Here is a 118,108-nt window from a genome sequence, read left to right as displayed (position 1 = left end):
AACCTAACCCTAACCCTAACCCTAACCTAACCTAACCCTAACCTAACCCTAACCCTAACCCTAACCCTAACCCTAACCCTAACCCTAACCCTAACCCTAACCCTAACCCTAACCCTAACCCTAACCCTAACCCTAACCCTAACCCTAATGCTTTTATACTTTTCTTTTTTTAATATATTATATAAAAAAGAAAACTAAGAAATAATTAAAAAAAAATAAAGTTTTATGTTTTTATTTTTCTTTTTATTAGCCTATAAACATAATTATAGGCCTAATTAGATATAACTAAGTAAGACCCTTCTAAGTATAAAAAAAGACTCTAGTTAAATACTATTATAAGTATTAGTATCTAATTACTAAGTAAACAAATAAGCTTAATATCTTTAAATAAGTATTTAAATAGATATAAATAAATTTATTACTTTAATATAAAAATAAAATATATAATAAGTAACTATTACTTTATTTCTTTAGGCCTAACTAGACCTCTAAGGTCTAGAAGAGTATCCTCTTTCTCTAGAGATTACGATATACATATATATACTACTTAGTAACAAGAGCAAATCTAAACAGACTATAAGACGTAAAGGATACACTTTTCTAGTTTACTTATAGCCTTAATCAGGCCAAAGAGGACCTGAAAAGAGTAGTATCTCACGGTCTAGGCGTTAAGGTAGTCACTTAGGGTAATCGGTCACTCCAGGTACACTTATGACAATACTAAGACCTTGGTGTTTAGTATAGTTTGTATGTTAACTGTCTACTTACTAGCTTCCTTTATCCTACACAGTTTCAGTATCTAAGGTCTTAGTCTATTAGACTATATAGGTTAACCTTAGTGTATCCTAGGGTTTCTTTATTGTTACTAGTAAAGGGCTACTTAGACAAGTAAAGGTCTAGTAATCTTCTACCTTACTTATTAGTTCTTATATAAAGTTAGCGTTAGTTAAAGGTGTTAAATATAGTAAAGACCTTACTTTATTCTCTAATAATCTTAATATACCTTTAGTTATTAAAAATAGTAGTAGGGCTAAGTCTTTTAGCTAAAAGGGGGTTTAGTACTATTCTTGTAGTAAGTTACTTACCTTGTAATTTATAGCTATAATAATAGTTTTAGGCTAGTTATTTAGGTTACCCTAGTCTTTTAAGATTAAAAATATATTATTAACTACGTCTTTGTCTCTAAGGAGCTTGTCTTAGTATATAAGCTAAATAATTTACTTTGTTGTTTATAGGTATCTCTTAATTTCTCCTTTAAGATCTTATTCCCTTAATGACCTTGTAGGAGGTCTACCTTATATAGTGGTAGACCTCCTGTGTTTATCGGTAAGGGTAACAATCTTTATCTTTTCTTTAGTCTTTTACTTATTCTCTTTAATTTTCTGTTATTCTATTAAATAATAGTTTACTATAGAATTAATATTAACCTTATATATAATAACTAAAGAACTTATAAGTATTTATAACATTATTTTTATTATATTAAATATAACTAGTATAAATATACTTACTATAATATAATAACTCTTTAACTATTTTATAGACCTTATTAGACTTAAAATAATAAGTGTAAAGTATTATATTAACTTTATAGTACTTAACTACTTTAATAAAAAAATAACGTTTATAGGTTTTCTAAGAAATTTTAGAATCTATTTTTTATTTATTTATATAACTAGATATAGTATTAGTATTATTAAAAGAAGTATAATTAATACTTTTTAACCTAAGAAAAGTAATATACTTATAATAGTCTTAAGAATAAGATCTTTAAAGGGGAGACCTAGTGTTATAACCTAAATCTAGTTATTGACTAGTATAGCTTAAAGTGAACCCTAGAGCAGCTAATAAGGTAGCTAAACATTTAAGTATATAGACTAATAGTATAAACTAGGCTTAGAATAAAAGAACTAGGGAAGGTTATATAATAGATTAGTTAAATTACTAGTAATCTAATATAATCCTCTAGTAAGGATTATTAACTAGTAAAACTAATCTTTTACTTAGGATTATAAGTAGTAAAAATGATCTAAGAAAGAAGACTAAGATATAAAAATAATTATTCTAAGAAAATAAAAACCTTCTATAGCTCTTTAGTAATTAACTTTATGATTTACTCTTTTATAAATAACTTTTAAATTATTCTTTTATTATAAAGCTATAAAGCTATTTATGCCTAGATATACTTAACTAATCACTAGACACTAATAGACTAGCAAGATTACTAACAAGACTTACCTTACTATTACTAAGTATTAACCTTAGCTGCCTATTAGCAGAAAACACTACTGTTGGATATCTGACTATAATATACTACTACTACTACTACTACTACCACTACTACTACTACTATTACTACTACTACTACTACTATTACTAACTACTACTAACTACTACTAACTACTACTAACTACTACTAACTACTACTACTACTACTATACTACTACTACTAGCTAGCCTTACAGGTAGGTGTGTAACCTGTCTGACCTGACCTTAACGACCTGACCTTAACTTAACGGGGCTAGGGCCGTCTAGGGGCTCTACTATGCCTAGACGTGCCTAACTGATCACTAAACACTATAGACTAGTAAGATTACTAATAAGACTTACCTTACTGTTACTAAGTATTAACCTTAGCTGCTTATTAGCAGAAAACACTACTGTTAGATATCTGACCGTAATACTATATCGCTTTAGGCTTTACAACAAGTACCTGGCTATCTAATTAACCTTACAGAGTGTGTTATAGCGCTGTTTTTGCTTAGATTTCAAAAATTTTGTTCTCGCTTTTAGTAATGTTTTTTTTTTTTTTTTAGCTACAAGGCAGGATATATGCAAGCACACAGGAACACGTCAGATCACCCGGAACGGAAAACCTATAAAAGTAGGTCACGTGTAGATAAGATAAGGTAGAAAGCGCTTCTCTTAGCAACGAGCGCTCATGACATGATCAACAATAAGCGCTGACCACTAGCAAGATCCGATTATAGACATAAGGCAAGACTTATATATAAATAGCCTAGATAAGCTCTAAGACATGAATTCTATAGCTCTTCAGCAATCAATTTTATGATTCACTCTCTTATAACTAAGTGACTCTTAGATTATCCTTTTGTTACAAAGCTACAAGCTACCTACGCCTTGAAGCGCCTGACTAATCACCGGACACCAATAGACCAGTAAGATTACCAACAAGACCTACACTCCTGTTATAAAATATCGACCTCAGCTACCTATTAGCAGACAACACCACTGTCGGATATTTGACCTAGCATTAATGTCTTAGGTTTACTACAGTAGGCTAAACAAGATCGCACCTGCAACAATGTCCCTTGTATTTATACGTAAATGCCTAGCTCGGCTTTTAAGTGCAGCAAGAATACATATTTCCTACCTACGTCGTATATTTCGGTAAGCTCTATCGAAAACATCCCTGATCTCGATATAAGAAAATCTTAACTTACTCGTCAACTACTTGCAGGCACATACTAGATACCTGTACGTGTGACTTGTTAGTACAATATTTTCGGTAGCACATTAAGCAGATATAGAATTTACCCTGTAAAAGGACTGCGAATGCAAATAGGCGTCGGTTGCGTTACGTTACACCCCGAGCAATCTGTATCTGAACCGCAAGGGTCACCAAGTTGGGCGGCTGATACTGTTACGGCAAGCATCGCGATGGCAGTAATGGCGTGTTGACTAAACTGCATGGTGTCCGATTCTTGAAAAAAAAAGCGTTGCAGATACTTGTCATTCACAGTGAAGACTGCAGGAAATAATCCAGCAATACAGCAGGACGTTTTGTTTTATATTCAGCCCTGCTGCTGTAGAGGTGTACTAGCGATTGCATGACTCGTAGTAGGTGATGGGAAATACTTTCTAGCTAAGAAACTCTATTAGATTGCTTTAGTGCTGAGTGGCTCTCCGTAAATTGCTTCGTTTGCTGCCGTGTGTCATTTTTTTCTGTGACTGTGGCCGCGGCATTTATCTCCGGGCTCCTGCTACTATATTTGTGATAGTCCATGTTTTCAACCCCGCGAGGAGGGACAAGCTCCTTACTTTGTCCACTCGCCTGATCGCGATAATCCGTGATCTTGGAATTTCTTTTAACCTTTTTCTCCCTAAGCGCTTTTAATCAAAACAATTCATGTAGGTGTTCTATAAGACAGCAGGACCTCGCCACTTAGCTGTCCGGCCTTCTATTGACACGGAAGAGGAAGAAAGCTCAGGCTGCTTAGGAAGCCTTTGGTTCAATCGAATATAGTAAGATACTGCCTTGATAAGGCTTGCGTATATCCTAGTATGTAGAACAATATGGATAGTGTCTCTACTAAATATAGCCAGGACCCTTGTAAAATAATACATCATACAGTACAAGAAGTAGCCCCACTAAGATTTAGAGTTTAAGCCATGGCTCAAAACCTGTTTCTCAAGCATATTCTCCATATAGCCTCAATAATGATATTCCGTAGTATCCGCGGAGCCCGCTTCATTCTTTTAGATTACTTCAAATCACATATCAACACAACATGCCAGGGGATTCTGCTTCAGAACAAGAATATAAGATCCTTTCATAGATATAGAGTTCACTCACATACTAAGCGCTAATTCTGTAACAGGCCAGGCCCATATAAGGCCTTACTGAATATCGCGGCCAGGACCACATCTGCAATACCCACAGCCTTACCCTGATCAGGCCCACCACGGAATTCACGATGCCAACAAGCCGATAGCCAGTGCAGCATAGCCCTGATTAGGCCAGTAGTAGGGTAAAGACTCTTTGTTTTCCCTTCTGATCCTTATGAGGAAACTTATAGTAGTCGCTATAGCTAGTTACAAATATACTCGCCTTGCACTGTTACACTGTTACGACCCGACAAGACATAACATAACCAGGGTCGCCCTATAGGCACTGTTACCGGTCGGAGAGATGTATGAAGGATGATTGTATTAAGGTCTATCTTGACGTGCACAACGCTACTTATAGTTGGGCACGCACTACTCACGTGATGGCTGGCATCACGTGACGCTGGCAGTGGCCACCCTGCCAAGGGGGTAACAAGCACCTAGAGGTTACAAGACAAGGTTATATGCATGATAACACAGGAACACGTCAGTCCCTTGTCGGAACGGAAGAACTACGGAAGATCACGTGAGGATAAGATGGACCAACGACTGATAAGCGGTCCATGGCCAGGGCCGACATACCAAGGATCTGGTCCTGTTACGGTTAGACATCCGACAGTGTGTTACGACCTAACAGACATAAGATAACCAGGGTCGCCCTACGGGCGCCTAGCGGTTATAAGACAAGATTATATGCAGGGTAACACGGGAACACGTTAATCCCCTCTTAGAAGAGAAGAACTAAGGAAAGTCACGTAGAGATAAGAAGGATGTTATGACCTAAATCCGGTTAGTGACTAGTGCAGCCTAAAGTAAACCCCTAGAACGACTAACAAGGCAGTTAAACATTTAAGTATATAGGCTAATAGTATAAACTAGACTTAGAATAAAAGGACTAAAGAAAGTTATATAATAGACTAGTATAGATTATAAGTAATTTAATATAATCTTATAGTAAAAATTATTAACTAATAATATTAATCTTATACTAAGAATTATAAAAGAATAAAATAATCTTAGTATTATAATAATAAGATATAAAGATATGAATTTTAACTTAAATAAAAACCTTTTATAGTTTTTTAGTTATAAACTTTATAATTTATTTTATTATAAGACTTAGAATATACTAGTAATATTCTTAGATAGTCATAAGAAAGTAAAGAGACTTAGTAAGAGTAAAGGTAGAAAGAAAAGGTTATTACATTAATGAATACAATTCTAGTTATACTATCTTTCTAAAAGGTAAGAATATCTTAGGTTTATATCTTTTCTTTAATATCTTATTAGTAATATAATTATCTAATAAAAATATTGTAACAGCACAACTCCCTTAGCCAGATAGTTATACGTCACAAGGGCATATAAGCAGTGTTAACAGCAGGGCTTGTACGCGTGCAAGCATTGACTGATCTTTTGGGTTAATTGGGTCAATTGGTTAGGCCGTAGAGTCAAAGGGTCCTTGCGACCGACGTCACTATCAGCGTCTGTTACAATTGTGCTTGCACGCGTACGGTTAGACTAACAGCTGCTGGACTTGGCATGTGGCAAAGAAAGGCTTGATTGCCGTCACAAGTTCGATTCCCGTAGTTGTCCCTGGCTGTCAAGGCGAGCGCTGGCGAAAGGCGGGGTAGGACTTGTCTCATCGCTAACTCTAACCTTGGGGGTCTGCATTGCCTATGTGTGCCTTAGGGACAAGGCAGCCTAGGAGGGGGTATAGTTGTAACAGCACAACTCCCCTAGCCCGATGGTTATACGTCACAAGGGCATATAAGCAGTGTTGACAGCAGGGCTTGCACGCGTGTAAGCACTGACGGATCTTTTGGGTCTTTTGGGTCAATTGGTCATGGTCGCGGAGTCTAAAGGTCCTTGCCACAGAGCATTACTGTCAGCGTCTGTTACAAATATCTTATCTGGAATCTAGGAGTTAGGTTTCTGGAACCTAGGGTTAACTAGATCTAAGACTAGAATTCTAGGGTTAACCTAATTCTTAGCTAGTCTTTTTTAGATTACCTTTATTGTTATAAGTATATCTTATTTATAGGTAAGTTATATACGGTTATAAGGCTTTTATTTTACTTAATCTAAATATAGATATAGTAAGTTTATATAGTTATTAGATATAAAGATATAATTAGATAAGATAAGAGTTCTTATAATAAATCTTATTCTTAGTTTTCTTTTTAAGTTTACTTTAGTTTAAAATAAAGTTATAGTATATAATATCTTATAGTAAAAACCTTTATATATAAAAGAAAAACAATAGTTATATTTATATATATTATTATAGTTATATATATTGTTATAGTTAACTATATTTCATTTCTTAATAAGCTTAATAGCTTTACCTACTAATAACTTTAAGTAATAAAACTAGTTAATCTTAAATAATATTAATAAGTAGCTTATTAATAGACTTTATATTAATTACTTTACTTCTTTAGGTCTAAGTAAATAGGCTTTTATATAAAAACTACTATATCTACTTTCTCTTAAATAATTATTACTTATTACCTAATATACGTTTAGCTAGCCTTTTAAGTTACTAATAAGTAAACACTAATCTTAAGGTAAACTAGGTACTTATTTATCTAGTAAATAAGTCTTTTTAAGTTCTAAATAGCTACTATAACCTAGTAAAGGTAATGTCTTTAGACTGCGTGCTATTAAGACGATCTCATAAGGTAGCCTCAGGAACCCTGTAAAAGGACCGTAGTCAGGAATAATACAATTGCAAAACGTAAGTCTTGTATTGAACAGAAGCTGGATCTTAGCCTGCTAATCTCCAGCCTTCCGCCGGTTAAAAGGGCCCCGCACCCTGAGACAGTATCTTGAACTTTACGACCCTGTGGCTGTCCCTCGTGGATGTGCCACACTGCGCCACAGTGCCTGTAGGTGGGATGTCCTATTGCCCTTTGACAAAACCCCTATTCACGGCTAGCCTACCAGATCCCATACCCATCTTCAATAGCTTAAAGGGCGAGTTAGGTCTTAGACTTGGTATACTGCTTTATTGTATAATAGATAGAATATCCTGAAGAGATGATGTTGTTTGGAGTAAAATAGTAAATGTTGTGGTGGTTAGAAATGAATGTTGTTGGTGGTGATGCGGGAATTTCGGGATGCGCGGGACACTGGGTTGTGCGGTAAGTGGGGCGGCCGAGTTACCACAGCATTGTCGTCCTCTTACAAGGCCACTCACAGAGTCAACACAGTGTCTGTTTCTCACCATGGACAGATCTCGCTCGCTTACTGTCTACCTCCGTCTCTCAGAAACATCTCACAAACCAACATTTCGCGGCCTTCGAAGCGCCTTTGTTAGGCCGGGCATCTTAATTCACGGACAGCATGAAGCAAATCACATCCATCTACGCGTGTACTGTCAGTTCCGTGCAGCCGCATAGCCTTACATCATTGGCGGTTTTTCCGTCGGCGGCATATTTGCCTATCTGGTAATACGTCAGCTCATCAAGAAGAAGAAGCAGGTCCAATGAACCCTGTGATCACTGCAAGTTTGTTTTTGAGATATTCCATACTTTGTAAGATCCATATTGGGATGATGAGCATTGTCACGCCAATGGCAATGATCATAGCTGAAGCAAGGGCGGTTATCCTTTTGTCTTAATAACATGAAACTTCCTAAGCATCGTGATCAGGAGCACCTACTTGTTTGTCTCTCCAAATTAGGAGTGTCCGAAGATAAAGGGAGCTGTCAATAAGTTCCCTTAAAGGCGTCGTTCCTTTATATGCCACAGATACGAGGTCTTTCTCATCCAGGTATTTCTGCTCCTCCATGTCAATTGCCGCAAGATCGTGATTGTGATGCCAATTGATGAGATTCTTCTGTCCCTATTTGGTGTCCTTGGGTATTTCTTGAGCGTCGTTTGCTGAATAAGAAACTTACTTGCTGCTTGTCAGTATGCGCTAATTTCAGAGCATAATTCGTGTACTATAATACCTTAACTTTTTCGAAATTTCTTTTACCAGCTGTGAGCGGTCCCTTAAGTCCCTTCTGAAGCTTCCGTATGGAAATTTGGTCCAATGACTTCGCTCGTCATGTCGTCGAAGTTTTCAATTTCCTGCTCAAGCTGAGATATTTCATCCTGGAGCGCTAGTGCCACGCATACGCTTAGAACATTGAATCGGCGTAGCAAGAAAAAGTCGTCTTCTGATAAAATGGACTTAGAGTATCCCCAGTATCTAATGTACTTCCATGGCCTCAAACGTACCTCCTCTTCAGTTGGCTTCTCACTTGTCACGCTGATTGACGTCTGGTCTAATGACCGACCGGAAGCTGCCGACTGCGATGTGCGGGACTCTGTTGACTGTCGAGCAAACATGATCATATTTTTTGCAAAGTCTCGACCGGTATCGGATGGTCCACAGACTTTCCGAAGGTGTATTTGTTGGTCTTAAGTCGCGCACCATAATTTCCAGCAGTCAGAGGTGATAATATATATAATTAATGTTTTTTCCACTGGACTAACGGAACAAATTCTCGTGGAAGTTTCACCGAGCGATATGCAAACTACTGATTGATAGAGCCACAGCTCCTGGGCTTCTGTGAAGGTGATGAGATGAATTACACGTAGGCAGCATGAAGTGCATCTGAAGGCGATTCGGTGTGCGGGTGAGTGATGTAAGCATGGATAGCTGTCTCGGACTGGCTCACGGGTTTGGTTTCCAAACAGTCTCACAAACATTCAATTTCGCTATCGACGTCCTGATGCTCTACGAGCCGGCAAATCTGAGCTCTATCGCTTGCCATGCTATCAATATCACCGTTTTGCCTCCTCATGATCCCTACCTTCAGCTTCTTGTCCTCTCAAATGCTTGGAGAAGCTGAATCCTGGAGCTCCGGGTAAAGATTGTCCTCATCGTCGGCCTGGTCTTCTCTCCACCATCAAACTTTGGGCGATGGTCCGAGCCAAGGGAAGGGCTAGGAGTTTATTACCGAAAGATCTGGTGATTGGGCGGGATCCCGAAGATATCGACACATGTGATGGGTTTCTTGCTCTCTCCTTTTTATCTTTGTACAGCTGTGGTGATTGGGTGGCTCTTAACGGGTCGTCACAAATTAAGCTTCAATTTAAGTCTAATCTTTTCGTTGCGGGGGCTGCTACCCCTACGCATCCACCAATAGCAATAGGTAGCTAGCCTAGGTAAGAGAACATACCTCAGGCGCAACATATCCATCACAAGCTAATAGCGAGACAATGCCGCCTTAAAGCCGACCAACGGCAACAGAGATGGCTGCGACAATGGCGGTGCTGACAATATCTACGTTTGACGTGGGCGGAGTCAGGGCCGACCTGACATTTTGTACAGGTAATTAGTGCATGCCTAAAGTTCGATAGGCCAAGGAAAATTATAACAGCTATCGCCACACTTGGGCTAGCATTATCGCCTGGTCTAGCATTTGGGTTCTGAAGTAGGAGAAGCTAGCGCTGTCTGGCCGGTCGGCGTCTCCTTCATGTCTGATTCCTTGAAGTAAGACACGGCAGTCGGTGAAGTTATTTCCTTTCACTCATCCATGGTAAATATTCGCAAGTCAACGAACCCCAGGATGCGAGGTACTTGATAACGCTATATCTCCCTTTGGCAATAGCGACTTGGACAAGCTATCCGAGCGAATCCCTTTATGGCAGTCCCTCCCGCACATCGTCTAGCAGGCGCTGTATGGAGTCGACAATTAACAGCCTAAAATTCTCTTCAATTATCGTTGAGCCAGTCATGGAGATTGGCGCAGGTTTCAATGTCGGTTTTCCACGCATCGTCTCCCAAGGCACGTTATCGTCTTAATCGCAGCCTTGAATGGACTTTAGGCTGCTGCAGAAGCCCTCAAGATACGCAACATCCAGCCGGCACTGAAAGTTTGCATGGACCGTCGTCACTCACCCAAATTATGTCCTGACATTTCAAGCTTCCAAACAATTTGAAATATGTCATGTTACAACTGACGATGCACTCTTCGACATCTTTCGGGAGGCCCTCGAACCCTAAGGAACTAAACATGGTAATATCCTTAAGAACCTGCTTTATTGCTAGCCCTCAAGATGCAAGCTTTGGGGCACTGATCGCCTGGCCAGAACGGTGGCTCCCATCAAGCAATTTGCCCGCCGGCTGCCAAGAGATAAAAGGGTTACAGTGTTTGATAGGTTGACTGCCCCAGCCAACCTATCCCATTGAGTGCACGTTAATGCCAAGAAAAATGGGCCCGCCTTTGCACCGAAATCCTAGTAAACGAGGTCTTTGACTGGCTTTAGAAGGAATTTAGTGTAGCTTACTATTTACTGATTAGCATTCTCCGCGCCTTGGCAAAGATGGCGTCACGATCGGATAAGAGGTGGAGAAATCAAATACCGAGAGCGCCCTTTGTCAATACTCCCACCGTTTCTCGACCTTCTACATGGGGCTTGCACTTCGATATTTCCACTGCCTGACTCTGCCTTCCTAATACGATTGACCTATCGACGAAGTTGCCTTCCTAATACGCTCAGCCTGTCAACAATCATGCTACCTTCCAGAAAAGAGAGCCGAGCGAGCATATTGAATCACATCCGCTTGGCCGTTCGGCGTTGTGTATCTTTGCATCAGTTTAGTCTAGTTCCTCTCCGTTTCCCAGCGCCTGGCCTAGTAAAACAGCCATGCATGCCACTGCCGGCTGTTCACAAAGTACGCATTATTGCAAAGGATCATTGCCGACAATCAGACGCTTGCCAGGTTTACTTTCTCTGTAAAGCTAGAAACTTACATAACTGTTAGCTAAAGTCTACACAATATTTACTACAAGTGTCGGCTGCTAATACTTTGAACTCTGTGGGTGGGCCGAAAGCGTTGATTGCCCGGTATATGGTGGGGAAACGACAGTGGCAAGCATGTTACCGTTAGCTTGCCACAATTCAAGATACAGCCGGCCCGTTCCGATGCTGTGGGCCTGACTTAGCATACATGGTATCGCCAACCACAAAGGAGTGCGAAAAGCGTGAGTTATCGATTAGGCCATGTCGGCCGGGAGTCTAAGCACCTTATCTAGGAAAGGCTCCTATCTGATCTATATCTCTTTATTTTACTCCTTCCTACTTAGCTATGTGCCATCGCATCGCGGGGTAGGCAGTCTTCGAAGGTGCCTATTAAGGATTGCCCGAATAATACTACTGCAACCTCACACGGCGAGTGTCTTTTGAAGTGCCTTTTGAGGAAGGCCCTGCTGATACCATGGAAACCTGCAGTAACATCACCAGGCGAGTTAGAACATATTGGGAAGGAGGCATTTGGCGACAACTGGTGCATTGTCGATTTCTACTTTGGATAGCGACAACAGGAGCGTGATGATAATCACGATGTTAGAGGCCGGGTTAAGTATAAAGGAGTGTACATATTCTCATCCAGTCTTGCATTTTATAGCAGCATCCTAGACTCATCTGACCTACTCTCTACCTCTCACAACATTACGAGCGCTTTCTCTCACGTATTGTATTCAGAAAGTTCAATATGGAGCTCACTAGGTTCCTCGCCCTCCTGGCAGTTGTCCTGCCCGTTGCCTACGGTGCCCCCACACAGGCCGCAACCAGCCTCCATCCCAAAATCCTGGCCGCCATGAAGCGTGATTTGGGACTGGAGGCCGAAGAGGCCACTGCTCGTGTCGCCTTCGAGCACCAGGCCACCGATGTCATTGAGCAGCTGCGCACATCGGCGGGTGACTCGTTCGCCGGCGCTTGGATCTCCGAGGACGGCACCACGCTCAATGTCGGCGTCACTGACGAAGCCTTGGCCGCCGATGTGACCGCTGCTGGCGCCACGCCGGCGATTGTGGCCAACAGCTTCTCAAAGCTTGAGCAGGCCAAGCAGGCACTCGACAACCTGGATATCGAGCAACCCGAGGCCCGCGACACGAGCTCGGCCGACTCGGGCATCGCATCGTACTACGTCGACATTGCAGCTAACAAGCTTGTTCTAGAGGCACTCGCCGGCAGCACCGCTCATGCCGAGGAGCTTGCCGCGAAGGTCGGCCTCACCGCGTCTGAGTTCGAGGTGCGAACCGTTGAGTCAATGCCATCAACCTTCGCCACAGTCTACGGAGGCGACGCCTACCTCATTAACCGAGCTGCTCGATGCTCTATCGGGTTCGCGGTCACAACAGGCTTCGTTTCTGCTGGCCACTGTGGTACCGTTGGTAACACTGCCACCACTAGCAGCGGTGCGTCGCTGGGAACCTTCTCCGGTTCGGTCTTCCCAGGCAGCGCCGACATGAGCTACGTCCGCACTGTCAGTGGAACCACCCTCACTGGCTACATCGACGGCTACGGCCGGGGTAACCTGCCTGTGTCTGGCAGCACCGCGGCCGCCGTCGGAGCCAGCATCTGCCGCTCTGGTTCTACTACCGGTGTCTACTGCGGCACAGTTGGCGCCCTCAGCGCAACGGTCAACTACGCCGAAGGACGTGTCACGGGCCTCACCCGAACCAGTGTTTGCGCCGAGCCCGGTGACTCCGGCGGCTCCTTCTACTCCGGCGCCCAGGCCCAGGGTGTCACCTCGGGAGGCTCTGGCAACTGCCGTTCCGGCGGCACAACCTACTTCCAGCCCGTCAATGAGATTCTTTCGACCTACGGCCTCACGCTGGTCAGGGCTTAATCAGCCAGCTATCACGGCCGCTGGTACCACCTGAGCGGAGGTACACCTTTCCAGTATTTAAGACGTTTGCACTTCAGCTTTAAACTTCATTGAGCATCGGCCTCCACCAGCAAAGAAACTTCGACTTCATGCAGTTTCCCCCCCCTCATTAAAAAACGTGAGTGGTTTTTGGACAACCGGCACCTTTTGAACGCAGCCCGAATTGCATCAGGTACAACTGCGGAGGTTTTGGACTGCTTGTGTTACTCTTCTTGCCGACGCGGGCTGCTAAGCGCACGGTTGTCGATTAGCGAAAGGGGATTGGCAAGGACTTGTCAGCACATTCAATACAGTATTCTGCTTTGTTCTCCCAACGAATCTAGTGTCTTTCTGTGTCTTGAAATTTGATAATTAATAGCCGCATTGAATAAAGCAGAATCGTTCACTCACGCTTCATAACACTTGTTGAGAGAATGCGATCAACCTGCTGAAGTGAGGTCAAATCCGCTTAGATGGCCAAGCATTGGGCCGAAAAGCGGTGCAGTACAGTGCCATGTCAAAAGTCCGAAACCCCTTTTTTGTGCACCACCTTGACCCTCAACGCCGCTGCATTGTCCACTATAGCCCACTATAATCTCAGCTTAGGAGCATCTACTACTTACTAGAACTGGCCATTAGCGAAACAAAGCAGCAAAACTAAACAAATAAAGCGTATACTATATTGTTTTACCTAAGGTACTTATAAAATTTCTTAGAATAATTTTACTAAATACTTATGCTAAGATACTGATTGTTGAAACATTGCTGTTTTGGTGCTGTTTTGGTGGTACTTTGTTTAGCGTTTTCAGATAATTGACATGGCACTGTAGTTGAGCTTCGGGTGATACTAGAGGCATGCGGAGAGTGACTCGGTTTGTTAGCCAGTGATGTCAAATGGCGTCGTGACTCAAGAGCACCAACATGAGGCACGTGCTAGCTGATACGCAGTGGCCGATGATCTTTCAGAAATATTGCACAGGGATCCGTTGACGTCTGTTGAATCTTGACTCCTTTTAAATTTTGACGAGAACCGCGGAACAATTCTTGCAGCCGAACGCGCCCGCGCGCTGCGGAATGTTACCCCGCTATGGAGGCTTCGCTGGCGGGAAACCACAAATTAGCGGAAAAAGCGTAGTACAAGAAGCGAGACGACCGACTTCCCTTGGTGCGAATGATATTCTGGCGCCTTAGCCAAAAACAGTTTGAAGCGCCGTGGGCGGGCAAGACGTCAAACATCAAACCTGGGTTCACCGAATGGGCAAATTGGCGCATTTGGCTCCAGATGAACCAAGTCTAGGTTAACCAGGCGACCTGTTTGTGGGATGCCGTGGCTGGACTCGTTGGAAGCAGGAGACGAACTTGGCTCTTGCCAGCAATTGGCTGCCAAACAGCGAACGTAGCATGCGGGGCGATTGATCCCTGCTGTCTTGTGTGCAATGCAGCTTCGGTGACTTGTTGCGGCGAAGCCTGGCTACAGCATCTTTGTTGGCCCTGGCTTTTATCCCGCTGCTTGAAGTGTGCCATTTACGTTCGCGCTTTTTTGCTAACACGTATAGTACAGCCTCGACTGGAGGTACTGCAGCAGTGAGGCTGTCTTACTTTTTTTTGCTCATGAGATGGCAGTACCAACACTTATTCGAGGAAAGCCGAACTACCATGTATATATTTCAGATGCTTACAACCGCCAGACGACAAAGGGCAATAGAATCTCAGAGCATGGAAAGGCACGGATTAATAAGGAACGTGAATGACTGAACCTTACCCTGTATTCGCAAAGATATCAACTCATCCCACATTCACTCTAATTATTGCTAGCAAATGGCCACACTATGAATGTGTTTTCATGTGTTTTCGCGTCGAACCTTAAGTACTGCATGCCTTTCCCAGGGATTTGAGTTCCTAATGCTTTTCGACTATAGTACGTATCATTGAATAAAGAGGTTGAACCTATCCGAGTTAAGAGGGACATCTAAGAGTGGACGGTTAAGCAAAGTTAGAATTCATAAGCACGCACCCGAGAAGAACTTGACTGCCCCGCCGCACTTCAGCCCCCACGACGCCCTGCGGCTGCAATAAAGCTCGTGGCTCAGCTCTAGATAGATTCCCTTAATGTGCATGTTTAATCTGACAATGTTCGGTCTTAATACTGTGCTGCGACGTGATTGGTTCTACTCTTGTGATGCATTGGAATCAGACGGCAAGTCGGCAAATAGACTTCTTGTTGCTCCATTTTAATCGTAAATTGCTATGTCAATACGAACTTCGCGGCAAACCTTGATACATGAGCCAGTCAGAGAACCCTAGCTGACGCTAGTAAACGACATATAAAAGTCAGCCCGTGTACAGCTATGTATAGCAATCAATCACCTCTAGCTATCTACATACTAGTCACTGTCTACGTTACTTCCAATGAAACCTTCTTCAACACTTCTTCTCCTTGGAGCAGGAGTCTCTACTATCGCCATATCAGATGTTTCCATGGCTAAGGAGGTCCATCGGCGGGCCATGACGCGGCGAGACGCTTCACACGATAAACCCCAGATACTTCAAAGCCGAAAGAACAATCGCTCGCGCAGCAGAAACTGGTCTGGTGGCGTCTTGACAAACGATCGTTATCAGTCGGTTACTGCGGAGGTGATTATTCCAAATATCACTTTCCCATATGGGTATGATTCCAAGTCGACATATACCTCGTCCGTTTGGGTGGGTATCTCTGGATATGACGACTTCTGCGACGTATCAGGCCCAACTGGCCTGTTACAGGGAGGTTACTACTATCTTTATGACCCGCAAGGAGACTTTGGTGTCTTCGCTTTCTACGAATGGTTTCCCGATGGGCCAGTGTTCCTAGATGACACACAGAATATCTTAACAAACATTGGCGACCATGTGCGAATGACAATTACGCAGAAGAACAATATCACAGGCACGTATACTTGGGAGAATTTAACGCAAGGCAAAAAGTAAGTACTACGAGGTCCCTCCCGTTAAGAAACAAGCAGTAGCACTCTATTAGCACTTCGTTGTGATTCTATAAGGTCAAGTCCGAGGCCAGTTCTAACAGCAGGCTTCTAGATTTGTAAAGAGCCTAAGTGCACCTACAAATGGCACACTATGCACCAATACTGCCGAGTGGGTTATTGAGACTGCTATGTCGAAAGATACTCCTCAGAATCTATATCCTGATTTCCAGGACTTGACCTTTACGAATATCAAAGCTGTTACCGAAAGCGGCAAGGCTGTGTCTTTGTCAAACGCCTACTATTACGACGCGGAGCCACTTTTAAACGGCAAACGTCTAACCAGTTGTGTTATTTATCCGGAGACAGACTCTACAACTTGTAGCTGGTCAGGCTACCAGAGTGTATTCTCTGGCTAATGTAAATTCGGAACGTTTAAGGTGCACAAGCAGAACCAATAGTCTACGTCAAAACCGACATAGAAGTGGCCTTGCACGAATCTTCCTACTGTAACATACTCCTTTCTTTGCAATGCAAAGAGAACAAAATAGAAACACGGTAGTCGTCATATGGCGCATTTCAGTAGATGATGTAGAGTAGCTCTGCGTCGTGGAAGCTTAATTAAGTAGCGGAGGGAGACCTAGGATTCATAAAAATGGCTATTTCGCTATTATTGCGGGTGTGATTCTACAAAGGAACAGCTAGACTGATGTCTTTTAGACATATGCGGAACGCAAGCGCGAGAGTTTGCAGCCTCAGTGTCATATCTAAGATTTGGCCAAGCATGGGCGGCCTATTCCTCCTCTGTTAGCAATACATACTCGCGTTCTAGGAAGGACTCTCAGCAAACTTGACACACAGCCGTAAGTAGATCTACTTGTCTTCTAGAATATGGAACAAAATGCAACAGATTTATGCAATATCAACTTGTCCCAGAGTCTAAATTCAATCTGGTTGTAATTTGACAGTTGTCATCTCAGTACTAGGCCGGATAATGCTGGTGACAGAAATTTGCATATCCCTAATGACCCTAACCCTAAGAAAAGCCAATCAATGCACCATGGGATTTCATCATGCCTGTCCTAAGCGTGGTATGGTCGTGAGGAATATTTAAAAGGGTGATGTAGTAGATGTTACCCTCATCCTAGCTATGCTATAACTACTACTCAATTGATTGAAATTTTCCTGCTGGCAGATTCAAATCAGCGCTTGTTACATATTGTCCTGATTCCTAGACTCGTTTCAGAGACTGTCTTTGCTCAATAGATTATCTTCCCGATGCATCCGAATCTCAGACTTAGAAATAGTGCATCTTAATTTACAGCAGTCGGTGCAAGAGTCAGTTATATGACACTCACATAATATACTTAATGGAAACCACACTAAGAGTAGGGTTCATATTGTATCCTAGCGGTATATAAACAATGTTGCGCGAGTTGTTTAGACTTTCTATACCGAAGTCTTCGTATACTTGATTAGGCCTAATGTCTACATTGTTGATGGCTATTGATGGGCCAGATGGTAGGTATTGTCAAGCAGAACTTATCGCCGTATCAAGCCTCTTTTGATTTCAAGATCAAGGTTATGGAGGACGGACAGTTCACATATCGGGGTGAAGAATATCATGTTTACTATAGGTCATGAACTAAGAGCCACATGGCGTGGTAAATAGCCTGATCAACAATACTCAATAATTGTGTTTTATACAAGCTTAGCTGATACTGTTGTAGGAAGGGTGAACTTAAAGAACAAAAAAACCCTTGTATGTCTACCTTATGATTGCTCCGGTTGACTGTGGACGTTAAACTGAACACGAGGAACGTTGAGACGATATTTTTCTGTCTTAAGATAACAACACCCTACAAGGTCTTAGTTATCATTACCGTGTAACTGTTTAAAGATTGGCAGGTTTTTCAATGTGGGTACGCTCCTGCATGCAATCAGCACAAGTTATACTGAATGCAAACAGCCGGGGTTCGACAAGCCAGGCGTCATGTCTGGCTCAGTCAACCATAGAAAGCCTGGGTAAAAGATAGTTATCTGTGTGATAAAAGGTATTGGTGGCATTGCCTATGTTCTTTGGTATGCCTGAAAACTTATTTAAATATCAAACATGTTGTTCCATGTACCGTGGGCATGATATCACGTAATCAGGCGTGCCTTGAAATGACAACATGTTGTGATCAGAGTGGCCTTTGAAGATTCCCTTACCGAATGGATTGTATTTGAAAGGGAACCTAAAGTATGGAAGTACAGCAGCAACCCATTGGATAGCGTGTAATGTCGCCGTGCCTTCAAGTAAGCATTTGATTTGCGTAAGTTAGTTACCGGAAACATACAATAGCTCTTATTGTTTGATGATGTGTTCGTGTACCCTTGATATCCCTCTGAATCTTTCCTCGCTTGATCCACACCTGTAGTCAGCTTGACAATACCTCCAGTCTTGAGTAAATGAGTCATGAAATACTTCTTGAAACCAAATGAAAGTAACTGTTATGATGTAACAATACATTCGTAACCGATTCAGAATCTCTATTAAGGTTTCACTTGATTAATAAGTGCAATACATGTAAGAAAATATCGATGAGAGCAAGAAGATGAATATATGTGTCCTGGCTGTTCAACATCCTTGTAAGATGTCATTGTGATCCTCTTGTTTATAAACTAAAGTACTGCCATTAGTCTTTCTCTCACCGGCCCTTCACAGATCATGGCCATGAGACTCCCTATCATCTTTGCCACTATTCTCGCTGCAGTTCATGTTTTTCCTTAAGTATCTACTCCGTGCAGCGATGACAGAAACTGTGATGGCAAAGACTGCACCATAAAACCCGAGGGCTCCTCCATTAGTGGTGTTTGCATCTCGGTGTCAACTGGCTGCGGCTATACCTATTAATAGTTCATCTTCTTTAAGTGCGATCGTCGTCTAATTACTCTCAAGGAATTCAAAATAATGCAGGTGCTGATCCAGTATCTTTAACTAGCTCCAGAAACTTATATGGTACTAGTCTTGTAGCTTAATTTCAATGTTATCGTTGGATCCGGATATCTCTTCTCAAATTGAGAACCGTTTTAGAGGCGTTCAGTCTACAAGAATCGAGATCAGAGCGGTCCTGTAGAACACACACGTTTAGATAAATGTCCAAATGTATGATTTGCTAAATTTTGTCACAGAAAATTCGAAGCTACTCCGCAATACCAAAAGCTGTAATCTGAAAAAGGTTGCTGGCTTGCTCGTTACAAGAACAGGCAATACTTCGAGGTAATCGGCCAGGGACCCAAGGGCATATACCGGTGGACTCCTGATTGGTTGAGGCAGATGAGGATGTAAGCTCTTGTCTCGGGCTATGTGTGGGCAAGCCAGAATTAAATGGTATTAAGCACATACCCCAATCCATCCATCAAGTGGCCCTATTTTTGACTTCCTCTCTATGATCCCAGCATCCTCTGACACTTTCAGTTGGATCCAAGACGCTTATATATAATTTCACTTACGAAGATGTCATAAGTCGCATCTAGTGGCAGCTAGGAGGCTATGTCGATCATGTTATGAAGCTTTTGGCTTGGCTATTTTTATTAGTCTGTCACCACCTTGGCTTCATCTAGCTGCCTTTAAATACCTGGTGAGTTTGTTGAGTTAAAGACGGCGGTGAGGTAAACGCATCACCATGACTGAACACAAATACTTTACACTGCGATTATGAGTCACATCACAACCATTATATCCCTTCTTGAAAAGCCAGGAATCGATACCAACATGAGAGATCATCTTGAAAGATGGGCACTATTGTAGGCTGCATCAGTGCCAAAACTCGATTGCTGTCAAGCTACTATATCTCACAAAGGATTTTGATGCGAATGCTCGCAGTGTTAAAAGTAGCCTCGCACCGGCACAGCTGGCCATCGACAGAGACATAAACCGTCTTTCAGAGTTCTTTTCGAATCAGAAAAGTCGAACATGAACGTCACGCTCGATAACAGAGAGACCATCTTGAGACGGGCCATTAGGAATGGGTACCAGACAATCATGGGACTTTTGGCAGATCATAGCTGTGACATCTCTATATCTGTCCGCAGGTCGATTAAACCCGACGCCACTGGATGCGCTACGATTAACCAATACGACCTAGTTGAAAGGTCTTATCATTATTCCAGCATGAGTGCCGATCAAACATGTAAAGACGTGGTTTTCTGGCTTTTCGATGCCATCAGCCTGAGACAAAGGTTGGAATTAATTTGCTTCTTGAAATTGGCGAAGAGATGAAGGTGAATCTTGACGTAGAAGCGGTCACTTCAACAAGACATTATCACTACGAGCTGTCCCTGCTTGGGAGTAATCTACAGCTGTGCTTTTACTAGTTCACAGTGTATATTTTGATGCTAAAGGAACCCTTACAAACAAGATGCAGCTATCAAGCGCAATATTGTCTCGAAATGGGGCCATTTTCAAGCTCCTACTTCTGCTGGGGGCAGATGTGACCAGATCGTTCGGTAGCTCTTTAGATATACCACTTCAGCACGCATTTGCCTCGTCGACGAACCGTATTGTTGATCTTTATCAGAAGAGGACGCAAATGCAAGCTCACGGAATCATTTCTCTGGACCGACACTATCACAAGCTATTACATCACCACTACTCTCGCTGGCAGAAGTCTTGTCATCAAGCTTTCAGATAGCGGAGAGGATGTAAATAAGTCCACCGAGAGAGCTCGCGGTGCTTCGCTCCGTTCGGTTTGGCAACGATAGTGTAAACATGCTTCTGCTAATATACGGTGCAGACGTCGATGGACCTGGTGCAAGTCTCGAGACTCCGCTGCATAGCGCTGTTGCTTCTTGCCAAAAGTCTATCAACAAGATTTTGCTCGTTTATGGAGCTGACACCGGTAAGAGATCAGGGTTCTAGTCTCCTTCAAAAGAGCGGTTTTGCTTGAAGGACTGAAAATTGTCAAAATGTTGCTGAAGAGAGGCGGCGGACCCTGATAACTACTACAGCCGGCTGAGCTGGGAACAATGTGTCGATGATCTTTAGCAGTACGGAAAGGTCATTTGTGGGCAACGATCGCCTCACCGACCAACCCCTAGTAATACGCGCCAAGATTTTAGGAAAAATGAGGAACATGACATTGATGGCAGGTTCGCCCCAGGACAAAGGGCCATCTTCAAGCACCTTTACCGATATTTATGGAGTTAAAGGTGGAGAACCTTTTTGAGAAGAGGAACTCGCCCCTTTTAGAACCTTATGATGATGGTGGAGAAGCAGTTGTCAAACTATTGGCACATCACGGCGCCGATGTTAAGAGACCCGTTGCCGATGGCCAATGCCACCTGATTTTGCTTTTGGACACGAAAGACAGGAGAGTTATTGAGTATCCTCTCGAGAATGGAGCAATGATACGCGTAATTTACCCTGTTCGAGGGTGCGTGGGACACTCAATGGATCGACTGGTCTGGAATTCATTTGAAAGCAGCAAGGCGTCTCAGCGAGAAGGCAGAGAACTCGGTCATGAGTGTAGGAGGTTCTGGAAAAGGTTTAATCGATTTAACTCCCTATCAGTTAATGATTGATTTACATGAGGAAGCAGCAAAGAAATCTAAGTTTAGATTGCATTTTTGGATATTGTTTTGGTTCGTTCATTTCGTTCGTCTTATTTGGATTTTAGTAAGTTATATCGAGTGTTGAGCTGAAACAGTAGATCTAGTTTGAAATACTACCCATGAATCCTTTATTAATCGTAAATGCTCACATGGAGAAACACCCGATATCAAAGTGATACTGTGGCATTATCTTCAAATTGGGATTTAACTCCGTACATAATTCCCATCATGGACGAATCAAAGTTCCATCAGACTGCAAGTACGGCTTATCAACCTCTTCAACTGCTTTTCGTAACCTCTGGACAACTTCTCGGATATCCATCTCCGTCACAATAAATGGTGGGGTTATCGCAACGGAGTCAATCTTCCATGTCCCTGGGAAGCCCATGTTTTTCAGTACAAGAACACACTGTGATTCAACAGCCTCGTCAACGACCCGGTAAGAGAAGTTATCGTCCTCGGAGACGGGTGTGCGCGTGGCCGGATTTCGCATGAACTCTATGGCCCAAAGCTGTCCGCGACCTCGAATGTTACCCGTAAGTGGGTGTTGACCGAGCTCTTCGTGCAGGAGCTGGCCTAAGAGCTGGCCCTGCAGCCGGACATTGGATAGAAGGTCTCGGTCCTGAATGATTCTCCGCACGGCTAGAGCCGCGGAGCAGGCAGTTGGATGAGCTTGGAAGGTGTGCCCTCCTGCCAGAGCTCCCTGCGGCGTTGCGATGGTGTCAAAGATGTGCTGGTGAACGAGAACCCCGGAGACGGGGATGAAACCACCTCCGAGAGATTTCCCGATCATTTGTATGTCAGGACCTTGAATCCCCTCCTGCTGCCATGGGTGAAGGGTTCCGGTTCTGCCCATGCCGCAGAGGACTTCGTCGAGAACCAACAGAGCGCCGTACTTATCGCAGATCTCTCGCACAGCTTGAAAATAGCCCTCGACTGCGGGAACCGAAGCCAGCGTCGAACCTGCCACCGTCTCAGCGACGAATGCGGCGACCGTGTCCGGACCAAGACGCTGAAACTCGGCTTCGATCTGGTTAACTAACCGCTTCAGGTAGGTTTTATCCGACTCTCCATCGAACTTCCCACGATACACGCAGCAAGCATCAACAAATGACACATTCTTGGACATCTAGTGTTGGTAAGTTTTAAGGCGTCCCTCATAGCCAGTGATGCTAAGCGCGCCGAGCGTGTTGCCGTGGTAGCTCTGCTCGCGGGCAATGAAGTTGATGCGGCGCGGCTCCCTTTTGGCGGCCCAGTTCTGCGTCACCAGCTTGATCATGGATTCAGTTGCCTCGCTGCCGGAGCCAAGGAAGATGGCCTTGCTCAGGCCGCCCGGATGGCCATCGAGAATGTGCACGGCCAGCTCTTCCGTGGTATTCTCGCAAAAACCGTCGCCCGAGAAGAGGTGGCCGACATTGCTAAGCTGCTGGGTGGCGGCTTTGTTCACCTCGGGCACGCCATGGCCGAGACATGCAACATCGGGGCCTTTTGCGGCGTCGATAATAGTTCTGCCGTCAAAGTGTCAAGATTGTGCCAACTGCAGACACAACGCGTAAAGGCCCTTTCGAAAATGAGTGGTGGAAGATGCTGGAATTTTTTAGAACAAATCATCGAGGGCCATGATGATGTCGGTAAGGGTGTTATCGATGTATTTCTTGAAGCTTGGGCGTGTTCAGACGACATGTATTAATGAAAACGATGGTGTTCATATGCGGCACAATGCTTCAGTCTGGAACTATTCGAGTGTAAGTAATGAACTGAAATACAAATAAAACCAGCAATTATCAGATAGACTTGAGCGATCAATAGGCAGAACATCCGTCATCAAATGTTTCGTCTCCTTTGTGTACTGATCCTAGATATCGATTTTAGCCCTTGGGGTTTGTGGAATCTAGCACCATTCTCACCAGTTGGTTATTGTCCATGTGCCACTATGGGGACCCAGTTATCAGAATTGTCTTATCGCCAAAGGTCGAATTTAACGAAGTAGTTAACCAATCAGAAAATGCCCGTCAGAGCCGCCCGTCTAAGCTCCTGGTCTTGATGGGACTTTGGGCTTCGGGCGGACAGGCTATCCCGATTGAACAGCTATCTCGGCCATGTCAAAGATTGCGGAGCTGATGATTAGGACGTCCATTCGGTAGATTGTATTATGATAGAGAAAAGTTAATCACTGAATTATTGACGAAGGTGTTTTATCGTAGTGAATTGAAACCCACTTATCGTAGCACGAGCAAGGGACCTCAGACTGTCTAGGATACCTTGGATAGATAAGAAACTATCCTACGAATAGCATCGACGCGATATAACAGTGTATCTGAGCAAAATGATTGGAATGTTTGACTTCGTAGGAAGGCTTGCAAAAGAACAAATATAGATGGTCAAACCTCTGCTCAAACCTCTATCATCGCAGCTCTTTCCTTTCGCTCTCGCTGGTTTGCCCAATTGGCTTACTACATAGCCTTTTCATTGCCAACTGCATGTTAAGCACGTCAATTTACCGGTGTATCGTCAATCCTGTCTTCAAGTCAAGGCAATTATGGACAAGGTGCCAGCCAAACAAGGCTCAGCAGTCGACTTGGGGAATGGCGAGGTTCAGAGCGGCCATGTCGACTCCTCTGACCACACCCGCCGAAGATTGAAGCCTCGGCACATTCAATTAATAGGTGTTGCAGGTACTATCGGTAGAGCGGACGGAAACTTCCACCTCCTCTTTTGATTAGAAAGGGGTTTGTCACTGACAAAATTCATGGAATTAGTTTATTCGTCAACAACGGTAAGGGATTATTAAGTGGCGGGCCAGGCAGTCTTTTCATTGCATACATGATATGGTAAGTGTTCCTTCTATTTTCTCCAGTTTGAATACGATAACATTGACATTGGTTCGTGAAGGTGTCCTGTGGTGCTTTCCATTTCCCTATGCATGTCTGAAATGGCGACTTTTTGCCTGTTTCTTCGCCTTTCATCCGATTTGCAGGCCGATTTGTCGACGAGTCTTTTGGAGTTGCAGCTGGATATAATTTCTTTCTGTTCCAAACGTCATTGTGTAAGCACTCTCTCCCCCATCATGTATTCGCGGTATTCGTCGTTTCGACATCGGATGTTTCTTCGTTGTAACTAACATATCAACGAAATACCATCCGAAATCACTGTTTGCAACGTTGTCATACGCTACTGGACAGAGGCTATCCCTATTTGGGCTGTTTGCCTCGCCTTTCTGTCACTCTACACCATCCTCAATTTCGTCGCTGTCAAGTTCTTTGGCAAAGCTGAGTTTTGACTTTCCATTGGAAAAGTTATCCTAATTGTGGGCTTAATATCCTACGCATTCATTGTCATGGTTGGCGGAAACCCGCGATAAGATGCCTTCGGTTTTCGTTACTGGTACGACCCCGGCGCATCCAAAGAACTCTATTGAGAGGGCAGCCTCGGTCGTTTTCTTGGCTTTTGTATTGTCTTATACAAGCTGCTTTCGTCATTGCTGGCCCAGAATACGTCTCAATGACTGCAGGAGAAGCTGAGAACCCCAGAGCAGTTTTGCCTCGGACATATAAGTCTATCCTCTGGCGGCTAACCGCCTTTTTCGTTCTTGGGTCTCTCGCTGTCGGCATTGTCGTGCCCTCAAACGACTCTAATTTACAAGAAGCATACTCCAACAGCAAGGGGGGTGCGGCTGGGTCTCCGTATGTTCAATCAATGGACATCCTCGGCATTCCTATCCTGCCGCACATTGTGAACGCCTTAAATTTGACTTCTGCCTTCAGTGCAAGAAACAGCACGACCTACTGCGCGACGCGTACGCTGTACGGTATGGCGCTTGAAGGCAAGGCGCCCCGCTTTTTGGCGAGGTGCAACAAGGCCGGCGTCCCTTGCTATTCCGTTGCGGTGGTTTTGTGCTTCGGCGGTCTTTCCTTCCTGCAGGTCTCTGACTCAGTCGCTGTGGTCCTCAACTGGTTCAGTTCGCTGGTTACTGCTTCTCAGCTGATCAATTTCTGTGTTATTGCATTTACCTTCACGCGCTTCATGAAAGCATGCAAAGCACAAGGGATCTCCCGGGATTCACCACTATACAAGGCACCATTTCAACCTTGTAGACTTGCGTTTAGTCTCCAGTCTTGGTCCTCAATCATTGTACCGTACTGAGGTCCAATGTTGACACCATTAAGCCCGTCCAGTGCGTAACTAAATTAAGCAATTCGTTAAATATAGTACTTCTTTCAGCTAAGTCGATCCAAAGGCTTATCTATTAAACAATAGAAAGCATCCATCCCCGTGGATGCAATACCTCTCGCCAATCAACCATTTGTCAGCCAGTCTAAGTTACCAGAGTTCCTCAAGAACGGTTAAAGCTCGCCTATACCTGTAAAGATGTCTAGCATCCGCAATAGACTTCATCTCGAGTTACGTTCATTGAGCTCGAGTCTCACCGGTCACTGTGCGTAGCACATGCGCTAGGCTCGGGGTATGCACAACCAATGGATCTAATTCGTTTTCGATGGCACTGCGGGTGCTAAAACTGGCTATGCTGTATGCAGCGTCGCGTTGAAGTGGCTTCATGGATCATTATGAATCATACCTCATCAGCGACTTTAGGGGCATCCAATTGGTAGATGCTCTGCATCATAGTGGGGCTTGCTCCGAAAGCGCTGCCTCTTAGCCTTAAAAGGTTTGGCGTGGTTTCTTTGATACACCAAGACGCTCTATGGCCCCTTAAACCATCGCCAATCGACCAAACGAACCTAAGTTATCAAGTAACGTGGCTGTATGCCAGCTCAACAGCCGTGCTGGTCACAGAAAACTTATAAAAGATAGAAGTGCAATCCGTCCCATGCCACTCAGACAATTGTAAAACCATCAACGCCTAAGGAGAACCACAGACTCAAGCACAACCCATTTCCAAACAACGCTCCTTTCAATCGATTGGTATGCTGGTGATGACAACAACTACGACCCTAACCACAACTACGCCGCCTTCAACGCTACCAATGAGCTTATCACCGAGCCCGGAAATCAACTCTACAACCATCTCTCTGAAGGAGCCAATCGACCCTCTTCACGCGACCATGCATTCGTTTACACCTGGGCAATGCCTCTTCTGTCCTAAACCATCACCAAACTTCGGCGAGAGTGTAATACACATGCAAAAGTCACACGGCTTATTTATTCCATATCAACAACATCTAGTCGTCGATCTTGAGACACTCTTCAAATATTTGCACCTCGTTATCTTTGAATATCGAGAATGCATACAATGCGGAACAGAGAGGGCTACTGTACAAGCTGTACAGCAACATATGACTGGAAAAGGTCACTGCAAATTTGATATATCACAACAAGATTCGGAATTTTCCGAGTTTTACGATTTCTCTGAGCCAGAGGACGATGCAAAGAGTCTGGTTGAGGGCGATGGGGTTGAGAAGAATCAAGAGGAGACAGTGAACAGCTCGAACCGAAAGCCGCTGCTTGTTGATGAAGATTCGATTCGTTTACCTTCAGGTAAAATTATATCGAGGCAGTCATCAGTAAACGTGGGGCCATCATCCACTCAGATGCGCCGCCGACCTCGGACCATGGTTTCACAACTAGAAGATTCTCTGGTAGAACCTGTCGATGGGGAAGGTTTGCAGACAGAGAGCCTTGACTTGGATAAACGCGACGAACGACTTTTGTCAAAGAGGGAGAAACGAGAAAGGGCATTGGCAACACATCAGCTAGCCAACATGAGTGTGAAAGACCGAAGCGCCTTGGCAACCCTGCCAACATCTCAGCAGCGCTCAATATTAGCAGCACAACACAGACAGGAGGAAAAGGACCAAAAAGAAGAGAGACGAAGGCAGGGCAGAATTGATCGGAAAGGTAATAAGAACTTGTATGCATATTGGGCCACTGAAACGCCCGTGTACTTATGTGGGTAGATGGGTAGATGGAAGAATAGGCCAGTTCAACCAACCTAAGATTTGCATCATGAACAATGATCTCCATGTCTTTCCCTTAGTGAGCCGGTGGATGGTGCAAATATATTTCTGTCAGACTAAGCTTCGAGCGCCGCCCTCCATACTTACCGATGATTGGGAGGCCTCGTACCCCTTATATCATACTTGTTTTCATCAACTCTTTCCAAGTAAACAATCACCTTAGCCAGTTTCTGAATAGTAACGACACTCCATTCTTCTTTCTGAACTTTCACGGCTTACAGGAATAGGGATTATGCTCGCCCGTCCCCTTCACCAGAGAGGAAGAGTGGCACAAGTTGATAAAAGGATATGATTTCTATATCCCCTACATGCTCGAAGAGAGAAAGAATCATTATGCTGATATATAACTGAAACATTCACCTTCCAGCGCGACATATCAGAACAACTAGACGGTGCTGAAGGAGTAATAGCAGTGGGTTGGTGACATGGCGTTGGAACTCTAAGCCGGTCTTCAGTGGCATCTACCTACGTGGATATTCCATGGCGATTCCTTCATTCATGTATACCGCGTTAGAGAGATATTTTCTGTAAAGTCTGCCCCCTACCCATATATGCATGTTGTGCTGCCTGGATGATAAATGAATCCTCTATAACAGACAGATCTTCATTCACTAGACTTCAACGCCTGGTTTCATGGCAACGGACATATCAGTCTGTTGAGCACTTTCTGCAAATATCATAGTAGACGTTGCTGTAATTTATGTGTGTGTTTTTTGGAATCAGTTCCTACGCACAAGTCAATTGTTACCCTTTCCTTCAACACTTCTAAACGTTGAAGTCTTAGCGAGGCCCCAGAAGTTCTTCAGCACACGCTTTTGGGACAACATTTGCCATTCCAATGAATCTTTCTCAAGATTTTAACTGAGAGTTCAGATAAACATAGTATCCTTTGATAATGAAATGTTGAGGTTAGGTTGAATGTGATATGTTGACATGAAATATCCATTTCCTATATCAGGCTTGACAAAAACACTGGCAAGTAAAAATCTCAAAACTAATCTACTTGTTACATAGAAGACTACTGACCATCGGCACGGGCATTTGAAGCTTAACCTTATTAATGGAGCAAGCTTGTTACTAAATGTTAGCTTAACAATGACCTAATGCTCTCCAATCTCTCGAAATGGGCTGATAGCTATTATAGAAGAGAAGTAACAGCTAGAAGTAAATTCAACCCAACATAGTATAATATATCAAACTTTGATTTAGACTCCATAAAGACGCAATCTATAATTTTTTAAATACCATTACTGTAGCTAGATTAATATAGCGGCAAGTTCTCTGGATCAAATAAATACGAGGGACTGATCTGCCGATTATTTGGGCAGTGTGGTACTGACGAAATGAAATGACATCCCATTCGTTTTCCAAAGTCTTTTCCAAGTCGAGCGACTACAATTGTACGTAAGGTAGCCTCTTGTCGCTAAGAATCAAGGCAAAAGTGATCTACGTTACGAGACGATCGTATGCACAGATGTAGTAGCAGTGCCAAATGCAGTGGAGTACAACAGTGAACTCAACGCAAGTGATCCTAAGCAAGATACTAATTTGTTCAAAACCAGAAATAATAAACATAATGTCAACAATTCTTGGTCTCACTTACCTATTTTAATCCATTCCTTGGCGCCTGCGCGTGTCAAACTTTACTGGTTGGGTTGTCGCTGTTTTGATTGCCTACTAGCTCATGGCTCTCCATTGTAGACCAAGTCGGGCCCAGTAAGAGAGCCTCGAGGAACAGTAACGCATGGGTTGTGAAAGTTTACCAAGACTTCACATAAGGCTATACATATAGACTCATCCACCAACGACAGCCGGTTTGCATGCGGTAGCCAACATCACACGTTAATAAGAGTCTGGCTGAGCCTCATTTTCTATTGACAAACAGACTACATCGCAGGAACGCAAGTATTTAAAGGAGGCCATTTCCGAATGTTAATGCATAACCTCTATCTAAGATAACCACTAGTTACCTCAAACTTTATTACCGCGCAGGATTATCTGGCACCACATATCCCAATGGCTGCAGTCAACAATCTCACAAGTTCAGTTCCAAATATGTACATCCAAACCTTCGCTATCAGCATTCTTTCGACCTTGAGTCTTGCTGCTATAGCATCTGCTAAGGTAAGTTATCAATACTTTACCTTTTCCTATCTTCCAAGCCATCCACAGATTCTTGCATCTATTAGAGATAAAACTGGCACCTGGCTAGCAAAGATTTTCCCTCCTCTGGTGCCTTAAGCAATAAATCCGTTCCTTCCCCTTGCACTTACCCGGCTCTTACAGATCAGTCTTATCGAGTTTGGTTGCTGACTCTTTTCTAGTGCAAGAGCAGCAGCGGCTCCACGACGGACTGCTGCTGGAGAGACCAGGACGCGTGTGCTAAGCAAAAAGGTGGTACAGGTGGCGCCAACTCTGTAGATCAATTATTATTGTACAGGCAGCCACTTCTTTAGGATAACTTGCTGTTCGTTTTGAGAAGGTTCACTGATCAAATATCGCAGTGTAATGGAGTTGGACGAGCTGGAACATTTATCCCTGGCACAGAGGCGGCAAATTTTTGCCAGAATAACGGTGTTACGCTGGAAGAGTGCGATGCCGACTGTTGCTCTATTTCTAAAAATGTCGGAATCAATTGTCTCTAAGGACAGTATTCATAGGTCCCAAGAATACAAACTTTTGCTGTTGGTTGCTCAAATTAGCTCGGCCGTTTCGAGTGACTAACAGACATTCTCACAACATAGTTAAATTTAAAGAGCTTCCGTACAGGTTAGAACCCCAGCATGTATATTTCTCCTCATGATTGGGATTAAGTAGTTAAAAGAAAGTCTTAGTTGTTTCCTACAGATATCTTTTCGTGAACATATGTTCTCGGAAGAGATAGTGGCCCAGGTAGCTGAGCCAGCTACTTATCACACGACTCGTGTTACTCAGTAACATATAAGAGACGACTCTTTGTCTTGTACATAGTTTCTAGGAAACCCACCTTCTACCTCTAATAGTGCAGATCAAGGTTTTCAACACACGTCTTTCTCAATCTTTCCATTCTAAGTATATGTTTATTGAATGGAACATACATTATGTCTCGGACGTATCCTACATGTAGATTAGATAGATACAGTTTTGCTCTTTGTAATCAATGGAGTTTCTTCAAGGACTCAGCTAAGTGTAGCCCTATGCGTCTGTGGTCAACGAATGGAACCGAGACATGGCCGCAGAGCATTGAGCGGAATTTCTTACATGGATAAAGCTCTGGTAGAATAGCTCTCAGGCATGTTGATTAACAAACGAAACCTCTCTAAGTGCTCCGAATATTAGACAAGGTTTGTGAATGCAAGTGGAAGCATTCTCTATAACAATGCCAATACTGCGATTATTTTGACAAACTGCACAGGCGTTTCTCTTCTATCCCAACTTACATGCACGTGATTCAATCCCCTTGGATCATTCAACGTTGTTCTGTCCAATCAAATATAGGTGAAAGTTTCTACTAGTGTACTGTTTTGTTCCTGCGCCCAAGCCATTAGAGAACGCCTCTTGATCGGAACTTTATCATTCAAGCGTAGATTCTCAGGCACGCATCAAATATTGTCTGAAGTAGTCCACACAGTGTTTGAAGTGACGAAGAATCATTAAAATGATCTTTCTCTTCTCTATAGCTACTTTATGGAAGTTTTTGAGAACAAGTTCGTGAGGCCTCAGTTGAGCAAATATTATTTTTGGGAATCAAGGGGGTTTGACTAGGTATTAGTGGTATTTGTTTAGCTAGCAAATGTTTGTCTCATCTTTAATCGGGCCATAGCGCCTACTTCACACGTGTCTATGGACGTTAGTGATGACTTATGTTATGGCTCAACGTAGTACACCAATTTGCCGGGCTTGAACCCATGGCACTAAAGCTCTTGGCTAGACTGTTGCATGTTCCTAAACTGTGGTAAATATCACAATATTCTGACAACATTAGTCCACCAGAATTCGTCTGTAAACAATAACAGTCCTTAGCGACTTAAAGGTTTCTCACTTTTCATTAACAGGCATATAGTCGTTCTTTCTATCGACAAAAGAGATCTACTAAAGTAGTAAGCAAGACCCTGCTCCGTTATATATGCATCTTTCTAATATTCTCGGCGTGTGTGACATGCTGCTCATGTCAGAGAATGGGAGGTCGTAACAAGTACCGCACGAACCAACCGCTTGGCTTTCTTGGCATTGTCCCGCTAACAATGAGTTCGCGATACGAGCTGCTCGGATAGTAACGCGATTCAGAGTGGATGAGGAATGCCCCTCACCCAATGAATAGCCTAGCGGTTTCAAAAGGGACTTTTGCCTAAAGTGACAAATATTTGAAAGCAGTAGAGATGAATCAAGAAAGCAGAAAGAAAACTTATTCAATATAATCTGAACAATTCTGCCGTTGACATGTCGCTCGAAGGAAGCATGTGTTAAGGCTCAGACTGGTGGAATTACTCCCCGGCGTCGATCCATGGCTGTATGCCGAGGCGACCTTGCGTTGAAGCTTCAGACTGGTGGATTAAATTCACTAGAGCGGAGAGTAACAATATAACTCAACAGAAACAAATCAGAACTGAAGCCTCCGTATCACTGCATAGTAGAGTCAAATTTGCCGACAAGACACAATAGCCGGATGGCAAGAAAGAGGTGTTTATGGGCTACTTGTACTATTTTTATTGAATTCTATAAAGAATATCAGATTCTCCTACCATCTTCTGCTATGGACTATTGTTGTTCTTGTTCTACTCATTCTAAACAGCACTCTTCCAAAAGCCCAAGGCGCCAACTGGATCCGAGATGCAGCTTTCCAAGATTCTGCTTTACTTCGGCTTGGCGGTTTCCGTCGTTGCCCAAACCAAGATCAAAATCAGTAAGTCCTAGTTCCAATGGCTTTCGAAAACTCCTAGCTGACATTGGTTACTTGTGTACTTTTAGTGCCGCTAGGTGATTCTATCACGGAGATTACATGCTGGAGAGCGTTGGTCTGGGATATGTTGGTCAAAGAGAACCTTGCCAGCAAGGTGGACTTCGTTGGCACCATGAGCAACAACCCAGCCAGCTGCCGGGCTCACTTAGGCTCGTTCGACCTCAATCACGAAGGCCACTCTGGCTGGCTGTCCATCAACATAGCGAACCAGTATATTCAGGGCTGGCTCAGCACATTCAAGCCGGATATTGTTCAGTTCATGCTCGGCACAAATGACGTCTCGAACGGCCGGGCGACGAACGATATTGTTGCCTCTTACACTAAGATTATTGGACTGATGAGGCAGTCCAACCCTCGGATGAAGATTATTGTCGATCAACTGATTCCCCTCTCGTACAACATGAACGGAGTCAATGCTGTCAACGCGCAGATCCCGAACTGGGCCCGTTCTCAGAACTCTACCAATTCCCCCATTCTGCTCGCCGACTGCTCCACGGCTGCTGGCTATACGCTTGCCATGAACAAACAGGATGGCGTGCACCCCAACGAGCAAGGCGATCAGTTCATTGCGAATAAAGTTGGACCATTACTGATCAAACATATCAAGGATCTTGTCAAGGAGCGAGGGCTGTAGTAAAGTCTTGATTCCAGCTGGGTCGAACTGGGCGGACTGGGAGTTTAAATAGCTCAAGGCTTCTGTACTTCAATCTCATTTTGCAATTGGACTTGAATTAGGAAAGTCTTCTCCAAACTTTGACAGTCCTATGCAGGTACAGGCTGAAGTGATAGAGGCAACAGAGATTATGGGGGGAGTGTTTGAGAAGAAAAACCCCTTTCTCGGACGACTAGCTCAGTGCTTAATGACAGGACTGTCACGGTCGGGAATATGATGTCGTCGAGTGCCCTTTGAAAGCAATTAATAGGCATACAGTGGGATTTTTGATATGACACTATGTTTGCCAATCTTGTTCATGTAGTTAAACTATCGTAAGTGACAGAAATACCCCAGACCTAACATACCTGTTTGGGGAAGTGGTAAGCATCGCCATTTCTTCAGGACCATTCCGCAAACCAGAGCAGGGAGGTTCTCGTTTCGGCAGTAGCGCAAAAGAAGGTTTAGCCGCGGTTACTGAACCCGATGCGCGATGTACCCCGCTACACACACCGCGCTCCTGCCGACACATGAACTATACATCACCAGGTTCGCTGCTATTCCAAGCAGTGTGAGGTGTGATTGCTGGAAGCAAGAGCAAGGGGACTAGCATGATTCACAAGAAACCAGATCGATCAACGCCTTTGCAAATAAGATCAGAATCACACGTGCTGCGTTCAATGAAATCCTCAAAAATACAGCAATGATGAACAAAATACCAACAACAAAACTCATGAAAAACATAGGCTTTCATGAATGATACAGATAGCAATAACAATATCCCCATAGAAAACTCACTGAACACACTTGAGCTGGATCAACTCTCTCATCTTCGGTTCGGCACCATGGTCGGCATCGGCGCTGGCGCCCAAGGGGGCCACAGAGCACGGACCGTTTTCATCCGGCAGCTTCTTACCCCTCACCTGTGTGCACTAGGCGACGACCCACTAGATTAGTTAGTCGCCGACATCCCACCCCGGGCCTAATCGTCTCAACTTGTTGACAAAAGACGTTGGCCAGCCGTTCGACGAATTGCTTGTAGCCTGATAGGACTTCTGCCGCCGGTAACTCGCCTTCAGAACCACACTCGCAGTCAGCACTTCGGAGCTTGTGCTACATCATGGACCCGGTCACAATAACAACCAGTGCTTTGGCTGTGGGTGGCTTTGCCCTCAAGTCCTGCATGGCGCTCCATGGGATGATACGCAGCTTTCAAAGCCAGAACAAGGACGCCCGAGCTCTCAAAGCAGAAGTCAGCGATTTGACTGGGGTCTTGAGCTCCTTGCTAGAGACTATGGCTAATCATCCAAACCTGGACTTCCACTCCCTCGAGCGACCGCTCCAACGCTGCGGCAATGCGTGCGATGAGTATAGCAGAATCATCGCTCGATGTATGAAACATTCGAATGAAACATCACGTTCAAGTGTGCGGGACTGGGTTACGCAGAAATATCTCCAGGGAGACATCAACGACTTTAGAGCTATGCTAGCCGCACACAAGTCCACTATTAACATTGCTCTCGCAAATGCAAACCTGTAAGTGAATTTAGATTAACACCCTCGCGGGGGCTACTTGTCTCTCTTCGGGCCTTCTACTTACACTGCAACTGTTGTAGACGTATTGCCGCTATATCACCCGAGGTCCTCATAGACTACAAGGACATGATCTCCGACACTACAACCGACCTGAACAATCACCTAAAAGACGTACAAGAGAAAATTGATCGTCTCAAAGCCGGAGATATCACAGCTATCGATGATGTCGCTATGGAGTGGCAAGCAATTCTTGAGGAAAAGGAGACCACCCAGCAAGGTCTCAAGATGTGTGCTCAGCTGTCTGCTCAGATCATGCAACTTGAATCGTCATCAAAGGAGCATGCTCAGTTCTCAAGACGTCCATCGGCACACAAACACATCAAAACTGGTCTAAGCGAAGTCAAGGGGCCTCTCCTGTCTCTCGTGGCTCGCTTGCAGACCCACGAGGCTCAGATTAGCAGCCAGATGGAGGCCATGTCTTTGGAGGAGGTGCTATCCGAACCGGTCAGCACACAATTAGCACGGCTCCAGCAAACAAAGGATAGCATTAGCCAGTGCATTAAAGTTGTGTCCGAAGCCGGAGAGCTTGCCAATGAGCGAAGTAACGTCTTTGAAGATATCACACTGGCAGACAATAGTTACGCATTTTCAGTCTCCACAGTCAATGATCTGGTAACAGCCAGGCAACTCAACCTCAAAGGACGCTCGCGACACTTTGGCGGACAGGTAACAGACGAAACTGTGCAAAAGTCTATTGAAGCTTTGACGCAGCTAGATGCAGAGTATATAAGGTCTTCAAATGGCACGCAAAGTCAACAGCACGACCCATCAGTCTGTGACCTGGAAGACCCGAGTAGTGCCAAGGAATTCTTTGATCGTTTTGGACCTGGAATTACACTGACAGCTAACAAGCTGGATTGATGAGCGAAGAGTTCTTGACCATAGATCACTGCATTCGAAGACAGGGTGATAACAGATGCGTTCATCAGATCTTCAACTTAAAAAATGATAAACTTGAAAACCCATTATATCCAGATTGGGTTAAATCTTTCTGTCTAGGGTTTCCAGGCCAGTTTTTCTATGGGATCAGTTTCATCAGATGACGTTATAGAATCTTCAAAGGTTACCAGGTGCAGGCATGTTAGTTGTTACTAGATGTGAGGAAATCGCTGATATCTAGATCCTATATACGCATTTCCTGACAAAATTCTTGCGGTCAGATATCTTTCTCAGGTCTCATTGACATGAAACTTTGGAATACTGCATCACTAACTGCCTTATAACATCTTTTTTGCAGATTGTATTCGTTAACATTATCTAGTAGCGCAGCATGCTTCTTGCCTTGGTTCTCTCCGTTACCAAGACCATCAACACGATCACAGATATCATCGTCACTCTGGATAGCATTGCTGTTTAGTCACTTCTCAGAGTCTATGCGACTATGTGCTGAGATTCCTATGTCGTTGCTGTTGTAGATCTCGCGGTTCGAAATTATTCTCTTCTAAAACGTGTGCATGCTGTATTTTAAATAGAATCATAATCATAATCAGTCTTAATAGTGTCCACAAAATTTGTTGTTCCTTGGGAAAGCAAGTGTGACCAAGGGTACAAATTCCCCCCTCCCTTTCTCATCAACCTTGCATTTTATAAGCATCTTTTGTCAAGCGACACTCTCCTCTTCATCTCCTCAATGAGACAATCACGATAAGTCGGCCCGCCCCTAACACTCAATCTATATCAGCCTATTGACTGCTTTTCGGCATAGATGTAATCGGAATCGTAAGGCAATTGTTCCACACAGGACTCGGGGTATCTAGGATGCCGCCGGCATGGTTTTGCGCATTGACGTCTGAAGATGTGCTCGGGGACAGCCCGTAAAGAGGATCACCCCGATGTTACCGAGGTACACACTACACTATTGATGACTTTCAAAATTGTTATCATTGGTTGTTGTGGGTCAAGTAAGGGTCGGGAAAGTCCCGCTGAAGCCAAGCCTCCGACAGATCTCCCGATCGGGAGCATCTTCCGTCCTGTGTCCCTAGCCGCAAATCCATCCAGGGGCAGAGGACAATTTCACATCACGCAATTATACACTAGATTGGGCACTTTGGACGGCTTTGGACACAAATGAGGAATCGTGCAAGCTGATCGGCAATGCCGTTAGCTGGTAAGCCTCAGTGGATCATGAATCGCGTTGGATGTCTTGATACAACTGTAGGACTTAAACATGTCCCTCTCCTTATATTGCAAGATTATTTGCTGGCTCCTTTCGTCCTTCGCACAACTTTTCGTCGTTCGTTCTACCCATGAGGCGGTCCATTCCTTTGACTCTGTGAATCAATTGTCTATTCACTATGCTTTTCAAGTCAACGCTCGCACTGTCTCTCGCCTTTACGGCAGATGCATTTGCGGTCCGACGTGGCGCAAACGGCTGGTCTGCACCGACCGTTGATGACCGTAAGTCACACTCAAAATGCATTGATGCTGTGCTCATTGCTGACAGGCATCAGGCCGCAGCCCGTGTCCCATGGTTAACGCTCTCGCCAACCATGGGTATCTGGCTCGCAGCGGGCTAAATGTTTCCCTTGCAGACCTCATCACTGGTTTCACCGCCGCTGTCAACTTAGATCCTGCTGCAACCACTCTGGTTGGACAAAAAGCTCTTCTCACATCCACCACTGGAAATAACTCCACGTTCAACCTAGACGATCTCAATGCCCACGGGAGTAAGCCGTAATGTTTTTCCTTACTTGACAGCTTTGAGCTGACAGCACCGCATCAGTCATCGAGCACGACGGCAGTCTAAGCCGCAATGACATCTATTTCGGCGATAATCACTCTTTCAATAGAAGTATTTGGGACTCTGTCGCGTCTCATTTCTCCAACTCGACCATCTCAATTTCTACAGCAGCAAGAGCTAGAGTGGCACGTCTTCAGGCTGCTGCCGCTGCCAACCCAGAATTCAACTTGACAGCCGATGGTGCTCAATTCAGCTTCATCGAGACTGCTCTCTATCTTTCTATATTTGGAAATCTGGATGATGGTAATGCTAGGACTGAATGGGTTAGAGTCCTCTTTGGTAAGCGTCTAATTTTCTTGTATAGGCAATCTAGCTCACAACTTGCAGAGGAAGAGCGTCTTCCTTTCGAAGAGGGTTTTTCTAGGTCGGCTTCAGCAATTACTGCCACAGGAATCCTTGGCTTGGTTAGCAAGGTTGCAGCAGCAAGCGTGTAACTGTCATCGCTTGATACACAATATTACGATGAGGACCTGGGGCTGGGTTAACGGTTCCATGACCTTGGCTTAACCCTAATACTTCACAAGTCAGAATCATCACAGGCGGGGTATCTATAAGTTAGGATGCCAACCAGTCCTACGCACACATAGTGCGAACCAATTGCTATCTTACGGAAATGCTTCGCCTGTTTGTTTAAGTCTGGAACTGCATCAAATTGCTGTTTGCCATTGGGAAAGAGAGTTTCTGAGTGAGTTGCCTTAAATTGTGACTGCCTTTCCGTTTGAGCCTGGATGGCGTTCCGTTCTGCTCCCGGCCTTGCCACGCGTTGATCAGACTGTTGCCATTTTATGTATTCTTTATTGTAGAAAAAGCCAACCCAGACTAGAAAGGAACTTGCGGGTCATATCCGTACAACTTACTTTGCCAACACTTTTTCCTTGCCGGAACTTTAGTCGACCACCCAGAAACACTGATATTGTGGCTTTTTGCTAAATATTGTAAGATTGTTTGAACAAGAAAGCCAAATTCATGGGTGTTTTACCACGAAGAGATCACGGACGAATCTTCTACTACCCTTAATTAGTGATCTTTCTGCATATCTTCGATCTGTTCTTACTCGTCCCTTCTGATGGAAGCAAGGTTACGTTCTCTGCTATGACTAGTTTTCTGTAGCGTACCAGGAGATTAAGAATAACTCTAAGTCCATCTTTTCTTACGTAGTTGGACCGAGTCTATCGCGTAAGAGAAACCTTTCCCCACGGTCGAACTGGGATGATGCCCTGGAGAGCCAGGAGATTGCCCAGTGTGGCACGATCTAGAACATTCTTCTTTTGGCCTATCATCTTTAGTTTTTAGATTTGAATCTGTACTGTAATTTCAATCAAAGCACGTGAAGAGGCTATATACAGACATAAGAAAGTAACCTATACGACAATAGGGAACACATAACAAACAAACAAAAGATCATCAGCCGCGTTCTACGTCTGTGGTTTCAGTATCACCTACCAAAACTTTAGTCTGAGGTTCTGGCATAAGTCCGGGCACCCCCATTTCGTACACCCCCTCATTTCGTACAGTAATCTGCAACCAGGAGGGTATCAATTGCTAATTACTATAACATTATATTTACTATTACTTTACTAATAAAAATTTATGCTAAAAAAAGAGAAACTTAATCTTTTGTAGTTTTATTGTTTTTATAGCCTTAAAAGTGATTTTTTTTGCTTATTTTTTGGACTTATAGATGGAGTTTATTTTAACAAAGTGCTTATTAAGGCCTACTGTTACTTTGCCTCTAGTGATTGGCTGAAGGATATCTATAATCTCTTATAGTTGACTAATATGTCTCTTATAATCTATAATAGTGATATTCTTTATATCTAGGCTTTTTCTTAGCTTATTAAAAAGTAGGTAACCCTGTAGGCTATTGACCTTGGGACCTAGTAGCTTAACTAAAGTAGACCTCTTTAAGTCTCTTAACTACTTAGGAGTTATTAGTGTATTTATTACTAATTAATCTTTAGGCTTTAAGGTAACTAAGGTGTTTTTTTTAGTTGCTTGCTGTTTTCTTTATAAGTTATAGAGTAGTTATTAGCTTTTAAGCATATTATTTAGTTTTAGTAAATAAATACTATATACTTTTTATTTAGCTTATATTATTATACTTTTTATAGCTTTAATATATGTTTTATTATAGTATTAAAAGAAATTCTGTTTTTTAAGGTTTATAAGGTCTATTAAGGTATAAAGAATATTAACCTTGTTATAATAGGCTGCTTTAAGAGGACTAAAGATAGTTATATTTAAAGGTTAGGTTATATAGAAAGAATAGGCTAGTAAAAAGATTATATATATCTTATATTAAAAATATTTTTATATAAACTTATTAAAGTAGTAACTCCTATAGCTATTTATAATTAAAAGTCTTTTTATATCTTTATATAACTTTTTTAGCTTTATCTAAGAGTTAAAGACGTTAATTAACTAGTAAATTACTATAGTATTATTAATTTAATTATTTTTAGTTATCTTAAAGGACTAAGTCCTATAGGCTAAGAGCTTTTTAGGAAACTATTACTGTTATATATACTTGCCTTTAAAGATAATAAGTGGCTAAAGTATTGCTCTTGTAGTAGATATATATTTGATAATTGTTGTTTAAAATCTAAAACCTAGATATTATATATATATTGATTTCTTTATTTTGTTAGACCTAAGAACTAAGCTATTAACTCCTTGGCCTTCTATTATTTTAGTCTTATTTATATTTTATATATTTTATAGAAATATTATTTTAATAATTAGATTAGTATATAAGTTAAAGTATATTCTAAGTATCTCTTTAGTAATAGCCTTAATATATAGACTTTTAATTGTTTTACCTTTTAATGTCTTTAGCTGTAGGTTATACTTTAAAAACCTCTCTATTTATTGCTTACTAAGGGGTCTGGCGTTGTTGCTAGTAGCTAATATCTGGGCTGTAAAAGCGCGTAGTTAGGCGTGTATTGGAGCAAGGCCAAGAGTACCCTGGGTTAAGGCCCAGCCAACTAAGTGGCTTTCTTATATAAGCGATAATTGCTATAGATGTTTACTAGATACCCTTTTAAGTATATAGCCCTTTATTTGCAAAAAAATAGTCGTTACAAATATTCCCTAGGTATGAGATGCTTACTATAAGCTTATCTTGCCCTTAATATCCTATAGAGCTTACTAAATGTTATATTTAGTATATTTTGGTATAGCGATAACACTAGTATTTTTTAAATAATTAATATTTGATGTTATGGTTGGATGTGTTGGTGATATTGTTTGTATAGGTAGGATGTGTAGTGGCGAAATTTCTGTACAAAATGAGGGGGTGTACGAAATGGGGGTGCCCGGACTTATTCCACAACCGTCAAGCCTCAATCATTTGTGTGCAGCACTTCTGCCACGGCATCTAAATGCCGGGACGAAACTGCGCAGCGGCTTTTGGCATTCTTCCTATCTATCGTAATGTACGATCGAGGCAGTTTACTGTCGCTATGAAAGGTCATACGATGAGCAGACTCGGCGCGTCTTCCGAAAATTGACACCGATTTGCAAAGCCTGGCAAACGTTTGCTGCAAAACAACAACCTCGGCTGTTTGGAGGCTTTTCGCTTTCGCTTAGTTACAAGCATTTTATGCTGCAGCAGTGTCACAATAAACCTCGGAAGTTGTGAAACATTACGGCCACAGCCAATGTTCTACGTATGTATCCTGGCCAAAGCGTAATACGGTCGGCTATGTCAACATCAAAAGGTGGCAAAGATTGTCAATGCTCCTTCAGGGTCTGAGGTGTTGTCCAAGCTTACCTCACAGCTTCGTTGAAACACGTGAAGACAACACTGCCGAGGGTCGTAATCAGATGAAAGTATATATTGTACGTAAAAGCCCAACTCATCAGGAATTGAATTGCTTAGCAACTTGACAAGGCAGTGTAAAGCAATTATTCGTATTTGCCCAAGATGTCGTCGACTACCACAACTACCACTCATCCGACTATAAGGATCGAAAGCAAAAATCCCATGAAATCGACATGGAGACGAGGCGACAGACGTGACTGGAAAATCGGAAATTGGATCATCGAGCGACTTGGTCTATACCATGATGAGTTGAATCAACCGCCACCCGTTCACGCTAAAGGGGATGCCGTCCCTTACATGCCACACTGGCAGTTCCATCGATGGATTCTTCTGCACGCCACGGTCCCTCTACTCATTCATCAGGCGTTCGTCTCCTTCACTGGATACAACATCCATCCGGTCGCTGCCTTTATCTTCTACAGCGTCGCCATCAAGGTGATCGCCATTCATCAAATCAACATCATGAGAGCAGTTGGCCAGCGTCATGGTTACCTCGATGGCGACAAACACGAGCGTGACGGTGTGCCAGACAATAGTGTCAAAACCGTCCTGGAGTCCCTCATCTCTACCGCGACTTTTAGGGCGATGATGGCGGTCATATTAGCATACCGAGGTCACGAGGCCCCAAGCACGATTAACTGGAAGCTTCTCCCAGTGGAAATCGGTCTGTATGGCGTTGTGCTGGACTTTTGGTTTTATTGGTATCACCGGGTAATGCATGAGGTTGATTTCCTGTGGAAATACCACCGGACCCACCACTTGACGAAACACCCAAACCCATTGTTAACCCTTTTTGCGGACAGCGAACAGGAGTTTTGGGATATTGCTGGGATTCCCTTCTTGACCTGGGCTACACTCAAGCTGCTCGGTTTCCCGATGGGCTTTTATGAGTGGTGGTACTGTCAGGAATATGTAATCTTCACCGAGTTGATTGGACATAGCGGCCTCCGTGTGTATGCCACTAGTCCTAGTCCATTCGCATGGCCTCTAAAGTTGGTCGGAGGTGAACTCATTCTAGAAGACCATGATCTGCATCATCGAAAGGGCTGGAAGAGTAGCGGGAATTACGGCAAACACACGAGGTTGTGGGATCGTATATTCGGAACCTGTATGGACAGGATAGAATGCGCAGATGGTGCGGTGGACTACAGGAATCCGGCAGTGATGCCACTATTCTGAAAATATCCATGTATTTTGATACAAATCTGAGGGAAGGCTGAGAATTGGGTGGAATCGACTTTGGGTTTCGAGGCCAGCAAAAAGGTTGATTCTGATGACGAATCTTCCACGACCTACAAGTAGAGTCTATATTTACTGATGATATAATGGTTGAATAATTGTTCCATGAATGTATTGTGTATGCAAATTTAAATTTTTTTAGCCCTTTCAAACAAAACGTCACTAATGCTTTTGTTATGTTATCAGGAGCATCGTTTGATTATGCCTTGTTAGTCCCGTGGTCACACTCGGGTTCGCCAGCTGGAACTTGTAGGTACTTCTTAGGTGGAGAAAACTATACTTCAGGATAGCCTATCCGCTTCGGGCTCGCCGCCGGGATTGAACAGTGACCTTCATCCCTACGTTGGTCCAGAGGGATTGGTTTTTAGGTAGTTTGAACTTTACTGCGCACACGTCCAATGTTTCTCCTTTCATTCTTGAGATCCTGAGAGCTCGACCTCTCCCCCTATCTAGCTCTTTTATTTGCAGCTTTCACAACGTCATTCTTTTTCCTCTAAGTACTACCACCAGTCGTGGTGCGAAATCAATGATCGTGCAACTATTTTATCCAGTGTGCCTATAAGTAACTAGTTTATCCTGTTCAAGCATCGCGACGTGCACCACTTGGCCGAATTTTCGAGAGTGCATAACCTAGTGCAGACAAGACTAAGCAAACAACGCCGGACACTTCACTGTGGATGGGTTTCATGATTGAAGACGTACCAGTCAGGAAGGTCATGGACAATGAGAACCGAGATGGCAGTGAATTCTCTGCAGCAATGTTGCGAGACACTGGCTGCTTCGGGGCTTGGCCCAGGGTGATTCACTACGGTGCCCACAGATTAAGGACTCGGATTGAGGACTCAAGGGCGGATGTTCGGCAACTTCGAGCTGTTGTCATCAGCACCAATCGAGGACTCTGCTGAACAAATCCTTGTATGCCCCAAAATTTCTAAACGGTTGTGAGCATCCCGGTATCGTCTAGCGTCCCTTCAGCGGCCTCAAACACGTGATACTCACCATATTAGCGTGCAAGCTTTTTCTTTTTGCTCTTTAGCCGACGTAAGCTCCGTTGGCTCCGACCCCTACCATAAATCCGAGCATGCAATCCGAGCAGACTATAGACCTATGCGCTTTTGACTTATAAATCTGGCTATCCATTTTCCAAGATCGACTGCATCGAAATAATTTCCTCGTTGTAAAAAGCAATCATCCAACCACTATGCCGTCCCAAACGGCCCATTGGTTGTCGCGACTTGCGGTAGAGAGTGGCTTCACCTCCATTGTCGGGTCTTGTCGTGACACCAAGGTGCTCTGTTTACAGCGTTTCGTCCGACTCTTCGCCTACGGAACCTCTTTTCTTATCCTTGTTCACTTTCTATCCAGTCTTGGGTTCTCCGATGAGCGAATAGGCCTGTTCATGACACTTACTCTCCTTGGAGATGTCGTTATCAGCTTCATTCTGACAGCAATTACCGACCAGGTCGGCAGGAGAAAGGTCCTTGCAGCAGGTGCTGTCTTGATGGTCATGAGCGGTCTGGTCTTCTCCTGGGCTGGCAACTACTGGATTCTTGTCATCGCCAGTATCGTTGGTGTTATCAGTCCAAGCGGCAACGAGATTGGCCCTTTCCGCGCAGTGGAAGAGTCGATCCTTGCTCAGCTCACAGAGCGAGACAAGCGAAGCGACATCTTCGCCTGGTACACGCTATTCGGCACCGCAGGCGCCGCTCTGGGCACACTTACTTGCGGTTGGGTTGTGCAAGTCCTCGAGAACAGCGAGGCTTGGACTCAGAATGAGTCATACAGAGTCATTTTCCTCATATACGCGGGGCTCGGTGTCCTCAAGTTGATGCTGATTTTCAGCCTCACTTCTGGTGTTGAGGCAGCGCCATTGAAACCTGGTGATACGACTATCCGATCAAATGAGGAAAGGCAAGTACTGCTTGCTAACGATCCGGCGAATGAAGGAAACCGTCCTCAACGGTCGACAGAAGACAGGCCTTCCGTTCCAACACTTTTGGAACGCATGCGAGCTTTGATACCCTACATATCTCCGCTATCTCGGTCTATTTTATTTCGATTACTCCTTCTATTCTGTATCGACTCCTTTGCCTCAGGAATGGCCTCGCCGTCTTGGCTGACCTATTTCTTCACCACGGTTCATTCGCTCCAACCAGGATCACTGGGCACACTATTTCTGGTGACAAACCTCCTCGCTACTCTCTCAAACCTCGCCGCGCTTCCACTTGCACGCCGTCTTGGACCGCTCAAAACCATGGTCTTTACACATTTGCCCTCGGCTGTCTTCCTGTCGATGATTCCGTTACCCTCAGCGGGTCCTGTGGGAACTTGGGCCGCCATGGCTCTTCTATCTCTCCGGGCATGTACACAGAGTATGGACCAAGCACCGAGACAAGCATTCCTCGCCGCAGCGGTCCTTCCGGGTGAGAGAACGGCCGTCTTGGGTGTGGTCAACATTGTCAAGACGCTGGCGCAGGCAGGGGGCATTGGGTCTGCAGGCTTTCTCTCCGGGAAGAATCTCTGGGTTGTCGTCCTCTCAGGAGCTGGAATCATGAAAGCTGTCTATGACCTTTTGATGCTGGGAATGTTCTTGGGTCTTGAAGACCGAGAGACTGGCAGCACAAAGTCTCGCTCTAGAGACGAGGAGGAAAATTAAGGGACCAAAGGAAAGTCAATCAGTGCCCAATTGCAGAATAAGATATTTTCCTCAGCACAAGATTCTCACTCTCATATTAAAGACGCTTCGTGACTAGTCCAATCGTTTCACACCCTCTTTGCGAACTATGGCCTCGAATTTGGGCAGCTCAAACTTGCTGTAGGCAAGTTCATCCAACAACCACTCACCAAAGAGCAGTTTTGCTAGCCAGACCGATCCAGCCATACCACCAGCCCAGAACCAATTTCTCGCCCCACCAAGCCAGCCGCCCAGCCAGCCTTCGCCTTTCAATGCCTCTGCAACGAGTTGCTTCGCGAAGTCCTCCGCTGAGACAGTAGCGTTGTTCTGAGAAAAGGTCAGACGCTTGGTATAAATGTCTTTGGCCCGAGCATAGAGGGAATTTGGCGGCAACTCCCGGTTGAGCTTCGCAATCTTGCTCTTGACGGTCCCAGTCATAGAAACCATGACACGGACACCAAAAGGACGCAGTTCTTGGCGTAGAGTGCGGCTATAAGAGTTCAGAGCCCCTTTGGTCGCAGTATACACTGAACCGAAGACGTAAGGCGAGATCGCAGAAAGGCTGCTAATCATAATAATAAGACCGCGAGCTGGGATCAACATGGGCACAAAAGCCTGTACCATGGCCATGACACCAAACACGTTCGTCTCAAATGTCTGTCGAACCTCGTCCATATCGATGTCAGTAGCCGGTATAGTATGAGTAAGACCACTGTTCGAATTGTTAGAGATTGTTGCGAATGGGCAAGCTTCACGCAAGAGCCCTCTGAGATAGATATCCGGTTTATGATGATCATCTCAACGCATGGGCACTTCTGGTTCGGGACAGGCTTACGCGTTGTTGACAAGGAAGTCAAGCCGACCTCCGGTCAGCTCCGCAACATCCTTCTTGCAGGTAGCGATGCTCTCAGCGTTGGTCACATCAAGCGGCAGAGTCGTCAAGCCCAAGTCGCTCAAGTCCTTGAGAACTTCGGGTCGGCGGGCCGTTGCGATTACATGAAGCCCTAGTGACGAGTTCTCGTGAGTAAATTGCACCAGCTTCAACGGTTTGAGAGACAAAGCAGGGACAGTGGTTAGGAGATTTAAAAACCGATGCCACCTACCTTTGGCGTGAAACTCCCTGGCCAAGGCGTGACCAATTCCTCCTGGGGTGCAGCTACGGGAATCGTGTCAGCACTAGAGCCTCAGGGCGATCCATGTTGCTAGTCAGGAACGATGTTGGGTTCTGACAAGCTTTCGCTTACCCGGTGATCAAAACCGTCTTTTTGTTTGCCGGAATCCCCATCTTGCTTGCTTCTTATGAGATTTTCAAATGTTGAAGATGACAAAAGAAGCTTGCGGCAATGAAGCGACCGCGTTCAGGGTAAAACAGCGCAGAGACTCTCGGACTGTTTGGCAAATATTCCGAGGTACGTCAGTTTTGATGTCTTCGAAAGACATGTGGATCACCTAAACCCCGCAAGCCGCGGACTTCCGCACAGCATTCCGCGAACCTTAGCCAGCTTTCTTAGTAATCAACAGGCTACTCTGCAAACAAGAAGTAATCGTACAACTGCACATCAAGTCTACTTTCTGACATGGCCGTCATTGAAAGGCCAAACTTTTCAAGAGATAAGAAATTATACGCAATCGGAGGAAGAGCTTAGCGGACAGGGGCAGCACAGAGTGCAGGGATCATTCTTGGCGGAAAATTCCAATCGCAGAGGCGTACCGGTATGCGGCAAATATGCCACATAGCGTGATAACGTGATTCTCTCAGGTATGCTCGGAAGACTGCAGAGTGTAGTTGTGTTTCATTGGGGTCCGGAGACCACCGAGAATGAAACACGCAGGGCATTGGGCTCTTCAGTCTTGCCGACGCAACAGCAGTGATGTCGCGGAGTATCGGCCTTTGGGCAAAGCCCTCCATAGAGACCTTATTGTGATAATCTTACTTGGCAATGCATACCCAGCACTATTACATGTTCCGCGTATTGCCAGGGTTCTTACATTAGTCCGGATTACCGTATGAGTAGTTACAGGTACACTAATAAGGGCAATACAGGTATCATCACGTCATAGGTCAGCCATCTGCACTCCCCCGCACAGTTTATTGCGGGGAAGCTTGGGGTTGACCTAACTGCCGGCGACAGGTCGCGGAGTTGTCAAGACCGCTGGAGTACTCCTTACGTCTTGGTTCATCTCACGAGTCGCAAGTTTCTGTATGCTCTTCCGCCTCGGTTGGACTAGGGCCTAACAAAGTAAGGTTATCTTGCCTTTTGTTAGAGTCTATTTGTAACCGTTTACGCATAACATTACTCAGACTGCTAAATTTTCATGCCATGCTCGCTTCAATGATGTGGAGGCGAATTTCAAGATATCACGCTATCCCATAGGTACGTGTGTTCTCTGGATTGGGGTTTCCAGCCGTGGCCCAGCGATGCGGTTGCGATCAATACCCGATCACGATGCCGTCCCATGAGGGTGTTAAGCCACCCTGTCAGTCTGGGGACCCCGCAAGCTAAACGGGCCGATCCCCAGAATTCGGGTATTGAAGGACAAGCTGGAGGGTCGTAGCGAGCTAATCAACAAGCATGGCTCTCGTCTGCGGTGTAGTTACGACCGAGCTCGTTTACCTAATGACTCGGATGTTGGCAACATGATGAAGCGTGCCACAGCAGGAGCGTGAGATTACGGGTCAAAAACAGCCGAAGGACATCACCGCTTTGAGTACAAGCATACTCCATTCTTTGGGTATATATCTACTCAAGCGAATTGAGTCTAACAAGATTCCGTCACACATCCATCCAACCGACCAACAGCTCCTGCCTGCGCGCGCATTACAGTTTTCTCATTATCATGGCTGTCTCAATCTCTCAGGTGACGTTCGAGCACCATCGACTTGCCCTCGGCATTGCTGAGTCGGAACCACGTATCTCATGGCGTTTCAGCGGTAACGCTGTTGATTGGGAGCAAAGCGCCTACGACGTTGAGATTGCTAGGGGCTCAAGTAGCTCTCCCACCATTCACAATGTCAACTCTTCCGCATCCCTTCTTGTCCCATGGCCCGAAGCAGCTCTCCAAACAGCAGAACAGGCAAGTGTGAGAGCCCGAGCACACGGCAAGCCCGGTCAGCCTTCCACCCCTTGGTCTGACTGGGTCACAGTCGAAACAGGGCTTCTGGAATCCACCGACTGGGCTGGAACCATTCCTATTGCAGCTGAGAGAGAGACTGAAGTCAACGCTCCTAAGCGCCCGATATATTTCAGAAAGACTTTCGCTGTGGATGCTAGTATTACTTATGCTCGGCTGTATATCACAGCATTGGGGATCTACGAGGCGGAAATCAACGGCAAGAGAGTGGGAGACTACGTACTGGCCCCTGGCTGGCAGTCATATAACTATCGCCATGTTTACGACACATACGACGTCACAGAGCTTGTGAATAACGGAGACAACGCTATCGGTGTTGCCGTCGGCGAAGGCTGGTTCTCCGGAAGACTGAGCTACGGCGGCGGTGTGAGAAACAATTACGGCGATACCGTCGGTCTTTTCTCCCTTCTTGTTATTAACCTGGAGGATGGGACCACCCTCAAGATACCTACCGATGCGACATGGCAGTCAAGTACCGGCCCTACGGTGTCATCTGAAATATACAACGGTGAACATCACGACTCAAGACTCGAAGCAAATTTGGAAGGGTGGTCATCTGCAGGTTTCGAAGCCAATGACTGGCTAGCTGTCAAAAAATTACCCGCACTTAAGGGCGAGTTGGTTCCACCCGATGGACCACCTGTCAGACGAGTTGAGGAGAGGAAGCCCGAGTCCATATTCAAATCTCCTGCTGGGAAGACCATCATCGATTTTGGGCAGAACCTTGTTGGTTGGCTTAGAATTACAGTCTCGGGACGCACTGGGACGAATATCACCCTTCACCACGCCGAAGTTTTGGAGGACGGAGAGCTTGCACTTAGACCGCTTAGAGTTGCCACCGCTGCAGATTCACTCATATTGCATGGCAACGGGACCCAAATTTGGGAACCTCGGTTCACTTTCCACGGCTTCCGCTACGCTCAGATTGATGGATGGCCCGAAGAGGCTCCGTTGACACCAGACTCTATTACCGCAGTTGTTGTTCATAGCGACATGGAAGAAACAGGCTGGTTCGAATGTTCCAATCAGCTTCTCAACAAGTTCCATCAGAACGTTCGATGGTCTATGAAGGGCAATTTCTTGTCGATCCCAACCGACTGTCCGCAACGTGACGAACGACTCGGGTGGACTGGAGATGCACACGCCTTTGCGCCAACCGCGAACTATCTATACGATGCAGCCGGCTTCTGGAAAGGTTGGCACAAAGATATCTGGTCCGAGATGCAACGCAATGGTTCCATGGTCGTACCTTTCACCATTCCTACGATTCCTCCGGAAGCCCCAGCTACGCCAGCTGCTGTCTGGGGTGATGTTGCAGTCGCCAATCCATTCAACATCTACCAAGCTTTTGGTGACCTTGACCTTCTGGAAGAGCAGTACGCTCAATCTCAAGCGTGGATTGACACCGGAATCAGTCGCAACGAGGTTGGTCTATGGAACCGGAGCTCGTTCCAATTCGCGGACTGGCTTGATCCCAAGGCTCCCTCAGACGCGCCAGGCAACGCTACAACGGCGAAACATTTGGTTGCTGATGCGTATCTCATTCGTATGACAGAGTTTCTCGCCAATATGTCTGCAAGCCTCGGCCGTAATGATACAGCGGGGAAATACCGAGCTCAGCGAGAGAAACTGACCCAAGCATTTCATGATGCTTGGATCCAAGACGGTGCACTTGCCAATGAGACGCAGACTGCATACGCAATGGCTCTTAACTTTGGTCTCTACACAGATGAAGAGCAACGCTCGGCTGCTGCTAGGAAGCTGCGCCAGATCGTTGCGAACAATGACTATCTTGTAGGTACTGGTTTTGCCGGTACTCCTCCATTGGGCTTCGCACTCCGAGACATTGATGCTACCGAAGACTTTTATCGGATGCTCCTTCAGACAAGCGTTCCATCTTGGTTGTACCAGGTTGTTCAGAACGGTACTACCACATGGGAGCGATGGGACAGTCTTCTCACCAACGGTAGTGTCAACCCTGGCGAGATGACCAGTTTCAACCACTACGCTTTCGGCTCTGTCGCCAATTGGATGCACCAAGTCATTGGCGGCATTGCCCCCGCTGACCCTGGTTGGAAGCGTATTGCTGTCGCCCCGGTTCCCGGTGGCAATATCACCAGTGCCAATTCGAAATACGTTAGTCCTTACGGAGAAGTCAATGTCCAGTGGTGGTTTGAAAACAATGCGGAACAAAATGCTGCGCATCGCAACGGATTCCACTTGAAGGTGAAGGTTCCACCGAACACGAAAGCTGACATTACATTGCCCAATGGAGGGGAGACACAAGAAGTCGGTTCTGGATATTACGAGTTCCACGTCCCAAGCTACAAGCTGCCTTGACATATTCATGGTCAAGTTTCTGATACCTGATATTTTAACAACCAATCTATTGGATTTATGGTATTTCATCACCATCAATTCCTCGTGTGCACCAGACAATGGTGAGGTATGGGAGTTACAAAGACACTTATGTGTGTCATTGGCTTGAACAGTTTAATGCGAGCAAGACAGGCAACAACATAAGCTTAATCTGTAGTCACAAAGTCTGCTGAGACTTTTATGACTGTCTAACACTTCGACATCTGTCCTCACTGCTTCACCATTTCTCATGCATTTACGATTTCCATGGCATGCTGTCCCAGCAAATAAACTGAATGTGCAGCAGGCTATACTGTTCGACCGCCCAAATTTACAATCAAAGGCAGACCATCATTTAGAATGTGTGTCATCAATCATATTATGCTGACTGGGCCGTGGCTCTATGAATGCCTACACACGACAACTCATGCAATACGTTGACGTCTGTTTCCCTTATTCACCTGGTTCACATCCCATCGAAACTCAACTATCGCTCTCGTTGCATAGACTTCCCACCTCACTTCGTTGCTTTGTTCAATAACACAAGCTTACATGGGCAAGTAGGATTCGTCGGCGCTGGTGTCGGCACGAACCTTCATTGGCAAGTAGGACTCGTCGGCACTAGTCTCTGCTCTCTTCATAGGCTCGTATGATTCGTCAGCGCTCGTTTCTGCGCGTTTCATAGGGAGATAGGATTCATCGGCGCTCGTCTCGGCCCGAGCCTTCATGGGAAGGTAGGACTCGTCGGCGTTGACCTGAGCTATTCAGAGTTAGTAGAGAGACTTCGTTCAAGCTGAGGCACAAAGCTCACCATGACCGGAGCGAGGAAGAGTAGGCAGAGCCATAATACAGGCCGTGAAGGCGGCGATAACGATGGCGAACTTCATTTTGTAGAGAGTTGATCCAATTTTGGGCTATTGTTCTATAGGCTTGATCTTGGTTTGGTTTTTTAAGAGTTCGAATTTGAAGGCGAAGGGCAATGGAGACACCCTCTGAATCTCTCATGATATGTATCTGCCAAGTCATCGCTTCACATATCTGTTGAAACCGAAGGATTTCGATTTTGAAAAGTACCCGAAGGAGCAGAAACCCTGCTTCCTGACGCAGTCGACTAATAAGGCAGGTGACATCGAGATATGTGTTGCGGTCTGGAATATTGTAACTGGTACACGATGCACAATACCCGTGTGGGCTCAACCCGACTTTGAAGGCCTCTGAACGGCGTCAAATAAGAAACATTTGGCCTGAAGGATTCTTTTCATCATCCACTAGCTATTTTAAGTTAGGCATTAATAAGGCGTTTCACTGCGCTTTCAATCCCAACCTTCCAGTTCGACTTTAGCTCGAGGCCCCGCAGCTGGGAGGATTCAAGATGCATACAGAGGGGAAGCAATATCAAGTGTGTAATTGTTCAGTAACAAGATCGAGATATATCTAATATCAGCGGTCGTTCACTTTACATTTAGATAGTGTTGTTCTTGGGAACGAAGTTGATTTGGGTCCAAGTTTTTGGCAGAAATTGACGTTACCCTAAAGAAGTGTGGTGACATCGAGATACCCAGCAAGCTGGGTGTTGGGTGAGCTGTGCCGCAACGTTGCAAGTTAATAAACCTTGATTTGGTTTGAACTGACTGTTTCTTTCTCGTTTCCGGCTCTTCTTTTGGTGGGGTATCTAATGCTTAATCTGATCGAAGGCCTTACGTGCAGGGCTTTGGTGGGTGGCAACGGGGTATGAGAGTGTGTGATGGGATAGGATTGGGCCACCCGGACTCAGAGAACGAGGATGCGGTTGTGTTTGGACTTCATCGGCAGGCAAACTGCTGGCTTGTTATGGGTCAGTTCCTTCAAGGATCCGGATGCACCGTTAGGCGCGATTTCTCTTGCAATCAGGGCAAGTCTAGACCCAGTCAGCTTAAACGAGCGCAGAACGCAATTCAAGATAAGACGAACGTAAGAATACAGACCTTCCACTTCCGGTGAGAAGGATGAGAGCCTCTGGGAACTAATCATGCCATAGGATATCCCTGCCGCTATGATTGTGGCGGGGTCCGAAAGGTGAGGGGGGCCCTCAAATCCTTCGAGTCTAGATTTCCCAGGCGCCAAGGTAGCATTTCATGGTAATCCTCGAGTGAATCTTTTCCTTTTGTGCTCGAGGGAATGTTTTCCCGATCTCTTTCAATACTCAGCTCTTTTTACCTATAGCGAGAGATTGCTGGCTCTTTCGGTCAGCTGAACTTTGCATCGTCTCAAACTTGACACCCCTTGCCGGCTTCGTTAGTTTTTTGTCTTTTTCATCACAAACAAACAAGCTTTTAGAAGAGTATGGGCAGGCAAACCAAGGAATATTCGCCAGTCTATTCTGACGAAAGTTCTGCGTCCAGTCTAGACAGTGTGGAGGTTGAAATTGCAGCAGTCCAGACACGGCAACCATCAAAACTGCGCAAGTTTGGTGTTTGGACTCTCCACGCTGCGTTGATAATCGTCTACACGGCGATCTTCCTCGTTTCCATGTACCAGAACAAAACAGTGTCTGGGGTTTTCAGTTTGGTGGATTGTGAGTTTCATGATGTTGATTCCGTTGTTTCTGAGACTGATTAGGATGAGTAGCGCCGCCAAACGCCATTGGCGAGGAAACACACCTAGAAGTCTTCCCAATTCAAGGGCCGCCACACGGCAAATACACCGGAGAACCGAGGCCCGAAGTAGACCAGGCATGGAAAGACTTGCTGCAATGTGGGTCATCATGATACTTCATGAGAGCGGCGCTGATTGGGAGCGTTCAGACAACAACATTAGAGTCTCGAATGACTGGGTTCGTCGTTGGGGCCGGGAGCATGAAGCTGTTAAGCTGCCCGACGGCGGTTACCTCGGTATGCTGAGCGTATTCCACGAGCTTCACTGTATTGTGAGTAGTGTGTGTTTTTTTTTTGGGGGGGGGGGGGTTGTTTTGAAGGCGGGGCGAGCACAGCTAAACGGTTATCACAGAAACGTCTCTACCAAACACTGTCCCCAGAGTACTACTTTCCCAACGCTACCGAGCAAGAAATCGCGACGAACCGAGAGCACAACCGTAAGTCTAGCGCCAGCCTAGAAGGAAAACACATGCTAAATCACTATCTTTTCTCCGCAGAGCACTGCCTCGAGGTTCTTCGAATGGGGGCGGCTTGCCGCGGTGACATTTCCATCGTTACCCACATGTGGACTGACATCGATGCACGACCCATTGTCAATCAGACAGCGCCACACCAGTGCGTTGACTTTAACAAGGTCATGGAGTACTCTCGTGACAACACAGTAGACGTGTATCAAGATAACTACATCGTCCACCCCAAGTTTGGTAAGCATGATGCATGGTTTAACATTAGAATGCGCTCTATTTAACAAGATATAGGCCCATCGTTCCCCAAAGGAAATAGCATCAAGCCTTTCAAGAACCAGGGAATGCGAAACCACCACTAGGTTTATATACCGCTAGTTTTCGGAGCGAAAGAAAGAAATCGATGTGTGGAATATCTAGTGTTATGAATTCCTCTTAGCTCGCTGTAAATTTGCACGGAATCAGTCCATTGTTCAGTATGAAAATGCTCTGAAAATGCCAGCCATGGAAATAAGAGCACCGCATCGTCATGGATAATAACAATAAAAGAACTAGTGTTATGATTTGCTTGGGTCTACTCAGTAAGAACCAGTTCTAGTATGGACCGCATCAAAAGACCTCAAAGTTATAATGAAGGTCTCACCTGACATCCTGGGGCAGCTTCTAGGCAAAATTTTGCTGTTATCTACAGCTGCAAAGAGTGGGACATCTTTTTTTTGGTTGAAAAAGAGTAAGAAGCAAGACACTTGTGTCCCAAAATCGACTGTTGGTGATTTTGCATACAGAGATGCCATTGACAAGTCTGAAGTGTTCCAAGGTTGAGGCCACAGAATCCCTGTGGCAGGTGTGGGCACCAAAGAGCACGGTCCCACTTCATACCGAGAACAGCTCAATTCAACCAAATCATTGGCTCCCGACCGAGAGTCACGTGGATCCGAAATGTCTGCATCGCAAAGAGAAAAAAAAAGTTCTCCGATCGAGCTTCGCACCCGTTGCTTAAAAGAAAAAGATCACGACGGCTACCTTCTTCCGCCGACAACCTACGCCCCCCACGCAACCTCAACCATCCCCCGGTCTTTCAAGATGCATTTGATGTATACTCTCGACGAGGCGGGCAACCGCGTGTACACCCTCAAGAAGGTGGTTGATGGCAAGGTCACCAAGTCCGCCCACCCTGCTCGCTTCTCCCCCGACGACAAGTGGTCGCGCCAGCGTGTGACGCTGAAGCGCCGCTTCAACCTGCTCCTTACCCAGCAAAGTGAGTTTCTACGACTTGCTTACGGGGCAGAACGCAACTAACCAAGCCCAAAGAGTCCGAGTAAACTTGTACACCACGTAATCGGCAACCCAAAAACCCAGATACCCCGGCCGAGACACCTTCGCTCGGACATGATCATGCGTCGGCAACATCACGACTAGTGCGGGACGAGCAAGGGCACACTGCCCGGCGCGGCACGGAGGGGAGAGGAAGAGCACGGTAGTCTTTGTGCCACGCTCAAGACTCGTAGATACAAAAAAGGCTCTGTCTGGTTCACAAAAACGGCGTTGGGGGAAGGCTTGCATTCATGGGGGAAATCGGAGTCTCATTACTCGGTTCGTGTTGCGGTGATGCTCTGCAAATCTAAGGAAAAACCAGAGTGACGCATCGAAAATTCAACCTTGTTTTTTTTCTTCCCACTATCCGTCCATCCGTCCATCCATCCAGCCCGTCGAGGGGTTTCCCTTTTTTTCGTCTCCGCCCTTTGGGGGATCTATCATGGTATCATGCAGAACATATGAACATCAGCTTCAACCTCATCCATTTGCCTCTTCATCTCCTCTTGCGTCCGTTGATGTTTCTACCGGGACCCAACTTGACCTTTCCGTTGGCGCTTTGTCGGTCGCCAGTCAGGATGCTCGGAAGGTAATCCTCGTCCATGAGATCTCTCCGCCGGGCACGTTGGTTCTCGCCCACAGCCTTCTCGTACTCTTTCTGGTCTTCTGCAAAAATGAGATTCGTGCCCCAGTTGTTCTTGCCTCCAGCGTGCTTGTTGAGCTTGCCGCTGGCCGTGCCAGCCACGGGCTTGGGAATACTGAAGACGTTGCCTCTCTTGTTCCACTGGAAGTTGCGCTTCAAATGGATCTTGAAGGTGCCGTCTTCCTCAGTCGTGCACGACGTGCGAATCAGGGTAGCCTGTCCACAGCTGGGGCAAAACTGTCTGTCCATCTTCTTGCAGACCTGGAAGCACCCGTGGCATCGCAGCACCCAAGTCTTGAGCTGGGTGATGCGAGACATGGATGGCGACAAAAGGTTCAGTCCGATTCTCAGGGCGACGTTCTGCATGGCATAATCGGAAGTAAGGATGCCGACCTTGATGTCGATCGCAGGCGCTGTTGGCTGGAGAAGCTTGCTATCCTTCTCCTTGTGCTTCTTGACGTTGGACGGCGTGATCCAGCCGTCCTCGGAGTCTGATCCTTCGCCCTGCGCCTCTGTGGCGTCGACAACACTTGAAATAGCAGGCTCGGAAGTTGTCTTGTCGTCCACCTCGAGCTTGGCCATGTCTTGTGTGATTTCTGCCGCCGCCGCTGCATCCGAGGATGACGCTTCCGCTGTCGCATCGTGCACGTTTTCAGTTTGAGTTGCCTCCGCGCGCTGTTCCAGAGAGATGCCTTCATCAGAATGGCCCGTCTCTGCAGTCGCACCGTCTTCGGTAGCAGGCTGTTTTTGGGATTCGACCTCGGCGCCGACCTCAGGCTTGGTTTCCGAGACCTCGTTGCTGGGTGCCTTGGCGTTGGCAACCCGCTGGCCGGGTTCTTTCCTCAATCTCTGATCGCCTCCATTCTTCTCGAGTTCGAGCTCGTAGGTCAGGGCAAGGAGGTGCAAGTCTGGTCTGCTGAGAACCTCGAGGTCACCGGAGCGTCGTGCAAAGTTGGAGACAAACTTGACGCTGTCGGGGCGAGGGTTGCGGATCTTGACGAAGGGCATGAGGGTCGTCTCGACTCGGGTGCGGGTATTGACGTCACGGATTTCCTCGATGATGGATGGAAGCATGTACAGCTCGTCGGCCTGGGCGAGAAGGGTACTGACGGAGGGTCGTTCTTGATCAATGGGCCAGTATCGAGGACGAGAGCGTGGATGGGCTTGCGCTCCTCAGGTGCCGTTGGGCTCGCGACCGCCGGGGTGGCGGCCACCGAATCGTTCGACATGATGGCGAGATTGGTCTGCAGCGTCGCGTCTAAGAAGAATTCCGGCGCAAACACACAAAACTTCCGAGGAATCGCAGTCGAGAGTCGAGTGTCTGGCCGTATGCTTGGACAAATGAGGAGGCGATGCGACGAATGATTTTGAACGCAATCGGAAATTTCTCTATCGCGGGGTTGTGGTGGGGTACATTTTTTCTCTCGATAAGAGCGCCCCCAGTTCGCTCGGTCAGCACCGCTACCAAGCGCCTTGACCGCTTTCACTTACCGAAATCCATTCACCGCCTTCTCGGTGTGCGGAGCCGAGTCCGAATTGCCTTTCCATAGTCACCATGGATTCGAACACTACATCTTTGACAACACTCTTGCCGCCGATGGGTTCTCACACCATGGAGTAGTCGTCTCGTGGTTTTTCCTACTTGGTGTTGAGAAAAAGAAGGAATTAAAGAAATTTACAACTAACCTGCCCGCTTTGCGTTCGCTCTGTATGCTGGCTATGTCGCCTGCAACATAGGTCCTGACAAGCCTCGTACGAAATAAACACAACTTGGCAAAACAAGGGAATCATCTTTGTACGCTTAGCTTGGGAGTGTGAGGAGAAGACCCAACACAACCATTCCCATTGAAAACCCGACGGTCTACGATTGACTGTTGTCGCACCAATCTGTCTATTGAGCTTCAAGCCAAATTGACTGTGTCACTCTAATAGCTGCTCACTAGGAGGCTCTAGTAAGACATGACTGCTAACTCAACAGTTGTAGCTGAATGCCGTGTCTTTTGTCGGGACTGCGGACAGTATTGGTGACAGTTCCATCACATAGCCTTGCCAAAGTAACATTTTTTGGGGGATCCCACATGGTCACAATCTAGAGAGTACAATCTTTGATAGACACCATGCAGATGGTGGCTCAAGTTAAGTGGTTTAGCAAGTCCTTTGGGTCTCTAAAGCTATCCTAGCTTGATGCTAAGGACAATCGTCGGCTGGCGGTATTTACTCTCCGATGGACTTGTCCTTGCGCTGAAGCTCGATGATCCGCAGGTTCTCAAAAAGCACAACGTTTGAACATCAATATGCCAATTTTGCAATAAACTAGATCATTGGTGGAACAAGATTGCGTGCGAACTGCTACAAAGACGTCTTCCTGAATGATGCAGAGCGGGTTGCTGTCGGCTGAAAAGCCACCAAATCGGCATGTGCACGTCAGAATGACGGTTATCGGTCGCGCCTATCGGGGGAGTCGCCGATAGCCGTCGCTGAGCAGAGGTTGGACACGGGGGTAAATCCTGAGCGGCTTCGTTCTTTCAATAATGTTGTGGAACCTCGGTAATTGAATGAGATTCGTGTCTCTTTTTCAGACTTGATACTGAGATGCTAAGGTCCAAAGAGTTATTGTTGTATACCTTGACCTGTGTCTTAGCATGTAAGTCGACTTAAGCGACGCAGACCGCCGACAGCCGTTGAGTATCCCGGAGAGGTGCGCGGCGCATGGTGCTCCATCCGTCGCGGGTCTTTTCACCGTCTATGTTGACGTGGCTCACGACGTGGATCTTGTTTTTCATAATCTGGCCCGTGGCTGCGATGGTCGTACTGAATTCCAATTAATTGCAAATATTTGGCCTTTGTCAAACCGGATTCAACTACAAAAGAAATGACAAAATGCTTTGGATGTCTCGCGTGGTTCCTCAAACTTAGTTGCATTTACCCAAAGATCAGGTAAACTCACCCCGTCATTCCCCGGGAGACTTTGGGGGGCTGCATTGGGGCTGACAGGGGCTTTCACCCCACTAATGCTCAGCAGATTTCAAGCTGAACTCGCCTGAAAGCTCCAATGCCATGGAGAACCAAGACCACCCTCCTCCACTCAAGGTAACCCAGAGGTGCCCCGAGTACCCCGGCTAACTCTACGGAGTGTGTGTGTGTGTGTGACTTTGACTGATTCAATGTGGCCTTGGCCTTGCTGAAATGCACCGTGCCTGGGAGTAAACACTGCTGGGGCTCAAGTGGAAGGACTCCCGAGAAATACGAGCGCGCATTGCACAGTTCAGTCACGGAGCAACATCCACAGCCAATCTCTTACATCACCCCTCTCCCTCTCGCACATTCCACCGCCGTATCCCACGTCTCTGCCGCTCTGTCTTTGCATCAAGGAACCTGCACAGTGTAATTGTTCCCCGGATTTCTCCTGCATAGTCTCCCAGTGCAGCAGGTGGTCGCCTCCCAACACGCACAAAGACCCACGCCGATTCCTCTCCGGAATGGGCAATCCATGAGCCCTAGACTCTGAGCCTCGTCCCTCTCTCTCCATGTCTGTTGTACACGCCGCCGAGTTCCGGTGAGCAAAACGACGGCGCCCGCCTATTGAGGTATTCGGGAGAATGGCAGACTTGTACGGTAGCAGCAACATCGGCAACAACAACAGCAGCAGCAGCAACGGCAACAATAACAGCGACAACCTTGGACGTCATCTCCGACCCGACAGACCACCGACAGCCGCCGCCGTCACCAGCAGCAGCACCTCAAACACAAGCACAAGCACAAGCACAAACGCAGACCTTGCCGCCGCCGCCGCCGCAGCTACCACCGTGACAACCTCAGCCGCAGCCGTAACCGCAGGAGCCTCGTCGTCCGTGTCTCCCAAACCGACCAAGCGGTCCTCGGCGACAACATGTGTCACCTGTCGGGCCCGTAAGGTCCGCTGCGATGGCCGACGGGACATTTGCAGCAACTGCGAACGCCTCGGCTTCTCATGCACATATGAGGACCCTAGTTCCGAGGCAAATGGCCTCACCGCCGCTCCGACGTTTCCCCTGCCTAGACGCCGTGTCCGCCAGGCGTGCCAGAGCTGCCACTCCCGGAAAGCTCGGTGTAGCGGTCACACCCCGGCCTGCGATCGATGCCGCGCCCAGGGGATCGAGTGCGTCTACCGGGCATCTAAGCGGACTCGGCTGAGCATCAACCCTCCCGGCCACGGCGATCAGATCGTGAGATCACCAACCTCATCGACGTCGGCTGCTGCCACCAACCGCGACCAACAGAACCGTCGGTCACTGTCGAGGGAAGATGCGGTGCATGATTCTGACGCTGTCGGTCCCGATGCCGTCACATCCAATACACCAAGCACGTTCAATCATGACCTGTACGCTCACTTTCATTCTCGCTCATCACTGTCGCACTCGCTGATTTTCACTAGGTCCGCCCCTGATCCCCAGTTTGAGTCTCTTATAAGTCGAGCTCTGGACAACTTCTTCCGCCATGTTCATCACATCCCCATGCTGTCGTTCCTCCATCGAGCCTCTCTCATGCAGCGGCATCATGTTGGCGGCCTGGACCGTCCACTGCTGCTTGCTCTCATTGGCATCACTAGCATGCTCACTGACCTGGGCCCAGGGACGAGGGATTATGGCGAAAAGTGTATCGACGAGTCCGAGTCTCTTATCCTCAAGAGTCTAGAGAACGCCTCAACCATCAAAGTCCAGACTCTCGCCCTTATTATCAAGTACCGCATCTTGACCCGTCGCTTCTCAAGCGCCTTCATGCTTGCAGCCACAGCGGCAAGATTCGCTACGGCCCTCCGACTCAACTACGAGAATCCGGACCTGTGCTTTCTAGCTCAGGAATCAAGGCGACGCCTGATGTGGGCGCTGTTCATGATCGACCAAGGCATGGCCGGTGGGTATCGGGACCTCACCTTATGGACGCCCGAGACCATTCATATATCCCTCCCCTGTAACGAGAGAGACTTCGAGTTCGACCTTGCCCCGCCGTCATTGCGACCACTGGTCCCCAGCCCGGACGAGTCTGAGAACGATGACATTGGCAGTTTGGCACTGCACGTCCGCATCCTCTGGCTGCGCGGCAGGATCCTCAAGTTCGCCAAGAGGGCCTCAAACTGTTCCCACGACGACCTCGGGCGACTCCAGGAACAGCTACAGTCGTTCGCCAAGGAGCTCTCAGACTTTGCTGAGCGATTACCAGTGTCTTTCCGCTGGTCCGACAATAGTCTACGCCTGAGGGCATACTCACCCCGTCTTTGCGTCTTCATTATGATTCATGTCTGGTGGCGGCAGTGCAACTGCGATCTTTTCAGGATAGGGCTGGTTGGGCTCCGCGATTCGCTGTCTCGGTCGGCCGCAGAACGGATGGGGCCTAACTTCATCGCCGGATGCCAACGTCAATGCTTTGAGCACGCGATGGAAATGTCCAATATGTTCACCTCGGTCAAGCAACTGGACCACTACCCCGTCGCAGACCTGGATATGCCCGTCTGTGCTTACCAGTGCATACGGATGCTATATTACATCTACCATCTCAACGCGGAAGAGTACGGCCTGACGCCAGACATCCTCCGCAAGAAAGCTTCTGTCTGCCTCGACGTGACCAAGGGCTGCTGTTCTGGGACGGCAGCAGTCTCGATTGTAAGTGATACTAGGCGGAACCGACGGTGTTTTGTTTCTGACTCTTCATTAGCAAGCCGATTTACAAAGACTCATGGACCACGGGCTTTCCATACAGGCCACTCCGAGTCGATTACTTAGCGAAGAGCCTCAAGACGACCGGAACGGCAACGGGGCCAAACGCATCCGCCTCAGTCGTGCGAAGCAAGTGCAGCTGGTCGAAGACCCCGACAGTGGCGCACCCGCCGCCGACGAGCTCACGAACCGACCGTTCGGCATTGGCGCGTGGGAAGACATCCAGGTGCCCGAGGCTGAAAAGCCGGCCGAACAGGCTCCTGCACCCCCGCAACCTACGGCAATGGGCTCGCTCGAAGTCAACAACGCGTTTGAGGGCGCACTCGACAGCCTCGATTTCAACATGGAGCCCATGGGCCTGGACTCCCTAGCGTGGTTCTCCAATGAGTGGGCACAGGGAGACTTCCAGGGCGAGTTTTAATCCCCGTGTGACGCCTTTGGCAAACATGCATCCGGTCGATGTTTTGAACCTTACGACTCCCGCAGGCGCTTGCTTTTAGCCGTTTGGCAAGCACCCGCGAAGTCTATGACGATCTGAACACAATAGCTAAAACTTTGTGCTTGGCGTAGCCTACTGACGGCACGAAGAGGGCCGTTTGGTGGTAACCAAACGGGCCACGAATTATTTGTAGGCTTGGCAGCTGCAGCACAGCGATGTCAGTGCCTCTGTGTTCCAGGCAGAGTAACTATGTTAACGCGCATCCAGGAGCTGTAAACCCAGCACTTGGAACCCGGGGCCTGTTCATCACTCATCGCTGAAAGGGATCAAGAAGATTTCCAGCTTCGGAAGTTCGTTCCGTGTCTGGCTGTGCCGATGAGACGGACAGCCCAAGGGAAAGATCTGGTCCACACCATCATTTACACCCCGAGTTCCTGAACATCTACATCAAAGGCCACGGAAATTGGGGGTGTGTTGGAACCATCTAGACGCGCTATAAACCTTTGCCGTAATCAATACAAACAAAAAAAGGCCACGAGGCATCATCCTGTAACTACCTATTATTCTACAGCTGACGCAATCTACCGTCTTTTAATGTTAATGTCCAACCCCAGAGGCTTCCTCAAAAACCCTTCCCTCGTGTCCATGTGATCCTGCCTCAGCTCAACGCGGTACCTCCTCGCCCACGTAGATACAATCAGCTTCATCTCCATCTCCGCCACGTTCCTGCCTACGCAAGCCCTGGGCCCCGTACTAAACGGGATAAACGCGTTCTTCTGCCTCGTCGTCACCGACTCCCACCGCTCGGGGCGGAAATCGTCCGCGTCGGGGCCCCAGATCTCCTTAGAGTGGTGCATCGTGTACGACGGAACGCTAAGGACCGTGCCGGGCGGGTAGTAGTGTCCACGGATGGTCACGCCGGGCGAGTCGGCCGGGATCTCGCGCGGGAGGCCGATGCCGGAGGTGGAGTGGTAGCGGAGGGCCTCGTTGATGACCATGGCGAGGTAGGGTAGGTCCTTGATCATGTCGTAGGTCGGGACCTCGCAGGTGGCGGGGATGGCGTCGTCGAGCTCCTTTTGCAGCTTCTCGAGCACGCCGGGGGTCCTTGCGGCGTGGTACAGCAGCGCGCATGATGAGTTGGACGTTGTGTCACTGCCGGCGATCAACTGAGTCAGCGCCTCGGCCGTGAGCTCCTCCCTGCCGAGGGGCTCCCCTTGTCATCGCGTCCCTCCATCAGGCGCGCGAGCAGGTCCAGACGATCAATATCGGGCGGGTCGTCTATCCTAGACTTGACCCGGGCGATGGCCATGCCCGCGAGATTCTGCACCGCCTCCAACCCCTGGCTGAAGAAGGGATCCGGAAGGTACTTTGCATAGGGCTTCAGCTCGGGCAGGATTCCCAACGTCGCCGAGACCTCGCCTCTCCGGTTCAGAATCTCGATGGCGGACCCGTAGATGGGCGGGCTTGTTGGCGACTCGCGGACCTCGGCGATGTCGGCGCCGGCCTGGAGCATGCCAAACGGTGCGCCAAAGGCGAGGTCACCAATGATGTCGAACGCCAGATAGTTGAACCACTTGAGACAGTCAATGGTGGCGCCGGCGGGGTCGTTCTTGATGAGTTCGTCCCACTTTTTAACAAAGAGGACCAGGTTCTCGTGCATGTACGGCTCGAACTGGCTGATGGACTTGACGGAGAAGGTGTGCGAGACCAACTTGCGCTTGCGTGTGTGCTCGTGGCGGTCTCTGGTGTTGAAGAGGCCCCTGCGGATGGAGACAAAGGCATCGTAAAAGTTGCTGGTGCGGGGTCAGTCTAGGTGCTCTTCTTGCGCTCGGCTCATCAGCTTTGGATTCACTCCAAAGCAGTTCATATTGGTTGCCGGTAGCGTGGATGCACTTACGCTTTCAGAAAGCCATTCCCGTGGCCGTATATAGTCTGAATGGCATCATCATCGGCGATGCTCACATGATTCGGTTGGATCCGGACGACGGGGCCCAGCTTCTTGTGGACTTCATCGACTGTGAGGTACCTGGTGCCGCGCCGGACCACAGACAGCAGCCACAGGTTCGTGAACTGTGCCGGGAATGGGGCCGGTATGTCGCGAAGGTGACCGAACGTGACGAAGTAGGGATAAACATAGTAGGCGACGATGCCCACCACCAAGAGGGCTGGTGCCCAGGGTGAGACAAGGAGCTCAAGGACTGCCATTGTCAAAGATTTTCTCCTAGGCAGCGCTGAAGAAGAAAAGCCCACAAGAAGAAGCGAGCTGGTGGAGTAAGGTTAGGTTGGGCTCGTACAAGACGGACCACAGACGTCTGTCAAACTTGGATTTTGACGGGAATAATCATAGCCTGTCAAGACAGGGACGCCGGGGCTTTCTTGTACTTTCAGACTCGCTCCTCTCTCATCTGAGCTGTTTTTATTCAAATTAATAGAAAAGCTTAAGACGCGATAGCAAACCGAGACACCCGTAACGCAATGCGTTAAGGTTTCTTTTGGAACCCTGGCAGTGGATCTCGCGGAGCGTGGAGAACCGGTCGCCCCTCCACCCGACGCCATTCAAGCCCAGCACAGGTCACAGAACGCGCTTCTTGACACCAAGCCAGCAACACTTTGCCCTGCGACCCCGCGTGTCCCCGCACCCGGCACTGAATCCGGCAATGACGGTCTATACGGCAATCGACGTCGGGATCACGACTCGGGCTCTTGACGCGGTGAACGCCCATTCACTCCGGTCATGGAGCCCGTCAGCGCAACCCAAAAAGTGGACTCGCTCGGACATGCGACACGGCTTGGCCGCATATCATACACCTCCGTGGCATGCATATCTTCGGGTCTAAACACGGAGCTCAGTCATCGCGAGACATAATGACATACAATGTGCCTGGGGGTTAATTGTACAGAAATCAACTATGTACCTAGTGCCAGATCGCCTGCCGTGGCACCTTGGGGTTTCCAATGCCCCATCCAAACGCCAGAGTCAATGCGCTATGTATAGCATTGCTAAATGATGGAGATTTACAGATGAAAGCGCTGCTCAGATGCCCAATATCCTACGTGAACGTAACAAATTGCTTGAGGTAAACATCACCGCAACATGTATGAGAGGTCTGGCAGACTGCGCACAAACCGATGCACAAGATCAATATCCTCGGTAGAATTCGGGGGCTGGGCGGTAGACGGTGTATAGAGGCTGGTTGTAAGAGGGGGCGGCTCGACTAATCCACCCGCAGATACGCCGGTTTTAGCAGAAGTTAATGGGGCCAGCGGGTCGCTGAGTGTCGCTGCGATGGAGATATTCGCTGGTCGCTTGACTGAAGACGCCGGTCTGAACGTGTATGTCGATGCTGACGGGCTGAAAGAGCCGTCTTGGCTATGGGGTAAGCCAGCTGCCGCAGGAGGTGTGGAGGTGGGGGCGGGGCTGATGACACTGCCAATATCCCCCAGTGCTGATTTGTTACGGAAATCGCCGCCGTCTTTATTCCCGGTGCGGAGTACATCGGGATCAGGGTTGCTAGTATTGAAGCCATCGGATGGTGGGATGCTTGTGACATCGGGTAGCGGGTTGGTCGAGAACGAATCCCAGCTAGTCTTTGGAAGAGACGTGGAATCCGTCTCTTCAGCCGTGGTTGGCGAAACCATGTCCCCCCATTCGTCCTCATCGTCCTCGACATTTTCCTTCTGAAGACTTGTCGCGTTTGTAGTCGGAGGTGTCGGCGCGATCGGCTTGATAAACGCCGGCAACGAGGCGTGCGACTTGGGCTTGTTGTCGAACCCAGTGAATGCGAGGGGAAGCGGTATGCCGGGAGCAGAAGGCTTAGATGCCTTTGCCTCTGCTGCTGCGGCTTTCGTATCGTCCGTCCCTGAGCTCCAACCAAACGCCGCGAGACCTTCCCAGTTGCCATTGGCTTGTGCTGAAACTGGGGTGTTTCCCGTTGAGCCAGGAATCATGGAAACTGTCGATAAAGAAGGGAGACCGCCCATCGAGTGTCTCGGCCGATGAAACGATGCCTGTCGCTTCTGCTTGCGACCGAAAACTCTGTCGAGGTCAACTGGAGACGCCGCCGTGGTCGCGTCCCAGCCAAAGCTCTTGCCGCCTGCCTTTCTCACCGATCCGCCACGGAAAGCTCGCCCACCAAACGAGTCTTCTTCTATCCACCGACGGACAGTCTTCAAGGTCTCTAGGCGCAGTGTAGAGTTCGTCCAGTTGATTCGGACGTAGTTTTCGTCGTCGCCCGCATTGTATTTACGAAGGGATTCAGTGCGGGAAAGTCGGTACCACATCTTACGCTCGGAGATGCTCGTGAAGCTGTCATGAATGATCCGATCCGATACATCTTCAGGTGGTTCCGGTACTTCTTTCAGAGTGTCAGGCAAGAGTAAGTCGAGTTTGCCCAAGTCAACCTCGAAAGGATCATGATCTGGCCGTACCGACCTCGGTGTCTCGTCGGCATGTCTTGTCGCCGCATTGCTATCGTTGAGTAGGTCTACTGAATCTGAGTCTGTGGAGTCATGGGGTGGTCCCTCTTTCTCGGTCTCCAGTCGTCCATCGGTCTCGTTACCTTGATCCCGAACCTCACCGACAGTGTGTCCGGGCTCTCGGCTTGCACTACGGCGAGGTACGACCCGCTCGGGGGTGACTGTTCTTCGCTTTGCTATCCCATCATACATTTCAACGAGTTCCAGAACCTTGCCAGAGGGCTTTCTCTGTGTTGCCCTTGGTGTTGTATTGTCTTCGATGGAAGTTATGGGTGAGTCGGCGTGCCTGGCATCTAGAGCTTCATCGTTGTCGTCGCCATCCTCAGATGACGCCGAGGCAGAGGATGGAGCAGCTTCGTTGTCCTGCTTGACGGCGACGGGGAAGCGGTCGAGGATGGGGGTGTCACTGAACTGTAGTTGCTCGCGTGTAGGATCGGGCATCGGGTCGGCGAACTGGGTGGTGGCTGGTTCATGCGCGACGAAGTCTTGTTCAAAGGCATCAGGAGGATTCGTCAACCCCAAACCCACCTGCGGTGGTTCGAGCACGAGCGGCGGTACATCGGGTATCTGGGGTAGTCGCGCTAGAGGCTCAGGTTCGTCTCTCGTGTACGCCGAAACATGGTTTGCCCACGGATCTGGTGAAGGTTGACAGGGAGAGGCGGTGTTGGGCGTAATCGGGTGTCTAAGTCCGGGCGAAGCTGACCGGCTTTGGGGCCATTTGGGTGTGCTACTCTTTCGTCTCGGCTCGTAGCTCGGTGCCAACCCTTCGATTGGTGCAGCCTCGTTCCCCCAGGTCCATGGTGATGCGTTGGTAGCCTGGCCTGGATCGGGGGAGGACCAATCGCCAAAGGCATCGTCATCGAGCCAGGCTGACTGACTAGATGGTATGTTTAGGTTGTTCGGAGTGGATAGGAAGGCGGGAGGCGGAGGTTCGAGTATGTTTTTGGAGGGACTGGTAGACGGCGCAGTTGTGGCGTCGGTGGTTGCCCACGGGGAGCCCCATGGATCGTCCATTGCGTGAAGCTAGAAATCATATTGTTGATGTAGTACAATCAAGTGAGCTTGCGGATCTCCGCAAGTCGAGAGAGGGTCGTTTGTGATCGGGGGCCTAGTTGGTCATGTTGTCGTCGTCTCGCGTTGGCAATGCGCGATTCAATTGGTCGCAGATGCACTCTCGAGGTTTGAGGCAAGCAGGCAGAACAGAACAGAGTAGAACAGAAGCCAAGAGGCAATTCTACGAGAGAGAAGCAGTCGGGATTGGCGTTGTCTCGATAGACGGACGCGCTAGTTTCGGCAAGGAACTCGAGAGTCAAACAAGCTTCGCAGATAAAAGATACGATGGGAAAGCAGGGGAATGCAAATGGGAGATCAGACTGTCCCTGGTCGAGTATGAGTCGCAGGACCAGCCAGAAGTGGCATCAGATTCCGGACGTGTCGGAGAGCGTCCGTGCACGCCAGGAGTTGTTCGCTTGCGTTCAACTTCAACTCACTGCGTGTCTGGCATTGGAGCTTGGCAGCGTCGAGTGGGTCCCGGCGGTCCCAGCCGCGACCCTTTGCGCCCCAGCAGGCTCTTCGTGCTGAGGAGCACCTGAACTTCCCCAGGCAGTGAGTGAGTGTACAGAGCCGAGGTTTTGCCGAGATTCTTCTGATGAGACTTTGGATAAGGAATCTATGAGACGAGATAAGAAGGGTACTGAGTCAGCAGAAGGCAGCACTCTACGCCGATGACGGCATGCGAGCGATGGAGGGGCAAGTCGGGGGAAAAAAAGGACTGTGAAAAAGAAGTAAGAAAAAAGTAAGAAAAAAAGGCAAACGAGGGGGGGATGGAATATTTCTAGAATGTGTCAAAGTCCGCCAACTACCTACATCCTGCGACTAATGAAAAGCACCAGGCCGTGAGACCAACCTTGACCGCGTCCGGCACTAGCAGGTCTCTATTCGTTTTCACTCCGCCGTTCTCGTGCCTTTCTGTGCTTACCAACCTACCGGGAGGTGCTGGCCGCGAGTGGAGAACATCGCCGCGCTGATTTCAAATGAGTCGGGCTCGACTTGCTCTTCGACCTCAACTTTAAGATCCTGCAGTTTGGGGAAATTTGCCAGTCCTAATTTCCTCGTCATCACCTTGAAGTTTGCATCGCGAGTTCGAAACCAGTTTCTTGCATCTCCAAGAAAAAAAGAGCATTTGCCATGTCGCTTTCCAAAGTCAAGCACATTGTGCTGGTACGACCCCGCCTTCTTTCACTTGCATGGACTCCTAAAGCAACTGACTGAACTCAATGTATAGGTCTTGTCAGGCAAAGGCGGCGTCGGAAAGTCTTCCGTGACGACTCAGCTTGCCCTGTCCCTTTCACTAGCCGGGCATTCGGTTGGCGTTCTTGATGTCGATCTGACGGGCCCTTCAATCCCCCGCATGCTGTCCATTGAGGCCGAGAAAGTGAAACAAGCCCCTGGAGGCTGGCTTCCTGTGCCGGTCCACGATGCCGTCGAAGAAAAGGGCATCGGCTCGTTTCACGCCATGAGTCTCGGTTTCCTCCTACCCAGGCGAGGCGACGCCGTTGTCTGGCGTGGACCCAAGAAGACGGCCATGGTCCGGCAATTCCTCTCCGACGTGTTGTGGGACGAAACCGACTACCTCCTCATCGACACGCCCCCGGGCACCAGCGATGAGCACATTTCCCTGGCCGAGACGCTTCTCCGCGATGCCCGCCCAGGGCAGGTGGCCGGCGCGGTTGTTGTCACGACGCCCCAAGCGGTGGCGACAGCGGATGTCAAGAAGGAGCTCAACTTTTGTGTCAAGACTGGACTCAAGGTACTTGGCGTCGTCGAGAACATGAGCGGCTTCGTCTGCCCGCATTGCTCCGAGTGCACCAACATCTTCAGCTCCGGCGGCGGCGCCGTCATGGCTCAGGAGTTTGGCGTGCCTTTCCTTGGCACCGTCCCCATCGACCCTCAGTTTGGCGAGCTGGTCGAGTCCGGCAGGAGACCCGTGTACCCCCAGGGAACCCAAGTTCATGGTCACGACATTGGCAAGACCGAAACCGAGGGGGAAACCAAGGGCGACACACTCGTTGAGAAATACCAGGACTGCTCGCTGTCTCGCATCTTCAGCGACATTACAGCAAATCTGACGACCACTATCGAAACCCAAGCTCAAAACCAGTCATGAGCACCGAAGAAACCATGCAGTAGGCTCCAAAACGGCGGTCGACAGTGTGCCGACGTCCGCTTATCGATGGCGAAGCAGGCGCATGCGATGCTCTACAACTGCATCATCTGAGCTGGACACCGACGAACATGACTGTCAGTTCCATCAGCGACACGAAGACATGAAACCACGACAAGACGGCCATGAGTTGTTGGATAGGAGTGTGGCTAGTGACCAGTCTACCAGGGGCGCACCAGTGGTGCAAGAAGAGACTGAGACGCGGTCAAGAAGCATCACGATGTCGCTACAAGACACTGGGCCCCCGACTCCGCTGTTCTCAACGGCGTCCGATGTGCGGCCCAGTGCTCGATGCAGAGGAGGCTTGGGGGCACGTGAGGGCGACTCGAGATTGGCGGAATCCCTGGCTTCGTCGACATGAGGCGCCCCGCAATGTCGCGGCGGTACCTGATTGACATGTAGCGGCAGCGCAGCACTTCTCACCGCATGTATGGGCGACTTTTACACGTGTACACGCTGGAGATGGGATGCAACGCAAGGAATGCAAAAAATGCAACACGAATAATTCACAATGGCAAGAGATGCATCGCTCATGCGTGCTGTGCATGTTGCCAACTTTCAATGGCTCCTCGCCTTGTGGTCGGCGTGCCCCCCCTGTATCGCACCCTCGCAGACCGAATGTCTATATTTGGACGGCTTACAGCCTACACTCTACCCCTCCATTGTGGTATTTCCCTTGGGTTCCGGGCATGGCACGGTGGAAAAATGACGTCTCGTTTTCATTCTTCAGCGACACATGTCTCCTGTGGCGCGCCCAATCAGCCGTGCGGAACCTTGCCTATGCTAGGTACCTTCGAACGTCCCCCCTCCAGGATGTCTTTGCTCCGTCCGTCCTCTCCCGAGCAAAACTACCCACCAACTAGGCCGGGGAGGACGCGCGCACAAGCAACTTTCAGGCTGCAAGACTAGGGAAGAGACGGGACTGTTGGCCGAAGACACATTGGAGCTTTCCCAGAGCTATCAGTCGTACAGCAAAGAGTCGGTCGGCGAAGGAGTGCCGGGGACGATGGCCTTCCCATTCGTCGTCTTGTATAGGTTAGTATAGTGGAAGGGAGAGGGTACATGCGACGATGTACCTCTCTACAGCTCCAGGTGGTTTGGGCTGAAATTTTGTGTGGAGAGCCGGGGAGGGGACGCCCCAGGCCACCGCAGCTGGCAATCGCCCGATTTGCAGAAACAACTTTTTTTTTTTACCCACCAGACATCGTTCCCCCCTCCACCGGTCCAAACCACAGCAACCACAACCACAAACCACGACGACAGAATCTCGTCTCGAGCTTCAAAATTGTGTTCCCCAGACCTTTTTTCACACCGATTTCGTCTTCGGTTGCGCGACGTCCAATCCCTTTTTCTTCCAAACTTCACGTCTGTTCATGACTAAAACACCAACCTACACCAGCACCTTGCAACGGTGATCTCTCAATCACTTGGTGGCCCAGTTTGCTGCCCCTCGCGCTCCGCGAACACCGCCGATTCCTGGCCGTCTATGAACCAAATCGACCTCCTCCGCTTCCTCTCCAAGCCCGCAAAGTAGGTTCCCGTCCCTCTTGTTCACTGCGTCTTTGAAGAGAACCTTGACTTGCGCGCCTTCCATCTCTTCATTGACCGGCCGCAACAGCCAAATTCGCCTCATGAAGTCGGTGTCATCCAGCTAACCGCCCTCTTCTCCAGGCCCAGATAACACCTGCTTAAGACACTAGGCAATAACCACCTCGATATTCGGACCACAAGGCTTCCGCGCTTTACGCCGTCCATCAACCCAATCCTCGATCGCGCAGATAACCTCGTCTGCTAGGTCCGATACTCCACCACAGGTATCGGTGTCTGCCAGAGCGAGGCCCAACAGTCGAGACACAATTCCGGTCCTTAGGGTCATCTTCATTCCCCTCCAAGCCCGACCTCCCTAACGTCCTTTCGAGAGACGTTAAGACCCCTCATAATCCTGTTTGCTGCTGGCTCCGCCAGCCTCCACGAACGTCCACCTTCCTGTGGGCCTACTCTCTCAAACGGACGCCGCAAAGTTCGTTTGAGCGGTAGCTAGTGTCCCGCGGACTTCTAGCCCGAATACCGACCCAAGGCTTCTTCGTCCAACTCTACTCTCTCGAGTACCCGGGTCGCGCCCAGAAAGCCTGTCCCGCAGAAGATGGTCAACCCCTCGGTCCCCAACGACTACGCCCTCTCCCCGGCTGAGGCGACTCCTCATCTGACCATCAATCACGATGTGGCTGCCGACCTAGACTCGAGCAACGCCTTTGAAGGTTTGTCAAACCAGCCTCGCAAGCTACGCCCTCTTCCTCCAGCCGCTAACAAGCATGCACTTTAGGCCCTGAGAAGCTCCTCGAAGTCTGGTTCGCCCCCGGCCCTGAGTCGCTCCCCGCGAGCGCCCAGCCCAACGGGTTGAAGGCCGTCTCCGCCGACACCTGGGTCACCATGCTCGACATGGTTAACTGCAAGATCCTCTCCGTCCTCGAGTCCGAGTCGGTCGACGCCTACCTGCTATCCGAGTCCAGCTTGTTCGTCTTCCCTCACAAGCTCATTCTCAAGACTTGCGGCACCACCACTCTGCTCCTGGGTCTGCAGCGACTGCTTCACATCGCTGCCGAGCATGCCGGATTCCCCTTCCACAATGCCGAGAATGCGACAGACATCAAGGCTGCCGCGACCCCCTACCGCGTCTTCTACAGCCGCAAGAATTTCTTGTTCCCCGATCGCCAGCAGGGTCCCCACCGCAGCTGGAGGTCCGAAGTCAAATACTTGGACGACCTCTTTGAAGGTGGCAGCGCCTACATGGTCGGCAAGATGAACGGTGACCACTGGTACCTCTACATCACTTCGCCAAACAAGACCTTGACCCCCCCTCGAACTCCGGACGAGAAGGAGGCGACCCCGGGGTCCGCGTCCAAGATTCCCACTGGCAGCGTGGCCAGCTTTGGCAGCGGCATTGAGGAGCGCAGCGACGAGACTCTCGAGATTCTCATGACCGATCTCGACCCTGAGAATGCGAAGCAATTCTACTTGTCGCACGCGAGTGCGGTCGCCACCGACAAGTCGCATTTGCTGCAGACCCAGGCCGCTCGAGATGACGCGCACCAGAGCTTGGGCGACATGTCTCAGGTCCCCGAGAAGTCGGGTGATGAGCACGTCGACGTCTTCGAGAACACTTGCGAGTCAGACCTCAACGACGGCGAGCGTGCCGCGACCGAGGCTTTGACCACCGAGGGTCACGCTATTGGCACTGTCGTCTCCGAGGGATGCGGCCTGTCGAGCGTCTACCCTACTAGCAAGTACCCTGGTGCTCGTGTTGACGCCTACCTCTTCAGTCCCTGCGGCTTCTCCGCTAACGGCGTGGTTCCTGCCATCACGGATGGCGAGGACGCCTCTCAGAGCGAGAAGGGTGGAAACGCCGCTCACTACTTCACAGTCCACGTGACCCCTGAGCCCAACTGCTCGTTCGCCTCTTTCGAGACCAACGTTCCCGGCGGTCAGAGTGGCCGCACCACTGCTGAGATCATTGAGCACGTTGTCGACATCTTCAAGCCCGGCCGCTTCAGTGTCACTCTCTTTGAGGCCAAGGGCAAGAGCGCCAACCCATACGGCATGGGCGACCATGCTTCCCGCACGACTGCCGCTCAGCGCCTGGTTGATCCTGTTCGTGGATACCGTCGCATTGACCGTATTGTTCACGACTTTGAGGACTACGATCTCGTGTTCCGCTTCTACGAGAAGGACGACTGGGCGGGTGACCGTGAGGCTCGCCTGGGAGAGTTGATGTAATTCGACCTCGAGTTCGGGGGCGCATGATCTCATTCCCTTGGACTAAATGCACGATTTCCTTTTGGTACGCGTGGGTGTTTCTTTTTGGCGTGATTAACAGTCTGCTGTCGTTGTGCACCCTCGTTCTGTCCACAAGCCGTGTCCGTCAGCGAGCAAGGCAACATCCCGTTCATTGCCAGAAGCTGGCTCCATAAGCAGGATTTCCCTTGGATAAGACTGGCCCATCAATATACAATGATTTTGAGTTTTGGATCTATTGTGCGATGTTTCCAATGCTGCCTTTTGCTGTTCGTGATCATACGTGTGAACCCTTTTGGATCTAGGACAGTGTACCTGAAAATCACCAACCGCTTTCAAGTGCTGCGTAGGGGCTTGTCGTGCCCTGCCTTAGCGGGTCCTAGTCCATGGCTATCCCATCGTCTGAGGAGCTGTCCGCCAGCCGCGGACCGTCACTGGCATGTGTTTTCGGGTAGAGCAGCACGTTCCGTGAAATTTTCACAGAGATCATTGGTTGACTGGCTTCAGGTCAAACACCAACCGCCCTCCTCGCGAGCCCATGCCCTGTCTCGGTAGCCATGGTCAGGAATGCAGCAGATCGATCGACTGTCTGAGTTCCGACATTGCTTTAGTCCACCCGTCAACCCCCCAAAATGTCCCCTGGCCCCAATTTTCCATATCCAGGCGTGTTTCGTACTGGAATGTTGGGAGCCCACCCGCCACAAGAGCAAGCGCTGGCAGCTGTCGCGGGTATGACCAGCCATCTCAGATCAAGTGATATATGAAGCTGCCATGTAGGACGTTTATTGATGATGTGGAAAGGCAAGCGACCACGGTGTATCTCCTCAATAGACACATTCACATCCCATCGTCATGGCTCCTCCCTGCAAAGGTAAGTGCGACGACACCGTCAGTGTCGTCGAGTCGCTCGAGACCAAGTCATCCATGTCGGGAAGCGACGTCTCTACCAAGTCTCCCCCGAAACCTCTCCCGATCCTCCTGGTTATTGTCATGTTTCTCATGATAGTCGCGTCCGGCGGAGGCCTGTGTCTGTCGGCTCTTCAGTTTCGACCTTCGAAGAAGGGCGAGCGGGATTGTCTGAGCCAAAGCTTCATCCTGTTTGCCGTGAGTGACCACGCAGGGCAACTGTGGCTCCCTGGAATGTAAGCTAACGTTTCTCCGCAGTCTATGATCTCGCCCATGTACGTGGCACTGCACATCTTCGTCTCTTTCCGCAACTATCAGGTCGTGAGGAGGCAGTCGCTGCAGTCGCCTTTGGTATCATGGGCCTTCATCGTCGCACGACTCGGGCTACTTCTTTGGGTTCCGGCTACGATCCTCTCCTCAGTGGCCATGTCACACTACCCTGGGTTTGTGACACAGAGCCCGATCACCGAGCTGAACCTGGCGGTTTCTACAGTTGGGATGTAAGTTTGGACCCCGCCCAGCTGGTAATGCCAACTCCAGACTGATTCCTCCTAGCACGGCCAACATTGTCATTATCCTTGTCCTCGAGATCGCATCCCACCCCTTTGAGCTGCCCTGCTTCCATCGCCGAGACACCATAACATGTCTCGTCAGTGCCTTTGAGAAGGACCTCAAGGCAGAGGAGGCCAAACCCCCAGCCGTGCGAGCAGCCGCCCGCCAACCCCTCCGGCCTACTACTACTTCCCCGCCAACCACCGACACACCATCCCGGCGCCGGCACGCGCCAAACTCGTCCGCAAGGCAAGCTACCCCCGCCGCCAAGAGAACGTCCCGCCCGTCCCTCCCATCCCGTACCCGCACCCGGACTCCCTCGGCATCATGCTCCCCATCCCAGAGCCGTTGCCCCCGCTGCCGGAACTCGCGACGACGCCGACGCCGCTACCAGTCATCAAGGTCACCCCCGCCACGGCGCCCGCCTGCCTGTGCCCGGGAAACGGGAGGCTCGTGCCACCGGCGCCGAACACGGATAAGCCGTGCCCGCCACCACCCGGGACGGCGTGGGCCAAGGACTGGGAGCAGCTCGCCGTGGACGCCGGCGTGAGTCGGAACGCGTCGTTGTCGACGGTCGGGACGGCCACGCTTGATGGGAGGGTGGATGCGTACCGGGCCGCACTGAGGGCGCCTCTGCCGCAAATCGTTGTCACCCATAGCCCGGAGCCGGTTTGATGGGTTCATGGGAGTCGGGATCGTGGGCTGCGAATTTAGGGCGTTCTGGACGGATTGTTGGATACGACGAGGTTACGAGCTACGAACAGAAGCGCTGCGTTCTTTTTTGCCTCTTTTTTTATATGTCTTTTTAAACAGGACTTCTCCATGACACCTTACTGGACCATTTCTTTTGTCATGAATTTCAATCACCATCTCTTCATTTGCGTCCCTTCCAATTCCGTGTTACCAGTGTGATCGACATTGCTCCGCGCAGTCGGGACCGATTTCTCTATGCCATCCGTCCCTCTTACTTAGGTATATGAGCCGCCTGTAGATCTCATCTAGAGTCTTGGCCTCGTATCTCGTGTAGGTCGGGATCTCGCGCCTAGGGTCCCTTTGGAACCAATCAGCCCCTCCCCCGCACGCCCTTTTTCTGGTTTCGTTTTTCGTATTCGCGCTACGTTTGGAGTCTTTGTCCAAGTGTGCCTGTAGCTCAGTCCTTCGCCTTGGAAAGCATGTATGACATTGGTGGATAACAGCCCTCTGGCCAATGAAATGTCTTTGGGTATGTCACTGAAGAACTGCGGGCTTCTTGAGTACTTGACTTGCGGACCAACGTCGACATTCCGGAGATGATGAATGCGCCCGGCAGGGCAGACTTTGCTTCATTCTAAGGATGCTGCCAGTGAGCCTTGGGAGTTGTATTGATGTCATATGCATGAGATAGGGAGTTGACGGGATTGTGCCCCAGATATAAAGTAAGGCGTGGAAAACAAATTCATCGATCTATCCAGATAGGTAACCGATTTCCTGCATGGGCAGGTTTATTGTAATCCTCACATTAAATTCAAGCAACTACCTACTAGACGAAGACAGTACGTCCAAGTACAAGAGCCATGAAAGCCCAGAACATACTCCTATTCTCTATCGGCACATCCGCTACGGACTCGCCAATAGCCACGATATCCTCGGGCTTGATCCAGGGAGTCTCTACAACCCTCCCCAACGCAGCGTCAGCAGTCAACAAGTTCCTAGGAGTCCCCTACGCCGCACGGCCTCACCGATTCTCTCTCCCCGAACCACCGGCGCCATGGGCGAACACGTTCAACGCAACGGGCTTTGGTCCCGCGTGTCTTCAAAACTTCGGCATCAGTGGTATGCGCCAACACCTCGCCCTCTGATCTGACTGTCCTTGATGTCGCAGTGCTGACCATGTTTATCCTATGAAGAGCTCGGCCCCAGACCCGAACTACTTCAAGGCCTCTTCAACAACCCTCCAGCCCCTGAAAGCGAAGATTGCCTAAGCATCAACATCTTTGCCCCAGCAGCTCACTCCCCTGACGCCGATCTCGCGGTCTTGGTCTTCATCCCAGGCGGCGGCTGGCAGCTGGGCCACGGCAGATCCGACCTCTCCGCCTTTGCAGCATATGACAACATCATCGCCGTAACCCTCAACTACCGCACGAATGGTACCTCTCCGTTCCATGCCGCCCGCCTAGGAATAGAACTGACCAATATAGTCTTCGGCTTCCCATCGTCCCCCGACCTTCCACTGGCGGAACGTAACTTAGGTCTGCACGACCAACGCCTCGCCCTCTCCTGGGTCCAAGCAAACATTGCCGCTTTTGGCGGCAATCCGTCAAAAGTCACCATCTGGGGCGAGTCCGCGGGCGCCCTCTCGGTGGATCATCACCTCAAAGCCTACGCTGACGACGCCTCGCTGCCGTTCCGCGCGGCGGTGATGTCGAGCGGGCAGACGAGCTTCGGGCTCACAGCGGTCCCTTCCACCGGCGATGAGGCATGGACAGGTTTATCCGCGGCGGTGGAGTGCAGCAACGCGACGAACGGGTTAGAGTGTATGAGGGATGTGCCCGCGGAGACGTTGATTGGCGCTATGCTTGATCATCGAATATTGTTCGTGCCACAGGTTGATAACCTAACTGTTCTCAGTTGGCCGGGGGAACTCTGGAGGGACGGAAAGGTCGCCAGGGTCCCGATCTTGACGGGGACTGTGGCGGAGGAGGGACGGGGGCTGGTCAACGATCAAGTCAACATGACGGCGTTTCTCGATGCGTACCTCCCGCCTCTTCTCGTTCCGAAAGAAGCCCGGGATGCGATTGTGTCCGTCTACCGGTCTGACCCGAAGCTCGTCACGGACTTTGACGTTGCCGCAGCCATCTACACAGACTTTCTGTGGTCTTGCGTATGGTCCCTCATTCTCTGATTGATGGAGTCTTATGATAACCAAAACCTCGCAGCCCCAATCCATTCTGGCTTCAACGGCTGCCTCGAATAACATTTCAACGTGGCGCTATCACTTCAACACGTCTCTCCTCACCTTCTTGCCCGACGAGTACGGCTGGCTGGGTAAGTTCCACGGCTCGGACCTCATCCTGCTCTTCTCCGATCCCAAGACCACGCCGTTCACGTCCCAGTCGTACGCGGTCTACGAGTATTTCAGAGGGGCCATCGCACAGTTCGCTAAGAACCCTTTCGCCGGACCGGGGTGGCCGGCCGTGGGATCATCGTACGCACCGCTTGATGTTGCGATCTTGGGAGACATGGGGGATGTGCCTGGTGTAATGGCGCTGGCCAATGCCGCCATTCTGGATGACCAGTGTAAGCTATACGAGAAATTTTGGCCGCTACTCGAGACTGTTCCCGGGTGAGCAGCTGAGCAATGGTATCGAGGTATAGGGAAATCTAGTCTTTATTCAATTTATTCTGGTCGTTCTACGCTCCTGATATGAGCAAGTGATGGAACTGAGGACAACAGAGGTCGTCATTCTTGACAATTCAAAAGCCACGAAATTCCTTTTGCTGGCCTTCCAGTCGTTAATCGTGAGCTCTAAGTCGGATGTACTTGCACGACTGCTCTATCGCGTCGCTTGCTTTCCACCCTTACAGTCTTCCCATCCACGGTTGCAATAAAAGATTCACAGACGCCAAGGTCCACCACCCGCCGCCGAATCCTCAACCATCACCGTTCAACCAACTCTCAACGCTTTTCACCAGGCCTCACCATCCCATCACGATACAACCCTCACGGTTGTCCCAGCCTCACCCTTTTCAACCCCCTCGACCCTGGGCCCGACCTTTCTCCAAATCTCCTCCGCAACCTCCTCCACGCTCGCACCCGCATCAACAACGACCAAGTCCTCCTCCTCCTGCCGAAACTCCCGATCGACCCGCCCCTCCTCGCCGAGCCCGCCATCCGGTCCGACCCGTCCCAGGCTCAGGCCCCAGAACAGCTCGCGCACGCGGCGCTGGAACTCGGCCTTCTCGTACACCTCGCCGCCCCACCCACCGCGCTCCCTCGCGACTGCCTCCTCGAGGTCGAGGAACAGCACGAGGTCGGGCCGCGGCAGGCCGAGCTCGGGCTGGCGCGCCCAGTGCAGGCTCAGGTGCGGGTTCTGCTTGGCGGCCGAGTAGACGATGCCCGAATGGTAGTACCTGTCGCAGATGACTGTCGTGCCGGACGCAAGGAGCGCCTGTATGTTTTTTCTGGGCCGGGTGTAAGAGGGGTTCTTCCGCGGCTGTAATGTGGCGTGGGTCAGACGAAGGGGGAACTTACACTGCTTCCCATCTGTTGGCGCTGAAGAGCAGGTGGATGACGTGGTCTTCCATCTCGACTGAGCTCTTGAGGTAGGCGTCAATCATTTGGCCGATGGGAGTGGTTCTGTCTAGGCCGACTGTTAGTCGTGATGAAACTTCAAGGAATGCTTGCCCGTGCAAAAGGGTCTTGATGTGACGCCGCTGACTCTTCGCACATGCGCACAATGTCTGTATTTGCCATTGACCCCGACACTTCTTATGCCGACTCGTAAATAGCCCCGAAGACCCTAGGCAAGCCCTGCAAAAGCTGGCAATGGCGACTAAAACTCACCAGGGAAACGCATGACCTTGACCTTCTTGCCCAGCTCCACGAACCGCTGCTCAAGCAGCTTGACCTGCGTGGTCTTTCCGCTCCGGTCCAGGCCCTCAAACACAACGAAAGCGCCACGGACGACACCGGCGGGCGGCGTCGTGACGGATGGCACGTCATCTCCGGCCGGTCCGCCGCTAGTCGCGGCCGAGGTGGCTATGGCCGCCGTGGCGAGGTCGTTGATGGATGCCATTGGCCTGGGATGAAGACTGAATTCCCTAACGACGAACGTAAGGGGTCGGCGTGTGGCTTGACCAGCGAATTGGTCGAATGCAGGTGTGATGCTGGTGAGGTGCACCTGTCGTCGAGTGGTGCGGTCCTGAAGTGGTGAAGGTCACTGGCATCAACGGGCCGTGTGGGGCCCGGAATTCCATCGGGCAGGGCCGCGTGGGCGGCAGTCACGTGGGAGTCACCGGTCTGAGTTATACTAACGCTAAACGGCGCCGTTGGGCCACCCGTGCAACTCGCATTTAACAGGTCAAGGGATATAGACAAGAGCCATTTCATTCATGTATATGTCCAGTCAGCTACAAGGACTTGTCGTCTCGGTCCACATCGTTAGGTCAGACAAGAAGTGCACATCCCATAGCATATCGCGCAGAATTGATCGAAGCGTTAACAACACTCTATTGATGAGGATATCAACAGTTGAAACAATGCCAAAAGCAACAGCAATACTCCAACTCCAGCTTTATACAAAATCCAACACCTGTATCCGTTGTTCCTATACGAAATGTGTCCCAGGGTTCCCGTCGCTTCGTCCTTGCCCGTCCATCCATCCGAAGAAGCAGAATAACCGTGCCAACGCCGCATGAATCATTAGACCCGTAATTAAAAGATGGTGAATAGTTGGAAGCGAAGAAGCAAGTTCACGCCAAGCGGGCCAAGAAAAGCAAAAAGTCCACTCATCAGCACTCAGCAACGACGGGTTCGGTTTCGTCTTTTGCGCTTCCACTCTCCCACAACTCAAAGGTTTCGCCTGTCCCTTCTATTGGCTCCAGCAGCGCCGCTTTGGGTGCTGGATCGGCCGACTTGCCCATAAGCTCCTCAACGTCCCTTTCTTTGAGCGGCACTTCGAGCGGGTCTACCTTGAGCTCCGGGGCTATATCGCTGGTTACGGGCAACGCGGCCTCAATGGGGGCCTCTTCACCCTCGTCATCATCGGCTGGGATAATGATGACGGACGACTCATCACAGCCAAAGGCGTAGAATTCGCTAGCATCCATCTCGCCTAGCGCTATCCTCTCCTTCTCGACGATCATGTCGTCCTCGTCGGTACGACTAACAGAGCGGCGTGCCGAAGTCTGGCTCACATCATCGACAGGCGGCACATTCTCCTTGTCGCGGCCTTCCGCGCGGTCTCTGCTGGCCTTGCGTCCACTCTCCTCGTCAGAGCTGATGTCGAGGACGCAGGTGCCATGCTGCAACATGTTGGTCATCTCCTGCTCGGGCGTGTCTTCATGGATATCAAAGAACCAAGACGCCTTCAGGTCAGGCTCAAGCAGGTCCTTGGCAGCAGTCCGGGAAGACGAGGCGACAGAAGCACGGGCGGCATAGCTCGGGATTGTGCCCTTGAGAGCAGCATCGAGACTGAAAGGGGCAGAAGCTGAGGACGACAGGTTGAACAAAGGCGGGTCAACACGGGTGTAAGGACCAGCGGTTCGGCGACGATTTGAGAGAATGCCGGAGCGCTTGCCACGGGTAGGTGAACGGCCAGCGGGAGCTGAGAGCGGGGATGACTTGGCGATGACCGTGTTGATCTTGGCCGCAGGCGACTTGGGTTGGAGCAGGTTACGAGGCCGAGGCAGAGCAGGCCGGGTGGAAGCCAAGGCAGGGCTTTCGGCGAGGGGTGCGGCTTTGGTCAGGACGAACGAGGAGGGCTTAAGAGCCTCCTTGGAAGAGTAAAAGCTATCGGAGCCTTTCGATCGCTTGGAGAAGACGCTTGGGTCGACATTTTCGAAGTCGTCTGTGTCTACAATGTCGGAGGCTTTGCGCTTGCCACCGGAAGCAGGCGAAACGGCTGTTAAGGATGTCAGCGGAGATTCTGGTGTTATTGATGGCTGGTCTTTGAAAGTAGTGCTTGTGCTGAGGATTCGGGCGCATTCAACTCGCACAGCGACGGTTCGCGCGGGGAGGTCCAAATGCAGCACCAACACTTGCGGTTGCAGGACGAGAGAAACATTCGAGATCTGGGTAGAGGGAATGGACGTGTTTGGTCGTAGAGTGATCAAACATACCGTTCTGTCTATTCTTAATGCTCGTCAGGTTCTGCAATCTCGCTCCGTCGAGGGGCGCAAATGGTTGACGTGAAATGGTGGCCATCGTGTGGATCGTTGCGGTTGTGCGCGCGAGCGCGAGCGATGAACCAAGTGGATGTGGGTACCGGTGTGGATTTGCGTGGTGTCGCGCGGTGCAGTGCGTCGTCGGGAATAGGTGCAGCACAGCCAGGCGGAGAGTTCGAGTTCAAGGTCCAGACTCCTCTTTGATCGACGGTCGAGTCGATTCGTGGAGAATGGGAAAGTCGGAGACAAGGGATTCGAGTCGTTACAGTGTCCCGTCGACACACCCCAGTGAAAGCAAGTCGGTGCCAGACAGACTCGGTGTTGAACGTCTGAGAGCAGCGGTGGTGGGCAAAGTTGGAGTAGAGAGCGTACTTGTTTTTTGTTTGTTGTTCTCGCCCACGCAGAGGAATCAAGCGGAGCTGAGTTGGTTGCAAGAGGAAGAGAACGACAGAAACGGAGTCGGGGAAGAGCTTGCGTGGGGTGTTGGAGTGGGAAGGGGGGGATAGAGGGAGAAAAAGAGGGTGAGAGAGGTGAGAGTTGGTAGGGAGCAGGGGTCAGTCGCGAGGTCAAGTCAGCCAAGGTAGGTAAAGACGCTGAGATGCGATCGACTGTCGACGGGGAGGCAGAGAGAGACACGGGGGCAGATGGCGCGCGTGTGCACGGAGCCGGGAGGGGCCTGGGAGGGGACGAGACGGACGTGATGGCGATGGGCGTGTAAGGTCGGGTCGGGTCTGGGGTGGCCAGTGGTGGTGGATGGTCTCGGTTTAGGTTGGCGGTTTATTGTCGGACGGGATAGGATGGGACGAGTGCCTAGGTAGCAGGCGGTGTTGGCCGTTTGATGCAAGGCCTTGCAGCCAAGGTTGGTGGTACACTACCGTACCTATCAGCTAGGCACGCTAGGCAAGGTACTGCGTAGAGAAGCAAGTACAGTAGTTGGTATTCCGAGGATGACGGATGTCTGAGTGCGAGTAGGCGCCTGGTCAATGGGAGGAGAAGAGGTACGTACAAACGCGAAGGGAATGGTGCGAGGGGAAGGATGGTGCAGCAAAGGGAGAACGGGGGTACCTTTGCTCTAAAAGAGACGAAAAGAGACGCGGAACACACGCAAACACGGTGCGGTCTGAGTGGAGATGGTGATACTATGGAGATGCACCACCCAGACGTGTCTGCCAGGGGCCAGGGACAGGGCCAAGGGGGGGAGAGGGGTGAGGGTGAGAAGAGGTATGCCGGGCCAGGTAGGACGGGATGACAGGGGGCGATGCACAATGATCTGCTAGCAGTTGGAACTTTGATGGTGCTTGTGCGCCGACCCTCGAGACTGACCGAGGTGATGAAGGCGTCGAGTGGTTTTACCAGGCGAGAGGAGGATATCGAATCGAATAGGAGCTACACGCTCAGACCTCGGACGAGGAACATGCAAAGAGAGAGACGGGCTCGACGACTGCGTATGCAGGTGTCTTGTCTGCAGGTGCGAAATTGGGAACAACGGCCAGAAGAGACGGCGGAAGAGACTGCGACTGCAAGAAAGACGTGGTCAAACGCGCGAGTTCCGTGGAAGCGCCAATGAACGACGTCGTGTCGAGAACAAAATGGGCCAATGCAGGTGAGAGAGACACGCCCTCTCTCTCTCTCACACTCCAATTCAGCTTCCTTTCAGCGTTCCTTCCCTCTTCCAGGCCGGACATACATCGTACACACCGTAGGTTTGGCAATGCACTGACATGGGGCACAGACGCAAGAAAAAAAAGCTGGCAAGAGCAGTCGGAAAGCGGAGACCAAAGGAAAGCGACATTCATGCAGCTGACTGTCTGGCGCTCCTGATTCGTCGGCGCGAAGGCGGTGCTACTGCAGCTTCCTTCTTTTTGCCGCGACATAGACCACCAATGAGACGCGTCGGGAATAAGTGGGCTCGCCAGGGTATTCATCAAATAATAATCCAAGAAATCACGTCGTGTTCCCGTTTCGGGCAAGGGAAGCTGCCCTCGTCTCCCAATGGAAGCGCGACATCAATTAAAGCCCTGAAAGAAAGAGACATGCAAATCTGCCTCGTCCCCAGTCTGCCCTACCTTACGCGTTGATAAAGTCCGTTCACCTTCCCCCTTCAACTAGGTAGGCAGTCGATTTCTCAGCTTGCCGGTCAAGGATGGATGCCCCCCTGGCATCCGTCGGCAGTGTAAATGGACAATCGCGACGCAGAGTGACACCTGCCTAGTGCTCACCGATCACACACTATAGGTATACCAGATAGCAAATGTCCACTTGCAGCACATCATCCCGGCGCGGCGTTTATCCCATCATGCCCTCAAGGCATTCAACCTTGTATTGACCGTCGCCCGCGGATTATTCTTGTTCCCAACGGTTTCCAAGGCAGAGGGTTTGCGTTGTCTGCCGTCTCTTGCTTCTACAATGCTGCCAGGCACCAAGCAGCCCCCTCCCCTCATTTCAATAGTATCAGTCGGTCGCTCATCTAGACTCCCGCCGTCGCTGATTAGCCGCCCTCACTCAGACACCTGCGGCCCATCCAACGCAGGGGTAGGCAAGCTACCCAACGAGGGCTCGTATCGGTACCTCGCCCCTCTCATGCCAGCTCCTGACGAGTGACCTCACAGCACTTGGCTCGTCTTACACACTCGTCGACGTCTTCTTACCGTCATTGACAGCTGCCCGCAGTCCCGCGACAACGGCACGCCAGGTTTCTCAACACGGCCGACCAACATCGCGGGTGGTCGGAAGGTCTATGGCCTCTCGCCCCCGCGGCCCGGGTCTCCCATCTTGCGGGCCTCCGCGTTGTCTGTCATGTCAGTCCTGACACTAACAACTTCCAGCGTCCCACCAATGCACTTCAACACTCTTCATGCCAACAGTGCTCATTGGTTCTGGGCCGCCGATGTGACGCCCGCCTTCAGCTACCTTTCTCGCTCACCCCGAAGATCATCCCTCTTGTAACAGTCCGTTGGCCCCGCCGGGTCACGACCATTGATGTGGCGCTGCCATTCGTTGGTCCGAGGTCCCTCTTCTGGTGTTGGCCGTTTATCAAGGCCTTGATCGCCACTCACTCACTACAGGTGGTGTGGATTCTGTTGATAAAGTATCAATGACCTGGAACCACGTCAACTCTGTTGTGTAGTCGCCGTTGGAATGCTTGGAGGCGAAGCAGTCTTGCTTGACGGGGGTACAGTTCGGAGGGGGGTATTCGCAGTACCAAGGGGGGCTTCCGAAAAGTGGATCAAAACTCGGAGGGGGGTCTAAAAGTTTATACAGCAGTTATGAAGAGGATAAATAAGCGTAGGACAGTGTAAGACTATGATTGGTTGAGAGACAAGCTAGAATCCTGCATTGTCGATACATGTGTTCCGCATATGCTCTACATATACGAGGAAGACGCAGAGCATAACCTGCAGAAAGTAGCGGTGAAGGTCAGTTAGCATCATCTTTTGCATTCACAGGCGGTGAGAGCGAGGAAACGAGGATAAGCAAGCAATAAAATATAGGTGCTGAGGGAGTATAAGTTGAGTACAGTCTCTGCATATGCTGAGGCCTGGCTTAGACCATACTCACCACATACTTCGCTAAGATCCAACAGCAATGGACAATGTGCCAGACGACACTAGTAGCGACTCTGATTTTACTTCACCACCTTTATCTATATTATCTTTTAGTGGATCTGAGGATGAAAATGAAGACTAGAGAGAAGATGCAGGATATCAGAGTATTAATGAAGATAATACTCAAGATAATGATAAAGATGCAATTGCTGGATCTCATTATCTGTTAGGAAGATGGGTTAATGATGTAAGTTTTTATTTTATCAATATTATTTATTTTACTAAACATTTTTTAGGATCAGTTTTGGCTTAATAGCTATAACCAAGCAAGCAATCACTATGACCCAAAGACGTTACTATGCCAGATGGGTCAGTCTGAAGTAAGTTTTATATGTATCCTTAACATATACCGGATGTGGGATGGGCATATACTGAGCATATGCTGAGAATTTATCAGGAATCTATCCAGCAATTTGGAGTCCTTCTCAACAACAGAGGAAGATACGCAACATCTGCAAGAGATGTCCAAGATCACCTTACTCCTCCTCTTTTTCCTAAGACTTCAAAAACAGGGGTTTTACATTTTATCTCATGCTACGAAAACAATAGCAATATTTCAAAATCAGATGCCCAGCAACTTATAAGCATACTTACAGACACTATCCAATACTCAACTCAACATAAGGAGAAAATAAGCCAGCAGGGATGTCCAGTTCTTGGGTAACATACTCTCAGTATTGTCTCTGCATATACTTGGCATATGCTAACCATATATTGAGAGTAGTCCAGGCAAAAATCAAGTTTGGCACCAATCCCTGAAATGCAGTGGGATCAAACACTGTAGCTTTACTCGCAAATCTGTTTTAAAGCCACATAGGCTTTTTGATTCTGGTAATGCTATTAAGGCACATCAAATCCTTCGAGAAAAAGCAAAAAGAATGGCAATTGTACCTACACTTACAGAGGATATTAAGAGTCAGACGGAAGCGTAAGTGAAGCCTATGCGAGGCATGTGTTGCGCATATGCTATGCATATGTCTCAATTATGAGGTGCTAATAATATATTCTAGTTACTTTGAGTCTATTCAAAAGCTCTGGAAGCTTGATGGACCTTGTCAACAGCCAGCTAGAGATGGGAAACAGCCAGTATCTACTTGTAGAAACCAAAGATTTACCACCTTTACTAGGAATGATGTAAGTTTATGCCTAACATATGCCCTTCTAGAACTTAGTTTATATTAACACTATGTAGGTTACATTTATTGGCTGCCCACGGTCTAGTAACTCAGAGCCTTGGCATACAGCATGGGGAATTCCACAGTATCAAAGTCAATTCAATGTTAACTATTTACGCCAGCTTTGTGATACTGGGCGACTTAGAGGGTGGAGTAATAAGTGTGTTTGGGTTGGGAAGACAACGAGCACAAGGCGAACATGTGGTGCGTATATGCCCGGCATATGCTAAGCATTTACTGATCATAGGTTCACAGGATACCAGCATCCAGCTGGAAGAGGCAGTGGGCGAATTCAAACGCACAAGTGTTCTGTTAAGATGGATATCTATGTTCCTATTAACCAGATTCGGTTTCCATTTATTCTTCTTCTTTGCCGAGGCTCACATACTCATATCCCACCACTACCAACAACACTACCATCTTGGTTATCACATCGCCTTGTACTAGGGCTTTCAAAAGAGCCAGATATCTCAACTTTAACTACACGTATGTTAAGTATATGTTTATATGATACTATGCATATGCTAAGCATATATAGGGAAACTACTAATGAATCCTGGGATTCGTGAGGTTTATCGTGCCTTTGGAGCAACTTGCTTTTCTGCTATTCATACAGCCTTATCTAATGAGGATATCATTGGAGTCCTGATTCGAAGAGCGCGATTGCTTGAGTTTCCAGCTGGTTGTAGCTTTGCAGGTATGAAGCATATCTTCCGCATATGCGCTACAGGTCCTCAGAATATACTAAGCATTTATCAGGCATACTTCGGGAATGGTCATATGACAAGACCAGGCTATCAGAAGAACGCTGGATCAGAAACGTTCATATATTACCTAATGGCCGTTTTATTATTATTTGCATTGAATACTTTAAAGCAAAAGCCTTCTTAAAGGCTAGCTTTTTAGAAATTGATGTAGCTTTTAAGATGGTTAAAGGAGAAACGAATACCTTTAAAATATGTGGATGGAACTCAGATGCCCAGAGTATGTTAAGCATATGCTGAATATGATCTGGACACATGCACTAACTATACTAGAAATTGATTCATACGTCTATGCATGGACAAACCTTCACTCACGAGACGGTTATAAGCTTCTCTTTAAGTATTGCTTTGAGGAGCTTTATCAGGTAACTGGTATAAAGCGAGAATGGTTTCATATTGATCCTTCTTCTCCTTCTCCTATTTATGCTATTACAATGGATATGGATGGTAAACAAGCTGGTGGTAAGTTACTTTTGAGTATATTTTATACTTATTCGTGATCTATGCGTAGCATATGCTGAGTATATAGCAGGCTTAGGCGATTACCTCACTGATCTTGACCCTTCAAGAACATGGGAGGAACATCTATGTCACGTGTTAATCTTTTGCAAGGTTCATGTGCGACGAAATTGGCGTAAGAAGTTTCCTGATCACCCAGCTGAGCAAGAGCTATGGAGAGTATGGCAATCAGACTCTTCCTCAGCATATGCAGCGCATATTGCAGGCATCACCAAACAATATCCAGAGACAATATCCTGGTTTAAGGGAAAAAAGTCTCGTTGGATTATGTCTGGTCTTGCTATTTCTATTAGCAATATTCAACCTGAAGCTATGGTATTAGCCCGGAAGTATGATAATATTGTTGAATCAAGCCATAGCCAAGATAATTGGGCTGTTGGAAAACGACTTCAGCTTCTTGCTGCTGTACTTCGGTAAGTGATAGACTCGACATACTCCCGGCATATGCGTTGCATATGTCCAGCACATACAGATACTATACCTAACATCTTCTAGGCTTAAGCTTCATGCCTTCCAAGAAGCAAAGAAAACGAACATCCTCACTCAGACTGGAATTGAATCTTCATGGAGGAATCAGAGCCAAACAGCAAGATATACCCGCTCACTTGCAAAAGGAAACAAAAGACAAAAGCAACAAGCACAACGTCGACAAAATAACCCAGATCTTCCATTTAACCCCCATAATGCATATGATACACCAATACTTAGCATTGAGGAGGGTGATGTTGCAAGTGGCCAAGAATTATCTGATGACGAGAGCACAGCTCTCCGCATATCCTCAGCATATACTGAGCATATTCCAAGCACACCTTGTGCATCCACACCGCTCATGCAGACCCCATCCTTAGGGTCATCTCCACCTTTACCTGCTTCATCATTGGCATCATCACCACTCACAGTTCGTTCCCACCCACGAAAAAGAGCAACACACTCACGGTCAATGGGTCAACGTGAAGTAGATGCATTTACACAGCGAAAAGAGGCACAAAGTCGTTCGCAACAGCAACGCTTTCAGGCTGAAAGAGAGCAAGATGAAATCAGGATTCAACAGCTTGAATATGAAGTAGAAAAGCTAAGGCGACAAAAGCATATCCGGGACTTAGAGGCAGAGGCAGCTCAGCTAAGACAGGATCTAGATAAGGAATAAGCAAAGCATATCACCAGTATCATTTCAGCATATGCACAGAACATGTATAGCATAGGAGGAGCATCGTCCTCGTTGTCATTAACTACCGCGGCGATTCTCAGCATATGCTGAGTGTCTGTCGACGCTCTCTACTCTATAGACGTAATTCATTCCCAGTTTGTTCCCAGCATATGCTTAGAGACTTGCACTCTATTGGTGCAGTTGATGCTTGGCATATGCTCAAATCTCGTTCGGGTTCTCGAACTTAATCTCCTCCTGCGCGGGGCGGGCGGAGCCTGTTCTCGGGATTAGCTGTGCATATGCTGAGTATGTGCGGGATGTACTCACGGAGAACGCGAGAGGAGGAGGCGGGGGCCTTGCCCTTCTTGCGGGGAGCTGATGCGTGGTTAGTGTTGAGCATATGCAGAGAGCATGCTGTGTACTTACTGGCCTTCTTGCGGGGAGGGGCCGGGGAGGGGAGGGAGGGCTCTCCTCACGGGGAGGGCCACCGCGCTGGACTGATTGTGAGCATATGCTGAGCATGTGTGGAGATGATGTTCTACTCACGTTCTTGCGCTTGCGCGAAGAAGGGGGGGCGGAGCCGCTGCGCTGCATCAAAGTTAGCTCAGTCCTGCATATGCCTAACGCATCCCCAGCACATATTCCCCATGTTGTTTGCTCGTGTTCGGTCGGTATCGGTTCGGTCGCGGCTCGGCGTGGCTGTGATGTTGGTGTTGGAGGGCAGAGACTCGACACATCCTCAGCATGTGCTAGGGATGTGTTCTGCTTGTTGAGAGCAGATGCCTTTTTGCTCCCCAACACCTTCCTCACAGCCACACGTCTCTGTGACTTGGCACCATGTCGCGGTGCCTTGTTGCGTTAGTTATGGGGGGATAGATGGCAAAGATATATGGTAAAGTAAATGGCATCCTCCGGATCCGAGCATATGCTCAGTAGATGCACTCACAGGGCGGTGGAAGTGCGTGCCATAGGTGGCCGCGAAGTTGGCGTCGTTGCGACTGGGATAGGACGTTAGCTGAGCATATGCTGAGAGTGTACCGGGGATGTACTCACGCAAGCTCCTCCATGCCGTCGGCATAGGTGTGGATGAGGCCGCCCTCAGGTCCAACACTGTCAGAGTGTCAGTTGTGCATATGCTGAGAAGAGACAAAGAACATACCCAGGCTCGCGAATGTAGTTCGCGTGGCGCCAGCCACCGGAACGAACCCAGTTCTGGATAGCACTGCATGAAGTCAGCATATGCCCAGTTGTGGAAGAGAAGAAGAAGCGCATATGCTCAGCACATACGTCTTGCCGGCAGCCTCCTCGGCAACGGTGGTGTTGACGCGGGGGCGGTTGGTGACTGGGATATTGTGAGCATATGCTGAGGATGTGCCAGAACTGTTCACGTACCAGCGCCAGCATGAGCCGTGCGGATGTGGCGGCGTTGCTGAGTGTAGTGTCAGTAATGTCCCAGCATATGCGGAGCATCAACTTACGGCAGGCTGGGAGGCGGTGACGGTGCCGCACATGGCGCCAGTGGCCGCATCGACGACGATGTCACAGCTGAGCGTATTGTCAGCATATGCTGAGATGAGGCAGAGACCATGCTGTACTTACACGCCGGTGTTGATGGAGGAGAGGTTGCTGGCGGGATTGGGAGCGTCTGAATTGATGGTCAGCATATGCTGGGTTTGTTCTCTGCCGCGGACCAGCACATACTGGCGTTCATCTCGGTGGTGACGGTGTCTGGTCAGAATGGTGTCAGCATATGCACAGCCTGCATTTGGGTGAAGCTGGATACTTACAGGCGCGACCGGCGTCATGGGCCTCGCGGACCTCTGCATCAATTGAGTTAGTGTTCAGCATATGCGATGCACAAGCAGGGTTCATACCATCGGGGACCCATCCGTCGTTGGGGTTGGGGATGGGGCCTGCATGTGATCAGCATATGGTCAAACGGAGCTCAACCCACACCCTGCATATGCTCACCATGGTGGTAGCCGAAGCGGCTAGGGTTGGCGGCATTGGAAATGCCGGGGTTGGCGTAGGGGGAAGTCATCTAGAATAGTGTCAGCATATGCAGAGGATGTGGTGAGAATTGATCGAGACAATACCGTGGTGGTGCTCGTTGGCGATTGTGGGATGGCTTGAAGAAAAAAGAAGAGGAGGAAAAACTTTTGCTGAGCAGCAGCTGAGGATATGCTGAGCGTACGCTGGCGCTAAGCCAATTGTGGATCTCAACAACAAAGTCACGTGCCTTTTTCGAGGAAAAAAACTTCACTGTGCCTGCGCTCGAGTATTCGCACATGACTAATCTTGCACAACTCTGATTTCCCACTTTCAGACCCCCCTCCGAGCTTTGATCCACTTTTCGGAAGCCCCCCTTGGCACTGCGAATACCCCCCCCCGAACTGACAACCCTCTTGCTTGACTCTTCCTCTTCATTGTCCAGCATCGCGGCTGGCATGCAAGGCCCGTTGACTTGGGTCCGGCCAACCCCCCCCCCCCCCCCCCCCCTATCTGCCTTGCATGTCCTGATGCGAAACATCCACCAGCGTTGGCCGGAATCACACGCATGAGACCACGATGCTTATAGAGCGTGATTATCTACAGGTTCTGTCGCAGACTAAGGTTATACCATTGGATAGTTTGGCGGCTATACTCTCGCTAATGTCGTTCATGCATGCACCAGAGGGAGAGATGCTCAGTACGCCACGTCGTCAATCCCAACTCACAATCACCAACCCCCTTTGTAGACTGCAGGCACAATGGACAGGCCTTAGAGCGCTTCCCCGGACTGCAGATTTGGTGTCTGCTGGAAGCAAGCCTCTGACTTCTCCACGTCCTAGGTGTGCCTTCGATGACAAGAGGAGGTTGGCCGTCAAATTGCCACCGCCTATCACCGTCGAGATTTCTTTTTTTGACCAACTCTCAAGATGCGTTTCGGCTGCTGCATGCCGGCGTTCCATCTGCAAGGACAGGCAAACGGTCCAATAAAGCAACATGTGGCCTTGAGACTTGCACGCTACGTCTGAAGATGGCGCAGTTACCGTCCTGAACCTCCGCAAGATTCCTTGAACATCCGTTGAGAGCTTCCATCGTTCGTTTGGCTCATCGAAGATCATCTGAATCAACAGTGGAAGCACATTTTGCTCCGTGGTGTCTTTTTCCGACGGCATGCGTTCAACAGCATATCATCCAGTGGCTTAAGGAAGACTCATGGTGGGTTGGCAGTCACCGGCAACCTGAATTCGGGTTTTTACACCTGGCGCAAACCAGAAACATCCCCACCGCCGGACAAGTACGGTGGTTGGTGCCAGGTAACACGAACCCAATACTAGTCCATACTTTGCTTTTTTGCCATTTCTTTTGTCTTTCTCTTTGCATCATGATTGCTGCCCGCCGTGGTTGATGCTTCCCTACCACCGCATTCTGCGAAAGACGGTGGGGCACCTCGCGTCCGAATGCTAGTGAGCTGCATGGACGTCCGCGCGTTTCAGACGGACGTCTCGGCCGATACATTATCAGTACTATAGCACGTCAAAGAGAGAGAGAAAAAAAGAGGAGGCTGGGGAAGATCAGCGATGGGATCTCCCAGCCTCTTTATTTTCTCGAACATCCAGAGACGAGCCTACATTCCCGTATTACCCCTCTCGGGAAACTAGCAAGCTAGATTTTTTTTTATTCTCTGGTGCGGGCCTTCTGTCACCCCCTTGCATGACACCACGGGCACGGTAGCAAGCCGGTTGGTTTCTAAACGGCACCTGCTTTGGCAACATGAAGGCATTGTTCGGGGCTTCCGTGGGTTGCTGTGTCCGTTCTCGAGGGTGTGACTTTGCTCGGCTGCTTGCCGGTCGCTGGACACGTGGCTAGCTTGATGGCGAGACTCGGCGTCGAACTTTGGGCTCCTGCATCTATGCATTGTCGAAAGAAACAATGCAGACATCTCTGTCTCAACTAGGTGCATCTTGTAGTTGACCTTGAAATGCGTGCCTGCACTTGCAAAATATGAGCTGGTCCGAGTTGCTTGGTGTCTTTTTCAACCCGGAGGCTGGTGATATGTGAATAGGATGTTACCGCGATATGAGCAAATTCGCCCACCCATCTGAACAAGCAAAGATTCGGCTCTGCTCGCGGTCAAGTTCCTCTAAACGATGAGGCTTCTAGATTATTCATTCTTCCTGGGTCAGTGCTCTGACAAGTATGTGTGAAGCAAGGTAGTCATCCACGAAATAAGGGATAGTTTTAGGTTGTAAGAGAAGACTCAAATGTGCCTATAGCGTGGCGATCAAGTCGATGTGGCCCTGCTTGAACTTGTAAATCAGCACTTTAGTGATAACTCAATTAGCTCAAGCACTCACCGATGTTTAAGGATGCCTCTTTCTAGGCGCATGACTGCGTTCTTGATTGATATCTGCTAAACTACTTTCTACCTCAAGGACACAGAGAGATACCACCCACTATCTTATGGTGTTCTAAACAGACTTCCGGATTCTCTTCTTCTAACTTTGAAATCAACTGAACTCCTAGGTACTATCATATCTCGTTGGATGATTCTATCCATCTCTCACGAGAACATCTGTGCTGGAGCCTTGCCACTGTAAGTCTTGCTTACACGAATTCTGTTCACGCCATCGTTCTATTTGAAGGTGTTTTCAATTTCAAACTTTTGTTACACAGAAACACTTCGAACGACGGCATTGATCCAAGATACCGACTTCCTTACCAATTTACTTCCTTCTCGTAAATTTTGATCACACTCCTCTCTGGTGAAGTTTAACAAGCTGAGACAAAATTATAGGAGTTCCAAGAATACCTAGAGAAGCAGCTATCTATGAAGTGTCTATTATATTCTTCAGGGCTTCGCTTCCCTACGGCTGTTGAGCTGCTTGGTCAGCGTGTCACCTCAGTGTGCATGACAAGGCTATCGAACCTTCTTTTCAAGCCAAATCCCAACCGAACTCAGGACGATGAAGCTTGGTTCCATGTGCAGGAAATTAGAAAGTGCTTGAAAAACAACCCCCCCCCCCGAGATGGTTCTTGATTATATTTTGATGTTGGGATCAAACCTGCTTTTGTCAACTTTGTCCGAGAACATTGACAGTCACATATTGAAGAGCAGTTGTCGTTGGAAAACAGTGTCTTCAGGGGTTTGATAACATCTTGATTGGGCTATCAAGATATGCTGGAGTTCGCCACATACGCAATAGTAGTCTACGAATATCGTTCCCGCTCACCTTACTATTGGCAATCACAAATATAACTATATATATCTTGTGAAACGCAAAACTAGCCCTGGCACCTCTCACACTACTTCTTCTATCTAGTATATTTCTCCCGGTTCTCTTGTCTTTGGCATTTTCCCCCATAATCTTTTCAAATAAATTTTAAGACGTTGAGATTTCACGTGATAATAATATCATCCTTGTCAAATGTATTAATCTAGATCGGCCGACAGAACTACACTTTGGTGAAAGCAAGTCATTCGTATCCGCAAGAGGTTGCAGACGTTGTCACAGCTGGCAGGCACGTTGCAACACGGAAAAAGTTGAAGGTAGTGTAGTGAAAATAACAATTATTTGAGAGCATCTGCTAAAGACACAATCTCTATTACGATTAGACATCCCAATCCAACTCTCCAACACTGAAACCATTGCATAGGATGTACCCAGGATTGGCATCAACATCCACATTTTGATTAAGCCAGGCTCATGTCTGGAAAGACGGCGGGAGAGAAATCAAGGGCCGTTAAACATTCGCTTCATGATCGCGTTCGCTGAACATCTTTTCGTTCGCTGTCAAGCGAGAGGCTCTACTGGAAGAGGCTCTTGAACCAATCGACGGTGCGCCTATACGTGCCGTAGGAGGCGTAGGGGCTGTATGAGCCGGGAGCGGGTGTAGGGGCCGGAGGGGCGGGAGTGTTGTCGTAGGTGCCGTAGCTTCCGTACTCCTTGTAGTTGTAGTCTCCGTAGGTGGCGTACCCGTCAGGGGCAGCCTCTGCAACAGGGGCGGCCTCTGCGACGGGAGCAGCGAGGACGGCCGAGGCGGCGGTGAACATGAGAACGGCGGAGACCTTCATTTTTGCGGTTGGTGGAGATGAGTGGTAGGAGAATGTATGGTTTGGATGAGTTTGGATGAGTGTGGATAGCTACTGGATGACTGGATATCCAAGTTGTGCTTGTTGTAGATTGTGGTAGAATGATGATGATGATGATGATGATGATGATGATGATGATGATGATGATGATGATGATGATGATGATGATGAGAATTGATATCGAGAAGGAGGGCGGATCTGAGGCCTACTTATGGAAATTCTGGGAGAAGGAAGAGGAAGAAGAAGAGCCGACAGATTCTTGACATGAAGTGCGGCCCCATTCCATCGCCCGGTGACCCTTGGAGCCGGATGATGAGATGGGATGCCGCATGTGGAATCGTGCTGGTGGCCTAGCGATCGTTGAGATGGCGTTCTCTGAGATGAAAGACCTTAGAGCTAAAGCTGAACGGTTGCAAGGGATTCCTTGAGACGTAGACGGGAGCTTGCTCATGAGGCATGAAGCCTCGCTCTCTGCAAGCGGGCACGCTTTGCAACCGGAGGCTTACAGGATGACGGGATGGGAAGTCTGAAGGGCTAGCGGATGGCATCACAAGCCTATCCGGATGCGTCTTCGGGCGAGCGCGGATCGAGGGGAATATCTCCACGGTGTCTTGGAGTTATTAAGCAAGAGTACATGGCGCAGGAAGGAGACCTCGGGTAGCTTTAAGATACTGATTCGTCCGGCTGGTAGACCAACCTCGTATTCTTGCATGCTTGATGGTGTAGATAACGCAGACATGTGGGTGTCATCGCGGGCAAGGGAGGTCCGAAAGGTTGCAGCGGGCTGTTTGCTTGACCAACATCTTCAGTCGCTTCCACTGCCATCTTCGAATATGGGGCATCAGATGCAAACAAGAGACCTTTCTTCCAAGCTTGAGGTGCAACAAGTGTCTTGCTATCCGGTCACATAACAAGCTTTGAGCTCGGGATATACCCAGGAAACTCCGATCCGGACCGGGCTCCAAGATGCCAACAACTGACACACCCGCTGTACAAGGTAGGACAAATGTTACCGGCCTCTTGGCCGCTGGGCCGAATCCGAAGTGTCTGAGAAGAGTGTCTGACAGTGAGAAATGTCGTGATATGGAAGCATTGACTACGAACCCAACTTGGGATAGCCCGAAATCGAGTTTAGAATGCCCCAAGATGAGGTCTCGCTGGAGCTACCGCTGGGCCAATCCACGTTGACGGAGATCAGCCCTACTAACGCAGAAATGGCCACGGAATGTAGTGCTTGCATTAGTGGTACCCTAAAGTCCCCAAGATCCCTGCTGATCTAGCGGATGATGTTGGATCTTGGTGCTAGCAGTAGCAGTGGTAGTGAGGAGAAACCGGTGCTTCCTAGGTTGTTCAGCTTCCCCATTCAATTAGCTCATGCGGACCGACAGGCTGTCTCGAGCCTGCAATAAGCCCGTGCTTCTTCCCACGCGAGAGGTTCTCGGGTACGACCGCCTGGCTCCCGTCAAAGTCTCCCGCGCATCCCGACTGCGAGGCTTCCGAGCACCGTGGGTTGGCGCTGCAGCGGCGGCGGTGCTGACCTGGCTAGTTATTTTCGACGCCAGAGTGGCAATGAAATTACTTCCTTCCGACAGGAACGATGGCTGAGTTGGCGACTGACGCCGTGGGTATGGATACGGCACACAGAGACCGAGGCTGTTCTGAATAGTGTAGCTTGGCTGAGGCCAGAAGAGGTCGGAAACCTCAGGGCATGCCACGTCTGATGTGGTGGCTTGGAGGCTGAAAGCCTCGCGCACCCAATGAAATTTATTTTTTGGGAAGGAAGCGAAACTTGATGAGGTGAGTTCAGATGGGATTTGCCGTTGTACATTGTTCAATATGATTAAGACGAATCTGCGATTGAATGCCAATGACTTGGAGCTTCACCCACGTCATAACAAAGGGATGACACAATTTCACGATGTGAGAACTGTTGCTTAGCACCGAACTGAACCTCCCTTTTTCTTTCCAATACGAGACAGAATAAGGTCAGCGGCTAACATGTCGAGAACGGAAACTGTCAGCTTCCTACAGATACGAGATCTCGCTACCCCAGACCATCCATCTACCACCCATCTTGCATCACGTCAGGATCCTCCCTCAGTTCACAGGACGCTTAGGAGCGTTTGCGATTGGTGCCCGCAGACTAGACAAGGTAGACAAACCATCACGCTAGCAACGTCGATCTCTCTATTTTCTTCGTGTCTTCTTTAGGCGAAGACGGGTATGCCGTGTTTTCCAGTCTTAGCTTCATGTGGGATGCCGTGCTTAAGCTCCTCTCGTCAAGCCCCGAAGCTCTGCTTCTTTGCACATCAGCCGCATGCGCCGGTGGGATCGGCCGCAGACAAGCCATCGTCGGGCGACATTCCTGCCGCGCATGGCGTGTTCTGATGCAAATCACGGTATGCAACTTGGCAACCCGGACGCGTTTGGTTCCGCGAGGGTGCACGATTGGGGTTTTGTGCATTCCAGCTGCTTGCGGAACTGCGCAAGGCGCCCTGACGGTACACCCACGATGCGTGCGCCTCATCGTACGGCGTTGTTGCTACACAATGGCCGTTCTTAAGTTGTATATGGCTTGGGTAATGGGCATTCCTCACGTCAGACATTAGTCGTTGGGCGGATATTCCGTTACTCCCTCGGCCGAGGTTCCCTTGGATCATCGATCATTCTGCTAGGCCTCCCCCGCCATCGGTTTCCAAACAAAAGAAAAGTTGCTGTTGGCAATGCTTAGAGTCGCCCGTATTATTTTGATCTCCGCTGGCTGACTCGACGTTCATCCACCAACATCATGATGCACGCAAAAGACGAGGAGTCGTACTCAAAGCCACTCGCCGAGCGAGTCGACGAGTCCGAGGAGGACCTCGAGTCGCTCCCGTCAGCTCCTGATGCGAGGGAGCATAGCAAACTTCGCAGACGAGTCTGGACATATGCCGCCGCTGCGGCAGTCCTGATCGTCTCCAACATCATCTCAGCCCGCGTCGGCGCGCACTTTGCCTCAGGCGTGACGAATCTCGACAGCGCTTGTGCCGCCCACACTACGCAGTGGTCGCCTGTGCTCAAGGAAGTGGATGTTAAATATGAATGGAAGCATTTCAACGGCTCCTTTTTGCAAGAGGACATCTTCCGCAAAGAGGGCTCACCCGAGGTAGATGCCGCATGGGAGTCGATGGGAGTAGATTGTGAGTGGGAGCCAAGGCAAAAGACAAGTTTCCTAGACTGACAAAAATGCAGATCGTGCCGGTGTCATCTCTATCGAAGACGGCCTGAAAAGCGGGCTCGACATGTCCTTTGTGAGGAGATCAGAGAAGTATGGTGCTGGCTTCTTCGTTAACGTCGAGGGCATGCACCATCTACACTGCCTTGTAAGTCTATGCCTAGAACTCTGAGCAATTGCAAAATTCTAATGATGCGTATAGAATCTGGTACGGAAGTCGCTCTATTACAACTACGACTACTACAAGAAGCTGGGCACACACGCATTCAAAAACGAAGAGCGCATCGTCCGGCTGCACGTCTGTGAGTGAAGACGTCTACAGTGACAACAGTGGATTCCGAGACTGATACTGGATAGCACATTGTCTGGATACGATCCGCCAAGTCCTGGTCTGCAACGCCGACACGGGCGTTCTGGGCCAGGTCTGGGCCAACGACCCTCCTGCGCCCTTCCCAGACTTCAACACAAAACACATGTGCAAGAACTACGAGGCGATCCAGGCGTTCGCTGAGAAGATCCAGGTAATGATCTTTGGTATACGTTTTTTCCCCCAAATTGAGTTGTACTGACATAGGCTCCTAGGCTCCTCTCCCTGATGGCCTCCCTGACGACTACATCGCTCCTCCAGGACCAGGAGATGTTATTCCCCAGACGCCGTGATGACAACTCAAAAGAAATGGAGTCTAGCTAGAACTGGTTTAAAAGCAGATTCACAAAGTGATACCAAGACCTAAGAGAATACTACACCTTGTAGCTGAGTTCTATGCCGGCGTAATCGATCCGATGATTTCGTCAATACTTTGAGAGAGCTAAGAGGAGCGAAAAGAACAACCATTATACGTTTAAGTCACTCGGAAGTGAACTCTTGACCGTGCAAAGCCCAAACGTCAATAGCTGAATCCCTCCCCAACAAGCTTCTCGCTCAGCTTCCACAATCTGTCGGCGTCAGTCTTGTTGTTCGCCCACGGGTAAATCTCCTCCTCGTACTGGTCTGCAGGACGGCAGTCGTTGAAGAATTGGCCATTGTAATCTGCATGTCCGTTAGCCTCTGAGCGAACCCGCAGCTCCTTTCGCTCGACGGCCTACCCTTGAGATCCGGATTGAAAGCTGTGAAGACGTGTGTCGCAACCCCTTGGTCCTCTGTCTTGGTGTTGAAGTTGCTCCACATGTGTTTCGTTCCCATATTGATGTCCTGTGCGCCTTCAACGGCTGTCAGATACACGCGCAGCCTCTGAGTCGCAGCAGGGGATTCACTCACGCAGCGAGTCAAAGTTGTCTAGGTGATTTGCCAGATTCGTCCAGATGACGCCCGGGTGGAGGCTGAAGCTCAGCAAACCCTTGCCGCCCAGCTTCTCCGCAAGCGAGATGGCCATGAGACAGTTGGCCGTCTTGGACTGTCCGTAGGCTTGCCACTCGTTGTAGTGCTTGCCATCCTGCGCGGGTCCCTGCATGTCAGCAATGACAAAAAGGACCGAAGCCGGCTCTGGACTCACGTTGAAATTGTAATCCGTCCACCTGATATGTCCCAACCGATGCCCGTCACTACTAACCGTCACGATCCTCGGCGCCTCCGCAGCCATGACCTTCCCCATCACGAGATTTGTAAGCAAGAACGGACCCAGATGGTTCGTCCCAAACTGGCTCTCAAACCCATCTTCCGTCTTCCCCCACGGCGTCCCCATGATCCCGGCGTTGTTCACCAAGACGTCAATCCGGGGAACGTCCCCCAATCCGTTGACCGTCTCCGCGGCTTTGCGCACGCTCTTGAACGACCCTAGGTCGAGCTCGAGCGCCTTAACCTCGACCTTGGGGTGCGCAGCCGTGATGGCTTCGGCCGTCTGCTGAACTTTGGTCATGTTGCGGCCGGCGAGGATGAGGAGGGCGGGCGCACCGGCAGCGGTCTTTTCCGCAAATACCGCGCCGAGGCCGCCCGGGGAAACGCCGGTGACGAGGATGGTCTTGCCTTTGATGTGGTCGGCGTATTTGGCGACGAGCTCGGTGCCTGTTGTTTCGGAGCCTAGTTGGGGTGCCATGATTGATTGCAGCGAGTTGTTGCCGGCGGGGTTGTGGCTCGTGGAGTCTTGCAGAGGGGGTTTGCCTACTCTGCACATCCATCTGTCTTACTTTGGGAGAGATGCTCGACTGTCTTATACTCATCTAATTAAACCAGAAGGGGTTCGTCTGCAGATTTTCCAACAGCTCGCAAGCAAGCCATTGCACCAATCTTACACCACACACACTATCGGTCCTGTGGAGAACTGATGCCATCGTTAAACGGCGGACACACGACCCCAGACGTCATCACTGCAGCCGCAGTTAAGCACGTTCCTGATTCCAGGACCCCAACCGCATACTGGAAAATCGCGGGAGGGTGTATAACACCGTAAACGCGCAAAACGCCAAGCAACCCAACAACCCAGTTGCTCAAGTCCCTTCCTCGCCTGAAATCGCACCAATGGAAGGGAAGTCATCTCACTGTAGCGATGCACCAGACGCCAGTAGGTCGGCCCATGATTCGAGAGGGACGGCTGTTAGCCGGACGCCGAGGGTGGTTTCCCTGCTGGTGCTTCGCGTTCGCAGGCGAGCGTCCTTTCGGTGTTAGGCGATTTCTTCATGTGCCGGACTCGAACCCGACCAACTATCGCCTTGTTGTCTTCCAGAAGCAGTTTTAACACCGATACTATTCTCCAAGTTTCGGACATGAGAGTGAGTGATTTATAACGAGCACGCATATCATCAAACCTGTACCATGTGCTGTGCCATAGTCCGGAGATTGGAGATAGTAAGCCTGCAAAATCCGGGGAAAGATGTGCCTTGATCCACAGACGGGAGGGAAGAGCACTTCGAGCCAATGGTTCTGGTGGGCGCGCAGATCGACGCCATCTAACACCTGTACCTACATACAACAGCCTTCCTCACACGGCGAAGGTTTCTTGGGTCTTCCGGCGCAGCTGCCGGGAGAGCTCCTCGACGGGGATGCAACGGAAGGCCCCGCGGACCCCCACTCCGGGCCCTAACTACCGGTCCCGACTGTCTATGCTCCTGCTTCCATTAGCCTTCCCGGCCAAGGCATTTCCCGCGCGTAGCGTTCGGTCGCGTTCCCCCTTCACCTGTGCGGAAGGCCCCCAGCCGTTCCCCGGGGGCCAAGTGTGTTTTAGGTCGGCTTGCTGGCAGTCGACAAATGACGTCTCGCGTCTGCGTCCGCGTCACCTTAGCCCGAAAGCCAGAGGGGTGACACGGCATCCCATCCCATCCCACTCCCCCTTTTCTAGCGTCCGTCGGGCCCGTGTGCCCTTCCTTCGTTGGTGTCCCACTAATCAAGCCTCTCTCCCCAACCGCCAAACATAGGTAGTGTAAGCACCGCCCGTCGGCTCATTGTCGAATCGCAGCCGACTCTTCCGTACGAAGCAGGTCTGGGTGCTCTTATCGGTTCTCTGGGTGCGCATTTTCTGGGTCTTGGCAAGGGTGCAAGGGGTAGGTGGGATGGGCCTAGTGGGCGGCGGCCTATCGAAGCCGCCGTCTCGGGACGGGCGGATCGTCGTCACCCACAAGCCCGCTTGTTGAGATGGACATAATGCTGCCTCGGGTCTGTTGTTTATAGAGCCGGCTTCCCCCTTCTTGCCTGTGTCCCCAGAGTTGCAGCCTTTTGGTGTTTCACCCACTTTCTCTCGCGGTTGCATTGGACTTGTACGACCTGCCATCCGAATACGCTACTTCAGACAATTTAAACTTAGCGTTTGCGCACATCCCTCTTGTCACCAACCAACTTGATGACGACAGAGCGCTTCGAGGTAATGTGATTTCTTTGTGCGAGGTGCCAATCACAGCTCTACATGCATGCCTATAGAATGAGATAACGTCTATCACGCTATCTAATGCCCCAAACGCCAATACACCACGCAAAACGCCACAAACGAAACCACCCGTCGAACAGCCGTCGTCTACTCATCTCGTGCGCAGCGACCCTCGATCCAACGTGCCAACTCCACACTCTTGACATCAATTGTCCGCCAAAACACGTCGCTGCCCCAGACGACCGGGACTCCCAGCGCCACGACTCCAATGGCCCATGCGACTAGTCGTCCCAACATGCCGGCCTCGTCTCTGCCGCCAACCAAAGCCCAGATGTAGGGCATACAACGGTGTGAAAAGACGTCTAGGACGGGTCCGTGTACGAGGTAGAGGGCGTAGCTGATGTCGGCGAGGTATTGCGCCAGGGGCGTTACGAATATGTTCTGCAACATCTTGATTTGCTGCAACGTGGCAACAATCTGCATAGCGCCAAGGGCGTACCAGGGGAACGAGACAAGGTCGCCACCCATGGTGAAGAACGGTTCCATGGTGTTGTGCCAGAGTGGTGACATTCCTGGGGTGATGTCGGCCTTTTGGTTCGGCCACCCGGCGACAAAGAGGGCGAAGATCAGGTTGCCGACGAGGAACGCCTTGAAGATGCGTGTCGCCATGGTGCTCGACGACGAGTCTGAAGCGACTGAAGCCTCCATGTCCGATGCTTCCTTGTTGTGGGTGGCAGCCATGGCGCGCTCGCGGCGAGCTTCTTGGATGAGGCCGATCTCGGCGAGACCCATGCCGCCCAAGAACTCGAAGCCGGCCCAGTGGCCGCACTTCAGGCAGTAAATCATGATGGCGAAAACAGATGCGAGGCGCAAGTACGTCTTCATGCGGCTTACGCCGGTCAGAACAACGAACAGCAGCAGCGAGTGAGAAAATTCGATGGGGATGGTCCAGAGGTGCATGTCGTAGGGAAGGATCTGGGTAATGTCCCACTGCCAGCTGAAGGTGATCCTCCACACTGCATTCTTCCAATCCACCAGCTGCTCCCACAGTGTCGGCAGCGGCGATCCGGTCCATCCAAGGCGGATCATAAGCATAATCATGAAGGTCGAGGCGGTAGTGGGGAGGAACAAGCGAAAGCCACGGCGGAAAATGCTGCTTGAGAGGGTACGATGCAGTCCATCGTAGTCTTGCTTCCTTGCCTGCTTCAGCGACTTGAGGGAAAGAACGAATCCCGAGATGACGAAGAAGATGTGAACCATGGGACGGCCGCTGTAGATAACGCGCAGGAAAGGGAGTTGCAGGGGTGATGGAGCAACATGGTCGTTTTCATCGTCGATGCCATATGCTCGAGCGGTATACCAACCAACATGCTTTTCTGTGAAGTGGCAGAAGAAGACGATCAAGGAGGCAACACCACGCAGGCCGTCCAGCCAGGATGTTGGGTATAGGCGTCGGTGCTTGAAGTCGTTGGGCCGAAGTCGGCGCTGGACGAAAGAAGGTAGCAGGAAGAAGAGGATGGCCGTCAGTCTCGCGAGGAAGGACTGTGGATGCGGAACGGGGTTCGATCCCCCAGGCGACGCGGGCTCGGAATGAGAGTTTGCATCCGACAGCGGGGAGTAGGGGTATGAGGTTGAGGAGAGACGGGCGACGGCTCCACGAATGGAGCGAACAGCGAGTGAGATCATGGCGACGACGACGGCCTACTCTTCGGAGGAGCTCCCGAGAGCGTACCGGATATCGACCGAAATCGTGAGAGCTCGCGCGTTTGTTGATTATTCCTGGTTGACTGTCGAAGAGGGCGAGGCCGATGGTCGATCGTGTGAGGGCCGGTCGAGTCTCTGTCACAGCTAGCGTGGCTTGCGACAAAGTTCGGGGGCTACCCGGAGAGACACAATTCGGAGGCGACGACGCGCAACCGTAAAACGTGCCGAGAACAACCAACGAAGCAGTGACGACGTACCGATAGCAGCGAAGAATGTAGTAAACCGAGGTTAGGAAAGGGAAAAGAGTCAAACAAGAGGAATCGGACGGAATGGCAAGTCGAGAGAGAACCGGCTCAGTTGAGAGTTGTCGAATTGGCGGTTGGGAGCGTGTTGGTTGCTGGTTTGGCAGATGGCGTTAGGCTGGGGCGGTTTGCTCTTGTTCCAGAACAACGGAAAAGGGGGCCCGCCGAGCCTGGAATCGATGGCAGCGAGGCACAGGATCTTGCTCGGAAGGTGCTTGGAGGAATTGGCGGTTTCTAAGCTAGGGATTGGGCAATAGCGGTTTATTGGTCGCCCCCCCCCGAATTGGTGCCAAGTCCGAGCAGAGGATGGGCGGGATGAAGGGTGAGTGGATGGGGACAACGAGATCCCCCCCAAACGGTCAAGCGAGAATGAGCTTATCCTCGCCTAAGCTGCAGGAAAAGAGACGAGGGGGCGAGAAACGAGATAGCGATACGACACGGCACAGTTCGTATTTGCGTATGTGTTTGGGATTGCGAATCGAAGAGACGGAAACGCTGCGCTTGCCTGGTGTTCCACCAAACACAATTGCCAACTGCATCGGATGAGACGACGAGTGACGGAAGTTTGCGATTCAATGCAAATAAGAAAGGGGACAGCGACAAAGCCAAGAAAGGGCACACCCTGCGCGGAAGACGACGCAGAAGCAGCATGGAAGGGCACAGGATGGAATGTGCACGGACAAGTAAGCGAGCATCGTGGCTTCCCGTCTCCTGCCTTGCCTTGCCTTGCCTGCCACTGCCCAGGAAGGTAGGTTTTCGCCCTCGTTAATTCCCTCTATTACTTCCTTCTGTCCGTGGATCTGGCCGATCATGTGGCGCATTCCTATGCTCAGGTATGTAAGGTACTCTTGCTCGGTACTTGTCTCCTTCCATGGAATCTTTCATTCCTTTCATATTGCTTGCAAATTTCCTAGGTAGGACGACGGAAGGAAAGCGTCAATCGGTGCTTTCCCCAGATGACCCCTTGCCCCCGCCGGTCTCGATTGCGCATTCCCTGCTCATTTCCCACCTTAAGATTTAAACTCCAGTTCCGCTCCGTATCGCTGCAAGACTTCGTCCCTCTCGCGCCCCCATTGGGCGGGCTCCTTCTCCGTCTGCAAAGGTGCTCCCCGTCCGTGGGACCCTGGGTCTATTCCCAAAAGGTGCTTAGCGGGGGTGTCATCCCAGAAAGTCAAATGTCTCGCCTGGGAGACACCTGCCTCTGTCCGTGGCTTCTCAAATAATCTTAATTACGATATTCTAAGAAATACCAATGTAGCTCCGTGAACGGCTTTTTGTTGATTTCAATCTTTAACCCCTGTTGTTGTGGGAAGCGACACGTTCACCTGGCCATGACAAGAATGGGCATTATGGCAGTGGTGGCACCCAGTGACCCAGTGTTTGCTCTGCTCCAACAATAATAACGCGTCTCATCTCATTCCTGCCGCCTGGGCGTCAATCCCTTCCAATGCCTCACACCCGGCAAGCGCCTTGGCAACGCTGACACAAAACGGCACTTGCACCCATACTCAGGTTCTCGGTTTCAATCAGATGCCTCCTGTTTGCTCCTGTTAAGCTATTTGACGCTACCCTGAGACGGATGAATGCTGCATCACCGTGAGAGCTGTCCGTTATCGTCCCACATAGGTATTCAACATGGAGCGAGTCTCTGGTTCAGTTCGGTTCGGCGTTGCTTTACCTGCCGTCAGTCTAGACACCTGTCGTTCGAGAGCGCCCACCTGGGCAAGCGCAAACCTCAAGGCGTCATCGTCTCTTATTCAGAAGGGGAGCACCGCCGCCTTGGGATGAAGCACCGTCTTTGATGGTACAGGGCCCGGAGTAGAACGTTTTCAACCCTTGTGGAATCATCCGCTGCCATACACTTCACCAGTTGGCGCTATGCCACAGAAAGCCACCCGCATTCCTCAGCACTTGTGACGTTCGAGCCAGCTGTCGGATTCCAGCTTCGGGAGAGACAGGCTCTGGTTTGCCGCCGACTTGTCTCACCCGGCTGACTCTCCATCTGGCCCAAACCAGGAACACGGCCAATTCCCTCTCGCAGGGACCGAAGGCTCGTGGCACGTGTCACGAGCCTTCTTCCTGTCCGCGGTCCATCCATTGGTCAATGTTTTCCGACGATCGAGCACAAGCCGTGGCGGGATTCCTGTTAGGGTGTCCCTGGTGTGTATGAAGTAAGTTGTATTGCTCTATCTAACCCTGGGGGTCTGTCTAAATAGTAAGCCCATGTCCAGCTTATATAACAGTCTGCCCCCGTCAAAAATTGTAGTGCCCTTACTACTTATCTGGCCAGTTTTTCTAATTCTTGTTATCATAAGTTATATTTCTAGATATATTTATTGTAAGTCATAGTAAATTAAAGATAAGCTAAGAGCAAATCTAAAGATTTATGTTGTAAAGGTCTATTGCTTATCGTCTATCGTTTATCCTTAATCGTTAATCGTTAATCATTAATCGTCCATTATTAACATTAATGATTATTAGTTATAAGCTCTTATTTCTTTACTGTATTTATAAGTAATCATATAATGTTTAGGGATAAAGGAATTACTATTACTTATTAGTTATAATATTATCTTATAAAGTATATTATTTTAGATAATATTATGTTTATTGTAATTAATTATAGAGTTATAGATCTTATTAGTATACCTTACTAGATTAAGCTATCCCTTGTTCTTTAGCTTTTATATTACTTCTTAAAGTTAATATTTATTATCTATAGTTATATTAATTATAATCTTACTAATAAAATTAATAAAGTTATAGTATTTCTCTTTAACCTATAGCTTCTTATTAACTTCTATGTTTTAAATAGTTTTGTTTTTAGTTAGTTATTTTATAACGTTATATTTAGTATTAATAAGACCTATAGCTATTAATTAAGTATTATTATTCTTTATATTCTTATTATTAATAATTATTCTAGAAATAATATTTATTTTTTAAAGTTATTATAAAAGTTAGTTTAACTTTAGGCTATTCTTAGTTAATTTATAGCTTATTAAATATAAAAGTAATATTATATATAGAATAATTTTCTTTATTTAACTAGTTAATAGTTATAAATTATAAAGTAAAGTTACTATGATTTTATAGTATAAAAGTATCTTATTATCCTTAGATTTTTTAACTATATAGTATATAGTATAAGAAGATATATTACCCTTTTTTTAGGATAAAGTTGCTTTTTTATAAAGTATTTTTAAGATAAACTATTTATTATAGTTAAGAATAGCTTTATTTATCTTATTATTGTTAAAGATTTTAACTATAAGGTTAAGGGCTTTCTTCTAAGTAGGTATTAAGTTATACATTATTAGCTGTAGATATTTCTATAGTGATTTAGCTATCTTATAGAAGAAATCCTTATTAGCAAAGGTTATAGTAGACGTCTTCTTAGTTATTATCTGTTTCTTTAAAGTCACCTAATCTTAAGAGGCTATTGAATTTTTATGTTTAGTTATCTTTTTTTATGATTTTGTTTATCTCTTTAAGGTCTTAGTATTATTAGTAATTATTATATCTAGTTTATTATTATTACTATTATTTTTATTATTATTATTAAAAAATATAACTAATTAATTACTTTTTTACTATTTTTTTAAAAGTTTTATTACTTTTATTATATTAATTTTTTTTTTAGCTTAGTAGTTTTAAAGAGAATAGTAGTTAGTAGTTATATAGGTAGTAGGATTATTGTAGTGCCTACACGGGTGTTATATTAGGATTTATTTGTTTATATTATCCTAGTTATTTTTTATTAGTATGCTTTAGTCCAGGGTAACTTCTTCTAGAAGCAAAAGAGTTTATTTGTTCCTATAAAAAAAAGCGTCTTTATTATATTATTAGTAATAGTTAAAGACAAAAGTTCATCTTTTATATACTTAGATTATCTTATAGTTAAGTATACTTAAGACTAGTATATAGGTTTATAGCTCTATTAGTAGGTATAGCTTAGGTTTAAAAATATTGTAGTTACTATTATTAGGTTATATTGCCTTATTACTTAAGGTTATAATAACTTAATAAGGGATTAAGTTGTTACCTATGTTGTTTAACGTGGTAGTAGTTTGTTATAGTATTAAGTCGTTTATAAAGTTATTGTTTATTATAGTGTTTATTTGTTAAGGAGCTAGACTAGTAGAAAGACTTTTATATAAGTTGTTATAGTAACTTATAGTATTAGCTAACTATATAAAATTATTAGCTATAGTAATTTAAGGTTATAGGGTTATTATAGTTATTTAGTTATTTTATTATAAAGTGTTTATAGTTTAATATAAGTTTTAGTTTTATATATATATAATAGTAAAATATTACTATAATTAAATATGAATTAAATAAAAAGAGTTCTTATAATATAAAAGAAAGGAAATTTATTAGGGTTAAGCTGGAATAAAGGAGGTTTATATACTATTAAATAATGAAAATAGTGTAGTTAGCTTGAAGTAGGAATAGTAAGCGTGTTAGTAAGTATAATAATTTAGAAAGTAGGCGCTACTGTGTTCTAGTAATCATTTAGATTAATAGTTTTAGTAGAATTAGTTAATATTATTGAGTTATAATAATTATTTGTTGTTATTCTGTATAGTGTTGTGTTTTATTAGTAAGCTCTAGTGATATAGCTGTGATTGGGGTTGTAGTTGTTAGTCTTTTTCTTTGTACCTAGTTGTTTTTCTTTTATTAGCTTTTTAGATATATAGCGTTAAGTAGTTTGTTGAGTTTTATTGTAGAGATTTATTTATTATAATCTAGGCTTTATGTCTTATAGGTAATTAAGAATTATTTGCTGGATTTGATATGTTTTTCTGTGACGATTTTGGACATAATGAGTGGTTAAGTGGTGATTAGCTAATTAGTTATTATTAGTAGTCCTTTGTGATAAGGGTCAACTTATTCCACTAGTTCTAGGTAGTTAATAAAGATAACGTTGTGAATCTTCCATATTAATAGAAATTATAGTTAATAAGTAGACTGACTTATGCGTTTAGTAATCTTAAAGGGTCTAGTATATTATTACTTATATTTAGGTCTTAGGATAGCTACTTGAGGGATATTATATCTTTTATGTAGTTATAAAAAGACTTTTTGTCTTTTATTAAAGAATTTAGTTATATAGCGTTAATTATAATGCTATTTTATAGTAACTACTATGATTATAAAAGCGTTATGTATTGTTATCTTAGTGAGTAGGGGTTTAATAAAATTAGTAGGTGTATATACGTTTAATAGTAGTAGTGGGATATTATTAGGCGTAAAGCCTTTGTTTGTTTTGTTTAGTAATAGCCTAGTTAAAGAGCTTTTAGTATAATTGTACTTGAACTAGAGTTATAGGATGACTTTAGGTTAAAGTTTTAGGCTATTAAGGCTATATAGATAATATTGTAATACAGATTTAATTATCTAAATTATACGCTTTGTTTGTTTATTTGTCTATAGGTAATAGGCTATGGAGTAGAGTAATGTTGTTCTTACTGCTTTTTAAATTACTATCTAGACCTATAATAAGAATTTTAGGTTATAGTTAAAGATAATTGTCTTTAGGAATCCCTAGTTAGATATTATTAGTATATTACTTAAGAGACTTCTCTAGGTAGTAATAGTATTTATTATTTTACTTATAATAATAAATATTTCTTTAAAGAGTTTGTTAACTATAACTATTATATAGTTATAGTTCTTAGGATACAATAGAGGGATAGCTATTATAAAATTAATAGAAATTATATAATATAAATATAGTAGTAGTAGGATTAGTTATAAGTTCCTATATACCTTATAACATTGTATTTAGTAGACTTTATATAATAGGTAGTATAGTAAATATTATTAGAATTCCTTAAGTCTATTGTGTATATAAAAGCCTTAAAGGAATTCTATAAGTTTTTTATAATTAATATAATTACTATTATAAACTATAGTAAAGATATCTATAAAATAAGATTATAGGATATAAAGTTTGTTAAAGTGGCTATTTACTTATGTCTTTTATAAAAGTCTATCTTTAATATAGAAAAGGATTTCTGCTTTGTTATGTTTTTTAAGCCCTTTATTTTATTATATAACGTTATTAATTTTTTATTAGATAAGGTTCTCTTTATAGCCTTGTTAAAGTTTGTTTTTGAATTTAGGAGTTAGTTAGATTATACTATTAATTAGTTAAAGTTTTTTGGTTAGCGTGTTAGCAATTATTAAGGCTAAGGGTAAGCTGTTATTAATTACTACAAAAGCAAGATCTATTAAATAATTATCTAGAAGTTAATCCAAGGTTCTAGGCGTCCTTAGGTTAGTCTTATTTGTTACTAGTAGTTAACTTAAAGCATCTAAGACTAGGTAATCCTTTCTTAGCTTATAGAAGATCTAGATGTTAAATTAGTTAATATATTTTATTATATAAATAAGTTTTTTATTAGCTATTATATAAGTAATTAAGTTTATAATATTATTAACTTATTAAGATTAAATATCTATAATTGCTTTATAGTTTATAAAGATAACTATTAGCTAGACTTAACTTAATTAAATCTAGTATTAATATTTAGAAATCGTCTAGACATAGCTTATAACTTTAAGTTCTGTAGACTAATAATATTATTTTACGTTACTAAGTGTTTATAATACAAAAGCTATAGGTTTAATAGCGTTATATATAGGGTATTATTATTACTTTTAGTTGTAATATATAGCTTCTTTAATATAAAAAACTTAAACTCTAATACTATTTACTAATATATTAAATTTAATAAATAGTTAATATTTTAGGGAAAAGAATATTAATACTATATATGTTATTAGTATTATCTTAAGTTAATTAAAGGTATTAATCTCTTTTGTTATAAGTAAGAGAACGTTAACTAAGGTAACCTATGTTTTATATACTAGTTTTACTATTTTTCTTGTCTTTAGTTTTCTATTATTATCTTGTTATTAATAGGTGTATAGTAGTAGTATTTTATGTTCCTTTAAGGGTTAAGTAATTATAGTATATTATAGGACAAAATAATATAAAAAGCTTCTAAGTTTAAGGAAATATTTAAGTAATTTAAGGGTTTTTAAGAAATTAATAGCTTTAATAGCTTATAGTTTAGTTATTATTGTTATAAGTCTAAATAAGTTAACTAGTTTCTTTAAGACTACTATAGTTAGAAAACTTATGTATAATTTATTAAGTCTTAGTAAAATATTAGCTTTACTTAATCTTTGTAGTACTTATTTAATATCCCTAATATATTAATTAAGTCCCTTTAAGGCTATAATAATATTATTATAGTAAAAGTTATTTACTATATCCTTTAAAATAGTATTTATTTATCTCTAGACATATACGTTTAAATTCTTATAGCTTATAATAAGATACTTAAATATAAATTATCTTTTATAAGTAATAATTATAAATACCTATTAAGAGCTTAGGTATACTTACTATTAATAGTAGAACGCTATTATATTAAAAGTAGATATATAAGTAGTATTAATATATTTAGTAATAATATTATTTTATGTTTTTATAAGATAAGCGTCTATTAATATAGTATTATTTAGTAGTTAAATATTAATAACTATTTTGCCTTTTTTCTTTAGGTTATTGTTAGTAGTTAAGGGTATAGGCTTTACCTGTTGTTCCTTGTTCTATTGTCTCTATATAATAAAGACAAGGTACGCTATAAAAACTTAAGTTATTATGTAATAGACCTTAGTATTAAGCTTTACTAGTGTTACCCCTCTGGTAAGGCAAGTCCTTTAGAGGAGCGGTTAGATCTATTGTGTAGTCTAACAGACCTTGCGGTTAATATAGTGAACCTGCTTTACTAAAGATAGGATCTAAAAGATAGAGGTGAAAGAAGTTGATTCCCTTAATGACCCTGTGGGAGGTCTACCTTATATAGTGGTAGACCTCCTGTGTCTATTGGTAGGGGTAACATATGCCCTCCTTGCCTTGAGATATTACTGTGCTAGTAATATCTTATAGAGTTATTATCTATATGGTCTAGCTAAAATGTTGCTATACCTGCCTTCTTTCTTACTAATCCTATCAGTAAATCTGTTTCCATCCTCTATCTATTACTATGGCCCTAATGCTATGAATTCCAATAAAGATCATAAGTCCTAGACCCCGCTTAGTATTAGCCTTCTTATGTAATCTATTATGTTTCCTATTTCCTCTGCTATTCTTTACAGATCTATATCCCCTGGTAGCCTATTTGTTCCCTTGCCTTTATTAGTGTGCGCCTTCTTAGTAGGGGTGCCAGTTATAGCGCTAAGAGCATTACGTTTCTTGGTGGCCTTAGCGTAGGGGTTGGTGGCCTTCTGGGCTTTAGTAATGCCCTTAGCGCTAAAGGTGTGAGGTTTAACGTTAGGCAAGCAAGGGTTGCTGTTGCTGTAACTACTAGTTACATTTCTGCTTAACTTGCTGCCCCTAGTGGTAGCCTTGTTGTGGGAGTTAATAGGGTTAGCAGTGTGGTTGTTTTAATTCTCCTAAATTAAAAGCTAGTCTACTACTATGTTAGTTTTGTAGTTAATGGCATTAAGCTTGTTAGATATTATATTAAACTCCTTAAATTTTGTGGTAAGCTTAGCAGGAATTAAGACCTTATAATAAACTTTAGTGGCAAGTTTACTATGTAACTAGTTAATTATGTTGTTCTAAGTGATATTACTGTCTCTTTTGGCCTTAATCTTAATGTGAAGCTAGTTGATAGCCTTATTATGGGTTACAGCAAGGTCCTTGAATTTGGCTTTAACCTTACCTTGCCAGGTAGTAACCCTCTCTTTCTATTAGAGAAGTGTCTTAATAGTAGGCGTGCTACTAGTAGCCTTGCTAATGAATCTGGTGTTCTTGACTTACGCTAGGCTTAACTTTTGTAGTTTAGTAAAGTATTTGCTGATAAACTTAACGAGATATCTGTTCTTATGTAACATACATATTACTAGAACCTGTGCATAAGATTGTAGCTTTGCTGACCAACCTAATATACTAGTTATCTTAGTATCCTAGGCTCTTTAATAAGCTTCTTTAACACTGTGGATAACGCTATTTGTAATAAATGAGGCGTTACTATTCTTTTGCTTAGATTTTTTTTTAAAGAACTTATTAAAAATAACAAGTACCTCCTTATAAAGCTTATTGTTAAGGGCAACAGTTATCTCTCTATTAAAGGCAGAAATAGTATTCTTGAGAGAACAATGGTAATTACTAGTCTTACTATAGCAGTTACTTCTGCTAGCTTCGTTATAGACAAGGGTAAGAGTGTTAACTATCTGGATAGACTTATTGTTACTATCCTTCTTATCAGAGTTACCATCTCTGTTATTATTAGAGCTATTATTCTTATTGCTTAAAGAGGCTACGTTATTAGCTCTATTATTGTTTTTATTGCTAAGGCTAATAGGGCTTTCCTTTAGGCTAGAGGGAGTATTAGTGCCTTTGAAAAGTTTGTCTACGTCATGACTTTCACTGGTGTCTGTGATGTTGCCTCTTCTGCTAGCAACAGGGTTACTAAAAATTAAGATGCTAATTAGGTTGTTGTTTTTGTTAGGTGCTAGCTAGGCAGCCTTATTGCTAGGGGCGTTAGTGATAGGCATAGAAGGGAAAGGCTTAACAATAGCGTTGCTGCTGTCCTTGGCTTAGGTAGTTATTATTGGGTTTGGTAATAGATGTATTAGGAAGAAAAGTAAGTCTATTATTATTAAGGTAAAAATATTGAAATGAAAAGGTAAAGAAAAGGTTACTGTTAAAGCTATTATGTAAAGTAATAGTACTATTAATAGATTTAATAAGAATAATAACTATCTAAAAAATAAAAAAAATAAAAAGAAAATTTATAAGGCTAAAGAGAGAAGAAAAGGTAAGGTTAAAGTAGGTAATATTCTGTTAGCTAATATAGGTATTAGCGGCTTATGCTTACGCCTATTACGCTTTCCTTTCTTACTTTGCCCCTTTAACAAGGTAAGTATATCTAAAGATTTCTTTTTTTACTGTGTAAGAGGTCTATTAGTATCTGTTAGTCCTGTGAAGCTTATTACTATCTCTAGATATTCTAGGGTAACTTGTGAGTTATTTACTTAGAGATAATTACTTTAATCTAAGATTTTGTAGGTATATTAGTAATAATTTCTTTATTAAGCCTTAAGATATTCCTTTTATTATACTTAGCTATCTAGTTAATTAAATAAGCTAATTTAAACTTATTTATAAGTTCTTAAGCTATTTTAATTAGTTCTAAGCATAAGACCTAGCTATTGTCTTTAGTGGTAAAGCCTTTCTATTTAACAAGGAATTTAACGTAAAGTTAGTTGTGTAGTTAACGGATATGTTGTATAATAATCCTGTCTAGTTCCTAGATGTCCTTTCTGCTTATACTGTTAACTACTACTAGCTATAACTAAGTATTTCCCTATTAGAAAGGATCTTTTTCCTAGGCTGGTTTCTAGAGTTACGCCACTAAGACTACTAGGTAAACCTGCTATATAGCCAGGAAATCAAGTTTAGTAGCTAAGACGCCTTTTATCTTAACTATCTTGAAGGGACTAGCTTGCTCCACTAACTATTTCTGCTTAGGATACCTAGGCAAATAGTATCTCTTTCCTAAGCAAAGGTAAACTATATCCTTTTATTAAAAATCAACTAGATTATGCTTTTTGTTATATTTATTTTTTGCTATTGCTCCTGTGATGTTAATTGACCTAATAGCTTTTTCCTGGTATAAACAACAAAGAACTTTAATACTAGCCTAGGTGCCCTTATCTTTTATGCTAGTAACTAGTGTAATTACTGATCTTGGCCTAAATCCTATTACTACTTTATTAAGTAAGCATCTTATAGAGGATACTAAAGTGTTATTAAGGTTGAATTATAGAGCTAGAAGTATTCTTGTCTAAGGTATGTTTAGTATTATAGTAATATAGAATTAGATTATGATTTCTATTGTTTGGTTTTTTTTTTGTTTATGTTATTAGTTTATGTATAGTATAACATAAAAAGGAGAAGTTTAACGTTTAGAGTAGTAAATATATTTTGCTAGATAGTAGAAGTAAATTTTAGATCTTAGTTAGATATAATTTATTATAGTAATTCCTAGTTTATAAGAAGAAGTATTTAAGCTAAAACTACTACCTAATCTATTACTATATATATTATATACCTTATAATTAGTAGCGTTTGTTTACTAAATAGACAAGAGACTATATATAACGTGTCTAGCCTAGGTTAATTTAGTATTAACTAGAGAGTACCTACTAACAGCATATCAGGTATATTAGTAATAAAGTTAATAGTAATAGTATAAAAAGGGGTTATGTAGACTAAGATAGGCTGTAATTCCCTTAGCGTTTTTCTTCTTGATTTCTGGTATTTTTAATAAGTAAGATAGTATTTAATATAACTAGAAACTTTTACCTGTTTTTATCTAATAAGAAGGCCTTTAAGCTTATAAGTCATCCTATCTTCCCTAAAGTAATGTTTATTATTATAAGTAAGTTGTAGTATTTTCTACTTATAGCTAATTAGAATACAGAGTTACTGTTGTCTTGTTGTTTTTATATAGTAAAGAAGACTGTGGTTAATAGCTTATAGTAAGACCTTGTCTCTACATTAAGCTATGTTAGGAGTAATGTATTTCTTGTTTTTCTTAGCTATTACTTACTATTATAATAGAATCTTTTAGTATTTTTTATCTTATTAGTATCCTTATTTAAGCTTACTTCTGAAATCATTTATGATTCCTAGTATAGTAACCCTAGTCCTTTAGTTAATAACTATCCTATCCCTTATATAATATACTACTACTATAATATCTACTAATTCGTCTTTTATACTGGTTTTAGCCTTAAAGTGATTACCTTTAAATATAAGTAACTATAATAATACGTCTAGTATAACATTAAGTTTACCTAAGATATAAGTAATATAAAATTTGAATTATAATAAGTAAATTACTATTACTATAAGTTTTAGGTTAGCTTTGTTAAAGTCTATTATTTTAAGCGAAATATATGTTATTATGTTTGTTGTTGTTATGTAGTTTGTAAAAATATTGACTAGTGAGCTGTTAGATTAGACTATTTTATAGAGCTTGTGAATAGCCTAGATGACTACTGCGACTTTTACTTTTATAGCCTTGTAGGCCTTCTTAGCCTTTAAGGTGGCTCTAGATAGGAAGAGAACAGGATAAACGTGCCTAATAGGGATATTATAGCTAGGGATCTTAGTTTTGTCCTAGTTAATGTTTAGCTAAAAGATAAAAAGGCTAAAAGTACTTTGATAAGTATTAATCTTAAAAAAGAGGGCTTAGTGTAGGTTATAGTAGAATTTAAAAGCTTGGTAATAGAGGTTATCCTAAAGTATATTAAATATAGTATGTTTAGCGTTAATGCCTTTAAATATAGCTTTTTATACTTATTTTTGTTAAATAGTTTAGTTAAGAGTGGCTTGAAGTTTTCTTTCTAACCTTATTTTAGTAAAAAGAAGTTTTTTTTTGTTTTATAGTAGAGTAGATATAACGTTAAACTAAGAAATATTTTTTCTAAGCTAGCTTATTATACCTAAGTAGGTTTCTAAGGCTACTACTAATAATAAGAACTTAATTTTCTTAAATACTATAATATAGTTATTTATATAAGTAATTCTATTATTATTAATAATATAACTAAAGAGTTTAATACTAAGGTATTTTATAAATAACTTTATTATTAATAGGTAAAAGTAGTTTTTTTTAATAATCTTAAGGATAATCTTAAGATACTTAGTATAGTCTTTATTATTATTGCTAAAAATAATAATATTATTAATATACTTTTATAAACTTTTAATACTTATAGAATAGTTAGTCTATATATCTCTATATAAACATAAGTATATTCTTAAAGCCTATAAGAATAACATAGGACTTTTTAAGCCCCTTAAGAGAGATAACAACTATTTTGTCTTAGTAGGCTAAATAAATAGGTAATTAATAAAAAAAACCTATAGTATCTAGAACTATAATTTTAGATTTATTTTATATAGCGCTAATAATATTGTCTTGGTCTAGAAGAGGGTATATGTTAAGTATAATGACCTTGTTAAGTAGCCTAAGGTCTATAACCGGTTATACTTTAGGCTTACTATTTACTATGCGATTTATAACAAAAATTAAGTAAACAATCAGGGCTAGTTGTCTTATCTAGCTTATCTTTTTAGCTTTATGAAGTTTATTGTGATAGTCGTTAAAGAAAGCCTTATCTATGTACCTTAAGGGGTATAGCTATACTAGTATCTTTTAATTTTACTATCCTTTCACTAAGTTAACTTGTATTTGGTCCTCGTCTTTTATTAAGATAATACTCTTATCTCGCTATACGTTAAATTTATCTAGGATTCTAGTATATACCTTTACTTATTAAGGGCTACCTACTATAATAGAGACTCTTTGGCTAGATGTTTAATATAAGATATCTACTAATTTTAATACTTTATAATTAAGGATTATATATAGGTTAGGCCTCTCTGTTGTTAGTTAGGCTCCTAGGGAATTACTTCTTACTTATTTACCTGGTTTAGGGACGCTCAGCAGGTTCCTTGACAGGTCTTATAGTAGGTATACTATATTAGCCTATCTAATGTGGTATATATTAGCTTATACTTCTCTATTAGTAATAGTCCTTAAGTGTTCCTTTAAGTAAATAATAAGGGTACTAAGGCTATTATTTCTTATAATAAGGCGTTTTAGTATATCTTATAATAATATAGCGTTTAGTATACTAGGTTTTATAAAGTAGAAGTAGTATATATCTTTAGGATCTTATGGTTTTTTTGTTTATAGTAATAAGAGGTTATTAAAGTTAATTGTAAAAAAGACTTCTTAA

General features: G+C 47.0%; 28 protein-coding genes across 28 annotated transcripts; 15 read left to right on the top strand and 13 right to left on the bottom strand.

Annotated features, from left to right (window-relative positions):
* Positions 1–12,123: 12,123 nt before the first annotated feature.
* On the top strand, positions 12,124–13,263 carry ColSpa_12336 (stress protein DDR48; the record flags this gene model as incomplete). The annotated part of the gene is made up of 1 exon (XM_049278548.1): positions 12,124–13,263. The coding sequence occupies one exon, from the start codon at positions 12,124–12,126 to the stop codon at positions 13,261–13,263; it is 1,140 nt and encodes a 379-aa protein (XP_049134505.1).
* An 8,799-nt stretch (positions 13,264–22,062) lies between these two features.
* Positions 22,063–22,965, bottom strand: ColSpa_12335 (putative aminotransferase; the record flags this gene model as incomplete). Its single annotated transcript, XM_049278547.1, has 1 exon — positions 22,063–22,965. The coding sequence occupies one exon, from the start codon at positions 22,963–22,965 to the stop codon at positions 22,063–22,065; it is 903 nt and encodes a 300-aa protein (XP_049134504.1).
* ColSpa_12334 (putative aminotransferase) lies at positions 22,966–23,457 on the bottom strand (the record flags this gene model as incomplete). Its single annotated transcript, XM_049278546.1, has 2 exons — positions 22,966–23,344; positions 23,441–23,457. 2 exons carry the CDS (start codon positions 23,455–23,457, stop codon positions 22,966–22,968), a joined length of 396 nt encoding a protein of 131 aa, XP_049134503.1.
* A 1,741-nt stretch (positions 23,458–25,198) lies between these two features.
* On the top strand, positions 25,199–25,979 carry ColSpa_12333 (general amino acid permease AGP2; the record flags this gene model as incomplete). The annotated part of the gene is given in 2 exon segments (XM_049278545.1): positions 25,199–25,310; positions 25,327–25,979. The coding sequence occupies 2 exon segments, from the start codon at positions 25,199–25,201 to the stop codon at positions 25,977–25,979; spliced, it is 765 nt and encodes a 254-aa protein (XP_049134502.1).
* A 6,641-nt stretch (positions 25,980–32,620) lies between these two features.
* Positions 32,621–33,384, top strand: ColSpa_12332 (multidomain esterase; the record flags this gene model as incomplete). The annotated part of the gene is made up of 2 exons (XM_049278544.1): positions 32,621–32,693; positions 32,759–33,384. The coding sequence occupies 2 exons, from the start codon at positions 32,621–32,623 to the stop codon at positions 33,382–33,384; spliced, it is 699 nt and encodes a 232-aa protein (XP_049134501.1).
* A 1,138-nt stretch (positions 33,385–34,522) lies between these two features.
* ColSpa_12331 (uncharacterized protein) lies at positions 34,523–35,859 on the top strand (the record flags this gene model as incomplete). The annotated part of the gene is made up of 2 exons (XM_049278543.1): positions 34,523–34,938; positions 35,019–35,859. 2 exons carry the CDS (start codon positions 34,523–34,525, stop codon positions 35,857–35,859), a joined length of 1,257 nt encoding a protein of 418 aa, XP_049134500.1.
* Positions 35,860–37,292: 1,433 nt separating this feature from the next.
* Positions 37,293–37,675, top strand: ColSpa_12330 (uncharacterized protein; the record flags this gene model as incomplete). The annotated part of the gene is made up of 2 exons (XM_049278542.1): positions 37,293–37,395; positions 37,530–37,675. 2 exons carry the CDS (start codon positions 37,293–37,295, stop codon positions 37,673–37,675), a joined length of 249 nt encoding a protein of 82 aa, XP_049134499.1.
* A 6,326-nt stretch (positions 37,676–44,001) lies between these two features.
* Positions 44,002–45,456, top strand: ColSpa_12329 (uncharacterized protein; the record flags this gene model as incomplete). The annotated part of the gene is made up of 1 exon (XM_049278541.1): positions 44,002–45,456. The coding sequence occupies one exon, from the start codon at positions 44,002–44,004 to the stop codon at positions 45,454–45,456; it is 1,455 nt and encodes a 484-aa protein (XP_049134498.1).
* A 93-nt stretch (positions 45,457–45,549) lies between these two features.
* ColSpa_12328 (NADPH-dependent 1-acyldihydroxyacetone phosphate reductase) lies at positions 45,550–46,149 on the bottom strand (the record flags this gene model as incomplete). The annotated part of the gene is made up of 1 exon (XM_049278540.1): positions 45,550–46,149. One exon carries the CDS (start codon positions 46,147–46,149, stop codon positions 45,550–45,552), a length of 600 nt encoding a protein of 199 aa, XP_049134497.1.
* A 156-nt stretch (positions 46,150–46,305) lies between these two features.
* Positions 46,306–46,759, bottom strand: ColSpa_12327 (NADPH-dependent 1-acyldihydroxyacetone phosphate reductase; the record flags this gene model as incomplete). Its single annotated transcript, XM_049278539.1, has 3 exons — positions 46,306–46,478; positions 46,578–46,630; positions 46,719–46,759. The coding sequence occupies 3 exons, from the start codon at positions 46,757–46,759 to the stop codon at positions 46,306–46,308; spliced, it is 267 nt and encodes an 88-aa protein (XP_049134496.1).
* A 1,553-nt stretch (positions 46,760–48,312) lies between these two features.
* ColSpa_12326 (uncharacterized protein) lies at positions 48,313–50,946 on the top strand (the record flags this gene model as incomplete). Its single annotated transcript, XM_049278538.1, has 1 exon — positions 48,313–50,946. The coding sequence occupies one exon, from the start codon at positions 48,313–48,315 to the stop codon at positions 50,944–50,946; it is 2,634 nt and encodes an 877-aa protein (XP_049134495.1).
* Positions 50,947–51,512: 566 nt separating this feature from the next.
* Positions 51,513–51,851, bottom strand: ColSpa_12325 (uncharacterized protein; the record flags this gene model as incomplete). The annotated part of the gene is made up of 2 exons (XM_049278537.1): positions 51,513–51,724; positions 51,776–51,851. 2 exons carry the CDS (start codon positions 51,849–51,851, stop codon positions 51,513–51,515), a joined length of 288 nt encoding a protein of 95 aa, XP_049134494.1.
* A 1,844-nt stretch (positions 51,852–53,695) lies between these two features.
* Positions 53,696–54,423, top strand: ColSpa_12324 (uncharacterized protein; the record flags this gene model as incomplete). The annotated part of the gene is made up of 4 exons (XM_049278536.1): positions 53,696–53,869; positions 53,950–54,034; positions 54,095–54,301; positions 54,356–54,423. The coding sequence occupies 4 exons, from the start codon at positions 53,696–53,698 to the stop codon at positions 54,421–54,423; spliced, it is 534 nt and encodes a 177-aa protein (XP_049134493.1).
* Positions 54,424–55,144: 721 nt separating this feature from the next.
* ColSpa_12323 (H/ACA ribonucleoprotein complex subunit NOP10) lies at positions 55,145–55,383 on the top strand (the record flags this gene model as incomplete). The annotated part of the gene is made up of 2 exons (XM_049278535.1): positions 55,145–55,319; positions 55,373–55,383. The coding sequence occupies 2 exons, from the start codon at positions 55,145–55,147 to the stop codon at positions 55,381–55,383; spliced, it is 186 nt and encodes a 61-aa protein (XP_049134492.1).
* Positions 55,384–59,545: 4,162 nt separating this feature from the next.
* Positions 59,546–62,132, top strand: ColSpa_12322 (putative transcriptional regulatory protein; the record flags this gene model as incomplete). The annotated part of the gene is made up of 3 exons (XM_049278534.1): positions 59,546–59,574; positions 59,965–61,657; positions 61,710–62,132. The coding sequence occupies 3 exons, from the start codon at positions 59,546–59,548 to the stop codon at positions 62,130–62,132; spliced, it is 2,145 nt and encodes a 714-aa protein (XP_049134491.1).
* Positions 62,133–62,731: 599 nt separating this feature from the next.
* ColSpa_12321 (benzoate 4-monooxygenase) lies at positions 62,732–64,355 on the bottom strand (the record flags this gene model as incomplete). Its single annotated transcript, XM_049278533.1, has 3 exons — positions 62,732–63,363; positions 63,408–63,943; positions 64,048–64,355. The coding sequence occupies 3 exons, from the start codon at positions 64,353–64,355 to the stop codon at positions 62,732–62,734; spliced, it is 1,476 nt and encodes a 491-aa protein (XP_049134490.1).
* An 879-nt stretch (positions 64,356–65,234) lies between these two features.
* Positions 65,235–67,640, bottom strand: ColSpa_12320 (uncharacterized protein; the record flags this gene model as incomplete). Its single annotated transcript, XM_049278532.1, has 1 exon — positions 65,235–67,640. The coding sequence occupies one exon, from the start codon at positions 67,638–67,640 to the stop codon at positions 65,235–65,237; it is 2,406 nt and encodes an 801-aa protein (XP_049134489.1).
* A 1,173-nt stretch (positions 67,641–68,813) lies between these two features.
* ColSpa_12319 (cytosolic Fe-S cluster assembly factor CFD1) lies at positions 68,814–69,792 on the top strand (the record flags this gene model as incomplete). Its single annotated transcript, XM_049278531.1, has 2 exons — positions 68,814–68,846; positions 68,911–69,792. The coding sequence occupies 2 exons, from the start codon at positions 68,814–68,816 to the stop codon at positions 69,790–69,792; spliced, it is 915 nt and encodes a 304-aa protein (XP_049134488.1).
* A 2,200-nt stretch (positions 69,793–71,992) lies between these two features.
* Positions 71,993–73,623, top strand: ColSpa_12318 (S-adenosylmethionine mitochondrial carrier protein; the record flags this gene model as incomplete). Its single annotated transcript, XM_049278530.1, has 2 exons — positions 71,993–72,107; positions 72,173–73,623. 2 exons carry the CDS (start codon positions 71,993–71,995, stop codon positions 73,621–73,623), a joined length of 1,566 nt encoding a protein of 521 aa, XP_049134487.1.
* A 650-nt stretch (positions 73,624–74,273) lies between these two features.
* On the top strand, positions 74,274–75,774 carry ColSpa_12317 (uncharacterized protein; the record flags this gene model as incomplete). The annotated part of the gene is made up of 4 exons (XM_049278529.1): positions 74,274–74,370; positions 74,513–74,745; positions 74,806–75,047; positions 75,246–75,774. 4 exons carry the CDS (start codon positions 74,274–74,276, stop codon positions 75,772–75,774), a joined length of 1,101 nt encoding a protein of 366 aa, XP_049134486.1.
* An 878-nt stretch (positions 75,775–76,652) lies between these two features.
* ColSpa_12316 (putative secreted metallopeptidase) lies at positions 76,653–79,298 on the top strand (the record flags this gene model as incomplete). Its single annotated transcript, XM_049278528.1, has 4 exons — positions 76,653–76,911; positions 76,986–77,959; positions 78,015–78,421; positions 78,815–79,298. The coding sequence occupies 4 exons, from the start codon at positions 76,653–76,655 to the stop codon at positions 79,296–79,298; spliced, it is 2,124 nt and encodes a 707-aa protein (XP_049134485.1).
* Positions 79,299–79,631: 333 nt separating this feature from the next.
* ColSpa_12315 (thymidylate synthase) lies at positions 79,632–79,874 on the bottom strand (the record flags this gene model as incomplete). Its single annotated transcript, XM_049278527.1, has 1 exon — positions 79,632–79,874. The coding sequence occupies one exon, from the start codon at positions 79,872–79,874 to the stop codon at positions 79,632–79,634; it is 243 nt and encodes an 80-aa protein (XP_049134484.1).
* Positions 79,875–80,589: 715 nt separating this feature from the next.
* On the bottom strand, positions 80,590–82,003 carry ColSpa_12314 (uncharacterized protein; the record flags this gene model as incomplete). Its single annotated transcript, XM_049278526.1, has 2 exons — positions 80,590–81,701; positions 81,919–82,003. 2 exons carry the CDS (start codon positions 82,001–82,003, stop codon positions 80,590–80,592), a joined length of 1,197 nt encoding a protein of 398 aa, XP_049134483.1.
* A 7,389-nt stretch (positions 82,004–89,392) lies between these two features.
* On the bottom strand, positions 89,393–91,214 carry ColSpa_12313 (uncharacterized protein; the record flags this gene model as incomplete). Its single annotated transcript, XM_049278525.1, has 12 exons — positions 89,393–89,464; positions 89,720–89,761; positions 90,120–90,171; positions 90,227–90,283; positions 90,333–90,395; positions 90,461–90,515; positions 90,566–90,602; positions 90,652–90,718; positions 90,773–90,818; positions 90,875–90,901; positions 90,961–91,086; positions 91,145–91,214. 12 exons carry the CDS (start codon positions 91,212–91,214, stop codon positions 89,393–89,395), a joined length of 714 nt encoding a protein of 237 aa, XP_049134482.1.
* Positions 91,215–94,967: 3,753 nt separating this feature from the next.
* Positions 94,968–95,234, bottom strand: ColSpa_12312 (uncharacterized protein; the record flags this gene model as incomplete). The annotated part of the gene is made up of 1 exon (XM_049278524.1): positions 94,968–95,234. One exon carries the CDS (start codon positions 95,232–95,234, stop codon positions 94,968–94,970), a length of 267 nt encoding a protein of 88 aa, XP_049134481.1.
* A 2,806-nt stretch (positions 95,235–98,040) lies between these two features.
* Positions 98,041–99,126, top strand: ColSpa_12311 (cyclochlorotine biosynthesis protein O; the record flags this gene model as incomplete). The annotated part of the gene is made up of 5 exons (XM_049278523.1): positions 98,041–98,431; positions 98,484–98,614; positions 98,669–98,768; positions 98,824–98,987; positions 99,049–99,126. The coding sequence occupies 5 exons, from the start codon at positions 98,041–98,043 to the stop codon at positions 99,124–99,126; spliced, it is 864 nt and encodes a 287-aa protein (XP_049134480.1).
* A 227-nt stretch (positions 99,127–99,353) lies between these two features.
* Positions 99,354–100,499, bottom strand: ColSpa_12310 (retrograde regulation protein 2; the record flags this gene model as incomplete). The annotated part of the gene is made up of 3 exons (XM_049278522.1): positions 99,354–99,496; positions 99,553–99,675; positions 99,725–100,499. The coding sequence occupies 3 exons, from the start codon at positions 100,497–100,499 to the stop codon at positions 99,354–99,356; spliced, it is 1,041 nt and encodes a 346-aa protein (XP_049134479.1).
* Positions 100,500–102,407: 1,908 nt separating this feature from the next.
* ColSpa_12309 (uncharacterized protein) lies at positions 102,408–103,946 on the bottom strand (the record flags this gene model as incomplete). The annotated part of the gene is made up of 1 exon (XM_049278521.1): positions 102,408–103,946. The coding sequence occupies one exon, from the start codon at positions 103,944–103,946 to the stop codon at positions 102,408–102,410; it is 1,539 nt and encodes a 512-aa protein (XP_049134478.1).
* Positions 103,947–118,108: the final 14,162 nt, after the last annotated feature.

This window comes from Colletotrichum spaethianum (genome assembly GCF_022836535.1).
Source record: "Colletotrichum spaethianum MAFF 239500 DNA, contig61, whole genome shotgun sequence".
Classification (NCBI taxonomy): Eukaryota; Fungi; Ascomycota; class Sordariomycetes; order Glomerellales; family Glomerellaceae; genus Colletotrichum; species Colletotrichum spaethianum.
This window is presented reverse-complemented; position numbering and strand designations above follow the sequence as displayed.